General features: G+C 45.9%; 3 protein-coding genes across 3 annotated transcripts in view; 1 reads left to right on the plus strand and 2 right to left on the minus strand.

Annotated features, from left to right (window-relative positions):
* Positions 1–1,783: 1,783 nt before the first annotated feature.
* On the plus strand, positions 1,784–39,581 carry LOC144121972 (monocarboxylate transporter 10-like). Its single transcript, XM_077655439.1, has 5 exons — positions 1,784–1,850; positions 28,040–28,305; positions 31,420–31,563; positions 33,184–33,948; positions 38,802–39,581. Exons 1-5 carry the CDS (start codon positions 1,831–1,833, stop codon positions 38,969–38,971), a joined length of 1,365 nt encoding a protein of 454 aa, XP_077511565.1. The 5' UTR covers positions 1,784–1,830; the 3' UTR covers positions 38,972–39,581.
* A 33,260-nt stretch (positions 39,582–72,841) lies between these two features.
* Positions 72,842–91,823, minus strand: LOC144121973 (monocarboxylate transporter 13-like). The gene is made up of 5 exons (XM_077655440.1): positions 91,643–91,823; positions 83,675–83,940; positions 81,984–82,127; positions 76,911–77,789; positions 72,842–73,089 (listed from the first exon to the last, which is right to left on the minus strand). Exons 1-5 carry the CDS (start codon positions 91,660–91,662, stop codon positions 72,920–72,922), a joined length of 1,479 nt encoding a protein of 492 aa, XP_077511566.1. The 5' UTR covers positions 91,663–91,823; the 3' UTR covers positions 72,842–72,919.
* A 45,244-nt stretch (positions 91,824–137,067) lies between these two features.
* LOC144119259 (E3 ubiquitin-protein ligase MARCHF4-like) overlaps positions 137,068–144,179 on the minus strand; it is a 9,547-nt gene continuing 2,435 nt past the window's right edge. The window contains exons 2-5 of the mRNA XM_077651928.1: positions 144,011–144,179; positions 141,865–142,085; positions 140,107–140,307; positions 137,068–137,396 (exon numbers count right to left, since the gene is read on the minus strand). The exon at positions 144,011–144,179 is cut by the window's right edge and continues 180 nt beyond it. Of these exons, the coding sequence (XP_077508054.1) occupies positions 140,127–140,307; positions 141,865–142,085; positions 144,011–144,179 (571 nt within the window). The 3' untranslated portion in view covers positions 137,068–137,396; positions 140,107–140,126. The remainder of the gene's footprint in view (positions 137,397–140,106; positions 140,308–141,864; positions 142,086–144,010) is intronic.

Genomic DNA, 144,179 nt, shown 5'->3' on the forward strand with positions numbered 1-144,179 from the left:
CCCACTTGACTTGCCCCCTTCCTGAGTCTGGCTGGTGCAAGAATTTAATTCGTGAGCATTTACATGAGAGTAAAGCGCAGCTGCGTGCTTCCGCTCAGCTTTAATATCAGCTCTGCAGGTGCATTTTTCTTCTCGAATGAAGCTCCCGCTTTTAAAGGCATGGCTACGGCAGATGTGAGAGAAAAGGATAAGATTGGGACATCATAGACATGTGCTGCCGTTTTCGAAGCGCAACTGCCTTTCCAAACTTGCATCTACTAATATTCAGCATCATGACACGGTGCACATTTTTCTAGCTGAAGTCAATTTAATTTGCACCTCGGCTCCAATATTCCGGAAGAGCATACGAAGCAAAAATTAAGACGAAAGTGTTTGCCTAAAAGTTTCCTAATATAAAACTCTCAACACAATGTTATTAATGTGCGTTTACGCCCGCGCTACTTACGCGAGCGCGTCGCGCGCATGATACCAAAGCACGCGTCTGTGGTTCGGCACCGGTGAAACAGAACACTGCGTTCTCGCAGCAATTTTTACATCTGTAAGGACTATATACTCGCCAAACTCAGGTGCAAGCATGCCGTGGGAACCGAAATAATGAGGCAAGCAGTACGCCTAGCCTCGCGTCTAGCCTAGTTCTGCTGCCTCGCGGACAAGTCAGCGGCAGGTGCTCCAACGGATGACGAACGTGTGCCTTGCACCTCCCTAGGCTTTTCAGTGGAGAATATGCCATGGCCGTGGTGGGCATTCTTCCCCCACGCCGAAAACTTCCGTCCCCGACAGTACAGGATTACTTTCTGCAAGGATGCCGTATCAAAACAACTAAAGCGAACACCGGTCGAGTGCGCCGCTTCGTTTCGCAGTGCTTAGATTGTCCGGCATTTTGAGCACAGATTTATATGGAGGAACACGTCGAAAATGATGTGGTCGCTAGCTTGTGATGCGCAGTTCCCGCTAAGTGGTGCTTCGTTGACAATTGTCTGCTCTACAGAGTACACGCCAGTAACGAGCTTTTGATCCTTGGTCAAGTCCGCTTTTTAAAACCGCTGTTAAGCTTGCCGACCTTTTTGAAGTCGCACTGCAGTTAGTACATCGCGATTTCATCAAAAATGGCACTGAGTTTTATAATGAGATGAATGCAAAAGGCGGCATCATCTTTCAGAAAATCGTTTCTAGTTAGAAGTCCAATGGAGTCTTAGTTTGTGGAGAAGACGTGAGTGATAAATTTGAATGTGATAATAAAAAGGTGCTGGACTGAGAAATTGTTATGATCAGGACCGAGCGTTCATAGAAACAAAGGTGGGTGTGATAATTCTAATGGCATGGTTTTATAGATGTTTTAGTTTATTTTATGATTATCTTGGTCTTTCTGTTTCCAAAAATATGATGCCTTCTCTTGTACCTTCTTTTCTGTACTTCCATTTTTGGAAAATCTATTTCTTGTATTGCGGTATCGATCAACAGATATAAAGTGCTTAGTGCTGTTACTTCACAGCAAAAATGAGTTATGAAATGAGCACGCATGTTCTAAAGCACCTACGTTTCATTCTGGATAGGGCAGGGGACCGGATGTAAACAGGAGATTATTAAAAAAAATAAAAATCACAACAGATGATACGCAAGAGAGCAACCTTGACCTTGTGCCACTAGGCACAGCACAGAAGTAGTGCAACAGGAAGGAGCAGCGTTGGATGACGATGACGTCGCTCTTAACGACAACAATAAAACTAGCCACAGCTGCAATGTTAGAATTTAAGCATTGAGTTCTGCTGAGTTTTATTACCCCGCTCACCCATTTATGCGCTGTGCACTGGGCAGCTGTGAGTTTCAGCCATGGAAGCTGGTGATGTTCTGTAAGTGTTGCGTTTCTGGATTCCTTCTCGCTCTTCAAACCTAGTGGTCTGTGGTTAAAAAACAGATTTGAGGGATACGTATTTACGTTAACTGTTAAAAATAACATAGCATTGAAGTCTTAAGTCCGATGGGCCTGCTGCTTCTCCCGTGTCACTGCAGCTCGCCGCATACGCTGAGCCTGTTCAGCAGCCGGTGCTCCATCTTCAGTGGCATACTTCCTTAGTCGCTCTTCTCGCTTCCGGGGATTTGGCACTACGGTAGACAAACGCTGCATTGCTTCTGGCTCCATTCCAACCTGATACACGGAGATGTCCAGGCACGTCTGCACACGACAAAGCGCAGCTTCAACTGCCGCCGAGTGCACACCACGCTGGGTCATGTGACATTACTGTACCGTTCCCTTCATGCAGAGACACGACACCACAGTAGGCTAGGCCGGAAAAGCCCACTCGGCCGTTTATTGCACTTCGATTTATATCTGCGGCTGCAGCAAGGGAAGGGGAAAAAAAGAGTCATCGGCTCGTTGTCGGGCAATTTGCGTGATAACCACACCTGATACGTCTTATTTCCTCTTCGAAGAAATAAAAAATGACAATCCACTAATAAATTTGCTGAAAATTGGTATCGAACGTCAGCCTTACAGGTTATGCGCGTTGCCGGATCGACTTCAGTGAAATGGTTGACATGCTTTTTCCTGCAGTTGTAGCTGATGCTGCGAGCTGAGTGCCTGTAAAAAGTCCATCACAGGGATGACCGTGATCGCCGTCTATACTAGGACTTGAGGATCTGTTAGCCTCGGGGTCGATCTCCGCCTTGTCGTAGCCGCTGTGGTCGACGATGCCATCCTGTTCTCGCGTTAACAGGAGTGGATGCCTATTTCGCCTTAGAAGGCGGCTGTTGTGTCCGATCGCATGATGTGCGATCGATGATCCGCCTTCTGTAGCATCATCGCTTGGGGCGACTACCGGCGGCGAATGAGCCTTTCAATGGCAGTGCCCATTCTTGATGATATTATCAGACCTCTATAGCACTGGCCTTATTCTTGAGTTCAAGATGTCCCGCATGCAACTTCTGCAGTATATATGCTCTGATTGTCCTTGGTACAAAAATTTTGCATCCTTTCAGCAGTATTCTATCAACTGCGGAAAGTTCCGCTCCCAACTACTTTAACTCTCAGCCTCCGCTTCGTGTGCTACTTACTGTGACACTTGCTCAAGCATAGGCAAACTAGAGTCTCAGTTTGAAGGCGTCGCTTTTGTTGGTACACTTATTGTGCTCGAAATTAATTGCATGAAATGAATGTCTACGTCTTCCGTTGACTTCAGGTCCGCAGGAAGGGCAGGAACGCAAGACATCATGTCCGCTAAAAGCAAATTAATGTCAGGAACAAACAGCAGGTCAGACACACATCAAAGAAGACCATATAAAAAAAAACGTAGCAGCCTTGGTGGCATATATCCGACGGTATTTTGCGCGATTGCCCGCAAAGGTCTGTGATCCGTTTCAATGAAAATCCGCCGGTAATAGAGCTGATGGAACACCAGGGATTTCTTTGGTGCTAGCAGCGATGCGTTTGAAGAGGGGCTTGCAGCGTTTGAAGTGGGTCGGCAGTTGGCATGTGTGGCCTCCGGCAAGGAGCACACGCCACGAAGACCTGCCTTTATTGCTTAGTTCAGTCATGAAGGTACCATAAGCAGCGGCTCTCGAGACGCTGTTTTGTTTATTGTGCTGGGTTCGAAAGCCTTTGTTTTGGCTTCTCGGGCAGAAGCCGAGCTCAGGAACGACATCCTTCATTCAATGATGACAGAAAGGACGTGATGACTTGCCGCGAGCGCTTTAACTCTTGTGTAAAGCCCATGTCGTTTTACGACCTGACACTGTTTGGTCGTTAGTATAGCAGTGCTAGTTCGCTAATTTCAGAGCCTCACAGAAGCAATCATTATTTTCGGAGAAAAAAAAATTGTTTGAAATTGACCGTAGAGGGTACTTTCAACTAAAATAATTAGCGCATTTATGAACAACCACGAGAAGAAGAAGAGACACTGACTAAAATTTAGCTATACCCTGCTTTCTGTGGTCTTGGATGCAAGAGTTATGAGGTCTAATAGGCGTTTGATTGCAAGATGGCGACCATATTAGCAGGAGGGGCTCGCGTTCTCTTGAATAAGTGCTTCTTAGTAGGTGGTCTGAGAAAAATTTGACGATGCCGAGGAATTTCAGGAAATTAATGATGTCATCAAGAAAACGACCCGTGCATTATAAAAGATTTAACAAGCTTTAACACGATTTAACGATCGAATGAACGATTCCGTTCCTGATTGCGGCTTTCGCCTGAGGAGAAGCCAAAACGAAGGCCCTCGTGTTCAGCACAACAAATGAAACAGCGCACCGCCACTCACTGCCCATGGTAGCGTCATGACAAAATCAAGCAATAAAGGCAGGCTGTCGCAGTGTGTGCTTATTGCCGGCGGCCGCACGTGCCAGCTGCCGACCCGCTTCAAGCGGGGCGAACCGCACTTCAAACACATCGGTGCCAGCGACAAATAAATCCATGGTGTTGCTACTTAAAAGCAACAAGCACCCTTTCGAGCAGCCATAAGTGATCGCTGCACGCGCAAGATAGGAGGTCCGCTTTTAGCACGCACCACTTCCTGACGATCTAGCTATCAGTTATACCAGCCGGCATTAGAAATCGCTGCGACACCGTTGCCACACTGTCGCGCCTTCCATTTACTTCTGGCAGAATCTGTACATTCGCGAGCAACAAAAAAGATTAGCACACGTGACTTATCATCAAAGCGCCAGAATGACAACGCGTGGCGCAGCGGGTGACAAAGAGGCTGATAACGATCGAGAGTGCTAGGCGTTCCTATTCTTCAGTATTTAGAGCACTGTCACGGCCCAGGAAGTTAGATCGTTAATATATGGTGGAACCGGTCAAATAGTGCGCTGCATAATAGGATGGATGAAATAGAGGTGCAGCGCTAAGGCCTGCTAAGCATAACATGCTTTGAGGTCCCTCTTTCGACAAACTCAGACTACCAGCATCCTGAAACCGTGTTGAAGCCAGCATCAAAGCTAAAGTCAAACCTGAAGCGAAAGTGAAGCCAAATGTGAAACCAAACTGTGAAGCGGGACATCTGCGTAATATGCCGAAATTTCTTATCCCAATGATTTCGAGCATAAAAACATGTTATGCCATCCCAGAGTCCTGAGCTGTGTTTTCCAATTAACGCTGGGACAGACAGAGCAGCTTCGTTTTCCAACGCTTAAAATACTCGGTCATCTTGGCAGCGTCTTGTTCTATGTTGTTGTATTTGATACATAGGTAGCACTTCCTAGCGACAAAACATATGTCGTCGTCACCTTCACTCTGCGTTTCTAAATGTAAGGCGACAATAATGCGAAAACCATGGCCATGTAATGGAGCTGCATGATTGAAAGAGACCGGAAGGCTCCCCTGTCGCCAATGACATATTTATGCAGACGCACTTGAAGGTGCGAATGCGAGAACCACAACGAATGCATCGCTAAGGACTAAGAAAGTTGTCGAGTGCAATGGATCACCAAGCAGGGAAAGCACCGAGGAAGGCTGGGTCAGTGCCTCCTAGAAAAAAAAATGACTGTGGTTTAATTCAGTGCAATTCAATTTATTTCTCATGTGTACATGGTGAGGCTCGAGGGAAATAAAAGCCAGAAAATGTGGCTTGACATGCTTCCCGGCTCCTACATTGCAGGGCAGCAGGCAACATACATACACAAAAATCATTAGAAAAGACAATGAGGAAATGGAGCGTACACAAAAAAATGATAATAATAAAGCAACAGAAAAATATACTTCACAGAAAAACACATTATTGCTTATCCAAATCCGGTCAACACTTTATGGAACGAAAGAGATAAGGAAGCAGTGAAAGCATAACGAAATATAAAGGTTTATGGGGGTTTAACGTCCCAAAGCGACTCAGGCTATGAGGGACACCGTAGTGAAGGGCTCCGGAAATTTCGACCACCTGGGGTTCTCTTTCGTGCACTGACATCGCACAGCACACGGGCCTCTAGAACTTCGCCTTCATCGAAATTCGACCGCCGCGGCCGGGATCGAACCCGCGTCTTTCGGGCCGGCAGCCGAGCACCATAACCACTCAGCCACCGCGGCGGCTGGTGATGAAATCTATAGAACTAACACATACAACCTGTCTATTTTTGCACCATGCTCATGATACATCCACTTTTGCTGCATGAAACTTAATTAAAAATCGGGGCAGCGTGTTTGCTAGGCTATATCTACCATATATTGTGCGGCATGTTGGAATATGGCAGTTTGCTGTGTCTGCTAGGGTAAACTTGTACATTTAGCGAAAGGTGTGCCGTGTCACGCAAGTAATTCACATTTTGTCTTAGGTCCTTTTTATACCTTTCAGCCAGCCTAGCATTATACATTTCAGATACTTTTACGGCGTATAACTGGCGGAATAAGTCGCATGTGCTTATATCTGAACCAACGTTGAGTATTGCACGTGGAGCCTTTTTCTGTAAACCATAAATCTTATATTTAATGGTGGCTGTAGTTGTTCCCCAAACTAAGTTGCGCATAGTTTACTTGGGATATAAAGAGCGAATTATACTGGAGAAATTTAACGTTGGATGGAAGTAAGTAACGATGTCGGTTGATGATACCTGTGACACGAGAAAGCTTACTTATGACAGCGTTATCATGATTATCCCAGTTTAGCTGGCTGTTGAAATGCACCCCTAATATCTTAATATTGTCTACAGTTTCTATCGTTTCCAGAGCTGGCTTAAGACCGTATGATAGAATATTTTTATTTTTTGGTTTGAATATAATAGCCTTAGTTTTATTTACAATAATTTTCAACTCATTATTAAGGGACCATTGATGGAGTGTACTTAGTGTCCTATTTGCCTCGTTTATAACATATTCACATACGCTTGATGATTATAACAGTGAGACTCCATCTGCATACATAACAAACTTCGCAAGCAGGCATGGATTAACGATATCATTTATATATAGGTTAAAAAGAAGCGGTCCAAGGATACTTTCCTGAGGTACGCCAGTAGTTATTCTTTTACTGAGCATCGACAGCTATTCATACTTACCAACTGAAAGCGGTGTGCAAGATATGACGAAAGAAGCGCATGAACGCGACCATTAAATCCGTAGTCGAACAGTTTTGCCAAAAGTATATTATGACTGATGCAGTCGAAACCCTGCAAGAAATCTAAAAACACTAAGTGTCACATATATTAAGGAGCCTAAATTAAATTTTAAAGGAAAAGGGTGTGAAGAAGACGACGCGAATTAACCGAAAAATAAAGAAGAGGAAGAAGAAGCATTCGGTGAAGTAGAGGGAGATGATTGGCGGAGAAGCATTCGGTGAGATGGAGAGAGATGATTGGTGGAGAAGAGAAGAAGACGACGACAAGGCATACGTGGACTAACACCGAGGCTATAAAAGGGCGAGTGAGAGCGAGGCCCGAGGGGGAACAGCAGAGAAGCCGAGGCTCCGGCGGGTCAGGGACACTTTGGCTGGAAGAGAGCGACGCCGGCTACTGCTCTGGTGAGCTCGCGTTCTACGGCAACGCATCGTGGACTGCCTGCCGTGCCTGAGCCCGTTCCGGGGAGTCAAGAGAGGACGATATAACCTGCTACGGCCAGGGGTGTCTCCAGCGCTGTTGCCACCCAGGCCAACAGCACCGGCATCACCTCCACGGGCGCTTGGACCTGGAGCTTGTACGACGCAGCCAGCGACGCCAGCCCAAGCACGGCGAACGCCGCCTCGACGCCGGCTACGGGATCCATACAACGCCGAAGCCACACCGAACCAACCGTGAGCACGAACGCCAACCGCTAATAGTAGAACACTAGTAGTAGACGCTAGTAGCAGTGTGCCCGGGTCGTGTGTATTTATAGTATTTGTGTTTTGTGTTAGTTTTGTGTTCTAGTGTATGTGTCACGTAGGGTGTATTAAATGTGCGTTTGTGTGGGTACACCCGTCGCCTAGCCCATTCTTTCAGTCCGAGTGTTCTCCGGAGAGATACGTGACAAAGATAAGTGGCGAGCCTGTGCCAGGATTTATTTCCTTTTTTTTCTTTTTGCTTTGTCTCTGATTTTTCCGATCTCTCGACGGCAGAAAGTATGGATTTGCCAAAAACATTAGACCTGGCGCTCAAGCTGGGGTTAAGCAAAGAAGAGGCGATGCGTCTCTATGACGAGGAGGCAAAGAGGCAGAGAGAGGAGGCAGATAGGCAGAGAGAGGAAAAGGCGCAAGCACGCGCAGACGCTCGCGAAGCAGAAGAGGGCGAGGTGAAAAGAGCTCGCGAGGCGGAAGAGCGAGAGGACAAAATAGCTCGTGATGCAGGAGAGCGCGAGGCGAAAAGAGCTCGCGAGGCAGAAGAGCGAGAAGCTAGAAGAGGCCGCGAGGCAGAACAGGAGAAAAGGATAGAACGGGAGAAGGAGTTTATTTTGTGGTAACAGGCTTATGTCGCGAGAGGATATGAGGAGATCACGGGCAATTATCAGCGTTCCTTAGCGGGTACAGAATCTCCTAGACCAGCCAGAGTTTGCCCAAGGAAGCTGATGGCTCCTTTTGATGACAAGAGAGATGATTTGGATGCATATCTGCAACGATTCGAGCGGATAGCTTTGGGGCAAGGCTGGGAGCGCTGTGAATGGGCCACGGCATTCAGCATGTGTTTAGTCGGAGAGCCGTGTGAATGTTTTTGGAAGGATGCCTGCTGCTGATTCCATGGACTACGAGAAAGTCAAAAAGGCACTCCTCCAAAGATTCGGGCTTACGGCACAGGGTTTTCGTGAGAGATTTCGCACCGCGAAACCTGAGGATTCGAAAACCGCTAAGCAGTTTTCCTGCAGACTGACCAATTATTTTGATAGGTGGCTTGATATATCAAACACAGAAAAGAGTTTTGAAGGTGTGCGTGACAAGCTGGTCACAGAGCAATTTTTAGCGTGTTGCAGCTCAAAGCTGGCGCTCTTCCTGAAGGAAAGAAAGTTGTGTTCGTTGGAAGAGTTCGCCGACACTGCTGACCAATTCCTCGAGGCTCAAGGGTTAAGGAATTTGAGTAAGGCAAAAGAGGAAACCCAAACATTCCTAGAGAATGATGAGGCAAAACCAAGAGCATATGGCGGTGCATTTAAGGCGCCAGTAAGGTGTTTTCTCTGCGGCAAGGTGGGACACCGTGCAGCTGACTGTCGGACAAGTAGTGCTGCCCAGAAAACACAGGTTGTGTGTCAAGGTTGTAAGAGGAGGGGTCATAATCTGGAGGAGTGCCGATACAGAACGCAGGACCGAGCTGCATGCGTTGTCGACTCTAGGGTAGAACTTGTCACGCCATCCGAAGTTCCGCAGCTGAAAGGAGAGTAAACGCCGCTGGAAAATGAGGCAGTGAGTGGAACACCCAAGTCGAAAGCAGCAATGCCAGTGGTGGTTGGGCAAATAGGGGACCGTCCTATGTTGGTGCTTAGAGACAGCGGAGCTAACACAGTCTTGGTTCGTAGAAGCCTGGTGAAGGACGAGGATCATACAGGGGAAGCGTCGGTCGTCACTCTTGTAGATAGCACAGTAAGGTACCTTGCTGAAGCCAGGATCCTAGTGTCCACGCCATACTATACTGGGCAGGTAGTGGCGAAATGCGTAGACCAACCCATCTACGATCTTATCTTGGGGAACATTACGGATGCAAGAGGTGTCGAAGACCCCGATCCCGAGTGGAGGATGCTCGACGTTGAAGAACATCCAAAGGAGGAAAGGCCCGTGACAGCTCAGACGGGTGCAGTATATTTTTCGTCGGCAGTGGAGACAAGAGCTCAAGCGACAGCCCGAGCAACGCAGCGTCCACTCTCCACTCCTGTTACGATGTTCCTGAGCGTAACACCGGTCGAAATTGAAATTAGTCAAAACGAAGACCCGAGCCTGAAGACCTGTTCCGAAAGAGTCGGGGAAAAAGTGAAAAGAAAGAAGAGTCGCATGTCCTTCGAACATCAAGTGGTATATGGTCTTCTGCACAGGGAATGCATATTTAGTTCAGGAAGGCGGGTCCAACAGCTGGTGTTACCGAGAGATATGCGAGAGACCGTGCTACGCTTAGGACATGACGCCATCACGGCCGGACACCAGGGTGTTCAAAAAACGGTGTCAAGGATCACCGAGGAGTTCTTTTGGCCGGGTGTTCAGAGTGACGTTAAGCGCTTTGTTCGCTCATCTAACGTGTGCCAGCGCACAGTTCCGAAGGGAAGAGTGGGTCGTGCACCAATGGGCAAGATGCCAGCCATCGACATACCGTTTCATCGAGTGGCGATTGACATTGTGGGGCCAATCTCTCCAGTATCCGCCAAAGGCAATAGATATGTTTTTACTTTGGTTGACGTGGCTACTCGTTATCCTGACACTATTCCACTGAGAGCTATTGACAGTATCAAAGTGGCGGAGGGTCTTGTAGAAATGCTTTCGAGTTATGGGTTCCCGAGAAAAATTTTGAGTGACCGGGGCTCGAACTTCGCATCGGAGCTAATGAAGGGGGTTAACCGCCTTTTGTCAGTAAGACAGTTACTCACGACGCCTTACCATGCCATGTGTAATGGGCTTGTAGAGTGGTTCAACGGCACCCTCAAAAACATGATCACGAAAATGTGCCAGCAGAGACCTACTGATTGGGATATATATCTCCCAGCTCTTTTGTTCGCTTACCGCGAAGTACCACAAACGTGTATGGGTTTCTCGCCTTTCGAGATGTTTTATGGGAGAACCATTAGAAGTCCACTTGCAATACTCAAGGAGCTGTGGACCAATAAGGAGATTGCATCAGATCTCAAGACAACATACACATACGTGTTTGAGTTGCGGGATAGGTTGAAGGAAACATGCAGGCTTGCAGATCAAAGCCTGTAAAAGGCCCGTGAACGCCACAAGGGATGTTATGAAAGGAAATCCAGTCACAGAAATCTGAATCCGGGCGACAGGGTTCTTTTGTTGCTACCCATGGATCATGGTAAGTTAATGATGCAATGGAAGGGCCCGTACCTTGTGACGCGAAGAAAAAGGAAATCGATTATGGGGTATTGATAGATGGCATTAATAGGGTTTTCCATGTAAATATGTTGAAGAAATATGAAGAAAGAGGTCCCGTACGGCGGCACGCCCTGAGGGCAGCGTGTTCGGTAGTGGCCAAGGAGACAGGTGATACTGCCGAGGTGCCCACGTTCATTAGGAAGAAAAACGCAGGAGAGGATGAGGTACTGAAGAAGCCCAATTTGAATGCAGACAGATTATTACAGCTGTACTCCAATCAAGTGGGAGACATTTTGGGATGGGCCAAGCAAAACTGAGGTCATATGTGACAAATTAGACTTGTATAGAGACAGAGCCAACTGAACAGCTCTAGGTATCTCTGGGATGTATCTTGTTGTTGTTGTTGTGTTAATGTATCTCTGGGATTTATCTTGTTGTTGTTGCTGTTGTTGGTGTTGTGATCATATAAGGGAGTGTGTTGTGGACACGAACATGTTTATTAAGGACTCTGTACGGACAAAGGCAGTGGTGTGTTAGTGTTCTGAACACGCAATTTTTTGTGCTGTGTTCGTGGTGTGCGTTTGGTGTGTGTTGGACCTCTGCGGTGTGTTGTGTGCTGAGTCCAGAATCGCCACAGAAGATAGTCGGTTGGCTGGATGGCTTGAAGATGAGTATGACGGGAGCAGTTTTTCACGGAAAAACTCTTGAGAGAAGGGCCCTTGTCAGATATATTAAGGAGCCTAAATTAAATTTTAAAGAAAAAAGGTGTGAAGAAGACGACGCGAGTTAACCGTAGAATAAAGAAGAGGAAGAAGAAGCATTCGGTGAGGTGGAGGGAGATGATTGGTGGAGAAGCATTCGGTGAGGTGGAGAGAGATGATTGCGGAGAAGAGAAGAAGACGACGACAAGGCATACGTGGACTAACACCGAGGCTATAAATGGGCGAGTGAGAGCGAGGCCCAAGGGGGAACAGCAGAGAAGCGGAGGCTGCGGCGGGTCAGGGACACTTTGACTGGAAGAGAGCGACGCCGGCTACTGCTCCGGTGAGCTCGCGTTCTACGGCAACGCATCGTGGACTTCCTGCGTGCCTGAGCCCGTTCCGGGGAGTCAACAGAGGTCGCTACCACCTGCTACGGCCAGGGGTGTCTCCAGCGCTGTTGCCACCCACGCGAACACCGGCATCATCTCCACGGGCGCTTGGACCTGGAGCTTGTACGACGCAGCCAGCGACGCCAGCCCGAGCACGTCGAACACCGCCAGCGACGCCAGCCCAAGCACGGCGAACTCCGCTTCGACGCCGCAGCCACACCGAACCAATCGTGAGCACGAACGCCGACCGCTAATAGTAGAACACTAGTAGTAGACGCTAGTAGCAGTGTGCCCGGGTCGTGTGTATTTATAGTATTTGTGTTTTGTGTTCTATTGTATGTGTCACGTAGGGTGTATTAAATGTGCGTTTGTGTGGGTACACCCGTCGCCTAGTCCATTCTTTCAGTCCGAGTGTTCTCCGGAGAGATCTGTGATACCAAGGGAAAGTTTCCTTTACTCGAAACACTGTAAGATATACTCTTTTTGGCTTAGTAATGCTGTCTCGGTAGACTTAATTATGTTTTATAAAACCAAACTGCGAATCTGTTGTTTGGTGTTGGTCACAAAAGCATGATATTCGCGTGTGGATAAATTTTTCCAGTTCTTTAGAAAAGATTGGCAGCACGAAAATTGGCCTTTAATTTGAAACGCAAAGCTTATCACCTGTCTTATAGAAAGCTGTCTATTTAGCAATTTGCATGCGCCGTGGGAACACTCCGCATTCAAAACTTAACTTAAATATATGTGCTAAAATTGGGGCTGGAATATCTAAGACATGCTTCACAGGCCGTATCTGCAGATCATCTGCATCGTGGCATCTGCTGTTCTTCATGTTCAAAAATGCAGTGAATACTTCAGAACATGTAGTTGGGCTTAGGTACATAGAATCGCTGCTTTGCCTGATGAGAGCATCATATGACATGTTTGACGAACTTTGGCATTCTCGTGTAACCAAATATTGATTGAACGCCTCTGCTAGTTCCTGCCCATTTACACTTCGTCCTTGAATAAGTACTTCTTGAGGAGAGCTAGGCTGCGGTGTACGTAAAAAAACGTTAATCTGGTTCCATAACTTTCGGGAATCACAGTCGCATGATTCGAATTTTCCGTAGTAACACAAATCCCTTGCACGCCTAACTTTTTGTTTAGCTTATTTCTGAGGACTTTGTATCTTGCTAATAGTTCGGGATCGCGTGTTCTAATGAAGTATTGGTACATTTTTTCTTTAGATTGTATCTCTTTTAGCAATTGTGACGGCATCCACTCCTGGCGCCCTTTTCGAGGTGCTACGTGCGCCTTGTACGGAAAATGTTCGGTGTAAAGCACTTTAAATTTATCAAGAAAGCTATCATAAGCGGCTTCGACGTCTTTCATAGAGGTCACATCAGACCAGGTTTTATCTGAAACAGTCAGTCTGAAAGAAGCAAGGTTTTTCTCAGTTATCGCTTGTTGAAAGCAAGCACGTGCTGGTTTTTTCTTCATGCCTGATTTCACCTCAAGCAGTATTGGGAAATGGTCACTAATGCCATGATGAAAGACGGCGGACACAAGCTCTCTTCATCAAAATTAATAATGAAAAGTTCAATGAGTGATTCTGTACGCATAGTAACTCTAGTAGGTGTACGAATTGTGTTAATGCAGCCATTTGCTGAGAGCAGCAGAATAAAATCTTTTTCTGTGCTGGTATCGGAAAGCAGAATTACATGAAAATCGCCACCATGAATGACTCTGAAGTTGTTAGAGTTCACAAACTTCAAAAAGTGTCATTAAAAGAAAAGAACTGCCGTGCGGCCGTCAGGAGGGCGGTAACAAACTGCAATTATAGTACGGTCGAAATATAAGCAAACTATTTCGTAGTCGCAAGTGACTATAAAATCTTGGTACCAGGTTACAATTTATACTCTTTTTTACTAATGCACGAACACCGCCACCACGATTTAACGATCTGTTCATGAAGAACGAGTTGTACCCGGGCATATTAATTACTTCTTCATCGCAGGAGTACCAGGTTTCCGTAATCATACACTTTAAATGTAACTAGTTTATTAAACAGGTACTCAAGATCCGCAGTTTTATTCACGACAGACCGCGCTATCACATGGAGACAACCAAAAGAAGTGTTAATATTTCATTACATTTTACTTCATTCATGGTGATTTGATAAGGCTGGTTGATAAGGCTGCGCACTTCTAGATTGATCAATGTTCCCGGCGCCCTGACCGAATGGTCCGTGGTTCCATACTGTGCTCTACTTCGCATTCTTCGTTTTTTGATCCTAGTTCAACGATGTCGTTGCTATCAATATCCCAGGCGAAAAGAAAATCATTATTTAGGACCTTATCATACCTCAACCTCAGTTTTTCCTTCCTCTCACGATTTTCTTTGGTTCGATTCTACAGCTTTTTCCTTACCTCTCGGACACTTTGTGAAAACCTTCGCTGATTGAATAGGTCGATCCTTTAAGTTTAGAACACTGCTTTAAAATGTTCACTTTATCACGGTAGTCTAGTAACCTAAAGATCACAGGTCTATCTTTGCCTCTATTGTCTGCCTTTCGCCTAGCGAACCGATGTATTCTTTCAATACCTGAAACCGTCACGTTTAGCTTATATTCAAGAATATCTTTTGTTACTAAAGTCTGAAGTTGTTCGTCAGACTCTTCCTCTTGTTCCACTATGCCAAAAACAATCAGGTTTGATCGTCGGCTTCTATTTTCTACATCATCAATTTTTTTTTGTCATTACGGACGGCTCTTGCTCTAATTCAGTTACTTTTTTTTGATCGTCGGCTTCTATTTTCTACATCATCAATTTTTTTGTCATTACGGACGGCTCTTGCTCCAATTCAGTTACTTTTTTCCCCTTCCATGACTTTTTCCTTAAGGCTTCCTATCTCTTCCAGCTTCTTTTCAATAATGTTGAGGTTCTGGTTCGTTACATTTTTTCCTTTCATTTCCTGTATGTCTGCCGCAATCAACTTCAATTGCTCCGAAATCGAAATATCTTGTCCTGGGTTTGCCTCGTTGGCGCCCCCCAGAAGCACCAAGAATCGAAGTGAAACACTTAAACTACATCAAGTTAAGCACGGGCCGTGGACACGGCAGCAAAAGAAGGCAAATATTGTTGCTGCGAAAGCATTTTCCGTAGCGTTTGCTCACTTGGATAACGAAGACAAAAGAGTTTCCAGCCCTCATCCTGGTATCGCCGCTGCGCCCACTGCAGCGTGCTTCGTGGCACGCCTCTTTTATACAGTCCGGTGTTGCTGCTGCCGATGCTCCTACCGCTTTCGTCGACGAAGCAGTGGCGCCGCTGGGAAGGCTGTGATAGAAATCTTGGAATACGGCCTCTTCTTGGAATCTTGGAATACTTGACGTGATGACGGGATCGATGCAAGCCGCCGTAATGTCCGATAACGATGCGCAGTATAACGTCGGTGGCTATCCCACCAGCAGAGGAAGCAATCCGAGAAAAACCTGGATAAAGAAGACAAAAGTGTTTGCAGCCCTCATCCTGGTATTGCCTGGAGTGACGCGATAGCTACAGCTTGCCGAGTGAAACTTGTTCAGCAGCTGCTCCGCATCACGTGACCAGTCACATGACGAACCACGTGACCAGCCACGCGACAGCGTGGCGACGCAGCCACAGGGTGACGGTGCCGCCACGCTGAAGGCTCGAAATGCTACCGTAATGTAGCTATCGCTACAAAAAGCCTCTGCATTCCTCCTGTGGTGTCGTTCACCTTGCTCGATTGAGCATACGGCGAAGTTCGAGGAGCGACAACAGCCAGCTGCACACCAAATATGTTGGGTGGGCAGGTGAAGAGAAGGGGCTGCTGAGGGCGACTCTTCAAGCAGACCGTAGTGCGGCTGTCCTCTTGAAGGGGGGGGGGGGGGGGACATTCTGTGGCACCGTACCAGAAGCCGCTAGCGGAAGGCGACAGCGTCTACAAGTGCGGTCATACAACGCTCTCGCTAGCGGAAGGCGACAGCGTCTACAAGTGCGGTCATACAACGCTCTCAAGAAGCATCCATAGAGTGGTGGAAGCAGACAGCTCGCGGTCGTTTGGTTTTAATGAAGTGCCACGAAAAGTATTGCATCATTTATGAACGCTCCTAAATTTTCTGCGCCTTCCCCGCAATGCACTTCATGTTAAAGCTTGCTTATTTGGGCTATACTAACTTTTGCAGTCCTTGCTTACACGATATTGCCGTGAATCATTGCAGTGTTTGTTCATTCTTCGAAGCTGCCAGCACGCCGCTTTATCGCTTTGATTGCGATGCAAGACGCGAACAGATTTATCTCGATTGATCGCATGCAGGCAAAGTTTGGTGTAGGTTCCAGAATGTTCTAGTAACTTTACACGCTTTAACTCGAAAGTTCGCAATCAGCTTTAGAGAGAGAGAGGTGTATTGACGGGAAAGGCAGAGAGGCTGGGCTGAAAAGTAATTATCTAGCCTGCTACTCTGCACTAGGGAACAGGAAGAGGAGAAAAAGAGAGTCACGATGGGGGATGACGTTAATGGGAGGAGAGATATGAAAAATACATAAAAAACAAAAAACAAGGCATGATTTCTAACATCAGAAAAGCGAGGCAAGGTCCGTGTCGCTTAAAAGCGAGGCAAGGTCCGTGTCGCTTAAAAAGCGTGAGAGTGCTCGCCTCGCCTGTACAGTTTTCAAACTATCTGGCCAAGCGCCGACGATCAAATCCTCCGAGAGGGGCCTTGTGTCCATAGACCTCAAAGCAAATGCGAGCATCAGTCTTTCTCGTGCATATGCTGTACACGCCACTAAAACATCTTCTATAGTCTCTAGCACGCCACATGTGGTAGAGTCCGGCGAGTCCGCTTGCCCTGTTAAGTGCAAGTATTTGCGCGTGAAGGCTACGTTTAAGCGTAATCTATGGATTATGCATGCGATAGGGTGCAGTATTCTGCGAGGAACAGAAAAAGTCATCGCCGGATCTAGCCGTTTAAGGCGGATGTGTCGACTGTCTGGCAGAGCCCAGTATCAAGCCGTCGCACTCCTCATTGATTCCGAAAGGAGACAAGTGGGGTCCGGTCTAAAGAACGACACAGCTGTAGGCAGGCCACTGCTGAAAGCGCTCCTTGCTTCAGCGTCGGCGGGCATTCTGTTCAACGACCGCCGAGCAAGCTTGTTGTTACACCTCCGCCGAGTGATGCAGGCCATTGTGGGCGCAAGTAGGGCCAAATAAAGCGTTTTGTTTAGACACCATTTTTGCAGCCTTCCTGCTCTCCGGATTGCTGTAACCATTTCGTGACATCTAGTGGAGGTGCGGGGTGGCCATAGATGTACCGCAGACCCGCTTCAAGTCGTGACGCCAGGCCTCTGCGCTTCACATCCGAGGACGCACCAGCAGATCACCGAGCCAGCCGACGTCTCTAGGGAGAGCAGCCTGAGTTCGGGAACCTGCCGGACCGCACCAGACAAAGAAAAGACGCTGCTACGAGCACCGAAACCTCGCCGAAGATACAGACACCGATCATACTGCAACCGCCGCGGGTGCCGCCAACTTTCACTGGATCCCTAGGCGAAGGCCCTGAAGAATCGTTGGACAAATTTGAGTGCGTGTCATCATTCAACAAGTGGGATGATGCGGCAAAAATTAGTCACATATTTTTCTCACTAAAGGGCTCAGCACGTACGTGGTACGAAAACCACGAGTCATCCCTAACGACTTGAAGCTATTCACGAAGGAATTTTTCAAGGTATTCACCAGTGTCGTGTGGAAAGAAAAAGCCCAACGGCTCCTCGAGTCCAGGATCCAGCTTCCAAATGAACCCGTCCGTGGTTACGTCGAAGAGATGAAGCGCCGACGCCGAGATGAGCGAGGAAAAGGAAGTTCAGCTTTTAATGCGAGGTTGTCTGAGGCCTTCCTTCCTTCCTTCCTTCCTTCCTTCCTTCCTTCCTTCCTTCCTTCCTTCCTTCCTTCCTTCTTTCCTAAAAGAACAACTCTTTGGAAGCCTCATCCGCAAGCCGCCAAAACAAAAACAGTCACGAATTCATGCAAGAAGTCTGCACGATCGAGAAGACCTTCGACGACCAGGATCGGCAGTACAACCGCCCTTCCTCTGTTTGTGCAATCCGTCCGACACGACGATCACCTCCAGCGACAGCTTGCGGGAAGTTATCCGCAAAATGGTCCGTGAGGAACTACGACTGCTGCCATCATCCGCACAACCACAAGCAGCAACTCTCACGGATGTGGTGCGAGAAGTAATGCAACAGGCACTTGGCATCCCGGCGGCAGAACCAGTCTCCATCCCCAACGACACCCCCTACCACCTCTCCGACATGAGCCACTTGTCCCAAACCGCCGCCTGCCTTCTCCTGCGCGCCCAGCCTACGAACGACGCTCAAGCCCTAGGAAATGCGACGCCTGGAGGACTGCCGACAACCGACCATTGTGCATCCATTGCGGTGAGGCCGGCCATATTCTTCCTCACTGCCCGTACCGACGTATCGGTCATCGTGGATTTTCCTGGACGCATCACGACCACGCTTCGGCCAACGTCCGCAAGAAATCGACGAGTACCTGCATCGAGAGGAGTCTCGCCGAGACGCCTTTCGCGCTCACTATCGCCGTCAGTCTTGCGCTTTGCGTCACCACGCCGCAGCTACGCAGCCGCGGAACGAGGAACGCCTCCCAGCCCACGTAGGGGAGACTAAAGACAGCAACCTCTGGAGGTGAGGTTGCTCCCGAGCGAAACATCGAAGTTCCTCCAACGGCCATGGATAGATGGATGGATACGGCTCAACCCTTTAAATCGTGCGGTGGCTCAAGCTACCTAGCCATGACTTATGAAATTTTACTCTTCTCTTGATTTTAGCCACCAATGAGATAACGTTCGCTTAGTTACTTCTACCCGCTTAAAATCTACTTTCCCTTCACTGTCCTTAAATCCCAATGCCTTGGATAAATTAGCACAGCTGCTTCCCACTGTAGGGTGAAGCCCTTTGGAGAAAAGTATCAAGTGCTCAGCTGTTTCCTCCTCCTCTCGGCACGCAGCTCGCAAAGTGTCTTTCTCATGGTACCTGGCTCTATATGCCTTAGTCCGCAAAACTCCCGCCCTGGCCTCAAACAACAAAGAGCTTCCTCTACATTTACCAAAGATATTTTCTTTGGCAATTTTCTGCTTAAAAATCCTCTATGTTCCCAGTGCTGATTTGGTCAGCATTCCTGTTTTACACAGAGCTCTCTCTGTTTTTTTAACCTTTTTCTTACATGCCGCACGAAGATGGCGCCCCCTACACGCCAAAGCCGCATACAATGACAACCTCGACCACGACGTGAATCGCTTTCAAAGCGACGCGGCTCCCGAGGAAAGCTTCGACGACACGTTCTGGCCACGATTCTCATACCCAACGAAGCCATGTCCCGACGCCCAGGACGACGTGCAACGCAAGAGCCAGGACATCTGACTTGGAAGTGTTTATCGACGCCTGGAAAGTTACCGCTCGATTTGACACAGGAGCTGATTACTCAGTGCTCAATAGAACATTCGCTGCACAGCTTAGGAAACTCACAACCGCTTGGGACGGCCCACAAATTCGCTCCTCAGTACAATGCATATTACGCCATAATGACGATGCACAGCGCGAGTGACTGTCAACGGACATACCTATCTGAGACCTTCGTTGTGCTACGGCAATGTTCCCGCGAAGTGATCTTGGGCATTGATTTTCTTAATGACCATCAGGCGATCATCGACCTGTGATCCAAGCTGATCACGCTTTCGATGGACAAGGCCTTCCCTTTAATGAGAACTCTGGAAAATCACTCTTCCCTGAGTGTCCTGGAGGAAGAAGTGAGCGTCCCACCCCGTTCAAGCGTTGTCTTGATCGTAGGCGCCAATAAAGTGATTAATGCTGAAGCCCTCATCGAGGGGAACATGCAGTTGCTTCTAGACCGAAGAATAAGCATCGAAAAAGGCATCGCACATTCCCGCAATGGCCAGGCCGAAGTACTGCTGACTATAATTTCAGCGTAGAATACCTGCACATTAACCGAGGAACGACGATTACTTTCTTCGACTAAATATCCGATGTAGGAGACTCCTTCGCCCTCTCCGACACATCCGCAGAAGATTCACCTGACCAAGAGAACTCGCCCACTTTCGACGTCAACCCAGCCCTGCCCCGGAACAGACAATACCAGATCCGCAATCTGCTTCGAAGCTACAGCGAGTGTTTTTCGACATCGCCGAAGGTCCGACAAACGCCAATTGCCAAGCATCGCTTATAACCAACCAGCACGCCCGACTTCTCTGTCAAAGGCCCTACTGTGTGTCGCCGCTAGAACGACAAACCATCCACGACCAAGTGGAAGAAATTCTTCGCGGCGACATCATCCAGCCTTCAAACAATGCATGGGCACAACCACCTGCTTTAGTGAGAAAGACGGCGCACTTCTATTCTGCGTTGGTTACCGCCGCTTGACGAACATATCAAAGAAGGACGTCTACCCCTTACCCGCTGAGACGACGCACTGCACCGGCTCTCCAACGCCAAGCATTTTTCATCTGTGGACCTCAAGAGCGGCTACTGGCAAATTGAAGTCAATGAAAGACATCGCGAGAAGACCGCATTGATCACTCCGAATGGGCTCTTTGAGTTCAAGGTGATGCTATTTGGTCTTTGTTCTCCACCATCAACGCTTCAGCGAGTAACGGATGCAATGCAGGCAGGCCTGAAGTGGCAAATATGTCGGATATATTTAGAAGACGTTGTTTTCTTCGCCTCAAACTTTGAAGAGCACATCAAAGGCATGGAACAGCACTACACGCCATCACGTCGTCTGCCCTAACCTTTAAAGGAGACAAGTGCCACTTCGCCTATGAAGAGCGGCTGTTCCTAGGCCACATCGTTAGCAAAAAGAGAGTACACCCAGCCCCGTAGAAAACAGCTACTACTCAACAGTTTCTACCGCCGGCCGATAAGAAAGCAGTGCGCAGATTTATCGGACTGTGCGCATATTAGCGACGATTTATGAAAAAACTTTTCGCGCATCGCCGAACCCCTGACCCAACTGACGAAGGCAGACGTGCCCTTTAAATGAGAAGCGCCGCAAGCAGAAGCCTTCAAAGAGCTTCAGCGTCATTTGGAGTGCCCACTGATCCTTGCGCATTTTGATGAAAGCTCCAATACTGAATTTCATACCGACGCAAGCAGCGTGGGCCTAGGCACCATCTTCGTTCAAAAAAGCGACGGGCTCGAGAAAGTCATCGCATGCGCTAGACGTTCCCGTTTCAAGGCCGAGGCTAACTATACGACAACTGAGAAGGAGTACCTTGCTATCATCTGAGCTACGTCAAAATTCCGCCCCTATCTGTACGTTCGACCGTTCGAGGTGGTCAGCGATCACCATGCGCTGTGATGGCTTGCCAATTTGAAGGACCCCTTTGGCCGCCACGCTCAATAGAGTCTACGCCTCAAGGAGTTTGGCATCGCTGTAAATTACAAGCCAGGACGCAAGCACCCTGACGCTGATTGCCTTTCAGGAGACGATGTAGATTCACCGCCGCCGGGCGACGATGAGGACACTTTCCTGTGACCCATCAGCCCCAGCTAGTTTGCACAGCAGCAACGCTCGGACCCCAACCTAGAACGACTCATCTAGTACTTGTAAGCCGAGGTTTCTTCACCCCCTGCCTCATTAAAGCGAGGACGGTCTTCCGTCTGTGCATAGAATGATGTACTCGTGAAGAACTTCGCAGCGAACAAAACAGCATACCTCCTTGCTGTACATGCCTGTCTCCGCGAAGAAATTCTACAGGCTTCACACGACGAACCAACACCTGGACATCTCGGGTTTACTGGCATCCTCCGCCACATTCAAGAGAACTTTTACTGGCCCCGACTGTCTGCCGATGTCGCACACTATGTGAAAACCTGCCGAGATTGTCAGCGACGAAAGACCCTCCCACACGACCAGCAGGATTTCTGAACCCCACTGAACCTCCCTCAAGGCCCTTTCAGCAGATCGGCATGGAATTGCTTGGCCATTTTCCAAAGTCAACGTCTAGAAATAAGTGGATCACCCTGACCAGCTTCGCCGAGGCAAAAGCCCTACCGAACAGAATAGCAGCAGAAGTCACCAAATTTTTTTGGAATGCATACTTCTGCGACACGGCGCCCCAATGTGCTCATCACGGACAGAGGAACACCTTTCAGGGCGAAACTGAAGCAAACCATCCTGCGTAACAGCCAAACCAGCCACCGGAGGACAACTGCAAACTGCATATCATCCGCATACCAGCGGGCTGACCGAGCGCCTGAACAAATTCATCGCCGATATGCTCTCCATGTATGTCGATGCCGAACACAAGACCTGGGACGTCGTCCTGTCCTACGTCGTCTTCGCCTACAACATCGCAGTGCAGGAGACCACACAGATGACGCCTTTTAGAGCCGTCCATTGCAGGGAGGCCACGACCACGCTAGACGTCGTGCCGCCCAACGTTACCGATGAGGAGAACGTGGGCGTCGGCGCCTTCCTTCAATGCGCAAAAGATGCCCGAAAACTTTCCCGATTAAGAATCAGAGCAGCAGCGGACCGACGCCAGACGCTAAAACCTAGGAAGACGCAACGCGGAATATAAGTCAAGAGACCAAGTCTGGGTTTGGACGCCCATTCATCAACGTGGATTGAGTGAAAAGCTTTTGCGCCGCTATTTCGGCCCGTACAAGGTTCTTCGTCGGCTAGGTGAACTGGATTATGAAGTTATCCCTGACGCAATGACTGCATACCAGCGACGCCGTCTACGACGAGAAGTTGTCCATGTAGTCCGTCTAAAGCCCGATTATGCGCACTAAAGGGCGATGTGTGTCCACTGGGTGTTAAATGTGCAAAGTCCGTTTTATTTGTTTGTAGTCGCATTATTTGTTTCTATGCTAAAGTTCGGTGCTTCTTGGAGAGTGGAGTAATTCCGCGAATGTTTGCTAGTGTTTGTTCATTCTTCAAAGCTTCCGGCACGCCGCTTTATCGCTTTGTTTGGGATGCAAGATGCGACCAGACTTTTCTCGATTGATCGCAGCCAGGCAGAGCTGATTCTACGTTGTTCCAGAATGTTCTAGTAAGTTTGTACGCTTTATCTTGAAAGGTCGCTATCAGCTTTAAATTGAGCACGGCCGAGAGCGGCGGGCGTTCTCTCCGCGACCGCCTAGCACGCTTGGTGCTACGCCGCTGCCGAGTGATTCAGTCCATTGTGGGCGCAAGTAAGCCCTAGTAAAATTTTCGTTAGACACTATTCTCACAGCCTTTCTGCCCTCCGGACTGCGGTCACTGCTTCGTAACAATATTAAGTTTTAGAGAAACTAGTTTTGCAGTTCTGTAAACTTCGTGCTCTAAAGCTTGGTGTGTGTTCATTAGAAAAAAGAAACGGGTGCCTGAGTATAGGTTCAGTCAGTAGAGTACATTAGGACAGCTGGATCTCTTTGACGCTTGGCGCTTGTTAAAAACAAGCATTTAGGCGCACATGACGAACAGTGTAGCGGGAAAGAGTAGTCGTATAGCTGTGCCCTTAGAGTGGCTTACTAAATGGAACGAGGAGCACCCAAATTTTCATTTCGAAGCGGTAATTTAATGACCATTGCGGCTGAAGTCGATCATTTAATATCGCACTGCTATCTTCGCAGCCTGAGCCAAGGAAGTTTCTTGGCAGTACTGTGTTAAGAAGTTTTCCTGTTTGATTTTTTTGAAAGACAATCTTTAAAAACTGTTTTTCGATGCTTGGATAAAAGAGAAAGCTTTCCTAGCCAGGGGGCGTACTTGGTACAATGCTTTCACTAAGCTGCATACATCCCATGGCACGCATTGCTCCACTTTGAAGGGCTTGTGGAAAATTTAAAGATTTTTCTGATGTCGCCGTGTCTACCATGAAACGACAAAACTTATCGCAATTTCTGAACCAGAGTTGCACCCGGTGTCAGTTTGCACTGTTCGTTTTTGGCTGGAAAATAATTCTTCATTAAGCCGTCCAGCTGGTGCACGAACAGCGGGTGCCAGGGGCACAGTCAGGTCATCAAAACTCTGTGCAAGGGCACCCTTCACCAAAACTGTACAGGCGAAGGGGTGTTGCTTTTTAGTCGTTTCGTGAAAATCTTGTAACACCCGCAAATATTCTAAGCTTTGCAGAGGAGAGAGAAGGACTTATCTCCCCCATCATGTTCACTATGACAGGATGTCTGAGCATAAAAAAGTTTAGTATTTTAGTATCGAAAACAGGTTCGTCCTCGCTACAATGTTCAGTGCTACGTATATACGTCCGTAGAACTTCTTGCCTCAGGGCCAAACATAAAGCAGCTTGTCAGCAAGGCTACACGCATACGTTAGGAATTGCAGGCGCCGGCGATCAGCCATGTGCTATATTTCCGTGCTTAGGACAAACACACGAGTGATATTTATAGAAACCGAGGTAGCAGATTGTGTGAGCTGCGCGATGAAAGCGGAGGCTGTCGCTGAGTGAGGGTCAGTCGGTGAGAGCTAGAGTCGCCGTTTCATGGTGCTTTATAATGGGAGATCTTTAAAACAAAAATTCCCAATAACCCACACCTTGACAACGCAGACTGACTGCTGTGTATATTCAACCATATCCAGCTTCTGAACTGCACTTTTAAAAGTACGGTGGCCAGGAGGGAATCAGGGCAAAGTTATGTCTCTCGCTGGAAAGAAGGCATTATTACCCTTGCCTATTTATTACAGCGACAGGTCTTACATTCAATTCCCGACCCTACGCAGAGTAGTATGCCAGCGATTTTAAAACGCAGCTAAATTCAGTTTTTTCATTAAACAGTTTCTCTTTCTCTCTCTCTGCCATGCAGGTCTCAAATCGAAGATTCTGCCTCTACATCATCTTCATGTTTATTTCTTATTTAAAATATGGTTTGTACTGCTCAAATACCGAGTTTAGCTAGATTCTACCTTCTACAACAGCAGACATGATGCGATGTCAAGTGCATGAATGGTCAGCGGGCTTAGTGTTAGCGCTCCTTCGTGCACCACTGTCAGCTTGGTCGTATTTTAGCCCGCAGCGGTGTTTCCATAACCAGCTACACCCAAAGAGAAAGTGAGAATCTTAATCTAGTGCTTTGTATGATCAGTTGGATGGATGGATGGATGGATGGATGGATGGATGGATGGATGGAAGGACGGACGGACGGACGGATGGACGGATGGATGGATGGATGGATGGATGGATGGATGGATGGATGGATGGATGGATGGATGAATGAATGAATGGATGGATGGATGGATGGATGGATGGATGGATGGATGGATGGATGGATGGATGGATGGATGGATGGATGGATGGATGGATGGATGGATGGATGGATGGATGGATGGATGGATGGATGGATGGATGGGTGGATGGATGGATGGATGGATGGATGGATGGATGGATGGATGGATGGATGGATGGATGGATGGATGGATGGATGGATGGATGGATGGATGGATGGATGGATGGATACGGCTGAACCCTTTAAATCGGGCACTCAAGCTATCTAGCCATGACTTATGAAATTTTACTCTTCTCTTGATTTTAGCCACCAATCAGATAACCTTCGCTTGGTTACTTCTACCCGCTTAAAATCTACTTTCCCTTCACTGTCCTTAAACCCCAATGCATTGGATAAAGCAGCCCCGCTGCTTTCCACTGTAGGGTGAAGCCCTTTACAGAAAGGTATCAAGTGTTCAGCCGTTTCCTCCTCCTCTCTGCACGCAACGCACAACGTGTCTATCTCGTGGTACCTGACCCTATATGTCTTGGTCCACAAAACTCCCGTCCTGGCCTCAGACAACAAAGAGCTTCCCCTAGAATTATCATAGATATTTTATTTGGCAATTTCCTGCTTAAAAGTCGTGTATGTTCCTAGTGCTGATTTCGTCAGCATTCCTGTTTTCCACAGAGCCCTCTCTGTTTCTTTACCCTTTTTCTTTACCGATAATTGCTGATTTGCCCCCCTACTGCTGTCGAGATATTTGCTTGTCAATTTTCTAGTTCGCTTTCTCTATTTAGTACCAACATTCCTTATATACAGGTATTTGAAATCTTTCCTAGCCCACTGCTTTTCCCACGTTTTTCTCAATCGCTCCTCAAATGCTATCTTACTGCCAGATTCTCTGCTCTCGAACGACGCCCATCCTATATCACCTTGTACCCCGTAATTTGGTGTATTGCCATGTGCTCCCAAAGCTAGCCTCCTTACGCCACGTTGTTTAATTTGTAACCTTGCTTCAACATCTACTATCATGCACAGGACCGCATTTCCGAAAGTCAGGCTAGGAACCATCACCCATTTCCTGATCCCTCTTACCACTTTATACCTATTGTAATTCCCCAGTGCCCTATTTTTCATGACAGCTGCATTCCTACTAACTTTATTCATTACATATTTTTAATGCTCTTTCAGATATTCAGCACCGTTATTTATCAGCACCCCAAGATACTTGTACTCATCCAATAGTTCTATCGGGAACTACGGTATTCTATGCTCGCCGACCTCATCATTAAATATCATGACTGCAGATTTTTCCTTAGTCAACATGAAACCTAATCTATTTCCCTCCGTACCACATGTCAACTTCTGTAAATCTTCCTTGTTGTCAGCCATTAGCACTATATCATCGGCGTATATTAGTCCCTGTAATGACTGTTTAATTCATTCTCCCTGCTTGAAAAAAGAAAGGTTGAAGCCTAGTCCGCTCATCTCTAGCTTTGTCCCCAAACCTTGCAGGTACAACATGAACAACAAAGGAGACAGAGGACATCCTTGCCTAAGCCCCTGCTGTAAATCTACAGGCTCTGATACACTTTTTCCCTTTTATAAGCACTCTGGTACCTTTATATTTATCTTGTGAAAGATTAATTACTCCATCTACCACATCCAGTGTGCCCAGTATGTCCCACAGATACTCTTGAATAACGTTGTCGTAGGCTCCCTTAATATCGAGAAATGCTAGCCATAGGGGCCCGTGTTCCTTTTCAGTAATCTCTTTACACTGTGTCAATGAAAACAGATTGTCCTTCAACCTCCTTTGGTTCCGGCACCCATTTTGTAGCTCCCATAGCACCCCCTCGTTCTCCATCCAAGCCTGCAATTTGTCCTTTATAATCTGCATCACCACCCTGTAAACCACAGATGTCACTGTTCTGGGGCGGTAGTTACTTACGCCAGCTTTGTCCCCCTTTCCGTTATATATCATGTTCATTTCACTTAATCGCCATTCATCGGGGACTTTCCCATCCACTATCATCTTATTCACTACCTGTATTATTGTTTGCTTGGATTTTGGACCTAGCTTCTTCATTAACATAATCGGAATAACATCTGGTCATGTTTATGTGCCACTAGGAACCTTCTTCTCTGCCCCTTTTCCACTCTCTTTGCTCAAGTGAAGCTATTGCAGTAACCAGTCTATCCTCTTTCGATAAATTATGTTTATCATTGCGAAAAGCACCCATCATTGGCGCAATTTGTCGAAAGAGATTGTCTCCTAGCTCATCGCCATTCTCTTTGTACAGAGGCCTTAGATTTCTTTGATTAAGTGTCGCGTAGCATTATTTTGGCGTTCTTTCGCATTTGTGACAACTATACAGTTTATACCCACTCCTCTGCAAATACCTTGTTTTGAAGTTTCGGTCCCTGGAATTTATATCCGCTGATAGTTGTGTGAATATGTTCTGAATGTTGTATTATTTCTACCAATATATGCTGCGCTCTCGTGTTGAACTGTACTAACTGTATAAAATTTCTGCATTTTACCTCCTACTATCGATAATGCCCATTTGTGGAGCAGTAGGCACGTGAGTAAATAAATAAAAATAAGGCTTTGAAGTAAGCTTGCAAGGGGCATGGATATTATCGATCCGGGAAAAATAAATTCATGTCAAAACGCTCGCGCCAATTTTAGCTTTCATTACGGTGAAGAAGAAACAACGGTATATATACAGCCTGTACTCTTGTCTTTACATTGCAGATTTCAATTGCCTCTGCGCACGCTAAACACTCCTCTTCTCTTGCAGCCGGCGAAACGGTGTCTTCACCGTGCCCTCGGCTGACATAGAAAGAAATCCCTCCGTTGCGGCACCCGCCTCACAGCATGGACGGCGGAGAGACTTGGACAGAAACTGGGGCATCGCTGTGGCCGCGGCAGTTGCCACCTTCTTTACAATGGCCACGCAGATCAATTCTGGCTTCTTCTTCGTCGCCATGATCAGCACTTTCGGAGCGGACCACTCGGACGCCTCGTGGCCACAGAGCGTTTTCAACGCCATGACCTACATGGGAAGTAAGCAAAAACAAACGCCCATAGCCAAGAAGCCGAAACCCCGAAAGAGAAGACAGGGCTGACCTCAAAAAGTTCGGAGGGTAAGGGGCATACATAGAAGGAGTGCTCTTCGTGTAAGGCCTCTTGAAAACCTAGTGTGGTGGCTCTAAAATTCGATCTTGTGCGGTTGCGCCTAGTTGTCATCGTATATCATGAGTCCATGGCCACTTATCTTTCGGTGAATCCCTGGTCACATGGGCATTCCCAGCAAATACCGGGGCTCACCATCTTTCCTGCGATACTATCCCCCTGGCGGAGGGAATCTCACTAACATGTCCACCACTGGTGTTCGAAATTAGGGCTTACAAAAACACTGTCCACGAATACTACTCGCGCCAAAAATAGGGCTACCCGTGCCACTCCCAACGTTTTCGATTCGTGCAGCTTACACCCTTCTCGTCGCATTCGATTGGATTGCTTTCATGCACAAGCAATCTGTGCCAGTACACTTCCACATCGTAGCAAGTGCTTCAACCTTTCACAGACATACGCAGTAATAGAACACTGCCTTACACATGCTGAAGAATTTTTACCAGCCAAAACAGACGCATACGCAAAAGAGAACCACACAGAATAAGGGCTGGATTGACAACTGAAACTTTTTATTGAACACATACCACTCAGTAATATACCCACGCATGCGCCAAGCCAAGACCGTGAATTACACATCTTTCAAAAAATAAATTTCATTAGATGTGATAGCAAGAGATGGGGAACTGATACACGCATCGCCAAGTTTCATTATCTGGAAGGCCTGATAAATTTCACGTGCCTGACGTGTTTTTCAATTTCTAAGATGGAAACTTCAAAAAATTGTAGGAAACATTTCTTGGGACATCTGCTACAATGCCATTCAAGATTACCGTCCTCTCCAGCGCCAACCTTAGGTCGGCGCTTGCGCAGCCGCTCATAAATGCAGTCGCCCATTTGTCCAATGTTGAATTTACCACAAGTCAGTGAAATGTTATAGTTTACAGCCGCTTCACATTTTACAAACATATTTTTGTGTTTAACGGTGCAGCGTTGTTTCTTTCCGCCCGGTGCAATCCAAGCCCACTGACTGGAAAGTTAAGCTGGAGCCGAAAAAAAAAACACGAAAGAACCACATTTGCGCTTGGCAACTTTGTTTACGTTGCGCCCCACTTTGTGCACTTAGGGCACAACTTGGATGTTTTTTCAGTAGTCGTCAGGATCTTTCTTTCGCTTCTTGGCGCCGTCATTCATCTCCTTTAATATTACTTCCGCTACCTCTCTTGTCATTCCTAACGGAAAGACCGCATCTGACAGACGTTGGTCCTGCGTTGTGACGCTGAGTGACACGTTGTGGGAGCAGCTTTCTTTGACAGCATTTTGAAAGCAGCCCTTGGCAATACCCCTCTCCAGTTGTTTGCAATGATTAGAATTATAAGGTAAGAGTCCTTTTTATGTTCTAGGTGAGTACATCCAGCACACATGCTTTCTCTTGAAAAAGTTGGTAACAAGTCAAGGAACCGAATGGAGTTGTGCGTGGCTTCTTGATGCGTAAATTTTAAATGTGATGAGGAGAGATTTCAAGCTCTGCACTAAATGACTGTTGCCACATTGTAGCCGAAGAAATCGTGGACGCCTGTACGCTCTCCTGATCCCATTTAAGCTTAACTTTCCAGTCCGTAAGCCTGGACTGCACCGGGCGGAAAGAAACAACGCTGCACCACTAAACACAAAAATATGTTTGTAAATTGTGAAGTCGCTGTAATCTATAACATTTCACTGACGTGCTGTAAATTCTATATAGGACAAATGCGTGACTGCATCGATGAGCCGCTTCGCTAGCACCGAACTAAGGTTGGCGCAGGAGAGGACGGTAATCTTGAATGGCATTGTAGCAGATGTCCCAAGAAATGTTCCCCACGTTTTTCTGAAGTTTCCATCCTTGGACGTGGAAAAAGACGTAATGCACGTTAAATTTATGAGGTCTTCCAGATAGTAAAAGATGGCGATGCGCGTATCATTTCCCCATTTCTTGCTATCACGTCTAAGGAATGTTATTTTTTGAGTTATGATGTGTGATTGCCGGTCTTGGCTTGGCGCATGCGTGGTATATTGCTGAGCGGGCTGTTTTCAATAAAACTTTTCAGTTGTCACTCCAGCCGTTATCCTGTGCGGTTCTCTTTTAAGGATGAGTCTTCTTTCGCTGGTAAAAATTCTTCAGCATGCCATACCAACAGGCCCACCATTCACCCTTGCCTTACACAATGCCACACAGCCCTCCAGTCTGTCGCCTATCATTCCGGCCCCTTTCCTCGCCCCACCGTGGCCCATCTGGCTGGACTCTCGAGACCTGACCCCGTAACGCGCTGTCGTGATCTTGGCCCAGTGGCTGCGATTCGCTTGACGTAAACGCTGTTTGAATGAAAATGTCACACTCCCAACACAATAAGTCGTTCGCAGTGGACTGGAATCTACGGGCACGACCCAAATCTGGAAGCGGTCGCCTCACGCTCGTAGCGTCCAGTCTCCCGAAAAGAAATAGCGAAATGAAACAGGACGCGATGCTCCGAACGTCGAGACACGACATTAAAGAAACGTTGCAGTGTATCGACAAAAAATTACGAGAATATTGTAGTATTGAATGGGGCGGCGCAGGCGGCGGAAACACATCAGTAGAAGTGGCAGCAGCCGTTACTGGCTTCTATATGACCGCCGTGTGAGGTAGATTTGTCGGGATCACCTAACGAGGTACGCTATGCAGCACATGCTGTGCATCGCTCATATGGATATGAATATGGGTGTGCTTTGTGGCTGCCCAAAATAGCTCTTCTCAAGGCGTAAAACCTCCATCGGCGCACCAGGCCGACCGGCCCTAAGAGCAATAAATGCTACTTCGTGTCTGGTAATCATCGCTATGTGTACAAGAGCATCTAGATTCCTTTTAAAACGTCGGCATTTTTATCGTCTTTCCTCAATTACAAACGCCTTTTTGACATCCCATTTTAACAAGAAGCTGGCGCTGTCATCGCAGTAGCGTCCACATTCAGGTTATACGTGAGCAAATCCAAGGACTTCCCTTATACCAAGTGAATTCTTTGCCCGCAGGTTCAGTTGTCTTCATACTGCAGCGCTACCTGACGGTGCCACACATCACACTGTTGGGGAGCCTCTTGCTGTGGGTTCCGCTCATAGGCGCTGCTTTTTGCCCCAACATTGCTTCGATGAGCCTGATGCTTGGTGCCTTTCATGGTAAAAACGCGTTTTTTATTTCATTATTATTCCTTTCACGGGACACACTGTAGCACCCAGGTATAGTCCGGACTACAATTAGTTTAGAATTTGAAATATGGCTCTCAAAATGCACGATTTTAAAGGCACTGTAGGAAACTAAATTAACTGGCACTCAAATCTGCATCCCCCACTCCCTCCAGGCTACGAGCCATGGGGCACTCCTGGCGCCATCAGCGCACTGCTGGCGACCGTAAAAAGTGCTGCATGGTTCGCAACTTGGAGCTGAGTGGGAGGGGAGTCAGTTACTTTTGTCACTGAGTGTTCATATGTTAATTGGCGGAGCTTTGTTTTCGCAGACACACAGAAGCCCCATGACTTCGAAAACACTGGATAAAAACAATTTCTAAAAATAAAGATTAGCACACATATTTTGTGTTTCCATTTGATCTTTAGTTATCGAGGTGTCCTGAAACAAAACTTGATACCAGAAATTGTTTACATTTAGTTTGATAATGTACTATACAACCCCAACCCGTCCGAGCAATAAATATAAATAACTACAGCAAGAAAAAAGGTAACTGCTTCCAGCAATTCGATAGCCAGTGTGAAGGGTTGGAATTGAGAGAAATGTTCTTAGCACTAAGATTCATATATACAATGTAATTAGTGGATGAAAACACTCGCTTTTGCGAAATCGAGGTGGCAGGAGCTTCTCTCGTAGCATTGCGAGGAGTGCAGATTTTCGATAAAAAATATGAGACATTGCTACCAATATAAGGTACCATGTAGGTTAGCTCAGCTATGACTACCTAATCAATTTAGGTATGCACCCTATGTGACTGTTTTAATATGTGACCCACAGGGCACATTTCGTCGATGTTTATATTCTCGTGTTGGATCCTTAGCATATCCAACATTCTTGGACAAAAATTTTGAATATTCGAAAACTGCAAGGTTTTGGTATAGAAATATTGAAGGTAATGGTCCATTCTTTCGATATGTAGCACAAGCTTTCTTTTATAGTGTTCCCATCGCTCGCGACGAGCTTTTAAGACTGCGAGACAAAATCAACGTGAAACGCTATTGTCAAGAATTGTTGAGTATGTTACTTCCTGGTGAATAATTAAAATAGAAATTCTCCGGCACGAAGGCTTGTATGACTAAGTATTCTTGTGCATATGATACTGGCTTAGCCGCATAAACATCTTTAGACAGAAATTTTCTTCTGTTAGTGCGGTCATTCGGAAAATAATATTAGGCACTACGCCTAAGAGCGTGGAAGACTACCTGAAGCTCACCGGCTTTGGCCGCAAAGCTCTGGTATCTTACCTTGTTGCACTAGTCTGAGTCGTATTCGAAAACACATTTACCCAGCAGGTTTTACCAAAGCAGCCGTGTAGCAAAACCCTTTATTTAGCGTTCGCCCATCTTTGCGGCTGGCACACAAGCAAGACTATTTAGTAAAAATCTCTACGCGACTAATCAGTCTGTCGCTGCCTGTCAGAAATATCCGGAGACGTTCACCAGCCCAGTGGGTGTGCTGGTTTTTCGAGAACTTCAGATGTGTTCCCGAAAAGCGAATGATTGTAGTTTCGGTGCCCAATGTGCTGTGCTGCGCTGCGCTGTCCTCTAATGCAGGCACGGGCGCGGGGATCGTTCTTGTCAGCCTGATGGTTGTTCTAGGTGAGCACTTCGACAAGTACCTGGCCGTCGCCAGCGGACTTAGGGATGCCGGTACCACACTCTGTGCCTGTGTGTTTCCTTCACTCTTGTCCGTCCTGAACTACGAGTACCACCTGCGAGGTACACTTCTCGTCTACAGTGCCCTCTCCATGCACGTCACTGCTGTGGCACTGTTCCTGTGGACACGTCTCAGAGACCATGAAAAAGACACTCACCTAAGAGCCGGCGTCGACAATGACCTTGCGTCTTTTGGGCGCAAATTCGCCATCCTGAAGGCTTCTCGTTTCTACGTTGTTGTTCTGGGAGCCACAGTCGAGATCTACTGCTACAACATGTTCCTCGAGACCATACAAGCCTACGCCATTGACAAAGGAGCACCGCGGCGGGGAGCCGAGATGGCCATCACTTACGCGACCGTCGCCGAAATCGTCGGGTACGTTGGCGTGCCTCTGATCGCCGACATGAAAGTCGTGAGCCGGCCGACGCTGATGACTGCGTGCTTCGTGATGCTGACGCCCTGCTATGCCCTCATGCCGCACAGCACGTGGCTGGTGACGTACGTAGCTGTGAGCACCCTTCTCTTAACCTTCATCGCCGCCGCCAGCTCGATGAGGTGCTCGCTCATGACGGAGTTCTTCGGTGCTGCCCAAGTGCCCTTGTGCATGGCGGCTGTTGGGTTGCTGCTCGTTCCAGTCCAACTAAGCAGCCCCATGATCATAGGTGAGCCCTTTGTCGAATTTCAGAATAGAAGAGGCCGAGCGGGAAACAGCTTATTGTTGCTTTAGTGCGTACTCAGACTGTAATACTCAACATAAAATTGCTTTATTTGTCAACTGCTGCAGGCTAATTAAACTCTGTACCTTTGGCGACTCCCCAACGGAGTACGTCGAAGGTTCTGGAGCCTATCGCGTTCGAGATCTGGTGTAAGCATGAACGGCATTACGGAGAAGGCGTATCGCTTTAGACAACGGTTCGCCGATGGGGATCGCCGCACTTAGGTATCGACCAGGTCGACTGCCTACTGAACACGGCCCCATTTTCGCCGCTTCCGTTGTTCGAGCCATCCAGCAGGCAGGGTCTCCTTTGCTGCATTCCGCCCCTGGACGGCCACCTGCGATCAGCAGCTTTCAATGCGAAAGCATAAATCTGGAGGGTCAGACCTTGAAAAAGCGTCTAGTTTATGTGTGTGCAGCAGGCTGGCCTAACGCGAGCGCTCCGTCCGGAAGCACTCACTGCCCGTTCATCGTCGTCTTCTACGTAGCGGAAATCAGTGCCTTCGCACTGATTCATATGTAGTAAACATTGCCTGTAGTTTCTTTTAGCTGGACAGCGCGCCTGGCTTCCTTCGATGGTTTTGGGCGCTTTTGCATTCCACCGCGTTCAGACTCTTTTGTTTTTCGTTCTGGACAGGACGCTCAGCATCCTTCTGTGCTTCCGATATTTAACGTGCCATAGCGCTCGGCTACTCTTCATTGGCTTCGGAGACACGTTTGGCGGCCTTCTCAACTTTGTCTGCGGTTGCATAAGGGCCCCCCATGGCGACATAGGCAACCTTTTCTATACTTCTTGACTCAGCCGGGCCAAATGCGCGGCCGGAGCGGAAGCCTGGAACAAAACATTCAGGAGCGAGGAACCGGTTGAAACATCAGTAAGACGACTATTTTCGAACGCAGCTCGAGTGGCTACCCCTTTAAACCTCTGAGCGATAGGCTGCGGTGATGGTCGCAGAGATTTCAGGCACTAGTCCTCTTCTTAAGAAATGTTGAGAGGGAGTCTTGGTTCTGTCTTTGGAGTAAGAATCCGTCAGTCTTATAGAATAAGCAGTCGCTGAGATGCCCTTGTGTAACTCGGGGTCCACTGCACCAGGTTCGAAACAGTGGGGCCGACTGAGACTCACAAATGTCTGAAGCATCAAACACAGGCTTGGATGGGTCGGGGATACTCAATATTCACTCGGGCACAAATGTGCAACATCTTTGTTGCGAAGATTGTGTACGCATTGAAAGTCGCGCATTGCACTAGGAACAAGGTAGAGGCACTGCCTAGAATATTTGCAGCCTTTTAATGGTCTTCAGTGGTAACCTATGCATCGTGAGTAGTTTCCTGCGCTAGAATATAGAGGCGCAGACCTTACGCGCTTGTTAGTACGCTTGGGCACAAATTTGTCGGTCTTTTTTTCTCAAATCGACAGGTCGCCGTATTTTTCACACCTTTATTTAATAGGCACCTTGAAGCCCCCTTCGCTTTTATACTGGCACTGAATAAAGGTGCCCGTGTGGCAACTCTGTGGGGCTCACTTAAAGAAGGCGCCGACAGTTTCCATTTCCTCACTGTGTGCGTTTCTTTAAATAAATTGTACGGGCTATCTACAACGCTAATTGTTCAGGCGTGGGACTGAGTCTATATTCTGGTAGCATTAACTGGGACTTCTTTTCACCTGCGTATTCATAGTGATTGGGCGAATGTTGATTAAATCCGCTGCAAAGCCATTCGTTTCAGAAATGAGAATCGACGTTGCCTGTCAAGGCATGGCTTCAGACCAAGAAATATGGTTGTGTCATGGTGACTGAATCGCCGCCCTTGTGGTCAGCCACCAGAGACCATCGATCATTGAGCACTTTGTTCTGCGCCGTGACGCTGTGTTGATTTGAGGCATTCTACAGGGAACTCTTATGCTGGACAGTGGGATTGCGCAACACGGCATAAATATTTTTGCCTGTGGAAATAAACTCATTTGTGCCTAGTATAGTGTTCTTTTTGTGTCGACGAGGTACTTTTCAGTCTGTGGAAGACCCGTATGACTGACCAACATGCCGAGCCACCAAGTACAGCGAGATCTATATTTTGCGCGATTTGGCGCGGGCAGTACAAGCTGGGCAGAAAACTCACCATGACTGATCACCTCTTCTTGACGCGTGTGTGTGCCTCCCAGAATCTCGATGTGCCTGTTTGCGGTGAAGTGAAAAAATCCACAGATGACTTCCTCATTAAGACGGACATCAGGAGAAAAATCACTCTATTGTCAGCGCAGTACCGCGCGCTCAGCAGGTCAACTGCTTGCCGGAGTAGCGCTAGCTAATTTTTCTGTTGGGCCGACGGCTGGTAGCCAGTCCAGAAGAACAGGGACGGGTTTGAAAATGGCGGGAAAAAGTCTTCTGTGGAGGCTTTACCTTCAACGCAGATGGTTGTGCCCATGGTTTTATTCCGTCATTACCACAGTATTCTAGGTACTCTCGCTCAATTATTGCATGCCAACAAGTACTTCTTCTTTGTCGCAGGGCATGTTGCCGGTGCGGGATTGTGATGTTTAAGCGTATTTCTTGGGCTTCAAATGAAAGGCTGTTATTGTACATAGGCGGAGCTTGTGTGTCGACGTCTCCTTATTAGCAAAGGGAGAAATTGCTTTGTCTCATCTGGCAGGCAAAGAGCATCCCGATCAGTCAAACGTTTGAAATGATTGCACAGATGGAAATGTAACGTGGATGAACGAGACAAAGCTTTTTATTAATTAAAGTTGAGCTGACATAACTGAGCCGACATGTTGACGCCTGTGCTCGGTTTGGTCACCAGTTCTACCACGTTGGCGCTCGGCGTCAAGCATGGCTGTGTCTTGTCGCCGCTCACGCTCTAGAACTCCTGCTTAAAACAAACAATTGCTGCACATGCACCATTCGCGCTCCATGTCATCATAGAACGCTTTGAAGAGACGAAAATGGCCAGATTTTTCGCATGGACGCTGATAAAAATTGGAGGACGCTTAAGCTTCGCCTTTAAGAGTGGAACGCGACAGCGTGTTGCAGCCCTGCCAGGGAGTCCACGTAACGCCATCGCCCGTTCGGCGCGACGCCTTGCCCGTTAGTCAAATCGCTCTGCTACGTATGGTGAAACGGACGCGCGGATCGCCAAACCACGTAGAAGCGCTGCAAGGCGCCTTGCCGAAACGCACGGGACTCATGTTGCAGCCGTAGTTCGTCAGCACATCGTTATCGACAAACCCGATGCCACCAACGCCAGCATAGCTTCCGCGCCGAACGAACGGACAGAAAGCCGCAAGCTTCGTGATGGACGCGCCTTGGATGTGCGCTGCGTTGTTCGCCGCTCACCGCGTGACTCCTGCGTGCCCGCACGGCCCCACTGCGCCCGAACGAGACGAGCGGGAGGCGCTAGTGTTCCTGTATATGCTCCCGCAGGGAGCAGAGTTTCGCGTCTGTTTTCCCTTGCCGCTGTGAACGCCATTCGCCGAAAGGGGATCACATGATTTTCGTGACGTCATGTGTTCAACTTTCCGCGGAGAAGCTGACTTCACAGGCGCGGTGCAGAGCTCCCCCTTTGTCAGCTCGACTCTTGATCTGAGCCTACATTTCACACATTTTCCGTGCAGACCTGTGGCGTCAGGTTTGGGGTTCTGCTGTGGTAGTGAGCTATGCAGTCGTCAGCTATGACTGCGTGCAGTGCGCCAAACTGTAGAAACCGCACTGGAAACGGCAAAGCGTTTTACGATCTGCAATTTGGAAGGTCAGCGGCTTAAGTGCGTCGGCGATTGAAGGGGCTTCTGAGGACGAGTGCGTTAAGTGCGACCAAATATCATAATTTAATATGTCAGATGAAAAGATTATGCTTTTTAATACAAATTAGGTGTGCTAATAATATCAACGAGAAGGAGCACTTTCAAGGTCCTTTAAATATTCGTCATTTCACTGCATTTAGCAACAGGGTGTATTTTGTAAATAGTTTTAGGCAAGGTATTGAGTTTGAAATTTCTTTTGTTAGGTACGACTCACCTGCTGAATGCATTGGTGTCGCTTTTGCCTGCTTGCATGAAACAAGTTGCGTAATCATTTTAATGTGGGTCTAGGGAGATGCGTTTTCATATTTTCCGTGCATAACTCGCACATAACACGCGGCGGCGCCAGCTGTGAAAAAAGTAATTCATAGCTATGCTATTTTCTTAAGACGAGCACGAAGGAAGACAGGCCGGGACAGGCGCTGTTCCATCCGGAACGGGACTGCTTGTTCATCTGAAATTACTTGTTCAAGAACAAAAAAATCCTTGCAGCCTGTTTCTAGTATCTGTAGGCAATTTTTCATGACTTCCCTTGCTTTTAGCCTCTAGCGATTTTTTTTTCATGCTGTATGCACGCCCTCAACAAATCACAGATTAATTGTGACGTTACGTTTAAAAACTTGCGACCGAGTGCAGTTTGTACGCAAACAAAAAAACAAGCCCAAGCGCTCTACACAGCGAGCCCGTGAATGCAGCCCGCGTACTTACTAGCGGCAGCTTTCCCGCACAGCTTGGAACATGATGGCGGACCTTCGCGCAACTCTGCGCTCTGCGGGAGCATATACAGGAACACTAGGAGGCGCTGCAGTCGCGCGCCACCTGTTGGAGCAGTGGCGTACATTCGAAGGAGGAGGAGGGATCTTTCACCCACGGGGAGGAGGAGATATTTTGCGCTCACAGGGAGGGGGAGGGATTTTTCGCTCACGGCCGACGCCGACGACACCGGCTCTTCTGCGACACGAGCTCATTAACACCGTCGCGTTAAAAATTCGATGCTTTTCTTTTTCAGCCTTCTTCCGAGGCTCCATGGGATCTTACGACAACATGTACCGTCTCATGGCAGTTCTGCACTTTGGCATAGCAGTGCTCTTTGCTTGCCTTGCCGTGCATGAGAGAAGACGAAGCAGGCTATCTCTGTCAATAGTCTCAAAGATACGTGCGCAAGTTACGAACCTGTAACCAGGCTGTTTATGACTGTGACATTAGGTGCGACTGACTTCACGCTTCGAAGGCGTCCACGACCGTGACCAAGTGTGGTGAGGCTTTTATACGATCTTTAGAATGTGTTTTGTACAAAGTGGTTTCGTGTGCGGGGCGAGCCGGTGCACGTTAAGTATGGAACGTCGGAACTCGGCGTCAGGACAGGCGTGCCAGTGCGTTACTGAGCGGCGAGGCGTCGTTTTGGAGCTCGGGGTTTTTCCGAGGACAACTAGCCAGCACCGGCAGGGCATCGGAGTTCGAGGCCTGGCTGCCCGCGCAGCACCAAGCCACCCTGCTGCAGGCTGACGCCTGCCATTCCGAGACAAGACGCCTCCCGTTAACCAGGTGGATTCTGCCTGTTGGCACGGCTTCCCCTAACCAGCTCGTTACTGGCAGCCTGCTGATACCTACCCGCAGCTGTTGTGTGCCGATGTCCGTCGGCGACCGACTTCCGTAAAATTTCGTCCACCTGCGGTGCACTGCAATCGGATGACGGAGCTATGCTCACCGGAACCCGTAGTAGGACGTTCGCGTTCCCCTCGCTTGGACACTTTAGGTTGTCCTAAGAGTCCCGTAGTGTGCGTGTGTGTCCTCGGTGTGTGTGTGTGTGTGTGTGTGTGTGTGTGTGTGGATACATCGTGTCGTGTCCTCGTCACTTGAGAGAAATTGTGAATCGCTAGTGTGGCCTGATAGAATTGGTAGAGCTATGTGCTGAAATCATAGAGGTTTGCTATCTTTGCATGGTGGTTTTGGAAGTAGCCGGCACTTAGAACGACCTTGGGCCTACAGAGGCTGCAGAAACCTGACCCGTTGCTGTGGTGTGAGGCATTGGGGATTGATACAAGTGGTTTGGCACAAAAACCGGGGTCCGTATTCCGAGTTTGTGTCATGATAATAAGCGTCAAAATCTGCCCCAGCGGACACAACTGATTGGTCGAAACTTCGGAAGCGGATGTGGTGGTTCGGATGCAGCGAAACGGGTTGAAGAAATCGGACGTTGACGTCAGACATATAGCATACGCTCCTCTAGCAGCAATGCTAAAGGGCAGCCAACATGGTCACGCTCTGAAGCGGCGCGCTCTGATGCGGAGCCTCTCGGTTCGAAGTGAACTCGTCGGTGTTACTGCGTTTTTCGCCACCTGAACTGGCTGTAGTCAGGGTACGGGACTTTGGCTTCGTCTGAGCTTGCGTATAAAAATTGGATGGACGATAAATTTGGCTTGTTTTTCATTTCACTGGACGATTCAGTAGCCTCCAGGCCTAACGAGCACTGGTTTGTTGTAGAAATTGTTCTCTTCATTCAAACCGGATGGCGCCTCTATCATTAGAGTTGTCTCGTCTTTGTATGTTAAATGATGTAATATAAAGAATAATGACCCGCAAATTAATTCACTTTTACTTCGCGCAAACGTGCATTTCCTATTCTAGAATTCTATTTTAGCTGTTGAAGGGGCCTGCATCCTGATCATGTGTAATGTCTGCCAGTTTGAAACCGCTCATGTGCATGGATGGTCAGTTACCAGCGACACTCTGCTGCACCGACGCATTAGACATGCTAGAGCTGGTTTTTCGGCGTCCCTTACATTTCTCGATAACGCGGTGTTGTGGCTCTGTGTTTAGCTCGTGAGTTAGCTTGCAAGTTAGCTTTCAGGCGTTAGTGTGGGCATGCCTGCGCTTCATACCATGGCGAACTTATGAAAACTTCATCTGCGAAGTCTTTCAACGCATCTATGAAGAGAAAGACAGAAAGATGTTTTAGCTCATCTCTTTTATTTCTTGTCCGCAGAAAAATTAAAAAAGTATCAGTGGCACTTCCCGTCTCTTGCAATGCCTGCATAAAAGGAATGAAACATGTAAATTACCATCTGCACAACCGCCCGATAGCAGCGCCAACTTACGCTCAGCGATGTTGCACACGGCTATCCGTCACGTCTTGGTTCAGCACGGCACGGAGCGCGCATTGCGCAGCGAGTGAGTGCATGCTACAAATTTTCACTCCTTTCTCTTTTACCCTCAAGATAAATGTAAAACACTGTGTTGTGCGAACAAGCTAGCGGTCTTATTTTCCACGGGCGATTGATGGCTGTAGCGCCGCCTTCTGACACTGAAAAGGTATGCGTATTGCGTACAATATTTTCTCTTTTAAGTACACCTCCCGCCTTTACAGTGCAGAAAGGAGTATCCGAACTATTCCTTCTATTTGTCGAAGTCCATTGGGCAAATAAAACAGCTTTCATATTAGCCCTTTACATTGGCATTTGATGGGCACCTATACTTGTGGCTGAATGTTTCTTCTCTCGCATTGTTATCGTTCCATTAGTCGGCAGAGAGCAAAAGTGCCGCTGGACGTTTACCTGCGGCAAACACAATGCAGTGACATCCTGCCTTCGCACACAGTCGCAACCGAACCGACATCCACTTCCAGCGTTTTGACTAATCAGGTGTGGCCGCTGCGGCAGATTATGACGCTTTTTATTATCGACACAAACTCGGAATACGGCCCCAGCTATCATTCAGGCAATCTCTGATTTGGGGGTGTATGATGGAGCTCAGTCACGCGTACGTGTAGCTTCGAACAGAAAAACGAAGGGCTGCTCAGAGAGCAGAAAGAGCGAGAAAAAGAGGAAAATAGGCATGAAAATGGGAGTCATGCAAAAAGGTTTGAGCGGCAGATCGAGCTCCGTTAGATGGAACAGGAGTTGGGGAAGAGGTCGGGCAATTGTCCCCAGCAAGTGGTGCCCCTTCTCCACAGGGCTGAAGAGTTCAAGATGTCTAGGTACATGCAGCCATATATAGGCGGTAACGTGAGATATCAGTGCGTATCTTGCAAATTTCGAACGAACGTGCGAGAAAGTGCCCCTCAGTCGAGACACTTGGTCTCAGAGGCTACTGACGGTTCCGGCCTGCTAGGCAGCGGAGGTTGTCGCGCGGCTCAGCAGGAAGGACGACGACAACTACGAGAAGGTCAAAGCTTGCCTTCTAAGAAAGTACAGACTTAGCGTCGAAGCGTTCAGGCAGACATTTCGGGCCGCTAAAAAGTCGAGGGACGAGTTATCCCGAGTTTTCGTACAATCTGAACATTAACTTCGTCGAGTGGATAAAGTGCACCGAGCCCTGCAATGACCGGGGCACTGTAGTTGTGAGCAACTTGCTAGAGAAGTTTTACAACTGCCTCCCAGAACAGGAAGGGACTTGGATACAGAACCAGGACAGCGTAAAATCTGCGGATGAAGCTGCTGAACTCATTGGAGAGAGCACTACGCGCAGACAGTTTAGCAGCAATGTGGGATTTAGAAGGCCCTTTAATCCGAGCACGAGTGCGAATATCCGTCACGAGAGGCACTTTGCGAGCTCTTTAGTTGAGAAAGAAGGAAAGGTTTCTTTAGATAAACCTCAAAGAACGGACGACAGTGACAGCTGTGCGAAGGAGGGAAACGCTCAGAAAGAAAAGAAACGGGTTTGAGGCAAGAAGGCTGCTCAGATGGTACTGATGCAATGAGCCCGGTCAGATAGCGGTGAAATTCTGACAGTAAATACACCTAAAAATTCTGGAGAAAAGCATTTTTGAGCGGGAAAAAGTTTATAAGAAAAAGGTGGTAAGATTTCATTATAACATTCAATATAACCGCAGATCTCCTGTCGGCAAGGTCGCACTTTTTTGCTGTTAATGATTTTGCTATCGTCAAAAGCGTTTCCCCATTGCTTTTCTATGGCAGTTTAATTTGCTTGACGCGAGTGATGGAAACAGTATAAAAGAAAGATTTTGCTACATATCCGAAGAATGGACTATTACCTTCAACATTTCTACGTCAGTACCTTTCAGTTTTTCATTATTCTGCTTTTCTCCACGAATATTGGGAATGCTGGCAGTAAACGGGAAGCCGTGCAAGGTATTGTGCGACTCAGCCGCAACGATGCATGTTGTCCGTCCGTCGTCTGTGTCACCGTCCAATTACGCACACAGGCCAATGAGCATGGATCCGCCGGGAAGTGGAGGAACAAAATGTGTGCTTGCCTATCGCGACAGTGGTTATCGAGGGCCCTTTCGATAAATTAGCAACCGAAGCTGCAGTTGCAGGAAAGGTACCTAAATCTTATCCATATTTGTTTTCCAACAATTCAGATGTCATTACAAGACAAGGGGATCATGTGTGGAGACCTAGTTACTCAGGTCTAACACGTAAGAAGGTGCGAGAACTTGTAACACAGCTCAGTCTAGAGACTTCCACTGCTGAAGAAACAGCAGTTAGACCAGTAGCGGAAATTTATGAACACAGTTAAGAGCATAGCGCTAACGAGGCATCCGAGACCGGTCAACCTGGAAGGTATGTATAGCTTATACAAGGATAAGCATTAAGTGGAGCGAGGCTGACTAGTTCCCCAGAAGTGCCGAGAGTACTTACGGCGACTTTCCCATGGCGATTCGTTGCCATGGCACCTTGGAATAAAGGAAAAAAAAAGCAGGGGTTGTTGCAAAAGTACTAATGGTCTGGAGGTTGTAAGGACATGGAGTGTTTTGCAAGACCTTGCGACACTTGCCAGTGGGTCCCAAAAGGGGAAGGTAAGTGTAAAGAACCGATGGTGTTAATAATAATAATAATAACTAGTTTATTTCGGTTCATGAAATACAAAAACCGAGGACATACAGGCTAAAGGTACTGCAAACATCTGACAAAGGCCTGTAGTCCTGGACATTGACAATCCGCGGCAAACATCAACAGTTTTAGAAATACTGCGCAGAGGCCATCCACAATCAAAGCAAAGTCAAAGCTTAGGACGTAACTTAAAAGTAGAATACACTCGCATGACGGAAAGAAGTAAAAGGCATAAGAATGAGAATGTATTAGAAAACACAAGGGTGTAATTTGTGTTGTTCACCTAGGAAGCCAGCATTGCATGAACTTTGTTTTTGAACGTGTTTCGTGTGTGGTTTTCAAGTGCTAAATCTGGAATTCCGTGGTAGGTGTTTAATAAATTAGGTATCTGATAGTTTACCTTCTGAAAACCATAATTTGTACGGGGCTTATAGGTATGGTAATTATGTCGCCGGAAATTATAAGCTGAGCTTATTATGAGTTATAGTTGCCAGAAATCATGTTTATTTACTGTAACGAGACTCTTAATATACACTGCTAGTTTATTCTTGTAACTTTGCTGTACGGCTAACAAGTTATACCTGGAAAAATGATCGGATGTGCACTTAGAGAAGCGTAGGTTTGCTATGGCATGAACAGCTCGCCTCTGCAAAGTGATAATTTTGTTCAGGTTTGTGGTGATCGTTGTACCCCATGCAAGTAAACCATAATACATGTACGAATAAAAAAGGGAACAATAAATTTCTAATTTTACCGTCTCTGGTAACAGGTTTTTAAACTTGTTTAGTACGCCTACAGATCGGGCTATCTTTGGGCATATATATTCCATGTGAGTTGTCCAAAAAAGGTGCTCTTCAAACATGACACCTAAGAATCTTTTTGATGTTTTTTGAGTCAGACGACTGTCTTCAAATATGACGAAGTTGCAATCTACTTTCATGTTTTTTGCTCTAAATAGGATGAACTTTGTTTTAGCCGCGTTTAAGGTTAGTTCATTTGATGTTAGCCCGAAAGACAGTTCTTGTAACCAAGCGTTCGCCGTTTCTTTTATGACCTGCAAGTTCTGCCCAGAAAATAATACATTAGTGTCGTCTGCATAACTTATGATGTTTTTGGTATGAAGTAAGTTAACTACATCATTTATGTAGAGCAGGAACAGAACTGGTCCCAGAATAGACCCTTGGGAACACCAGTAATGGCAAGACCCATGCACAAACCTCCATTTTTGACTTTAGTGAACGGACACCGGTCGCTTAGGTAGCTCTGGAAATGTTGTAGTGCAATTCCTCTTATCCCGTAGCAATTTAATTTCCTAAGTAATATATTGTGATTGACAGAGTCGAAGGCTTTACACAGATCTAAAAATATGCCTAGTGTTATAAGCCTATTTTCAATGTTCTCAATAATTCTCTCTTTTATTTCCAGTAGTGCAGACTCAATTGTTCGGTTTTTCTGGAAACCATATCGTTGTTTTACAATTATTTCATTTCTACTAAGCTAATCATACAAACGGCTATTTATTATATCTTCAGCCACTTTTGAGAATACTGTCAAGATGGAAACCGGTTGGTAGTTGGTCAGTTCATTTACATCGACTGCTTTATGCACAATGGTAACACGAGCAATTTTCTTTTTGTCAGGGAAGCATCCTCTTGTAAGCATGCAGTTACATATGTGAGCTAACGGTTTAACTATAATGTCAACTATCGATTTAATTGGTCTTGTTAGGCGATTGTCTATGCCTGGGGCACTACCATCACGCGAGGTAATTAACATAAGTTAATTACCTCACTTTCGCTGCAAGGGGATAAAAAAATGGAATCTGCGGATGTGCTGCCTATGTAGGTGGTTGGGTCCCTGTGATTATGTCCTATATGTGAAGGTTTTCCAGAAGCAACAAAGTAGTTATTAAATTTATTTGCTAAATATATGCCGCTTTATACATTGTTATCAATGTGAACTTGAGGCGACACGTTGTTTCTCTTACGCCCAAGTAAATTATTCGTTAAATGCCACGTATCTTTTTCGCTGTTACACTCAGCAAACACATTTGTGTAGTACTGCGCATGCGCCTTTTTGATATCACAACAAAGTTTATTTCTAACTTTCTTAAATTCACGGTAGCTCATCATCTTTTGTCTTTACAAAGACCGAAAAATCCTATTTTTTTCTTTAATTCTCTTATGCAAGGCACTGCTAATTTATGGTTTTCTACATCTTTTGCTTTTCCGGAAAGAACGTTCGGGAAACGCTTGCATAGAGAGTCTGTTTATAATTTCTATAAATACGTCAAACGATTTATTCGTGTCTGCCTCTTTCATTATGTCGTTCCAATTCGTACTGATGGCAAGATAGCAAAAGTGGGCTAAACTTTCACCATCAGTTCTCCTGTACGTGATCTGTCGATCTTCAGAATAAGGGCGCTTATTGTTTTGGAGGAGTAACATAAAAACTGGCATGTGGTCACCTAATCCAAGTGCTAGAACGCCAGAAAAAATGTGTCTGCTATTTTCATTCGTGAAACAAGCGTCTATCAAAGTGCTAGAACTCTCTGTGGGTCTTGTAGTGGATTCAATTAGATTCTCAAAATTATGGCAATGTAGTCCCGCTAAACAGTCAGTCGTGGTTGTGTCGTCAGGCAATAAATTAACGTTCATGTCACCTATGAGCTCGGCATTCAGGTTATTCAGTGACACGTAATCAACGATTTCATCGAGGAAGGCAGTAAACTGGGAAACATTGCCAGAAGGCGGACGATAAGCAACAATGACAAGAATACCGCGGCAGGGTAGTTAGCACCTCTAAATAACTGTTAATGAGCGAATATTCTGAAAGTTTGCGGTATGTAATGCTACTATTCAGAAACAATGACACACCGCCTCCACGTTTCCCGCTTCGAGACAGAGATAAACTGCTGTTATTTTCAATGTGTGGCACGCCCGATTCATTAGTAAAGCACGTCTCGGTAAAGGCCAGAGCATCGAACTGAACGGAAAGTTCATCCAGATAAAGGGATAGTTCATCCAACTTGTTGCGGAGGCTTCGGGCATTTAAGTAAAAAACTCACAAGAAACTAACATTAGGCTGTAGAAATTCTTTGACTCGCTTGTTAAAGGATACCGTGTCAACGTGAATTGTCATGATAGAGCAAAGTTTTAGCTTGCAAACAGGCTACTGCATTTTATCAAGGTTCCTTTCATCCGTTACGACGATAACGCTATCCCCAGGTTTCTTTCGCGTGAACACCCTTCCGTTTTTCTGCCAGGTAAAAGTGGTAGCCAAGATTCTTTGCCTTTGTGCGCGTGAGCCAAAGCAGTCGCTTATTGACAGCTGTCAAGTTATCATTGAAGCCCATATTGCTGTAATTTTACCTGATTTCTTTGCCTTTAGCATGCCATGGCTCCTTGGTTTTCCGGCTAGTGAAGCGGATGAGAATGGGGGGGGGGGGTGGGGGGGGGGCGGATGCTTATCAGGCCTCGTAGGAAGCCGATGAATGCCTTCAAGGTCAATGTCACAAAGAGGACCTAAACCACAAGGCGCGGCTAGCTCATTGACCACAGTCATCTGATTTTTCTCAACCTTCTGTTCAACACCGTGAATCTCCAAATTTTGTCTCCTTCCGCATTGTTCAAGGTCATTGAACTGCTGTTTCAGTGCTGCTACCTCTGAGTTCTGGTCACATGATTCCAAATGGTCCAGACGTCTCTTCACGTTCTGAATTTCGGTATCTCGTTTACCTTGGTTAGCAAGGATGTCATCGTATTTAGCAGACATCATTTGGACTGATTCCTCAAGGCTATTCATGGCTTCCCTTAAGCTAGGTAAACAATCCACTTTAGCTTTCAATTCTAAGAGTAGAGTTAATTTTTTACTAATATCAGTCAGCTCGGCCACGTGTTCACATTTTTGCACGCCACTTTGCTTTGCAGATGATTTAGTGCCTCTCGTTCTCGCCGTTAAACAGGTCGCGCACTTCCAGGGATCTTTGGTGTTTAGCGAACCATGACGGCCGCCCCTGATGCCGCACAGGCAGATCACTGACGGAGCGCCGATGAAGACGAGGCGCCGATGAAAGACGAAGCGTCACCGCGCTGCACGAGATCGCTTGGTTTTGGACTGGCTGTCGGCGCTGCCCGCCGTCCAGCTCGCCGTTCTGTGTCGCCCGCCATGAACTCTGTCCCCTGACCTATTTGTGCACAAAACCGCTTTCACTTGGTGGAGGTGTGGATTTGCTCACGCCCTGCAGCTTCGAAGTCGTATGCTTCCGGTCATCACCATGCCCAAAGATTCCAGCCCCACTTCTGCAGCACTGCCGTCGACCGTCGTCAGCGCTGGAGCTTTGAGCCAGCGCGATCCTGCTCTATTCAGTGGTACCGGGGACCATGACGTCGAGGATTGGATAGCCTCGCATGAGCGGGTAAGCACACATAACAAATGGGACGATGCCCTCAAACTAAACAACGTCATCTTCTATCTTACGGACGTTGCGAATCTGTGTTGCCGCAACCACGAGGCTGACATCACATCGTGGTCCTCCTTCAAGCAGAATTTCGCCGACGCCTTCGGCCGGCCTGCGGTGCGAAAGTTGCGCGCCGAGCAACGCCTACGTGCTCGGGCTCAGCTGCCTGGGGAAAATTTCTCCAGCTACATTGAGGATGTGGTGGACCTGTGTAAGCGTGTGGATTTTTCGATGCCGTAGCGCGCCAAGATCGATCACATCCTGAAGGGCATCGACGACGACGCGTTTCAGATGCTTCTGTCCAAAAATCTAGAAACCGTCGTGACGTCCTTGCCCAATGCCAGAGCTACGACGAACTACGCAAGCGCCATCTTCTCATTCGCTCTCCACTCTCGCACCCGGAGCCTCTGGGGGCTCTGACGTCTGAATCCGACCAGTCGCCACTGTTACCCAAGATAAAGCAGTTAGTTCGCGAAGAAGAGTCAGCTCTCTCTCGTCCACCCGAGTCCTGACGCTGCCTCTCCTCTTGTGCCTTCGCTTCAGCGCGTCATTCGAGAACAAGTCGTCGCCGAGGCTCTTCCTACCCTGCCTGAAGTTTCTTCCGTCCCTCCTTTGTCGTACGCTGAAGCCGCGGCACGTTATATCCCCTCCACTCCTGTGGCGGCGCCCTTTACGTACGCCGCCGTGGCTGCACGTCCTCGGCCTGTGGCGTTTCCACCCAGTCAGCCTGTCCTGCGTCCGGCACCGGGCCCACCTGCGACCCCGCTTCATCCTTTCTCCTCGCCACATTGCAACCCTTGGCGCACACCGGACAATCGTCCTATACGCTTTTTGTGCGATTTCCCCGGCCACGTGGCCCGCCTCTGTCGTCGCCGCATCGCCGCCCCTACAGCGTTCGCGCCTTCTGCCGGCTCACCCCAGCTGCTTCGGGCTGCTCCACCTCCGGAAGCGTACGCCACCGAGCAGCGTCCGTATACGACCCGTCGATCCACGTCCCCACGTCTCCGATCACTGTCGCCTATGCGCCGTCGCAATACGTCCGCTGACGAGGGAAACTAAGCTCCGCAGTTCCAGAGGCAATGACTGCATGCTCTTCGAACAGTTCAACGCCTCGTCGCTCTCCCACGAACATTCTAGTGGTGTGTGTCGATGGTCTGTCTGTGTCTGCGCTTGTCGACACGGGTGCTGCTGTGTCATTGATTGATGAGAGACTGTGCCGTCACCTACAGAAAGTGACGACGTCATTTTCTGGTTTGTCGCAGCGCACTGCAGCCGTAGAGAGGATCGTACCTTTAGCCACATGCACAGCGCGGGTTAGTCATCTCTGACATTTTGTACACAATCGAATTCTTGGTCTTGCCGTCTTGTTCCCACGACGTGATTCCCGGGTGGGACTTCCTGTCAAAAAATAACGCCTTGAATGACCGCGCCCGCGCTGAGGTAGAATTTTCTGCATTGTGTGACAAACTTGCCGACGACCTCAATTTCGTGTGTCCGCAGAAGCTGTCACTGAAGACGTTCATATCGCTCCGGAGGCTTCAGCGCTTGTATTCCTCTCGTTTCCTGCCGCGCCGGCCATCAGCGTTTTATTTACGCCATCTTCTTCCTTTGTCCACCGCAAAAACCTGCCGCTGCCGTCTGCTGTTCTCGATGTCCACAAAGGTCTCACGAAGATGCTTAACAATCCATCTCCTTGCCCGCTTACCCTGCTACGTGGCAAATCTCCGGTGCAATTCAACCTGCCCACCTTATTCTGGATGCCCCCGTGACCTCCCGCCGTTTCTCCATCAACGCTCTTGATTCCGATTCGGCACCTGATCCATTGCCCGACTCCGCTTTCCAAACCGCCAACGACGACGCTCTTCCTTCCGCCCACCGGACGCAGCTCTCAGCCCTTCTGCACACATTTCGCTCCACTCTCGACGTCGCCCACACTCCTCTAGGCCGGACTTCCACCGTCGCTCGTCGCATAGAGACCGGTTATTACCCGCCTTGTCGACAGCAGCCATATCGTGTGTCGGCACCAGAGCGCCGCGGGATTTGTGAACAAGTTGAAGACATGCTCCACAGTGGTGTCATCCGTCCGTCTTACAGCCCTTGGCCTTCGCCGGTGGTACCTGTAAAGAAAAAAGATGGCTCAGTCCGATTTTGTGTCGACTACCGCCGCCTCAACAAAATTGCGCACAAGGACAATTACCCTCTTCCCCGCATCTACGACGCTTTTTTTTTGCCTCCAAGGCGCTGAGTACTTTTCTTCCCTTGACCTACGTTCCGGATACAGGCAAGTACCGATGGCTGCACCTGACAGAGGAAAGACAGCATTTGTTACACCCGATGGCCTCTACGATTTCTATGTGATGCCGTTTGGTCTGTGCAACGCGCCCGCCACATTCGAAAGGATGATGAATAACGTCTTGTGGAAGTTCAAGTAGGAGATATGCATCTGCTACTTGGACGACATTGTTGCCTTTTCCGCCAATTTCACCACGCACCTCGCACGCTTACGACAGGTTTTGACTTGCCTGACTAACGCCGGCCTGCAGCTGAATCTCAAGAAGTGCCACTTCGCAGCTCGGAAGTTGACCATCTTGGGGCACATCGTCTCCAAAGGAGGGCGTTCTCCCTCACCCGGGCAAGCTCCGCGCTGTGGCGCAATTTCTAATCCTATGTCGCTCAAGCAACTTCGACGCTTCATAGGTTTGTGTTCCTATTTCCGGCGCTTGATCATTACGCCACGGACGAAGCTACTTGGCGGAAACAATGACATGTCTGGCTGCTCGGCCGAGTTTGATGAAGCGTTCACTACCCTGCGCCATCTTTTTACTTCCCCACCAATACTCCGACACTATGACCCAACAGCACCTACCGAGGTCCATACGGAGGCGAGTGGCGTTGGCCTCGGAGCTGTCTTGCTCAGCGAAAAAATCGGTTTGAAGAATATTTAGCTGCCTATGCGAGTCGCGTGCTCACCAAAGCTGAATTCAAGTATTCCGTCTCGAAGAAAGAATGTTTAGCTATTGTATGGGCACTAACGAAATTCCGGCCCTATCGGTATGGTCGCCGATTTGACGTGGTCACGGACCATCAAGCGCTCTGCTGGTTATCGTCTATTAAAGATCCATCTGGTCGCCTCGCTCGACGGGCTGTTCGCCTTCAAGAGTTTGACATCTGCGTCACCTACCGTTCCGGCCGTAGGCACATGAACGCCGATGCTTTGTCTCGCTCTCCCATTCCCAGCGACGCTGCCTGCTCCTCGGCGAAAGATCCCGTGCTTTCGTCTCTTACCATCGCTCATATGCCTGCCGAGCAGCGGAAAGACCCGTGGCTTGTTTCCCTCATAGACGCCGTGTCTTCGTCACAAAATGTTGAGCCTTCAAGAACATTACGGCGTCAAGCTCCGCCCTTTGCCCTCTGGGACGGCCTTCTATACCGCCGCAATTGCATGCCTGATGGTCGGCGGTGGCTTCTCGCTATTGCCGGCCATTTATGATCTCATATTTGCGCCTATTACCACACCGACCCTCAGTGTGCGCACACTGGTGTGCTAAAAACATTCAAAAGACTTTCTCAGCGTTACTATTGGCGCGGCATGCACGCCTATGTTCGGAAATACGTCCGAACTTGCATCGCTTGTCAGCGGCGGAATACCTCCGCTCCTCGTGTGACTGGCACATTGCAACCACTCCCTTGCCCGGCACGCCCTTTCGATCGCGTTATCGTCGATCTTTACGGCCCGCTTCCCTGTACGGTCTCTGGGAACCGCTGGATTATCGTCGGCGTCGACAACCTCACCCGGTATGCCGAGGCAGTCGCCCTTCATCCTGCTACTGCCCCCGAAGTTGCGATGTTCCTGCTGCATCATTTTGTTCTTCGCCACTGCGCGCCGCGCGAGATCCTAAGTGACAGATGCCGCGTCTTCCTTTCCCATGTCATTGAAGCTCTGCTTACCGAATGTCGCATCGTACATCGGACCACCACTGCCTACCATTCCCAAAATAACGGGCTAACCGAGCGCTTCAATCGTACTGTCGGAGACATGCTCATAATGTACGCCGCAGCGGATCAGACCAACTGGGACGCTGTCTTTCGTTTCGTGACGTACGCGTACAACACCGCCACGCAGTCAATCGCCGGTTTTAGCCCTTTCTTCCTGCTGTATGGGCGTGAGCCGTCGTCCACGATGGATACCATCTTGCCATATACTCCTGACGCCTCCAAATGGACGCCCCTCTCCCAAGTCGCAAAGCAAGCGGAGGAATGCCGCCAGTTGGCGCGCTCGTTTACCTCGGCATCCCAAGGCCGCCAAAAGCATCGTCACGATAGCGATAACAGGCAACACGTTATTCCGATAGGATCCCTAGTTTGGCTCTGGGTTCCAGGCACACCACCAAGATTATCGTCAAAATTCCGTACGGAATATCACGGCCCTTATCGCGTCGTCCAACAAACGTCGCCTGTCAATTACATGGTGGAGCCGCTCAACCGCTCTTCGGACTTGCGCCATCGCGGCCGAGAAACTTCCTACGTCAGCCGCCTGAAGACCTAGTACGACCCGCTCCTCTTGTCCTCGCCATGGGTCGCCAGGGTGGCTCCTCTTCGTTCCCGGGGCAGTGGTAGTGAACCATGACGGCCGCGCCTGATGCCGCACAGGCAGATCACTGACCAAGCGCCGATGAAAGACGAAGCGTCGCCGCACTGCACGAGATCGCTTCGGTTTTTGGACTGGCCGTCTGCGCTGCCCGCCGTCCTGCTCGCCGTTTCGTGTCGCCCGCCGTGAACTCTTTCCCCTGACCTATTTGTGCACAAACGCCCTTTAAGGTGCTTTTACCCTTTCCAGGGTTCTCGTAGCCCTCTGAGCAGGCACCAAAGTGGTAGTCAAGGTCACACTAAGTACAGGTGGCGAACGGACTTCTGTCAGTGAACGTCTGCTTACAAGTCAAACAAATTTGTGATCTGACATGACTACTCGCGTTCAGCAAACCGATCATTACAGATCATTAATTAGTTCATGCTTAAGTAAATATTTCTGATAAACAGGCTACTTCGGTATTCAGAGTAGTTTCGCGTGGTGGGGGGGGGCGAGTTATACTGTGATGGCGTTAAACAAAGTGTGATCAGAAGTTTCTTTTGTTTCTAACATTAGGCATAGGATCGCTTTTTGAGGATAACCTGTATTCTGCTTGTAGATTTCAACAATTGCTTGAAAAGATTTTTCTGGGAAAAACGTCTTTGGCGCATTTTCAGATTGAAATGGCAGTTAAATTTTTTTGGAACGCGGTGTTTCATTGGTGTGTTTGACATTTAGGCACATTCATCACTGGTGCCAAATTCTTATCTGAAAAAAAATTGAAGGAGCAGACAGCGTCTCTGGCTCACTGGTAACTCAATGCTAGTGTCTTTTCTGTGAAGAAAGGTGGTTGCAAAACAAGTCTACAGAAAGGAAGCCACTAATATCATGAAAAGCAAAATGATCTTGTACATTCAAAAATTTCGCTTTGTTTCGAATAGGTGAGTCACTTTCTTTGTCAACAAAGATGTCAGGAAAATTCCCGCGCGAGAAGCCCCAAATTTTTCTTCAATTACTCAAAATTTCTAAAGCTTGTTGCCACCTGTGCAAAGAATATTTTCTGTTTTTTTTTCAAACTGGTGTTACACCATCAGTTTCTAAAATGAAGACCTGCATGAAGGATGTGGCAAAAGTGTTGTTTTTAGTTTGTAACAAAAACTTGTCACCTAGGCCAAACGCGCCACGCTACAGGTTAAAGGAACTACATGAGAGCCATTTCAGGACATATAACACTTCAACAGTGCAGTTCCTTACCAGAAATTTTGAACTTCGTATTGAACTTGATATTGAATCCTGGCTGGTGCAGTCCCATTTTTATGGTGGTGTAATAAGAAAATACATGTGTAGAGTGCAAGTAATTTTGCACATTAAGCAACCACAGGTAGTCTAAAATAACCTGGAGTCCTCCACGGCAGTGTTGCACATTGCTGACAAGCAGAGACACAGTTTGTGCAAACTTCTCCGAAGCTCTGCGCTGCACGATGACCTAAAGCGACCATGTGGCTTCATGGCACTAACTGCATATACCGTTCTCCTTACTTTTTATTTTTGACTCAAAGGAGGCGGCTCAAATGGCCAACTTCATTGAGAGGCTGCGTATATCCGTACTGTTTCTTTTTTCGCAGCGGAAAAGTGCTCAGGAATCTCACTAAACCAAGAAGGGAAGACCTTCAGGAATACATGAAGGCAAAAAGGGGGTAATTCCGTACGTCGAAGCCACCTACATGAATTTTAAAATGAAAGGGAGCGAATAGGACAGTTAAATCACTGTTTTGTGCGCTCCACTATGACTAGCCGGGAGTGTGTAGACTAGTGAGGGTCACTCTCCTGCACCCTGTCTGGCAGGCAGCGCCATTAAAGGATTTTAAAATTTATTGAGATCTGTGTTGTTTCGTTTTACTCTGGCCTGGCAGGTGTTGTGCAAAGGTCAGGCATTAAAACAATACATTAAATGTGCAGTGTTTGTTAGAGCAAAAAAAAAATAATAGTCACCTTGAACTGCACTCAAACAGCACAGAGCTGCGCCACAATCGAGCTGCCAGAAGCGTAAGAGATTAAAAATGCGGCCACTCCTCAGTCAGCTTTCCCGCTGTGTTTCGATTACCGAAGAGGATTCACACCATACTACTGCAGCGCGCAATGTTCGATGTATCTGTGCAGCGGTCTTTTGGTGGCTTTACTGGGTACCTCTGTATATATAATATTACTGCTCCCACTATTCTGCTGCAGACAACATATAGAGTAGGTTAGCTCATACACGAGTGTGCCTGCTCCTTCACCTTGTTCTGTTTGGCTTTTGATGTTCATGTGCAAATAAAATGGAATTCGTATTGTTCTGTTTTAGGAAGTCACACTTGAAACGTCTGAAATGTAAACGAAGTGATAGAGTGGAAGATTAATGCCATGAAGTGTTCATTCCCTGCATAAATAAAAGCAGTGCACAACAGCGATGTATTCTTCATGCAATAAAAAGTTTATGGTTAAGTGGAGACGTTCGCCCTGCGTGCTTGTTTTCGTTTTTCTTGCAGTCCTTACGTAGTGAAGCAAGTGAAATAACCTCGCGGGCAATACTAAGCAGTTGCTACGCACACAAGTCGAGTGGCCTGCAGCTGGCTCATGGCTAGCTCGATATATTGAATGGATCAATTCGTTACCCTCTTGTTTGTTGCTTTGAGTAACCTTAAGAGGGGGATTAAATGACTTCATTCATCCAATCAATATCAAGCGAGCCATTTGCCAGCTGCAGGACAATTTATGTGGGTGTCTAGCAACTATGTAATATTCCCCGCGGAGCTCTCGAGTTTACGAAAGTAACAAAAAAGAGGGACACAAGACAAAGCTGCATTAATATAGCTTTATATCGGTTAACGGGGCTGTGATGGCGATTGGTTGGACAGAGGTCTTAAAGTGGTCAGTTCTTACTTCTGTTGGCATTGGCACATTATTTCGGGCCACTTACCAAACAATTAAAGTTCGGTTTCGGTTGTGTATAGGCCCCTCCTCGGCCTTACGTCGGCAAGTCGGATAAACGCGTCGGGCCCACGAAGTCGACCTCTGTAAGGCCGATGTAAGTCCCAAACCTCGGTGCAGGGTATTTCAACGACGTCAGCTAGTGAAGTTATGGTCGGCTGGTCTACGTAATGACGACTTCACATCACACAGAGCTCGTTTTGCCCATTGGTTTGACACCGCCGAGGACCCGACGTTTCTCGCTCGTTGTAACTGCTTCTTCCGATATGCCCAAAACTCGACTGTAAGTTGTTTTATCAAGAAGTATGCTCGGCGCCCATTTGCAATAATTATAATGGCTTAATTTGTTTTTCAAAAACGAAGCGACTGCTATCTGGCGCGCATGCAACGTTGATCAGCAGACTAGGTCACACTGCCCAGAAGAGGCGCTTTCTGCTCGATGTATTTGCGTTTTAAGATGTAAGCAGTCGTTGATTTCAGGTCAGTGTGGCCAAAATTATGATCGATGGCCATTTTTATTTGCTAAAGCTCGCCAACTTGCTCGTTAGGCCTTCTCGTACAGCTGATGAGTTCCGCAGGGCTAAAATATGCAGTGTAGTGGATCGTTTCGCTTATTCGTAGTACGGTTGCGATACAGAGAAAGGAACTATAGTCAGGTTGTCATCTCATCGACGTGAACGTTTTGCTCGGCCGCCGATGCTGGTGCCGGCTGGTGCGTCAGTGACGGCATATTTGCCGATCCGCCCACCCACCGCCCTATCGCCGACTCCCCAAATGCAACTCTCAGTCAAGTCTGGCATTTAGCGCGCGGCGTGGATGCGGGCTTTTGGGTCAAATTTAGGACTCCTCTAGGCAGCTCCTCTGTGCGGAGTGCAGCGTAAAGGGTCTTATTGTTAAAAAAGGCGCACTAGCTATGCGGACGACCGTCTAAGCTACCACGCAAGTCAGCGCGACATATTTATGCGGTGAAGAAGGTCAAATCTCATCTCCTTGCTAAGCCGTGTGCTCGCTCTGCGGCACCACATTAATACGACCCACCGTCGAAATTTTTCTTGAATTTCCGGCACCTGGCGCGGCCAAATATAGGTTTTTACAGACACAATGCACTCATGCAATCATATATACAGAATACCAACGACACCAAGAACATTCATGGACACAACTGAGATTCCAATCGGGGGCCACACGGCGAGAAGCGAGCATACTTACCACTACACCAGAAACGACATGCAAAAGGAGGACGTTATTGGTTCTGGGGAGGAAAAATAACATGAATGTGCGAAATGGAAAAGTATTAGCACCTTTGATGCGCTAGAACGCATACGATCCCGTAAAGCCAATGCCGTTATATACCGCGCGTCAGGCTCCATCCATCGAAATATCCGATTGTATAACGTAGTAGTTGACGCGGATCGCTTGCTTTTCAACAGGCTGATGTGAAAATCGCTCTATATCGGTTAAATATATTCCACTGCCGATTTCTCCGGTGCAAGTGCAAGCATAAATAAAAAGAAAACTCTAACCATACTGTATGCGTATTTCTCGCGTGAGTTGCCATAAAAACGTGAGTTACAAATTTTTGGCCGCAATCGCTCCTGCAGCATTCCACCTGAGTAGTGAGTGACACTTTCCACATTTTGCATTTATAGATCAGCGCTCTGCTATAGTCCCTAGAACTATAATATGCTCACTTTCATAAAACTACCAACGCGAATTCTATAGCGTTCAAAGAAACTGCAATATTAATAGCACATGTCTTGTGTGGCGTTCTGCTGAGCGGCGTTTATTTCGATATAATTTGCAGCTGAGTGCATTTTGGAATGAAAATCTTGAATGAAGCCTGCTTTAAAAATATGGAGAGCTGCAGTTTCCCCTGGTCTAATCGTGTGGTAAGTTATGCGACGAGCCTCTACATTCTTCTCTTCAGTTGTTGCTGATGATGATGTTGTTGCCATTGCTTCGTCTTGATTTTCTTGCGAAGAAACCACGCGAGATGCTATGCGCCGCTTCTTAAGATCCGGCTCTTGGCGTTTCAGCTTGGCAAGACGTTCTTCTCTGTGCTCAGGTGTCTCCGCCGCTGTTTAGCCTTGTTTATCTGCAGAGCGGCCAAGTGCCAGGCGACGACTTCTGGGTCCGAGGAATTGATCTTCTCCTGACGACACCGCCGCATAGCCGTGGCTGGAGCCTCCTTTTCGTCACATACGAAGCGATTGTGGTACACCGAGTCGTGACACCTCATCTTTTATACACACAGCCGCACATACAGAGTTTATCCACACGACTCCACACGCGGCCGCGGCGGCGGCGAACTCTGGCGTCATGCGCCGTGCACCTGCTGCTCCTCTCTGGTTTCGTGCATGCGCACTGTCGGCCTCCCCCCAGGCTCAAGGTGAAATGCTCGACTGACTAGCGTAATGTAGCTTTCGCTACAAAAAATGACTCCAGCGGCGTTGGGACTCATGGTTCGCAATGCTTTTAGCGCCGTAAGTAATGCCGCATTCAGGCGGTCGTTAAACAATCATCTAAAGCTGTCTTAACTGTATCAGGGCTCGTCGCATAACTCCAGCTAAAAGTTGGCAAATGAGCTGCAGCGTAAGCGGCATAACAACCGTGTTCATGCCTTACACAGTTTTCTTAAGCGACCAGTGTGTCCGGCAAGCAAGCTGAGTGGCGGCGGGCGTTCTGCTACTGAGCACGATTTAGTTTGAAGATTTTATGAAGCTCAACGTCCCAGAAAAACTCAGGCTATGAGGCACGCCGTAAGAGAGGGCTCCGGATAATTTCGACCACCTGGGGTTCTTTAACGTGCACTGACATCACACAGTACACGGGCCTGTAGCATTTCGCCTCCATTGACATGCGACCGCCACGGCCAGGATCGAACCCGCGTCTTTCGGGTCGGCAGCCGAGCAGCATAACCACTGACCACCGGGGCGGCACTACTGAGCAACAGTTAAACGGGTGTAGTCCAGCCGCCATGTAGAAATTTCGATTGAACACAAGAAATGTCTACACCCTCAGGTTTTGACATGTAAATAAAAACACAATTTATCGAAAGTATATTCGAGCCCTCTACAACACCAGTTCGATTAAAGACCCATTGTGAATGTTCACGTGCATCCGAAAGTGTATCGTGAATGAAACCCGTGAAAGACTCATAACTGGCCTAGAAGACGGCATGCATTTTCCCCCTAATGTCAAAGAAATAACATTTGGAATGCCACTCACGCTTAACTACGAGAGCCAACAAATCGTTCCAGCATCCGAGACTGAAGTAGCCTTTCAGCCGCGACGTGCTACATTAATGTGCAGGTATTTTGGCTTTACAGTGTAATTCCTACACACCAAATCTGCAGCCCACCATACATGGACAAAATGATACATATACAGCGCGGCATGAACGTACTTTTCTGCGCCTGTCATGGTTCGCTTCATATCTCGGCTGATTATGTAGCACATTACATTGTCCCCGAAGGTCAAAACTACACTTTGTGGCCACCGATATTACCGCTCTTTAGCGAAACAGTGCCATTCAACCATATGTCGACCTTTTCCACTGTTTACTGAATGAAACACCGGAATCATTCAGACGCGTAAGGATTTAACAAGGGGGAAAATTGGGCTGGTTGATGCATGATCTTGTGGCAGGAACAGCGCAGCACGAGACAAAGAAGCGGCAGGCGGGACACGACGCTGTCGTGTCCCGCCTGTCCCTTCTTTGTCTCGTGCTGCGCTGTTCCTGCCACAAGACGTAAGTCTTGGTTACAAATATTATACTTAAATATGCTGTAACCTGCAATTCGTTAAGGAAATCCGTAAGTGTCGAAGCACTTATGTTTGTGATACTACTGGCATAGTTCTGGAAATTGTCGTGGGTGCACCCGTATCGGCAATGGTTTATTGCTGCATCTGGATTTTAATGGCTGTAGTAAGAATGTATGGAAAATTTCATAGAACCCTCCATAGAGTTCAAAATGAAGTGTTGCTTCTGTCGCAGGTGCAGACGTATGGAAGTGCATTTATGATGAATCGCAGGCATCGCAGGCTTCAACGAATATATATAATGAGTGCATGATGGATGTTGTTTCATGAGATGCCACGTTTCATTTCAACTGACTCTTGGAAAATAGGTGAAGGAGAGGATTTCACAACACGCTTCAAATATGTGAAAAAGAGAAAACCAAAAATGCAGCAAACAAAAATCAAGGGGTTCTTCAATAGAGCAGTACAGCTGGCTACACAGCAATGGTGAAGACATTAAATGAAGGCAAAGGGAAAAATTCCTGGAAAAACATCTGAGAAGTTTGCTGAGATAAGACAGCAAACTATAATAAAGATTTGTATGCGGTACCTCGTCATCAAAGCATGTCATGGTCAAAATGTCATGCAAACACAAGAAATCTAAGCCCCATCCAGGTGTTTTAAACAAACTGCATTGATATCTCAGGCAGCATGAATGTGAAGAAATAAATATCAGGTATACATTGTTTTCCTACACAAACATCGTACATATTGATGAAGGGTTACTGTCACATCTGCGGCAAGCACATAAACACGCAGAAAACAGTGCAGCAGTCCTGTGAAATATTGTAATATTTTAACACGATGGTAAGATGGGCGAGTTGGTGATCCATACTTATGCGAAAATAACGCAAAAGACGAGGACAACAAGGTCCTGTTGTTTTCTTTCCTTGTTTTCCTCGTCTTTTGCGCTATTTTCGCATAAGTAATATTTTAGTTGTAAATCATAACTCTGGAAGCGTGTTCTCAAACCAGCACAGACTTGAGTGTGCCTCATATGTTTGCATCTTCTTTCATTGAAAACACTTGTATATAAAGGGGAGAAGAAGAAACAGCTTGTATGTTGGTATTAGGTGTTTCCTGCGTCGTCCATGGGGGGCGGCTCCTCCAGCTGCACCAAGAAGTGAATCAGTTGTTCCTTGAAGATGGTGACCACAAGAAACATACAAATATACAAAATATTTTGCAATTCCCTTTCTACATTACTTATCAGCACAATTACGTTAGGCATGCAGCGGCGGGCTGCACAACAGACATTAAAAAACTGGTATCTACTACACCATAATTTTAGCTATACGCTCGGATCAGATCACTTTAATCGGAAACAAAAAAATACGTTACATGAAGAAAACCGGTGGGCAGTTCGCCCCAAAAAGAGGGCTAATACTAGGCTACAGGTTTAAAATATGTTGCCCCCTCCCTCCATTCTTTTTTAAGCATTCTCCCACTCCAAAGTTCACCTGGACTATCTAAACACAGGTGGCAGATACTCGAAAGCGCCCACCGCCCCACCCGCATGTGCCTTATGGCTCAAGCCCGCATGATAAAACATTTCACGCCGAAATCATTTTTCTTTCCTGAACAGTTGGACGCCGGAGTTCTCGCTGCCGACAGAATGCGGCTTCGTTTAAACCCGGAAAAAACCTCTCCTAGCGCAACGCCGTGAAGAATTAAGCGCACATGAAATATGATGTTATCATAAGTATATCACGATGACCAAAAAAAAGGGTGGAGTGATGACTAAAATCTTAGCTATTGCAGCTCCTATAGAGGTCACCTGATGGAAGGTATTTAAAAAAATCCCCTGTGCTCACTTTGCCAGAATACGCAACAAGCATTAACTTGTCGACATTTATTAATCTCGCCTTATCAGTGATACATTTGAACAGGTAAGATCACACAGTGAAAGCGTATGCTTATGTGGTATAAGGTTACGGTCGCGGCTTGATAATACGCGTGGTTTCATTAAAACTTCATGCGCGCGCCAAGTTCACATACCGGAACGGCAGGGGCCGGCTTTCAACGCATCCTTATTGCTCAGCAATGCACGAAGGCCTCGCTGTAAGTTCAAAAGTGAGAGAAAACTGTGACGACAGAAGGCGAGAAACCTGCGGCGTTTCCCAATTTTCTGTTTATAAAAATAATAAATGCTGAAATAACAAAAATGATAATAAAACGATAATAATAACGATAACAAAAACGCAATAACACTTTTCCCTGCGTGCTTCTTCCTTTCAGAGCACTTTCCCTGTGTCGCTGACAGCTGGCCATCCCGGCAGATTACGAAAACTGAGTGCGAATTTTCGGGAAATACAATTGCTGTGTAATTTCTCTGGCCTCTGTGTCTCCCAGAGGCAGTCTCCTATGTACGCGCTTTGGGGCTGGCAAACATACAGCTACGTGCTTGAAAGTAAAATAAAACGCAATAAAAAAAACACACCAGCGTGTGTGTGCTGCAGACGGCTCCTCACAATAGGCGCAGTTTTGTTGGCCGACAGGACGACAGTTTGACAGCGTCGCCAGGTCTGACTTTCACTTGATAATTTACGTGCCGCGCAACGTCGTTTTTATATCAAGCAATTAACACAATGAAGAGGCAGCAATAATCACAACAGGCGCGGTAATATTTGCGTGCTTGACAAATTTTTACGCACGACCAGATCAGCTTTGATGCAACTACACGCTGCGTCGCGATGAGCGTGCGGAGTGTGTTGTGCTCACACCAATTTCGAAGAGGGAGAGATAGCGGTGCTCGGGCAGCTGTTGCCTCAGTGAGCGCCGAGCTCCACGTAAAAGTATAATGAAAAAAAAAAGCCCGCGATTGCATAGCGTGAGAGAAAGAGCGAAAGAGCATCGGCACCTAGCGCGCAGGCACAGATGTCCGGCCGCCAGTTTAGCGCCTTGCCACCTTCGCCTTCATGTAGCGCAAGAAGAGAAAAGCGCCGTTCACGTCAGGGCTTGCGGAACCATGCCGCGTACTTACTCCGCGCCGTGATATAATTACGGTGGGCCGACAGAATGGCTGCTTACAGGACGGGCGTCAGGCAGCTCTGCTTTGACGCGCTTAGTTTCTCGCTTGTAGCCGTTTCTAAGCAGGGCTCTAAGCAGCCCGCCGGGGTGTGTTTCTGATATCCGCGGCGTTAACCATAATATAACCAAGAGTGTGGCCGATGTCGCGTGTCAGCGTTCGTAGTACGTTACTGTGCTGACATGTCCCTAATATTTACGTATATCTTTGCCGAGTTTCATATGTCACTAATTATCGCGCTAGCGATGGGTCTCGATTACGAGATAGAGAAATAAAGGACTCCTTAGAGCAAAATTAAAATATATTTTAGGCGCAGGTCGCGTTCTCTAGCTGGCCGCGGGAGACCTTAGGAACAAAGGAAGCCCAGCAAGCTTTTTATCGCCTCATAATTGTTTTTTTCAACCACTTTGAAGTTACATCGCCCTGGTAGTTACAGAAACCGTTTTATAAAAGCTGTATAAAAGCAGAGGCTTCTGTTTCAGAGACTTTCCCAATGCAAGGTGCAGAGAGTCTGTATCTAAAAAACTAAACTCGAAGTTTTGTGAGCAACTAATGACACTCGTTGCTATTCAAATCACTGTTCCATTGGTAACCACGGCATGCCATTGCTTGTATAGTTGTTTTCGATAACAACGCTGTTTCAAAAATAAACTTAATGGTAAATATGCGAACGACAAATGAAGGGCTGGTTTTGTAAGTATGTATGGCATTGAGTTCTTCGCCGAAAGCCTTGTGTATGCTATGAGACGTGATGAGCAATCGAATGATTTCTTTTTGTGTGTGAAAAATGTAAGCTGATCAAATGTCCTCCAGCTGTCCAGTATCGACGGGACTATTCCTTGTGACAAGGAGCGGGCTCTACGTAATGCAGCCTTTTTTACTATGTCTTTGGTTCGGATTTAATTTTTTCTAGTGCTCTAAACTGGACGCTGCACCTTGAACACATGCAAATTATTAATTCCAAGATTTTCTTTTTTGCGGCATTTTATAGCTTTAGCTCTTGTCAGCTGGTTACTTCTTTCGCACCGTCGCATTCTCTGACCGCAGCGCTACCTTGTTGGTTTGGCAAGTGTCAGAGTAGGCAGAGGGAAATCCCTGGTCTTCATTTATTTTAAGAAGGAGCAGGGAGAGGAAAGTGACAGAGGATGGGAGGCTATGAGTGACAAAGCGGAAAGAAGGAAATTGCAATATGTAATTTCAGAGCAGAGCAGAGAGAGGTAAGTTGGAGAGGGAACAGGGTGCGAGGTTTCTTTTGGCTTCAGCCTCCGCCTCGGCTGCTGAAGATGGTTCGAAACCCAGGGCCGAACAAGGCTGGGTACAAGCGTCTCCCGTCCCTGCCCACCACTTCTTTCATTGTGGTCACACCCCACCTCACGCTAAAACATTCTTATCACGCCGCTGGAACCGTCCTGTGTTTTTATATTAATTGCCTCACGGCCGGACTTGCAATCGCAGTTGCAACCCTCACCTTTTGCGCTGCTTAGCTAACAGTGCACTGTGATCCGTACCGGAAAGAAAAAGTAACTAAACCAATGCGTTTATTTTCGTTTTAGTTTTATTAAGTCGTTACGTCATTCGCGACGAGAACAGAAGGTGGGGAAGCAAACGACCAATCACACGCGCGACCGGACTGGATCCGATGCTGCCGCTAGCACAGTATACAGCTGCCATATCTAATCCGGCCGTGTTACAGGCACCATGCTGCGCAAGTTGGGCGCACAGCTACCGCAGAGTTTTTTGCCGAGGCGGATGTAGCATCGTGCTCAATCATTCTTCGGCCAGGGTGCACACAGGGTCTTGGGAGTGGGGCGCGTTTATTAAAGTGAGTTCACAAAAGGGCGTATCTGTGCCATTTCTGCCGCGACGTGATCCCCACCGGCTGCAGCGACCAATGGCAGAGGACGAAATGGAACAAGAAATAAATGGAGCATTAAAATAAATGGCCATGGGCGACCAGTTTCTTGCACATGAGCCAACTAGCCCGTAAGAACGTTCTATTGAAGCCACTGTTCGTGTCATTTGAGGTGTCAGCCGGCATAGGTATAGGCGTCGTCCGCGAACTTGTTTCGGCCCGGGCTTAAGGGGCCACTGTGCATAAGTGCATGAAAAAAATTGGCAGTGGCTTAGCTCGGCTACCCCAGGATATACGTAGCGAAAGCTAAGGCAAAGCTTTGTTAGCCTTGGTTAATCTTGATTGCAAGTTCAGGTTAGCCTGGTTGTCTGGCTAGATGTTGCACGTGGTTCGTCACGCGGTTGGTCACGTGACCAGTCACGTGGTTGGTCACGTGGTGCGGTGCGACCACGGTGGGAATGCGAGCACGGCGAAACTGCGAGTTCGTGGCCAATGTAGCTTTCGCTGCAATATTGTTATTAGTGAAAATGCATTATTTCAGTCGCCTAGGGTATGTTTGAAACTGTTCGGGAGCTAGAAAAAGTATTTGTATGGAGGAAATTGCATTTAAAACTCTTCCTGGAAGTCGTTTCGAACTCGTGACGTCCTTACCGGGAAGGATGAGATGCCACCGCTAGCAAGTGTTTGTAGCTTGTGGGTGGTAGTGGTGGGGATCCCCCAAAAAATCATTGTTAACGTATGCATTTTACTTCTGAAATCGACCGCTTATTTATTTATTCTTGCACTTAAATTCAACCTAAAAGCATTATTGCACGGGAATATGCTACAGAAAAGAACTGTGGCAAGTGAATATTCCACTGAAGCTCCATTCGCTTTCTTCAAGCACTTTTTTTTTGTGATTGTCACACGTGACATTGATGTTATCATGAGTGAGTGTAATACAAACCAAAAATGCATAAATAGAGTTACAGAGTGCAAACAATGGCTGCACTTCTGCTTAAACGCATTCTCACGTATTCCCTATCGAAGTAAGCCAATTTTACCGAGTATTTTGTGTAGTTCCTCCTGTTCATCGCAGTTAACCTCGATGACATTGATAATACATCATCCACTATCTTGACTGGCCACACTACCATGATGATGGCCCTCAACAACCCCCCTCCGCCCCAACATTTCGTGAACCCACCTTCATTGTATAATTTACCGCCTAGTGCGAGAGCTGTTTAACATTGCAAAGAGAGAGGAGAGGTATATATGCACGAGGCGACGCCGGAAGGCTGGTGCGTCAGATTACGCTCATGGCGGGGGTTCAGTTTTTGTGCCAGAATATCGGTGCCATTGTAATTACCATGGTGTCTGTGCAATTCACTTCCCTGATGGTTCAGGAACTGACGTCCATTAACAAAAAGGGGAACTTTTGCACTTCGCCCCGGGCTGAGGTATCGACACGCGGTTACAATTATGTAGTTTTACAGTTTGCAAGAAGTAAACTTTTATTCATTCTAGGTTCTTTTCGCGTTTTTACGAGAAAGCCTAAAGGCCCCTTGTCGCTGAAAACCCGGTGTCGGCGTTGCCATCAGCGTGACAGAAAATTTTGGGCCAATCGCAAAGTTGGCTGTGACAATTAAGAGCAATAGCAGCAGCACCTTGGAAACTCTTGACACTCGGGCTGCGAGTCAGACTCCTTATTGAGACGTCACTCAGGCACGTTCGTACGGCTAGGTGTAAGTGGCACTTTATATGTGTGTCGTGAGTTCTTCCACACAATGAATGTGATTGTTAAAGGGGAAACAGTGTCCATGTCTACGTAGGCAAGAGGAACCGCTGTCACGACAGACCCTTAAAGCCGGAGGTCGCGTGTTCCACCCAATTTTCTCATTAGCAGGTCCACTTGTACTGCGGGTCGCCTTCACTGTACTAAGGCCTCGCCTGGGAACCAGAGAAAATTGACGTTCAGCCTAAACGAACCTATCCTCACCGCAAATTTCAGACTAAGTAACAGCTGTGTTGTGGCCTTTGCCGTCTACGCGCCGGGGCAGCGCAAGAATTCTTTGCAGTGTTTTCCGGCACTCGACTTTTTCGTTCTTTATTCATGCCCTACACGTGTCACAGATTTCCGTTAGGTTTAAAGCTCGTGTCCTATTTTCTAGAACCTAACCAAGGCCGCTCATATGCCAGAGCGCGTGCGTGGCGCGACCTTGTTTAGCTGTTGTCCTTTCCTCGCTCGTGGCCACAGGTGCGGGGGAAAGGGCTACATTTGAAATCGGAAGGCCGACTGGTATGCTGGGTAAATTCTGCTTTCTACCCGAGCTCTCCTATCATACCAAAAGTTGTGAGGTCCACGTGTCTGTCGCTGGAAAGCGCCACATTTTGGATAACACGAACTAAAGCGAAGAAGCGTACTTTTCAGTTGTGTTTCTGAGGAAATCATTGGCATCCAAAATGAAATCACACCATACCTTTGCACAATTCACCGCTCATTGAGGACTTCCTTGTTGCCTGGCCTAGTTTAAACTACTGACTGCTGTATTTTTTCCTGCTTCATATGTTGTCTGTTGGAATTAACGCTTTGGTTCTCAAACAGATTGTATGCATACCGTACCTTTTCAACATTCGCTTTGTACATTGCATTTTTGTTTAATTTTGAATGTTTAGTTTTTATTCTTCTTTGTAATAGCACTGTAGATGACCTTTCTTTTTTTTGGATTGCATTTTTCTTCGTATTTTGTAATTTCCTCCTATCTGAACCCAGTGGGTTTCCTCAGTTTTTAACAGGAGCAACCCCGGACTGTCATTTACTTTAGTACGAGCTGCTAAAAACTAATAACATTATGAGTTTATGACTCACTCAGAATTTCTCAACAAGCGCATTTTCTGGAAGGTAAGTTGTTTTCAAGATTGCACCGTAAAAATATTTTATCCGCAGATATATTCCTCCCCAAAATTATTGTAGTTTTCTGCTATTTATTGTTTTTCTATGGCAGTCTTAAGTAATAGAGCAAACGCAGAACAAACTTCAAAAGCGAGGCTTTCTGCGCTTTGGAAGATTACACCAATAATTCTAAATATGTATTTAAGAGTATATTGCAATAATCCAGGTTTGCCTCATAACTGAATTTGCGTCCAAGAAAGGTGCACCGGCCCCGCCGCGGTGGCTCAGTGGTTAGGGCGCTCGACTACTGATCCGGAGTTCCCGGGTTCGAACCCGACCGCGGCGGCTGCGTTTTTATGGAGGAAAAACGCTAAGGCGCCCGTGTGCTGTGCGATGTCAGTGCACGTTAAAGATCCCCAGGTGGTCGAAATTATTCCGGAGCCCTCCACTACGGCACCTATTCTTCCTTTGTTCTTTCACTCCCTCCTTTATCCCTTCCCTTACGGCGCGGTTCAGGTGTCCAACGATATATGAGACAGATACTGCGCCATTTCATTTCCCCAAGAACCAATTATTATTATTATTATTATTAAGCTGTACCCTAACAAATCTATCGTACATTGAAATAAAAATGAAAAAAAGAGGTAGAGTTTTAACATAGTTAAACTGAGTGGACGTTCTAAACCAAGGGGTGCGAAAGCCCCCGTTGTTTAGCTACAGCTACAGCAGTGGCAGCAGTTGGCGCGACGCTCCTCCGAACCTAGGCGAGGTTACGCGAGTTACTCCGTGGCTTCACACAAGTTTTTTTGGTTCGAGCCGTGCTAAGTGATATTTGCGCACGAAAGTAAGGATATTCTACCCCCATAATTCAGGCTACACTTTAGCGACAGCCCCCCCACTGTAAACGAGGGATGAACACGAGCCTTCTGATGGAGATTGAGAGCTTTGCGTGGATTCGCGGCGTATTGGCTTCGCGCGCACTCCGACGGTGGCCGTCCCCCGGTGGACAGAGCTAAGTGCTGACAATGATTCGCCATTGCGCATGACGATAGCGATCCTGCTGCTCGCTTCAAAGAGGACTTCCGTTCGTTTTTGGGCACGAGCAGTAGGTGAACACTAGCGAAAAAGCAGTGACTGGTCATGTTGAAGCCTCGCGGTGTAACACGAGTAGGCTGGGAGCAGTGTCGCCCCAGCTGCAGCCAAAGCAGAAGAAGGGTACTCCGTTTTGTTGTTAGACTAAAGCCAGCCACAAGGCTGGCATCAGCGCCACCCTCGTCCATAGCGGCGGACGTATCATGTCCTGTATTACCGCGAGTGTGACGTGAACGTCATCTAACGGCGAGGGCGGTAACTGTGCGAGAGCCCTCTTATGCTACCTATGGAATCAGGGCTGCCAGAACCGACACCCTCGTTAAGCTATTAGCCGACAAGGCTCTGGTGTATACTCTCATGGTTCATTTACACGCAAAAACATAAATATTCACGAGAGCAGCAGATTGGACCGCCGTCGCCGTAGCTCAGTTGGTAGAGCACAGGAAGCGATATTCGGAGCTCGTGGGTTCGGATCCCACCGGCGGCATGGTTGTTTTTCTGCTGCTTTATAAGTAATTTTTGTAAGCGACAGATTGGTCGTAGTAATACTCTGCTACTGATTAGCACTACAAATTAAAAAAAAGAAACATTCCACTGTTTACCATGGTTTCGGTGACTGTTGGTATCAGTCATATATATATATATATATATATATATATATATATATATATATATATATATATATATATATATATATATATTTATGAAGGGGGCCAACAGTCACCGAAACCAAGGTGCATAGGGGAACGTAATTTTTTTTTTTTTAATGTGTTATGATTATGAGTGGGATAATAATACTTAGATTAATAAATTGCTTAAAGAAAATAACTTATAAAGCAGCAGAAAAAACAACCATGCCGCCGGTGGGATGTTTGTTTTTTCTGCTGCTTTATAAGTTATTTTCTTTAAGCAATTTATTAATCTAAGTATTATTATCCCACTCATAATCATAACACATTAAAAAAAAAAAAATTACGTTCCCCTATGCACCTTGGTTTCGGTGACTGTTGGCCCCCTTCATAAATTTGTCAAACGGGCCCCTCATTTCCTTTAACTTGTCTGCTAATATATATATATATATATATATATATATATATATATATATACCAAAAGTGATTTCCGGCAGCTGATTTGGACAGCGGCGGCTCAGTTTTTATGGAGGAAAAACGCTAAGGCGCCCGTGTGCTGTGCGATGTCAGTGCACGTTAAAGATCCCCAGGTGGTCGAAATTATTCCGGAGCCCTCCACTACGGCACCTCTCTCTTCCTTTCTTCTTTCACACCCTCCTTTATCCCATCCATTACGGCGCGGTTCAGGTGTCCAACGATATATGAGACAAATACTGCGTCATTTCCTTTCCCCCCAAAACCAATTATTATTATTATTTGGTCAATATAATATAAAATCACAAAAAATTGAAGAGGCATAGCAGGATTTAATTCACGACGTTTCGGCTGGAGGACCAGCCTTTTTCGAGTGTAGTACAGCGTTGGAAACACGCAGTTTTTATAGTAGTCGAGCGCCCTAACCACTGAGCCACCGCGGCGAGACATTCCCAAAGGGCCGAAAAAAATGTTTTTAATAACAAAAGATTAATAAGAATAATATAAAAACATAAATATAAAAAAGGGGACATTCTTTCTCACCACCTCAAGGCTGCCTTAGAAAGGCCCTGAGGTGGTGGAAAAGAATCTCCCCCCCTCTTTTTTTTTAATGTCCTATTTTTTATTCTCTCGTGTTGCCACCACCCTTCTCTGAATGCATATTACCAAGCCTTGTACAATGGCTCTTCTTTCCTTTTTTCACTACTTTCTTTTTTCCTTTTTCGTCTTTTTTTCTTAATAGAGGCATCGTTTGCATTCCTCTTTACACCCCCTTCTCCCCCCCCCCTCCCCTACCAGTATCTCTGGAATGTAGCTTCTTCCTTGTACAGGGGTCGAGCCCTTCACGCTTGTCACCAAAATGCTGAGAGGAGCGCCACCTCGAGGGCCTTTCTAAGGCAGCCCTGATGTGGTGAGAAAGAATGCGCCCCTTTCTTTTATATTTATATTTTTATATTATTCTTATTATTCTTTTGTTATTAAAAAAAATTTTTTTCGGCCCTTTGGGAACACCTGCATTCAGGTTAGGAGACGCCTTCTTAGATTGTCACCGATTCTCTCTCTTCCTTTCTTAAAAAAAAGAGAAAAAATGTTCTTCCTGGTCTCTTCCCTTCCCCCCCCCCCCCCCCTAGTGTTTTGAACTCGTGCACTGCTGTAAACTTGTAAACTTTGTACCTCGCGCACTCTATAAGAACTGCGTGTTTCAAACGCTGTACTACACTCGAAAAAGGCTGGTCCTCCAGCCGAAACGTCGTGAATTAAATCCTGTTATGTTTCTTCAATTTTTGGTGATTATATATATATATATATATATATATATATATATATATATATATATATATATATATATATATATATATATATATATATATATATAAACATATGAAGGGAGCCAACAGTCACCGAAACCAAGGTGCATAGGGCAATATGTTTTTTTATGTGTAGCGCTAATCAGTGGGTAACAATACATAAATTAATCTATCGCTTAAAGAAGATTACTTATAAAGCAGCAGAAAAAACAACCATGCCGCAGGTGGAATACGAACCCACGACCTCCGGTAAGAGCACCGGACGCGATATTCGGAGGTCGTGGGTTCGGATCCCACCGGCGGGATGGCTGTTTTTTCTGCTGCTTTATAAGTAACCTTCTTTAAGCGATAGATTAATTTAAGTATTATTATCCCACTGATTAGCGCTACACATAAAAAATTAAAAAAACATTGCCCTATGCACCCTGGTTTCGGTGACGGTTGGCTCCCCTAATATCTTTGTCAAAAACGAGTCCCTCATTTTCTTAACCTTGTCTGCTTATATATATATATATATATATATATATATATATATATATATATATATATATATATATATATATATATATATATATATATATATATATATATATATATATATATATATATATATATGCTTATTATGGCCCCTTATTTTCATTTACCTTGTCTGCTAATATATATATATATATATATATATATATATATATATATATATATATATATATATAGCAAACAAGGGAAGGGAAATGAGAGGCTTATTTGACAAACATACCAAGCAGGCCAACAATTACCGAAACCTAGGTACATCGGGAAGTGTTTCAACTTTTTTAACTTGTAGTGCTGATCAATCAGAGATTAATACTTCGATAAATCTGTTGCTTAGAGAACATTCATTATAAAACAGCAGAAAAAACAACCATGCCGCGGATAGGATCCAGTTTTTGATATACATATATGCAATGTTCCGACAAGCTTCATTTAGCCAGATTTATTTTTAGTCGACGTTTCGGACACAGCCTGTGCAAGATGCCGCCGGGTCCGACCGGCCGGCCCGTGTCAGGTATCCGGAGACGCTTGCAGGAAACGAGTTCGATAGACGGTTGACACGCGTTCGTTACGCGCCGCAACAGCGACTTCTGATTTTGCCATATGCATGTTTCTGGTTCATTACTTCTTTTGGCTCTTCTGTCGGGCTTTTCTGCAAAACATCCTGGCGCCCTACCTTCCAATAAATATTGTAGGCCATTTCAATCCGTGAAAAGCGACTGAAAGAGAAACAGATGTGGAAAAAGGAAGGCAGGGAAGTTAACAAGAATGGTGTCCCAGTTGGCTACCCTGCACTGGGGAGGAGGGATGAGCGGTTAGAAAAGATACAGAGAAAAAAGGTGATAGCGGTGTCAAAGTTTGTCATCCAAGTAAGTCACTCTCACGAGTGGCGTAGTAGACCTTGGGAGCAGTCGACTACTGCAGCCACTATCGTCGCCGAAAAAATACTGAGATAAGCCCGACCACGCAATGAGAAGGTAAAGGGCAATTTGGGAGAAAATACTAAAGTGAGGAACAGCAAAATAATTAAGACACAAAAAAAATTGTGACAAAATGTCGCGCCGAACAAATATGAAATAGTCACAATATGGCTTCTGGTCCTGTGTCTTGATTTTCGCGGGTTATTTTGCTGGAACATCAATTACCAACTCACCCAGCAAATCACGCTCCTTATTGCGCTGCCCACTGCTTCTGCAACGTTCGTGCGGGCATCTACCAAACAACATGAATTCCTGGCTAGTTGCCCTGAAGTTACGTTCTAAGACGCATCTCGTGTGAACTGTGCCCCGGCATACCATCAGAAAGAGCAGCTGTTGCCATTGAAATCATTGATGGTAAGTTAGGCTGAGGCTACATGTGGCTATCTTCCTTTTGGATGATGCAATTGTGGTGTTAAATTAACTACCGAGGGCAGAATAATCAGAGTACAGAGTAAAATCCACTGAAAGAGCATGGTGTTTGCGTTGTCCAAACATTTCTGCAGAAAACGTTTTGGTAGGTTCCGCAAAGTTTCACGCCGGCAAAAAACAAGGTGCGTAATGTGAGGGACGGTAACTACCTTGTACTTAGCCCGAAAAAAATGTCGTTTCACTGAAAAAGATGCTGGAAAAGCACAAAAGTGATTGGTCAGTGGACAAAAACCACTTGGCCATAAGCTCGTATAAAAGTATCGCAATGGTGAGTCACGGCCGTCCACGCCTTCGCAGCGTAAGATCGGTCGCACGGAAGGCCGCAATTTTTATCAACAGCCTGCCTACAGTTTGGTAACTTGCGCACATAACTCAGAGACAGCTGATATAGACCGCCTTCTCCGTCTTCTCTCATGCACGAGAAGGCAAGCATATAGCACTGCCATGCCGAAATGCAGAACTGCCATGAGACGGTACATGTTGTCGTAAGATCCCATGGTGCCTCGGAAGAAGGCTGAAAAGGAAAAGCATTTAATTTATTTCAGTCTTCTTGCACAAAATCTGGCATACCTGTAAATTTTTTTCTTCTCTCTAAAGTTTTGCATGGTGACATGTAACACGAATGGTGCATGTGCAGGAAGTGTTCATTTTAAGCATGACTTCTGCAGTCACCAGGTGCACTGAAGTAATCGAAACCGGCTCTAGCTGGGATTTCATATCCCTGACCGGCGCACGGAGTGGCAGTGGCGACGAGAGCCAGCCATGCTTGACGCCGAGCGCCAACGTGGTAGAATTTGGGACCAAACCGAGCACCGGCGTGAACATGTCACCCAATTATTGTTGCCATGCCCCAGCGTAACCTTCCAAGATATCTTTCAATTCTAAGTAGCTTTGTGTCGTCCATCAGCGTAACGTTTTCGTTCCGTGCATTCATTTCAAACGCTTGTCCGATAGGGATGCTCATTGCCTGCCAGATGAGACAAAGCGATTTCTACCTTTCTTAATAAGGAGAAGTCAACACACAAGCTGCGTCTATGTACTGGGAGAGCCCTTAGGTTAAAGCTCATGGAGAACACTTAAACATAATGCCTCTCCAGCACCACGACCTCTGACAGAGAAGCACGTTGTTGTTGGCGTTGCAACATTTGAGCAACAATACTTAGAATACTGTGCTAATGACTAAAATCGAGGGCACTATAATTTGCATTCCTGATCCGGCTTCCACGGAAGACTTCTTTCCGCTTTTTCCCCCGTCCCTCCATATTCTCCAGGATTGGCTGGCTGCCGCCGACCCAAGAGGAAAATCAGCTATCGCTGATCCGACAAGCCACCAACCTGCTCTGAGCTTAGTACTGTGCTGACAGTAAAGTGCTTTTTTTCCTTAAAGTTTTTCTTAATGCGGAATCTATCTGTTGATTTTGTCTAAAGCGAAGCAACTACGTGCGGGGCCCATACGTGTCATATAAGCTAGAGGAGTGCAGCTTCAAGCTTATGTGTTTGTTCGTAAAGTTTTTTTGAGCATTCTATATTAAAATTTCAATAAAGAAACAGCTTCGCTAAAGGTTCGTCACTGTGTAACATCGGAAGAAAATCATGCAATCTTTTTATCGTATAATCCTTTAGCAGCTTTAAAAGATTACGGATGGGGTGTTAAATTCGTTTTTTAATTAACGCCTAATGTATAATAAGACCAGCGTCTGAGCTTTATATCTGATATTTCAGTGAAGTCATGTAAAGGTAGTTGTTTTTGTTATGTCTGTAGATAAATATCTCCTCCCTATATATAGCCAATTGAGGCCCCCACGACAAGTGTTTTTAGAGTGTAACAGCTAATATTTGCTTTTTGTTTTTGTTCCCTAGTTTCTTTGTCTTCTTTTTCCTGCCCCGTATTAATACCGAGCGTTTGAATAAATTCCTTTGCGGCTTCCAAACGCTTATTGTGTGTGCCTCAAGTGCACTCGTTCTTTTTTGCGCTTTCTTTTCACGCGAATAAAAATACCAACCCAACTCTTCGCTGTGCGTTTACTCACATCCTCGACAGACTGTTGACCATCGCTAGAAGCTGAAGAAAAATGTGAAACCGAGCCTGAAGAAAAACTTTATGCTGAATTTATGGGAACATTCCAAACTTTGCCCTCCGAATGGGAGGCAGCAGAACGAAACTTGCCGTAATCGTTGCCACAAGCTGGATTGTAACCAGAGAAGGTGGATGCCGACCAACTTTGTTTGCGAGGTCTTAGACCCTTCGTTCAATCACCGCATCTTATTTATTCATTGCAAGAAAAAAAGTACTGAAGAAAAATCTGGAACAATTTCTGCCTCAGAAAGGTGGCCAGCGCAATAAGGTGCTGTCTTTCCCCAACATTTCACTTCGAGCAGGCACGTCTAGATTTTGTCTGGGGGGCACACGCCCGCGTCAAAAAGAGGTAACTAGTGATGGCGTTTTGCCTGCCCAGCGTGCACTACCAGCAACAATGTGCGTTGCTTTCGGAACATAGATTTCGTTGCACGCGGTGGCTCGGCATGCTGGTCCATCATTCGGGTCTTACACTCTCACAAGTTCCATCAACACATAACACGACACACAGCATAGGGCGCAGCTGGATTACTCTCCACAAGCAATAATTTTACGCTGCATAGTGTGATCTCACTGTCCTTGAGAGTTCACTGTAGAATGTACCAAATAAACACACCATAATGACGACGAACAAAGCAGTGGTCAATGGTCACTGGCGGACCGCTAAGCCGGCAATGGCAAAGACATATTCGTGGCGTGAAGCCATGCCCTGACAGGCCGCGCTCACGTGTTTCTTTTTTATCAAGAATGGTTTTGCGGCGGATTTTTTGTACATATCGCCCAGGTCCCTTTAATAAATATTAGGACAGAAACTCTGTATGCAAGGCTGCCGGTAAAAAGGCGCAGGAACTACAGAGTCGGTCAGAAGCTTGAATCATCTGCGTGGTAGACACAAGTCCACACAGGGAGGAAATGAAAAATGTCGGCAGCCTCTTTAAGCACACCCCAACAGAGTTGCCCCACGGCTTCTTTTCAGTGAGAATAGGAAAGCGAAGTAGGCACCAAGGTGCTTTTAAATAAAGCTGTCAGAAAATCGTTACCAGTCTATTTGAAACCAAAAAAAGCAACACGTCTGTGGACAAACAACAATAAAGTGCACAAGGTCTGCTGCACTATAATCTAGAGAAGGAAACAACTACTAACGACACATACGTTCCCATTGAGAAGACCGCTCAAAAATTGCGAACTTTCCAGACAGCGCCTATGCCTTGCTCCTGGTACAATGCATGATCCTCCAGAAATAAACAAAGTTCCAAACCAAGAAGTTTCCAAGTTGTGCCCGATTGAGCTTTGATTGTCGCTGACCCATCCAAGTCTGGGCTTAAAGTTTCAGAGAATATTGTAAGTCTCAATAGGACCTACTGTTTTGAGCCTAATGCAATGGAGCCCAGAAGTATCCAGCGTCTCAGCGGCAGCTTATTCTACAAAAATGACTTCGATTCGTACCCTAAGCACCCAACTAAGAAATTCTAGGATTAGTAAGAAGAGCTTCGCCTGAAACCTGTGCGGAAATCGCCGCAGCCTGTCACGCAGAGTTTTGCAACTGTGTAGCCTATCGAACGGCGCTTGAAAATCGTCGTATTGGCTATGTTTCATCCGCTCGTTGCTCACTTCTGAATGCTTCTTTCCACGGACGCCCAGTTCGGCCGGTTGAGTGAAAGGGCTACGGAGGGCCACGTCTGTCGCCAGAGGTAGCACTTTGCAGCCGCAGAGGGAGTTTACAAGGCGGCAAAACGTGTCTCTGAGGCCGAGCAGATGTGGCTGAGTGCAATGGCACTCTAAGCAGCGAAAGCACTGAAGGACGCTGAGCATCCTGTCGAGCACGACAAACCGAAGCGCCTGAATACGGCTTCATGCAAGAGCCTCAAAACCGTTAACGGACGGCTAGCGCGCTATCCAGTTAAAAAAAAGGTGCTGATCGAAAATGCTCCTCTAGCGGTGGGAGCAGCCAAGGATATTATGCGTGCTGACTGGCTCGAAGAACAGATGAGGGCGAAAAGGGGTGTGTTCCGCGAGCAGTAAACCTAAAATAGAACGCGAAGGACTTCAGTATTTTTGAAAGCCCTTCTGCAATATATTGAAGCACCTTCGACGAACTGCATTGCCGAGTTGCCAGAGGTACAGAGTTTAGTTAGCCGGCAGCAGTTGACAAATAAAGCAATTTTATGTTGAGTATAACGATCTGAATACACACTAACGCAACAATGAGCTGTTTCCCGCTCGGCCTCTTCTATTCTGAACCTAGACCAACGGCTTACCTATGATCATGGGGCTGCTTAGTTGGACTGGAACGAGCAGCAACCCAACGGCCGCCATGCACAAGGGCACTTGGGCAGCACCGAAGAACTGCGTCATGAGCGAGCACCTCATCGAGCTGGCGGCGGCGATGAAGGTTACAAGGAGGGCGCTCACAACTACGTACGTAACCAACCAAGTGGTGTGTGGCATGAGGGCATAACAGGGTGTCAGCAGTAAGAAGCACGCAGTCATCAGCGTTGGCCGGCTCACGAATTTCATGTCGGCGATCAGAGGCACGCCAACGTACCCGACGATTTCGGCGATGGTCGCGTAAGTGATGGCTATGTCGGCTCCGCGCCTTGGCGCTCCTTTGTCGATGGCGTAGGCTTGTATGGTCTCGAGGAACACTGTGTAGCAGTAGATCTCGACTGTGGATCCCAGAACCACAATGTAGAAACGAAGAGCCTTCAAGATGGCGAATTTGCGCCCAAATGAAGTGAAGCCTTTGTCGACGCTGCCTTGAAGATTCGCAGTTGCATGTGTTTTTGTCCCTTCATCCTCAGGCGGCATTGTTGCTCCAGAGGCTTGAGCGTTTGAACAAACGTTTGAGAAACCTCGGAATGTGGTTGGATCTCTTAGGTGAGCGTCTTTTTCACTGTATCGCAACTGTGTCCACAGGAACAGCGCCACAACCGTGACGTGCATAGAGAGCGCACTGTAAACGAGAAGTGTACCCCGCAGGTCGTACTTGGAGTGCAGGAAGGACAAGAGTGAGGGAAACGCGAAGGCACAGAGCGTGGTACCGGCGTCCCTGAGTCCGCTGGCGACGGCCAGGTACTTGTCGAAGTGCTCACCTAGAACAACCATCAGGCTGACGTGGACAATCCCCGCACCCAAGCCTGCATAAAAGGACAGCGCAGCCTAGGTCAGTAGGCACCTAAACTATAGTTATCCGCTTTTTGGGAGCACATGTGAGGTACCCGGAATACCCGCGTACTCACTGGCTGGTGAACGTTTCGCGAAATTGTGGCAGGCAGCGGCAGGCTGGTTATTGGTGAAGAGAATTTTCGGAATCAGTCTATCTTGCACACCAGTGCCCATATTGGCAGGTCATTAAGTAAATGAAGAAAATGACGAAAAAGCTAGCAGAAAAGGACCCGTTCGCAAGAAGGAGTAGACTGGACGATGCTGGAAACGCAACTGAATTTCACTCGGTGAAATTCGTCACAACAGCCGGGTGCACATGCGCGCAAGCTGCAACGCCTACCAATCATAGCAACAAAAAAAGGCATTGAATAGTGCAAGTCTGTTATCTTGCACATAAAAACCATTGAATGCAAATTGACGGGTGAAATTCTCTGAAAGAAGTCCTTACCGAGCTGTCGCGATCGCCGACGCATTCGGTGCCTAACTTAATTTTAAATACTTCCAGAATTTGTCGCTCTAGCTGTGTTTTTCCGCGGGTGGTGATTCTGACATCATTGAAGCGGGGGTCAGAGTCTGGGAAATGGCTGCAATGTTTGGGAAGATTTGCTGTGTTATCCAATTGCAGTCAGGTGCGGTACTGTCTCAAGTGATCGTCAATACATTGGCTAGTCTGGCCGATGCAGACTTTTCAACTTGTACAGGGAGAGAGAGTATTGGTAGTACATTATGTGAACATACTCTGATGTTTGGTATTCCATTTCTTTTTTGTGCTCTTATTGGTTGAGATACGGGTACAGAGTGACGAAAATTTGCGGCAGCAGATAACACGACATTGACGTCTTATTTCTTGGCAGTCTTTTTAGCATTATGTGAGGCTTTGTGCATGTATAGTATTAGAGCAGGTCACATTTCCTGACACGGCGCATCTTCGTTTTGAGGGATGTGCTTTGACTTCAGCTTGATAGATAGTGACTGGGCAACAGAAACCAGGACCTGTTGAGGGTGACCCGCTAACAGCAAGCGGCATACCTTTTCTAGAAAACTGTTATGCAGAAGGTGCGGGCAACTTTTTCGTAGAGATTACTTCGCAGTGGTCATACCCCTTTACTCAAGTTTCGAATGTGACGAGGTGTAGGGCAACAGGCCTTTCTTAGTGCGAGGCGCATATTTCCAGCAAATGTGGCTGTCGACGTTTGCTTTTAGAGTTGCTTTTGACCTTTCTTGACGCTAGCGACGTTTGATGGAGATACGCGCCTCGCACTAATAAAGGCCCGTTTCCGTACAGCTTGTCACATAATAAATTTGTGAAAAAAGGTATAGCCAACCACTCCATAGGTAATGCCTTACGAAAAACTGGCCCCGCCTTCTGCATAACACTTTTCTAGAACAGGTATGCAGCTTGCTGACAGCTTGTTACCCTGAACAGGACCTGGTTTATGTTTCCCAGTCACTATCTACCAAGCTGAAGTCAAAGCACATGCCTCAGAACGAAGGTGCGCCGTGTCAAGAAAGGAGTCCTGCTCTAATGTCATACATGCACAAAGCCTCCATCTAATGGTAAAAAGATTGCCACGAAATAAGCGTCAACGTCGTCTGTTCTGCTGCTGCAATCTGTCGTCACTGTGCGCGCGTATTTCAGCCGATAAAAGCACAAAGAAGAAATGCAATATCAAGAATCAGAGTACGTTCACAATATGTACTGCCAATGTTGTATACTCTTTCTCTCTGTCATGTGGAAGCGTCTACTTCGGCCAGACTGGCCAATGTATTAACGATTGCTTGAGACAGCACCGTACCTCGCTGCAACCAGATAACACAGCCAATCTGCCGAAAAATTGCAGCCATTGTCCACTATGACCGCCTTTTCTATGATCTCAGAATCATCGGCTGCGGAAAAACACAGCTAGGGCACGAAATCCTGGAATCATTTCAAATAAAGAAACCAGGCACTGAGTTCGTCATCGACAGCTCGGTTCGGTTTATTTCCAGATAATTCCACTTCATGACCTGCAGATCGGTTTTCAAGTGTAGGATAGCAGCCCTGCACAATTAAATTTTGAAGTGTTTATTTTGTTGGTTTCGTAGGCGTTGTTGCTTGGGCGCACGTGGACCCGGCTGTTGTGACAAATCGCACCGAGCAAAAATCAGTTTTGTTTCCAGCTTCGTTCTGTCTACTCCTTCTTTTGTGAACGCGTCCTTTCCTGCCGGCTTTTTCCGTGGTTAAGGAAATGGTTTTGCTTCAGGGTTAGACGGTACAAACCCTTCTGGAAAAAAGCAATTTGTATATATTCGTCTGAAACTTGCGCAACAAGCTTAGTGAGAAGAGCTCTGGGGGAAAGAAGGCGGGTTTAAGGAAGCCTTCCACGCTCTTAGGCGTAGTGTCGAAATTTTGTTTTTCATAATGAGCGGACGGGAATGAGAAATTTTCTGGGAAATGCTGTCCATGCGGCTGTGCGAACAGTGAGGTACAGTACACGAGAATATTCAAACGCATACAAGCCTTCTTGCCGGAGGAATTCTGGTTAATTTGTTCATCATGGAATTAACTAGGAAGCTAACACGTCTAAACAAACATCAATGAAATCTGCCCCGTGGTTGATATCTTAAAAAGAGTGAGGTAGGATGGGTACGTAAATTGGTGGAATACTGATTTTATATTGACATTTAAGCTGGTTAGTCATGAAAGAATAAAGAGTGCAGAAGTCGACGGAAGTAGAAAAAACAGACACCACAAGCGCTTGCTCACTAACTCTTGATGTCCGTCGTGTTTTACGCTTTTTTTTGCAAGCAGTATTGATAGTTCTGCTAGCCTACATGACACCTAATACTAGCTACATCGCCTCATAATTTTTATCGTAAATCTGTGCTCTTTGCAGTGTCTACGAGAAATGCTCCTGCCGCCGGCATTTCGCAAGAGCGAGGGTCTTCATTCGTTAGGCACGGAGTATATATGAATGATAGTGCGAGGCACATTTCTCCCAATTATTACGCTGCACACTGGTTAACCATTTCCTGGCAGCATTCAATTTTTTTTCCTGCCATTGAAGTTATATTTAATTTTTTGACAGGATGAGAATATCTATCAGATTAATAAATCAACTGAAATCAATTCCGGGTATAACCTTTGGCTTGATGTCACTTCGATAACAAAACTTCATGTGGAAGCATAAAAATTGGGTTCCAAACTTTATTGTTTAAATTCGCTGGAGGCCCTTAGATATCTCTTAGCAGTGGCAAGGCGAAAGCCAATGGGCAGTGGGGAGTTTGCTCAGAGTCCAGTTGGCATGTTGTGATCACGTGACAAGGTCAACGTGACCTAGGTAACCCAAATGTAATGGACGGACAAGGTCACGTGACCTAAGATGTAACGGACGGACACCGCGAGGTCACGTGACTGGACGGATGGTCACCGCGTGTACGAGCCATTAAACGCTTTCGCCTTAAAAACTTTTAGCGAGTATTTTTCCAGTTATAGGGCTTATGTGTCTGTACGACAACCAATCAGCGAGATTTAAATTTGTACTAATGGAGACAAAAGTAACGCCCCCCCCCCCCCCCACCCCACCCGCTCCTGCCTCTAAGTTACGAACCGTGCCGCGGACGCCAGAAGTGCGCCGGGGTTGGCACCAGGATTCTATCGCCAGGTGGCGTTCGCAAACAGTGCGGCCGGGTTCGTAATGTGAGCGGAGGGGGGTGTCATTTACTTTTGCCTCCGATAGTACCTATGTAGTCATGTTCCTTTGGCAACACATTTCTAAATCGAAATGAACTGTAACTCAAGCTATATGAGTTACGATGTGTCCCGGGAGAGGAAACAATCATCACATGTTCAATATTCTTGTACAAAAATTACAATATTGGATGATTGTAAGGTACTGGTATTGAATTATTGAAGGTAATGTTTCATTCTTCCGGTATGCAGCAAAATTTTTTGTTTATAGTGTTTCCATTGCTAGCATCGAGTGTTTAATACTACCATGGGAAACCAATTGGGAACGTTGCTTTCGATATCATAAATGTTAATAGCAAAAAAATATCAAGCCTGACGACGGGAGATCTACGATATACTTATTTTTATAGTAAAATCTTGTAATATATATAAATTACGCTCATAAGCTATTTCGTGTTCAAAAATGTTTTTGCCCAGAATTTTTGGGTATGCTCACCATGAAAGGCACCAAGCGTCAAGCTCATCCAAGCAATGTTGGGACAAAAAGCAGCGCCTATGAGCGGAACCCACAGCAAGAAGCTGCCCAGCAGTGTGATGTGTGGCACCGTAAGGTAGCGCTGCAATATGAAGACAATTGAACCTGGGAGGAAGAATTCACTTGATATAAGAACAGAAGGCCTTGACTTCGCATATGTACAACAGGAATGTGGACGTTACTGCAATGAGAGAACCAGCTTCTGCTTAAAACGTTGAAGTTAGGAGGCGTCTAATGGTGAGGGAAGACGACATCAATGCCGAAATTATAAAGAGAATTTAAAGCGATCGTACACAAAGCCATGACGACTAGACATGAAATAGCATTGTTCGGTCTTCGGGCTGGTCGGTCGGCCCAGTGCGCCGATGGAGCCCTCAAAGCTGTTTTGAGTGGACACAAAAGCAGGCCAGAAGTTATGAGCGAAGCGCACATGACTCAGCGATCCCCGTTAACTGATACCGACTTAGCCATCCGAGATGGCGGTCATGTAGAAGGCAATAATGGCTGTCACTCTCACTAGTATTTTCGCCCGCTGAACCGTCACGATGAGCACTGCATCAGTCATGCAATTTATTACCGTAGCACTGCACAGCTGTTCTGACATCGTGCCTCGGCGCCTGGAGCGTCGCCTGCTTTCTCCTTGATCTCGCAATTTCGTTTCTGGGGGCTGGAAGCTAGGAGCGCGAGGCGACGGCTTCCGGTCTGGTTTCGGGCTCGGAGCTTTCAATCCACTGCGAACGACTTCACGCGAATATGGTGGGGGTGTGGCATTTATATATAAACAGCCTTTAGGTCAGGCGTTTTGCAGGTAATGGGCCAAGATGGCGAGGGCGCGTTGTGGGGTGAGGTACCTGGAGGCGGCCAGATGGGCCATGGTGGGGAAGGGGGGCGCACCCCTTTTTGGGGTCAGCCCTGTCTTCTCTTTCGGTGTTTCGGCCAGGGGCTCACCAAATAAGCTTTGGTGATCGTACTGAATTCTTCGAAGGGTTCGAGCTTAAGAATTCGATAAGGTTGGATGTGCCACGGGAAAGCCATCGAAGTCTTATTTTTGTTATGGGTAGTATTTCTGTACAGTGCTTTTCTAAGCCCTAACTGCGTCCACCATCAGTGGGCTCGTTCATAAGATCCCCTAAACCCAGTGGATTGCATCGCAGGCAAGCTGGTGAGCCAGTTCAACACCGGAAATGCCCTTGTGACCAGGGGTGCACACAAATTTTACCGGTGGTAGGCTTAAAGCTGTGAGTGAGGCCGACACGGTAGGGAGAGGGAGGGCTCTGTAGTGAAAAGCACCTAGAGCTGCCTGCGAGCTCTAGTCTATGTATGCGGGGGAGGGCGGAATGGAGTGGGGGTTAGAGTACCGAAGTCTTTGTCGGAATTGGTGATTCGGTCGACTTCTCGACTTTGATTTTCCAGCTGAGGGGCGTAGGTGGGAAGAGGGGGAGGGTCACAGAATTCAAGATATACGATGACAACTAGGCGCAACCGCACTGGACCGAATTTTAGGGCCACCACAAAAGGTTTTCAAGAGGCGTTACACGAGGAGCATACACTCCTTCTATGTCTGCCCCTTACCCTCCGAACTTTTTGGGGTCAGCCCTGTCTTCTCTTTCGGGGTTTCGGCTTCTTGGCTATAGGCGTTTGTTTTTGCTTACTTCCCATGTAGGTCATGGCGTTGAAAACGCTCTCTGGCCACGAGGCGTCCGAGTGGTCCGCTCCGAAAGTGGTCATCATGGCAATGAAGAAGAAGCCAGAATTGATCTGCGTGGCCAACGTAAAGAAGGTGGCAACTGCTGCGGCCGCAGCGATGCCCCAGTTTCGGTCCAAGTCTCTCCGCCATCCATGCTGTGAGTGGCGTGCCGCAACGGAAGGATTTCTTTCTATGTCAGCCGAGGGCACGGTGAAGACACCGTTTCGCCAGCTGCAAGAGAAGAGCAGCCTTTAGCGTGCGCAGAGGCAATCGAAATCTGCGCTTGTAAAGAAGAGAGTACAGGCTGTAAAGCTACCTTGTTTTTTCTTCACGGTATTCAAAGCTAAAATTTGCACGTTAGTTTTGACATGAAATTATTTTTTCCTGATCGAGAATTTCACTTTTCCTTCCAATCTTCCTTCAAAGCCTTGTTTTTATTTATTTACTCAGGTACCTGCCGCTCCCCACAAATGGGCATTACCGTAGAGGGGTAAAACGCAGAAATCTTACACAGTTAGTACAGTTCAACATTAGAGTTCAGCATATATTGGTAGAAATAATGCAACATTCACAACATATTCACACAAATATCGGAGATAAATGCTAGAAAACGGAAGTTCAAAACAGCGTATTTACAGAAGAGGGGATGTAAACACTACAGTTGTCTCAACATGTAGATAAGAGCACTGAAAAAAAGTTGCGCGATACTTAATTGAACGAAAACTTTTCAAGAGCGTTGTGAGAGCACGATGACGATGCGGAAACAATCTCCTTCAGTGAATTGATTAAATTACGGGCTGGTTTTGCGATAAGCAATTGATCATACCAAACAGTAGAGCAAGGTTAACCGTTCCCACTTTTTCTATTTTCTAACGCTGTAGCTTGATGGTAAAACACGGTTGCGCATCATAAGATGTCCAAGCTGACAGTGATGTGCGAAGGAAAGCTAACGCTCTGCCCGCTGGCCTTTGAAGAACCTTGTCATTGCATCATGTGTGCTGTCCTTAGGCTTTAGCGGCACAATATAACCAAAAGTAAACAATGTTAGAGTTGCCGATACAGGCGGTGAAGTGATGAGATAGTCAAGGCCACCGTGCAAAATGTTAAGGCCAGGGTTTTCACGTAACTGTCCGTAGAGAACTCAGGATGCAGTATGATGTGAAGGCAGAAAATCTGTATTTTTTGCCTTCAGAACGCCTAACTGTTTGTGTTAAGCAATACAAAACAGATTTCAAATAATAAATAACTATGGAGATGGTGCAGAGGCAAAAGTCTTCATTTCAGACATGCATGGCAGACCTGTCGCTGTAGTAAATAGGCTGAGGTACCATCTTACGTCAAGCGTGAACCATACATTGACCTGATTTACATTTGGCCATCATATTTTGAACTGCACAGTCCAGCGGCTGGACATAGATGACTCTTAACATTTGGCCTTTTGTCTCTTCAGGTGCGGCCAATTTTAACTTATTGCATTTGAAATCTCTCTTTGTAATGTTCCATGACTTGCTGCGTGACTAAAGTGAACGGCACCCGATGCGGTGGCCCGACTTGTCAGCGCCATGACACTATACTTTAGTTGATTCCCTGCCTCACTGTGGAGCTTCCTGTGTACAGTGCCAGAGATTTAGTAACAAAAATCACATGCAGAAACGACATCGTTAAAATCAGGAGGACACTAATGCTCTGCCTTAAGGGTATTCGGCGACAGCGTTATCGTTATTTGCCATTTTCTTTCATTGTTTTCTCTTCTTGATTACGTACACTGATCACCATATACAAGTAAGCATGCTATACTATGTGATACACCACAAGACGCACAAGGTCACCTTTTAGCCAAGTCGAACAAACGCGCCTTAGCGGCCTATAGGGGAAGCATGTCTGACTCGGAACCCAATGGTCATGGGGGCGGTTTCCAACTAAGTACCAGCGATTTATTTTCCGCGCAGTTAATTTACTTTACATCCTTATGGGTCATGCAGACATTTAAGTAATGTTACAACCTCATCTGTGGTGATACATAGTCCTCGGTGAGTAAAAGTAGCCGTAGAGAGGAATGTTTCCTGAGTCTAGCTATTCATTGGATGGTACTAATTACGAGCGAAAGCTATGTTCGCTAGTGATGCTGAGAAAGTCAGAAACGCCGAAGACGCAAAGAAAAACCCGTTTAATCGAGTCACGAGTATATACAGGATGAGGATAAAACCGGTCCAGGTCGTGGTCTGAATGCCTAGACTTGTAGCAGCAGTGAACGGATATTCTTGCAGGGCAAAGCTTAGCGACCTAGTCAGCCCGTGAGGCCTTTAGCTAAACACTTTGTCAGTCTAAAGCATGGTGGATAGTTACGGATGTGCAATGCTGGCCGCAGAGGATGGGCAAGATCCTGCAATAGCCCACTCGAGCCCCAAGTACTGGAGTTCAGTGATGTAGTTAATTCACTGCAGAGCGGACCGATCGTCAATGGCACAAAATAATGGACGTTCACGGCCCTGCTGAATTGTTGGGCCAGCACAACACCAGTATCATGTCCGCTGGTGCTTGTGCGAATTTGAACAAGCACGGCCTCATGCGTCAAAAGGGGCTAAACTAGGTGACGTGCTCAATGGTGAGCGAAGAGAAAAACTTTCTGGGGCAAGTCCTCAGACCACAGAATGACCTTTACTGTGGGATTCTGCTGGTCGACGGTATATATGTCGGCGAATTATTCAACAAAAAATGTCAACAGAGCTATAGATATCTTTCGTTGAGCGGTTAGTATGAAAGTTCTCGACGGCGCGAATGCTCAGGCTCAGTTATAACTCCAAATGCGTTGATTTGATGTGAAATAAAATTTCTTAGCTGGTGGCAGCTGAACGGACTCTTCGCCGAATTTAGCTGAAGCCCCGCTTGACAAAAAAAAAGGAGCCAGAATAGAGGAAAGCCTTTCTAGGCGCCTAGGAACCGCCGACGAGAACAGCAGCATTGAAGTAGCACGGAAAAGTGGTCCAGTAGAAGCCTGGGGGGAGACGGTCCCTAGCTCGCTTAAAAGTAGCCCGAGCTTTGCATAGACCAAAAGGCACAACTTCAAACGAGTAGACAGAAGTACAATATCATATATTTGCGGTTCATGTCAACCACAGCCTCATGTCAAAAAATTTAGCGGGAATCGACAGAAGAAATCGTACCGACTGTAGTAGAAATATGTAAAGGCTCATTCCTGCAAAAAAGGTAAAAAAAGTGTAACTGCTTGACATCTTTTTTTAAACAAAAGGAAAAATAATGTATGGACACCGTGGCCGTTTTGTGACATCGACAGATATCTGGACTGACAGTGTGAAAGTTATCAGAGAGTTTAAATTGCCAGGAAGCAACTCACAGCAAGTAAAATCGCGTTCACTGATATTTGAACCAATGTTCTCTCTGCAACTTGCGCGAAATTTGAAGGTTCAGCTAGTTTTCATCGAGATATATAAAATCTGAAGCAACAATTCACAGAGACAAATGCAACGTTCGAACCCTAGTAGTCCCCTCCCCCTCCGCACTGCCACTGCACACCTCTCAAGTCTGGTTCCCATGCAAGCGACTGAGCGAATTAAGCGACGGAGTGGCGCGTAGAAGCGCACATTTCAAACTGGGAACCTCGTCGTTCTGGCCGCTAGAGCCGCTTCGACGATTCAGAGCAGGTGCTGCGCCGTGACGGCAGGATTCGCGGTCGTTTTCGCTGGCATGTTAGACAGGCTTCAGCGCAGCACCGGCTGCGGTCCGCAACTCACGCGCCCTACTGGCCATGACGAAGGCAACTAAACACAGCCACCATTTCCGCTTCCACCACGCAGCTGGCTGGCTGCCGGCTTGCTTACCGGGAAATGCTGCTTCCTCGGTTTCTATAAATATAACCTGTGTGCCTTGTCCTAAGCACGGAAATACACGTCATGGCTGTTCGCAGGCGGCTGGCATACCTAACTGAAGCGTGTAGCTTGCAGACGTGTGCGGCCCGCGCGATATGCAGCTTAATGTTTGTCCCGGCGGCAGGAAGTGTTACGGACACTGAATATTGCAATGAGGACGAACTTGTCAATTTTCAAACAATAAGCCTTTTATGCTCCGACAGCCTCGGTCATACTGATCATGATGGATGAGAGAAGCCCTTCCCTCTTTCCTGCAAAGGTTATGATACAAGCGGCTGCTACAGGATTCGAGCGAAACGACTAAGAACCAAAGCCCTCGAGCTTATATGTTGTTTGGAGACTACGAAACTACTTTCGGAGATCACAAAACTACGAAACTACAGTTTCTTAAAGCATCACATCGTGTATGCAAGAACTGGTTTGGTTTGGTTTATAGGGGTTTAACGTCCCAAAGCGACTCGGGCTATGAGAGACGCCGTAGTGAAGGGCTCCGGAAATTTCGACCACCTGGGGTTATTTAACGTGCACTGACATCGCACAGCACACAGGCCTCTAGAATTTCGTCTCCATCGAAATTCGACCGCCGCGGCCGGGATCAAACCCGCGTCTTTCGGGCCGCTAGCCGAGCGCCGTAACCACTCAGCCACCGCGGCGGCGTGTATGCAAGAACTGTATAAGTTTGAACGAATAAGCCTAAGCATGCATGAGGTTCACTGTCGGCACGGCGCAGCACATTTTTGACATGAATGATTCTATAAGGGGGAACTACGTCATTAGCAGCGATACGAGGGCAAGTCGTCTGTTTCCAGAGCTGTGTGGCTGCCTTGTGAACGTGTTGGATGACCGCGCTTGTGGACACTACGCCACCCGCTAGCCGCGCAGCTTCCACGGTGACACATGACGTCACCCCCCCCCCCCCCCCCCTTTAGGATAAGCGTATTCTAGTCACGGCAAGATCGCTTGGCTCCTGAACATGTCGCTGCCTTCGCCGGCCGCAGTTCCTTGAGCTTAACAGCGCACTTTATCTCCTTGGCTGCTACCACGACTTGAAGAGCCGCCGTCAGGAGCCACTTCTCTTCCAGCTGCACAGCATGTTTGGTGTCTTCGCCGCTCTTCGCGCCTTATGCGGTGCCGCAAAAAATAATCGCGGCCGTCACTTCTTGAACTATGCGTGCTAAATTCATCCCGTGGTATGGTCAACCTGGAAATGCGCGTGACGTCACAGGAGTGCAGAGGCCTTTTTTTGGGAGGCACTGGCACAGCGTCTTTCAATGCTTTCCCTTCTTCACAAGCCGTAGCACTCGCCTTTCCTTAGCCCTCAGCGATGAATTCAGTCTTCCTTGCGCATTCATACCGTCCTGTGCGTCTGCATAAATCTGACGTTAGCGACAGGTCAGCCTTCCTGTCTTTTCGACCATGCAGCTCCTTTGCATGACCACGGCTATCGCACTTTCGTCGCTGAAGATTTGGGAAAACACAAGGAAGATGAGGACGACAATAGTTGTGTCGCTAGGAAGTGCTACGCATGTACCTATTATAACACATAGAACAAGACGCTCCCACGATGACTCAGCATTCTATGGCGTTGGCAAATGAAGGTTCTCTGTTTGCCCTGGCGTAGTTGGAGAAAGCACTCGTGGCACTGGGATGGCATAGTGTTTTTCGTGCTAGATAACATTCGGATGAGAAATTTCGGAATATTGAGCAGAGGTCTCACTTCATGGTTTGTTTCCACATTTTGCTTCACTTTCGCTTCAGGTTTGGCTTTAGCTTTGATGCCGGCATAGACATGATTCCTGTACGATGGTCGCCTGTCTAAAGAGGCAGCTAAAAAATTTCCATGCTTAGGAGAGCTTAGAGCTGCCCCTTCATTTCACCCATTTTCTTCTAAGGTCTATGATTTTACCGGCTCCACAATATATTAAACATGCAAGCCGACCGTATGCCTCGAACCGTGCCGTATACCCTGCTACTGAGCTTCTATATCGGTCCTAACCCGTAGGCAGCTGTTCCCAGGATAATCTGCTCTACTTCTGTGGTCTATCCTGACCACACCACCATTTTAGTGCTTTCGCTCACTGCTGGACATGCTCTCGGGTCGGGCCACTTCTAGTTCGGCAGATGAAAAAGCATACTAAGGTCACTTTCCTCGGATCCGTGATCGCGAGATTGCTCGTCAGATTCCAAGTACCTGCCTTCTTCTTTCCATGGTGGGAAAGGCATCTGCGGGCATATAAATCCGGTATGCAGAATCCTCGCGCCTCACATCACGCAGCAGGTAACATTTTTCATCCACCCAGAGGTGGGCGTACCATATAGTAATCGAAATGAATTGTTGGCGGAAATACAAGGTGAAATACGCTGATAGAATGAAGTTAGTAATCCTTACAGGAATCTTCAAAACAAGAAGTCGTGTATCAGGTAAATTTTCTCTGTGCTTGGCACCATGGGCTGATATTAGGGAGTGTACCGTACAGATCTCTCACGGAAGATGACATAAAGCCGCTCTTCAATGCGTGTTTGCGTGGTAGCTCTGCCCAGTCTTCTGTGTTCCCAAACCATCTGTGCGAACCTGTACGGGTATCTTCATATGCCGCACGAACTCGAGGACAAAATGATAGCGTGCATCACCGAGAGGTTTTTTTAAATCCTGCAAATTGTATCCGACGGTTTAGGTTTAAGACACCACTCCGACCAATCGTTGAAAAATGATGTTTTGGTCCCTGTTTACGGGGCCTTGTGAACAAGGCCCCTGTAAGCCGGGGCCGAAACGTCATTTTTTAAACGATTGGTCGGCGCTTGAAAAATTTCCGCCATGAACATACCTCACCAGACGGGTTTCTGTGGAGCCCTGGATTTTAAGACGCCACCCCACACAACTCTTTTTCGTGCGCCAGGGAGATGTAGTTCTAGAGGCTTTCTTCTTGCAGAGGGAGAAGCTTGCTGCTTGACGTGTAGTGCCTTGACGTGTAGTTTGGATGTTCTGCTACACAGCGCATTCAAGGCCACATTCATTAATGTAGAGGCAGACGCTGTGACCTGAAGACTGACGGGGAGGGAGGGGGGGGGGGGGGTGTATGTGCGAGGCAGGCTGCCATTGGGTGGCGACGGCTGCTTGGGCCTGCAGTGGCGTCGAAGCTTCCGAAGCAAATTCAGCAAGCCGGTTCGCAATAGCCGCAGAACCGCAAATATAGCTTTCCCCATGCGTGATGATTAGTTATCATAAACCACGAGAGTGGACTTATTGGTAGTGTTTCCTGCTCTTCCGTGAAAATGGATGATGAGAGTGGCGAAACTCTTCCTGGATACCAAACCCAAGGTGGTGCTCTTATACGAGTGCCCCCAGTTGGCTTGAGTCTGGTGGCGTTGGAGGGTTTTGTGTGAATACCTCAAGTTTTCAAAGTAACAAAATGACCACGACAAAGGTAGCTTTAAGGAATGGCGCTGATTAGTGCATCTTTCAAACCTCTTTGTTTTTGCTACGCGTGCAAGCGCTACAAAACCACATTAATGGAACCGCACAAATCACATAAAGAAATGCTTCTCGTAAATACAAGTGGGGCTGAAGGACCTAACTAAAACAGCTCGCCACAACAGCTGCTTCGCGATGAATGCTAAGTGCATTAAAATGGATGCTAATTTCTTTAACGGCCTCATCGCAGAAAAACTCAGTGGCGTCCAGCGTCGCTCACCCTGCGTCGTCTGTCTTAAAACTCGCTGATCTGTCGGCGGGGTGTGTGACGTCATAAAGCCACGTGGCATTGCTCGCGTGTGTCTACTATAGTGCGAAATCCCCGGAAACGGGCTGGGCAAGTACGAAAGTATGTCGCTGAAGGTGGAGTGCAGGCTGCTGCCCAGGCTGAGGGTATCCGCCGAGCGGCCCTGTATGCGGCAGCAGCGGCGGGAAGCAGGCTGCGCAGACTGTAGACTTTAATGCTATGGCATTCTCAACACCAAATGTAAATAAGCGGCCCTTAAATATTTTATCTTAACCGCAGTCAACTAGATTTGACCAACGAGAAGGAATCTAGAATAGTAACACTCACGGAACGTCGCCAGCATCCATGGCAGGAATTGGCAGCTGCGTTGTGGACGGCGAAATCCTGGGTGAGCGACATAATCACGCTCCGCAGAATTGAGTGCTTCCATACGAACACTGCAGCTGCGGGTGGTTCCGCTGTTGTGTTAATTAGAGGGACGTCATAGTGATTCGACGTTCGCCCTTCCTGTTCCACTACCTCTGTGCGGTGAATAGCGACCAAAATTTGCTCTGCTACGTGCCATGTCAAAATATTTCTCTTTTTTTCTGTAATATTTTGTTTACGCTCCATCACCTGCCAACTTTGTCATGAAACGCAGGTGGTTTGGAGTTTGTGTGCTCATTTCTTTTTTTTATTGAGACAGCGTGCTTGCTGGCATAAAGCAATATTTACTACAATCCAACAAGCAAATTTTCGGAAGATGCGAATAAAAAAAGAGGATACAGGTGCAGGCATCATATATATTGAGGAAAAAAAACGTGCCGTAAATAAGGGAAGAAACTAGGATATTTAGAAAACCAGGCCACCAGCATTATTAAACGTACAAACGCTCGGTCGTTGTAGCATGATAACATCTTATCCGTCCCCCACCTTTTCCAGCATCACCTTGGAATCTCCTTGTCTCAGCAAATAAATGACACCGTAAAGCTCCAATTTGTCACTCCCATATGCAATCCCAGTGAAGTTCGAAAATGATCGCTAAGGACAATGAATGAAGCGGTGTGTTATTGTATGGAGCGAGAAGAGAGTGTCTTTGAATAACGAGGATACATTGTGTGGTAAATCTGAAAAGACATTAGAGCATATTTGTGCGAACGTGCTATTAGCATGTATAAACCCCATGCAATATCTCGAGATGTATCTCGGTTTGTGCCGGGTGAAAGAAAAAAGTAAAAATACATCAAAGAAATATTTCCGCAACTGGGATTCGAATCCGCGGCGGCGCTAACAGATCAGCTTCGCTGGCCGCTGCACAAGAGCACAATAGGCAATCGCGTTAGTTTTTTCTCTTGTATTTCATGGAAATCAAACCCGCTAAGCTACCAAATGCTTTACGTAGAGACGTACTGTTCCGAGATACAGACACATATTCTCATGTCTTGTTACACTGCATTTCACTAGCACATCAAAATCCCGGAGCCTTTCAGGACAGGCGGGAACTTTATACTGTAAGGCGAGATCTCTGCCCTTTTGGAGTGTCTGCTGTAGCATATCCCAGAAAAACACTGCATCACGGATCCCAAAAAGCAATGATCGATCATCTCCGGTTGGCCGCGCAGGCGACAGTTCTCCGACCATGGCACAAAAGTCCCCTTGGCGCAGAGCCAAAACTTGACGGGCAGAGTCAAGGTGTGGAGTTTAAAAAAGAAGCAATTTGCAGATGGTCGATATGTTGGCTGCGGCAACTCGCACCGCCATGCGTGCCACTGGCTGACGCAGACGAGAAACCGCCGATCGGCCTGCCGCTCGCTGGTGCGACTCCATCGAGTCAAAGATGCAGGTGATTTAGTTTGCTCTAACCACGCTTGAGAGCAGACGATCTTGGCGTGCAAGTGCGTTAGTCACGTGGTTTATTTTGTAATTCGCGTCGGCATTCTTTGGAGATGAAAAAAAAGACACACGTGAGGGTTCCCTTATCGTAAATGACGGAATGGGGGTGTCTGAAGGTGCTCGACAACTCTTCAAAAGCAATGTACTGTCTAAAGCCAATATATATTAATTTAGATACTTACTCTTAATTAAACTATTAATTAATTGCGAAAAAGAAAATTGCCTGTGGTACGCAAGATGGCTGTCACCAATATGCAGCTAGTTTCACTCGCCGGTCTCTAATAATTTATATTTACCCTTGGCTCTAGTTAGCTCCGACACACACACACACACATATATATATATATATATATATATATATATATATATATATATATATATATATATATATATATATATATATATATATATATATATATATATATATATATATATTTCAAATACTGCCCGTCTCTAGTTGAGACCTTAGCAGGTGGGCATATATATATATATATATATTTGAAATACTCCCCGTCTCTAGTTGAGACCTTAGCAGGTGGGCATAACAGTATCACAGCAGAGGATAACATTTCTAAAAGCGGCTGTGCGAAAGACAGCTATAAATTAGACAGTTCAGATCACAGAAAAAAAAAACTCTAATGAAGTTGACAGATTTGCTCAAGTAACTGAAGAAAAAACATGCTCGTTCGAAAACATGAACATTAACATGGGCACAACACGTCGTGTAATCCTTAAAATAGACAAAAATGCAGAAAAATCTTTCTAACCACTCCTCTAGTTTTAAAACACGGCTTCTAGTTCGGTACAAAAATTTGAAAATGAATCGGCGTTAGTTATGGATTCGTCAAAACGGTTCCATTCTCTTGTTACTAGCGGGAAGAAAGAATTTTTGAAGGTGTCACTGTGACAAGGATATTCGGTTAGCGTATACGCGTGCTGGTTTCTTAATGCACGTTTTAGTGACAGTGAAATGTACTTTGATGAATCGATCTTAAAAGTGTTATTAAGGAGCTGATAAAGAAATTTTAGTCGCGCGCGCTTTGCCCTTGTTGACAGCGTTTCAAGCCTGGAGATTTCAGCTAGTTGTGTTGGTGAGTCGTTTTTTTTATCTATTGTGAATAAACCTCACCGCTTTACGGTGAATTCTTTCAAGTCGCGAAATATTGGTTACAGACTGAGGAAACCAAACAGTGTTAGCACATTCTAGTACAGGCCTAACAAACGTTTTATAAGCTAAAAGTTTAGTTTGTGTTGGCGCAAGACGAAGACACCTTTTAAGAAAGAACAGTTTTCGTAATGCAGTTGAAGTAATGTTGTCAATGTGTTTGCCCCATCTAAGATCGTTAGTTAATGTAACTCCTAGGTATTTGTGTTCATTGATGAAGGCCAGTGGAGTACCATTGAGTTTGTACAAGAAATTTGATGGTTGCTTTTTTCTAGTTACTGCAATTGCTACAGATCTCACTTTGTTAATTGACATTTGCCAATCACTACACCAGTCCGAAAGTTTTTGCAATTATCTGTTAAGTATGGCATGATCTTGATGGCTTCTGATTTCTCTGTAAATTATGCAATCGTCTGCAAAGAGTTTGATGTTACAGGTAATGTCGGTGGTAATGTCATTAATAAATATAAGAAACAGCAGTGGCCAAGGACAGACCCTTGAGGAACTCCGGATGTGACTGGTACCGTTTCAGATTGAATGTTATTATACAAAACGAGTTGGGAACGTTGCCACAAAAAATCTTCAATCCAAGCCAAAAGTTCCCCATCACCGATGTAACCCCGTAGTTTTACGATAAGTTTGGAATGGCATACGCAGTCGAAGGCTTTAGCAAAGTCGAGTAATATGATGTCAGTTTGGCTGTTTTTGGCAATACTTAAAGCTAGGTCATGCACAACTTCTGTTGATTGAGTAACTGTTGATAAGCCGCGGCGAAATCCATGCTGATGAGGCGATAATAAGTTATTGCACTCTAGAAACTCTGTTAGGTGCTTTGAAATTATATGTTCTAGTATTTTACATGCGGTACTAGTGAGTGATATCGGCCTGAAGATGGAAACTAAAGAGGTATTGCCTGATTTATGGATCGGCAATACCTTGGCGATATTCCAGTCGTCTGGTAGTCTGCAAGTGGCAAGGGATTTACGGTAGATTAGACCTAGGTACCTGCTGCAGGGTTCGGCATATCGTTTTAAAAAGGCGTTTGGAATTTCATCTGTGCTACTTGCTTTTTACTGTCCAGACCGAGCAGAAGATTGAAAACACCAGCGTCGGTAATGCTAGGGGGACCAATTTCTGAACCACTGCATAATTCTGCTCTGGGTATAACACAGTTATCGACAGTAAAAACTGAACGAAAGTAATCATTATAAGCATTTGCTTTTTTTAATCTCTTCTTCAACTGGCAAGTGTGAAGTATTATTTCTGTTGGTGCTAAAATCTTTCCAGAACCGTCGCGGATTATTCGTGAGGAAATTAGGAAGTGTAACCTGAAAGTAGCGTTGTTTGGCCATTTTTGCTTTTTGCTTAAAGTCTGAAGTAGCATGCGCCAATTTACTTGTTTCAAGTGCGGTTACTCCTTTGGATTTCATGTTCTGCCTGAGCCGTTTAACTCGTCGTTTTGCATGAATAACCTCACGTGTAATCCAAGGATTTTTTGTTCGAGGACGTTTTGTTAACAGCGGTACAAAATGAGATATACAGTGGCCTACAGTGTTCTTAAACTTATGCCAGAGAGCATTAATATCTGTATCTGTATTGCATGAAAGTGCGGAAAAGGAATGAAATTCATGTTCGAGATATGTGAGTTTGCTATCATCGTCAGCTTTGTCAAAATTACGCACCGTTGTTAATTCAGTTCGAGGCTTGATAGTGATCCCCAGGGGTAGTACGCATATGGGAATATCATGGTCAGACATCCCTTTGATGATGTCAGTCTGGGACTAGTCTAGCGGAAAATTATAGCTAAGAAATATAAGATCAAGTATTGTTTTCGTTGTATCTTGCGTGCGTGTTGCACATGATACACTTTGGCGAAGGTTAAAGTTCAACATTAAATCGACGATCGCATAAGTTGCACGGGATGAGAGGTCCATAATTGTCCAATCCCTCTCAGGTAGATTAAAATCACCCATGAGTATAACTCGAGTATTGGGATTGCGAATGTGACGTTGCATGAACTCTTGAATGGTTTTTATGCTCTCGTGCCCTGAAGAAGGGCCACGATAAACACAACCTATGACAAATATGAGCACCATGGGCTTCTAGCTTACAAAATATGGCCTCGGCTTCTTCTACATCTGGGAGGATGACAAAGGAAAAGTGTTGTTTTATTAGTAGCGCTACGCCTCCGCCACGTGTCTGGCGATCTTTACGTATTACTAAATAGTTTGGAGCGGCGATTTCATCATTCGAAATGTTTTCCGTCAGCCACGTTTCGGTGATGCCTACTATATCGGGATCGTGCTCTAGTAGTAAGTACTCAAGGTGATCAGTGTTGTTGAGGATACTTCGGGCATTTATGTTTAGTATTGTTAAGTCCTTGATTGCACCCTGCGTCGGGTGTTCTGCGACGGCGGCCGGCTTAGATCGTAGTTTTTTTTCTAATGGAACTATATCATTTCTTTCGTCATCCCATACAAATATGCGGCTGTTGATGTAAAGTTTATCAAATGCCATTTAAACATATATATATATATATATATATATATATATATATATATATATATATATATATATATATATATATATATATATATATATATATATATATATATATATATATATATATATATATATATATACATATATATATATAGCAGACAAGGTAAAGGAAAATGACGGGCTCGTTTTGACAAACTTATGAAGCCAACAGTCACCGAAACCAAGAAACAAGGCGCACAGGTGAATGTGTATTTTTGTTTTTCTTTTTTCTTTTTTCGTTTTATTTTTTTATTTGTAGTGCTGATTAGTGGGACAATAATATTTCGTTTAATCTGTCGCGCAAAGAAAACTACTTACAAAGCAGCAGTAAAAACAACCATGCCGCCAGTGGGATCCGAACCCACAACCTTCGAAAATCGCGTCCGGTGCTCTTACCAACTGAGCTGTGGCGACGGCTGTCCATTCTGCTGCTTTCGTGGCTATTTATGTTTATTGCGTGTAAGCGAACCTTGAGAGTGTTCACCAGCGCCACCTTCGTCCATAGTGGCGGACGTAGCACGTCCTGTATTACCGCGAGTGTGACGTGGAACGTATATATATATATATATATATATATATATATATATATATATATATATATATATATATATATATATATATATATATATATATATATATATATATATATATATATATATTCGGGAATAATAAAACGGTCTGCCTTTAAATAATTGGTTCAGTTTGGGTGGTTTAACTTCCAAAATGACCAGAGGGTATTAGTGACACCCTATTGGAGGTCTCCTGCTAGTTTCAACCGCCTGGTGTTCTTGACCATGAACTGACATCGCGCAGTACAGGGGCCGCAAGCATTTCGCCTCCATCGAAATATGACGGCCGCACCCGAGGTCGAACCCGCGTCTGAAACCGAGCACCATAACGCAGCGATCGCGGCTGCTTTTAAGTAATCATAATATGTATTCCACGACAGCTAAATTTGAAGATAACGCTTTTTATAATTGAATATATATATATATATATATATATATATATATATATATATATATATATATATATATATATATATATATATATATATATATATATATATATATATATATATATACGCCGCGTCGTTTCCCGCCTATGCTTACTTCATACATTTTATCATAACACAAGATCACGGCACGCTCTATTAACCGCCCCACTACGAACGTCTTCCCGGCTTAGTCACGGTAACCCGATAGCACGCATCAGTGGCCACACGTCAGCTTACAACAACTCATTTTTCCCCAACGCAATAGCACTATGGAATTCACTGCCTAACGACATCGCTGCATGCACTGATCACAAAACATTCCGCGAGAAAATAAAAATTCACCTCACATAAATCTTGATCACTTCTGCGCTCTTTTGTAGCGAGTATTGCTTGGCATATCTTTGTTAAATGATGTATAACTTGCTGGAAAACCCTGATATGACTACAACCCCTTTTATGTTTGTTTGTATGTTTGTCCTTTTTATTGTTATGCATGTTCCCATCATCGCCGTTGGAAACCAATATGCCCCCCCCCCTTATGTAATGCCTTCGGGCCTTTAAGGGATCAATAAATGAAATGAAATATATATATATATATATATATATATATATATATATATATATATATATATATATATATATATATATATATATATATATATATATATATATATATATGAAGACAAAAAACTGAACGTGGTTGCACCCTCCACCACCCTATTTTAAAGGAGTGGCTTTTAGCGTGCATGGATCGAAGCCACAAAAAATAAAAGCAAAGTATTGGGAGCACGATATAAGAGACGCATGAAATAGATTTTTACACTTCACAACGGTTTTTTTTTTATTCACGCTTCCAAAAGCCGGAAGTAATCACGTTTTGCGTAGCTGTTCATTCATTTTAGCAAGGTGTTAACATAATAATCTTCGCATCTAACGATGCCCTGGCTGTGTTGTTAGTCAAGGGACGATTGTCCGCCGTTCAGCAGAAATAATCGACGCACACCTGTCTGTTGCGAGGTTCTCGTTTTAGTCGCACTTCCGTGGTAGGTAAAAAAAACAAAAAACATACGACTACAGTTCACGAGACGGCACCTCTTGGCACGTATCGGGACTCGGTAGAGGCTCGCTGCCTCTGGGGTTTTCAGCCACGTGGCCTCTAATTGTTGCTGCTATTCTATGCGGAATCAGTCGAGAGATCAACAGGTTGGGGCAGCTGTACCTCTCAGACGTCTCGAAGAACATTTATATTGTGCCCATGGTACCCTGAACACCTGCAAGCAGGCATTTCTGTCCTCAAAAGCAGCGCCTTTGCAACTATGCGTATGCTAAAAATGGAAGTGCTGTTAATGAGAAACGTCGGAGTTCTTTCATCAGGCATGGCTGCCATGTCGCACTAGGGCTGAGACAAACTGACATCTGTCTCGCATGACGCAACAAGAACGAACGCTTTATTGGCAGCCCCTGTCGGGGCACGATGACGATGACATTGGCGATGAAGGTCCGATAGAGATGGCGATGAAGTTATAGATATAACAATAGCCTAACCGCTGTCCCGTGATTCACGTTAAGGAAACATTCAATGGGCGTGTCCCCGAAGAGTGCATTTGCATAACTGATGAACCATTACGCCAGTTCCTTCTTGTCTGGAAACTGCACGGTGCCTACAAGCGTCCGGCCGTATTCCAGGAAAAAAAAAGTCCCCGGAAAAGATATCCTCTTAAGGTACGTCCCCCAAAAAACGAGAGAAGTAGGAATATATTTCAGAACTACGAATAAATGTTCCCAGACGGGTGCCATGAAACATCTGGCAATCTGCAGTCATTTCAGCATCCACCTAACATGCGGGAGGTGCCCCTAGCAAGCTTCTACCCCATGAGGCCGATTTAGGTTGCTTGACTTTGGAAAGAGTCACTGACGCGTAAACTCATATCTATGGTCAACACAGGGCAAGTGTGGCAGTGGTGTATCGCTCAGGCCTACAAAGATTGGCAACAGAACACTATATGAGAACCGTATGTTGATACACAGGCTAGGTGGATACTAAATGCAAGCAGAAAACCGCACACTACAGAAAGCCACTGTACAAATATATATCTATATATGTATCTGATCATAACGATGGCACTTGACATCATAACCGAACGTTTATTGCTGGACTTCCTTTCTACAGATTAATGGTAACCTGGCACAAGTGCTGAGCATGTTATGTATACTATCATAGAGCTATCATATGAAACAGATGGAATATTTAGTGGGTGACAGTTCACGGCCGATGCATTGCACCTGGAGACAGCAGCTTTGCGTTTGCACAAGCGCTTGCAAGGTAAGTGTACGGTTTATTAGACGTAGTGTAACAGTGTGCAGAGAGCTAAATGTTCTATACTTGTTCCAGTGTTGAATGAAGCGCTGCGGTGCTTATTTTGCGAATGGAGACCGTGAATTCAAGGATAGGAGGCATAAAGCTGTTCCTTGACCGCTTTCACCCGCTACTAACCCCTCTAGTGGCGCCGTACAGCGGCCGAGCACTATTATCTGGCGTTGGCGAGATTTGGGCATTCTAGGGTCTAGAGGTTTGTCGTCTTCCTCTCTCGAGCTCCCTGTACGCAGCTGTGCGCGCAGTAGCGACCACGACGATGTTGCCTGTACCGACGAAGACGGCTGATCGTATTGGTGGCGATAGCTACATTACAGTAGCATTTCGAACCTTCAGCGTGGCACCGTCACCCTGTGGCTGCACCACCACCCTATGGTGGCGCCGCCACGCTGTCACGTGGTGCGGAGCAGCTGCCGGCGGCGCAGCGCCGTGCCTTATCACGTGGTTCGTCACGTAGCTGGTCACGTGACCAAGTTCCAATCTGCCAGCTGTAGCTATCGCGTCACTCCGGCTTTAACGAGGGCTAAACCAGCGCCAATTGTTTGTGAAGCAGGAAATCATGCCATTCACGGCAGCTTGATGTCTCTCTAACAAGGCTAAGCTGCCGGATCCCATCGTTAAATTTTTATTTGCACAGGTCTGCTTTGGCGCTTTGTGCTGTCTGCGCAATCTGTGGTGAATACAAAACCATAGAACATTTTTTTGTTGTCTTGTCGCCGCTTCACCATGATGAGAAGACGGTTTGTAGAGAAGCCATTACAACAGCTGTGCCTTAGTTTGAGCAGCCCAGCCATATTGTCGTTTGGAGCCAGCATACTTGGGTACATCCACAAATCTTTTTTTACCGCCGTCCAAAATTTCGTAACGGAATCAACCTTGGTAACATATTTTTCTCAATATTTTTATTATTTTTACAATTACCATTTTCTTTTAACCACTCCGCTACAAATCTCAGCGCCAATCTGCTGCGTGCGTTATGCATTTCCCGTTTAATTTCGCTATTTCTTTTTGTTTACTTCTTTCTTCCTCAGCATTCATTTTATTTTCGTCCATGAAAAGTTTAATCTGAAAAACTCTTTGTGCTCCCATATTCCTGGCCAACCCCCCTATGTGGGCATGTGCCACTGTGTGAGGGTAACGACAACAACAGCGGCTGAGCTGCCTGTCTCCTGAGCTTCTGTCCTGCAGCGGGGTAGCGGCTGAATACATGGCGGTGTTGCGCTAGCTTGTCCAATTTCTCCTCTCGTTGCTTGTGCCTGCTCCTGTTGCAGGGTGATTGGTCGCAGGACGAAGGCTTATTTAAAAAAATCAAATCAAAATTTCTACCTCTTTTACCGGCCAGGGGTTTTCCCCTTGTTCGGTCTCTCTCCCTACGGACCATCTCCGAATGGATGTCTTTTGGTTGGTGTTACCATCATTCCTGTCGCTTTAGTGCCTTCCGATGGAGGCGCGATCCGGTTGAACAACCCGGAGCTGGTTCAGGCCGCCCTTCAAACTAAATCGCCTCACTACATGCGGATCACTGACGTGCAGCTGTTCGGCAGGAGGTGAATCTTGCACAGATCACCGGAAAAAGATTGCGTAGGGGATTAGTTGAAGTGTGCCTCCCTCGCAAACCACTCGGAGAGCGCATCCATACCACCTAATCAAGTGTGTTAGTACGAGGGGTCGACTCTAGACTGAGCCATTTGGAAACGCTTGCGAGGCTGTCGTCTTCAGGCGTGATTGCTGTTCGCGATGCAGGTCGACGGAGTGAAAATTCGCGCGGAGTCCGTCATTGCCACATTTGTAGGAATATTCTGCCAGTCAGAGATAAAAAGTGTGGCCATTGGACTCTTGAGGGGATGGGTTTAATTCTCAGCCCCTTCAGTGTCAGAGCTGCTGAAGATTTGGCCACAGCGTCAAAGACTGCAAATCGGGCCTACGTTGCTGTGCACTTGTGGGGTAAGCCGTGGCCGGGGGGAATATCCCCCTGCACGCACGCAGCGAGAAGCTTTCGCCATTGTCAAAGAGACCTCAGGTTACTCAAGTGTTGCCGCCTGACGTCCAGCTCTAATGAATGCTAGTTGGTCGCAGGCAATCACAGCGACAGTTGAAAAAGCTAGCTATTTCAAATGCAATGCGACGTGTTACGGAAACCTTATCCACGTGCATTCCCCAAGTCATAGCTACCCGGATGCCCAATCTGCTGTACGTGCCCACCACCCCGCCTTGTCTTCTATGGCTTCGGAAGCATCCTCCACATTCTATGGTCATCAGTTGAGCTCCATAGGGCCAAAGCCAATGTCAGCGACCAATGACTGCTACAGTCTCTCTACCTAACAGCATCCTCGGTTGGGTGTGTTGATATAGAATCGAACATCCGCGCCCAGAAACGAAGTAGGTCTCCTTTGGGTACTGGTGGGTCCATCTTGTCCCCAGTTAAATACAAAGAAAAATCACGCTCTGCTGGCCAGTAAAAATGCCGAGAGCAGTACTCTACAAAAGGCAGTCGCCACAGCGACACTCTCGCCAAGGTAGGTTTTTGAGTGTATTACAGGGGAATTGCGGCTTTATATTCTCATCTTCAAAAGATCTAAATTGTCTATGAAATCAGCTTCTTCCGTATTGAATTGCCTACAGGAAACATATTTACTACTGATTTCAATTACATTCTCGAACATTACGTTGGTTCCGGCTTGGCCAGTCATCAAGAGGGGAAGTGTTGTTATTGCTGCTTTTCTGTCACAGGGCATGTATTTCTTTTCAGCATGCGCACAATAAATGTGAAACCCTTGCCGTTGATCTGAATATCCCAAGTCAACAGCCTCCTACTATAGCTAATGTATATTTCCCATCAATTGAGCATGACACTCGGCCCCTTGACTCACTCATGTCCAGTATCCGATCACAGCTTTTACTACTTCACCACCATCATCATCACCATACTGACTACGCCCACTGCAGTGCAAAGGCCTCTGCCATGTCTCTCCGAATAACTTTGCCCTTGACAGCTGCGTCCCCGGTATTCCCGCAAGCTGTTTAATCTCATCCGCCCACCTAACTTTCTGCCGCCCCTGGTACGCTTGCCTTCTCTTGGAATCCATTCTGTTACCCTCAAGCTTCCGGCGACCATCTTGTCTTCGAATTACATGCCCTGCCCAAGCACATTTCTTCCTCTGATTTCGACAAAGATATCATTAACCTGCGTTTGTTCTCTCACCTACTCTGCCCGCTTCAGGTCTCTTAACTTTACACCTTTCATATTTCTTTTACATATCTCGTTTCGTTGTCTTTCACTTAAGCTGAACCCTTTTTGTTAGCCTCCACATTTCTGCCCCGTAGGAGATCGCCGATAAGATACAGCTATTGTATACTTTTTTTTTCTTGAGGGTTATCGGTTAATTGCCATTCGTGATCTCAGAGAACCTGCCATATGCGCTCCACCCCATTGTTATTATTCTAGTTATTTTCGTCTCATGATCCGGATAAGCGGTCACTATGTGCCCTAAGTAGACGTATTCCTTTACCACTTTCAGCACCTCGCTGCCAATTGTGAACTGCGCTTCCCTTGCAAGACTGTTGAACATTACCTTGGTTTTCTGCATGTTAATTTTTAGACCCAACGTTCTGCTCTGCCTGTCTAAATCATTGACCATGATTTGCAGTTTACCTCCTGAGTTACTCAGCAAGGCAATGTCATCATCGAATCGCAGATTATTTAGGTATTCTCTATTAAATGTTATCCCCAACTGTTCCCAATTCAGGCCTCGGAATACCTCCTGTAAACAGGCGTTCAATAGCATGGTCGAGATCGTGTCTCCTTGCCTGACGCCCTTTCTTATTGGAATTTTATTGCTGGCTTCATGTAGGACTCTGGTAGCTGTGCATTCGTTATAGATATCTTCCACTATTTTCACAGAACACTCTTCTACACCCTGATTACGCAATACCTGTATGACTGCTGAGGTTTCCACTGAGTCAAATGATTTTTCGTGATCAATGAAGGCTATGTAAAGGGGTTGGTTACATTCTGCGCATTTCTCTATCACTTGAATAATAGTATGGATATGATCGATTGTGGAATATCCTTTATGAAACCCTGCCTGATCATTTGTTTGATTAAAGTGTAAGGTTGCCCTGACTCTAGGAGCGATTAGCTTAGTAAATATCTTGTAGGCAACGGACAGTTAGCTGATTGGTCTGTAATTTTTTAAGTCCTTGGCATCTCCTTTCTAATGAATTAAGATAATGTTAGCGTTCTTTCAAGAGTCTGGCAATGTAAAGGTCACAAGTCATGGCGTATACAGGGTGGCTAGTTTTTCTAGCACAATCTCCCCTCCGTCCTTCAACACATCAGCTGTTACCTGATCCTCACCAGCTGCTTTTCCCCTTTCCATTGCTCCTAAGGCTTTTAAGGTGATAGCCTTTACTGGCTCATACTCGAGGTGACCGTCCGTCCGTTACATTGCCACCTAGGTCACGTGACCTTGTGATGTCAGAATCAGAATCAGAACGTTTATTCACGCAGAAATTGATACACAAAATGCTGTGTAGTCATCTGGATCCTTAGCCGCTATGGCTAGTGATGGATCCATTACAAACATTGTCAGAGTTAAACAATCACTATATGGAGCATTGCTATGAGCAACAACACGTGTTTAGCTTGGTGCATCAGATTGCTTGTTAAGGTAGTGGCGTTTTAGTTTAGAAACAAAGTTGGACGTGTATTTCATGTAACACGGCACGGTATTCCATATTTTAGCCCCGATAAAAGAAATTGAGCGCCGCCCGTATATGTTGTGAGCTATGGGTAGATTAAAATTATTGTGCTGTGCCTGCCTAGTGTCACGTTTGGGAGAGATGAATATGGAAGAAGGATGTGGAGAGTTCGTGCTAATTATCTGGCGGACAAAAATGGTCGTTTTGTACTCACGTACATTGGTGAAGGGCATTATGTTTAATTCATTAAAAAGAGGTTTGGATGGTATTGCTCTCGGCGCATATGATATTATTCTGACAGCCCTTTTCTGGAGAGTGCTAACTTTTGCTAAGTAAGATGCGAAGGTGAAACCCCAGGATTCAATGCAGTATATTAAATGGTTATGGAAAACGCTGAAATATATCATTCGTAGTGTGTTCTTGTCAAAATGCTTTTGTGCTTTAATTAGTGCATAGCACCCAGAGGTTAACTTTTTGCATAAGTTTTCTATATGAGGTGCCCAGTGTAGATTCTCATCAAGAGTTACTCCTAAATATTTGTAGCTTTGAACCCGTTCAATTGGTAATCCATCGAGATGCAGACTACATTCTACGGGGGTAGATTTACGACGGGAGGTGAAAGCAATGAACTTTGTTTTTTTAACATTTAGCGCTAGTTTGTTAGTGCTAAACCAATTTGCTGCTTTTTGGAGGCTATCATTTGCAAGTGATTCAGCCTTTTCTGCCGACTGATGAGGTATTAGTAGAGCTGTGTCATCTGCGTACATGACTGCTTGTCCATGCTCAATGAAACGAGGAAAATCATTTATAAAGAGGGAAAAAAGCAGAGGGCCAAGTACTGACCCTTGCGGAACTCCTGTCCTAACTTCCCCCATTGAAGATCTTTGATCTGAGATTTGCACGAATTGCATGCGGTTAGTTAGGTAGCTACGGAAAAAATTGCTGGCTGGTCCTCGAAATCCATAACTTTCAAGTTTCTGTAACAAATATCATGTTTAACAGTGTCGAATGCTTTTCTAATGTCAAGGAATATGCCTATAATAATCTTGTTTGAATTTAAAGCCCGGTTAATTATTTCTGTTGCTGAGTGTACTGCTGTGCCTGTAGAATGACCTCTGCGGAAACCATGCTGTTCTCTGGCTAAGATGCCATATTTTTCAACAAAATCCTGTATTCTCTTAGCTATTAGTTTTTCGAAGAGCGTATTAATGCAACTCAGTATGGTGATTGGGCGGTAATTTTCTACATCATTGGGATTGTCGTTTTTGTAGATCGGTACAACTCTCCCAATCTTGAGCGTTTCAGGATAGATACCCGATAAAAAAGCCTGATTAAATATTTTTTCGAGTGGAAGGCACAAAATATGAATGTTGTCCTTAATGATGTTCACTGATATTTCGTCATGACCCATAGCTTTATTAAGCGACATCTGGCGGATGACAGCAACAATTTCGGCAGCTGTTATCTCTGTGTAAGCAAAAGTATTAGAGCACGGAGTTGGCAAAACAGGACAAGAGTTGATTTGCAAGGTGGCAGCTATACTATTACCTATGTTAAGAAAAAAATGGTTGAACGTTGAAGCAAGACATGCTAGGTCAGAGTTGAAGGCACTGAGCTCTGGCAAAATACTACATTTCTCGAGGGATCTAGTAATGGAAGCGATTATCCGCCATATTTCTTTTGAGTTACCTTGGGCTTTCTTAACCAGGTTGCTATAATACTGTTTTTTTCGCCTCCGCATCATAGACAGTGACATATTCCGTATGCTTCTGTACTTTTTCTTGTAATAATTGTTGTTTGGATTTTTCATCAACTTAGTATGCCAATGCTCTTTTAGTCTGATTATGGAGAGTATTTCTTCATTCATCCAAGGACAAATAGGTGAATGAAGGCGCCATGCTCTGCGAGAGTTGTATTGCTTTTGGACGCAACATGATGAAAGCAGCGTGCTGAATGCATTATATGCTTTGTTGGCGTCATCAAAATCGATGCTTGAAAAGTCTTTTTCTTGGATAGAAATTTTTGTTGCCTCATAGTCCCATCTAGGTGACATATGAGTGTTGTCCTTGGAATGATGTACAGCTATTGTAGGAGCGATAAGAAAGGTCGGGAAATGGTCTGTAATGTTATATTTTATCACACCAAATTTCAAGGGGCTGACATCCAAATTTGATAATATGTGATCTATTGTAGATGATGATGTTGGCGTTATTCTGGTTGGACTTGCTATATGGTTTTGAAAGCCGTAGGATGACAAAAGATTTACGTATTCACTACTAGATGAAACAGCTGTGTTGACGTTAACGTCGCCACAAATAACCGCCTTTTTTTCCTTATTTGCGAGGCTGTACAGTGCCTCTTCTAGTTTGTCCAAAAATGGCTGAGTTCTAGACATGGGTGGACGGTACATGACACCAATAACCATGTTGTTCCCTAGTTCTATAAAGAGCATTTCGTAGTTACCCATACTGGTCTCTGTAATGTCCAATAATTTTTTGTAAGTGATTTCCGATGACAGGTAAAAAGCTACACCACCGCCTCTAGAACCAGCCGCTCTTGGCAAGGACACAAATTTATAACCAGGTAGATTCAGAGATTCGTCTCCTTTAAGCCACGTTTCTGAAATTGCTATGACGTCATATCGCATTTTCTGGTGAGAAAGAAAGGCAGCGAGTGAGTCATAGTTTTTATGCAGACTTCTAATGTTGCAGTGTAGTAAAGATATGTTTTTTCCACGTATTCTGGCTGTGTTGTTCAGCATTTTTATGTCACGTGGTCTTAAGGACACGTGACCTTAATATCAGCGAAAGATCTATAATTTTGCGGCTTTATAATAAGAGCGGCAAACTCAAATTAGTTCAATGAGTCGCAAACGGCTTTCGCCTTCCCGCATTTAAGAGATATCTAAGCGCCCCAACGAATTTTCTTTACTTCCTGTTTCGTTACTGATGGCATGACGCATTGCTGTGCTCTACTGTCTCTCTCATTAACGGTCCGATCACATTAGATACTATATAGATTTGTGTAGAACTCTTCGGCTACTTTAACTATCTTTTTCCATATCACAGACTACGTGCTCTGGGCTTGCCAAGTTATTTTGTGGAATGGGTGTCAGCTTTCCTGGCTGACAGAGAATTTTATTGTTGTCAACGCGGAGTTTCTACAAGGAAATTTCATCAATCTAGAGGTGTGCCTCAAGGTGCAGTTCTCTCCCCTGTTCTATTCAACCTCTTCCTCAGTTCGATTCCGACTTCCCCTGACGTGACTACGTACGTGTATGCAGACGATATAGCTTTCTTTGCTGCTGCGAGTGATTTACATTCTGTGTATATGGTTTTACAGTCATATTTAAATTCTCTTGACCGATGCGGTCCATCCCTGCAAATGTGTCTATCATCTACGATGACATTTATCCACGTAATACAAAATTACTGCCTTTCTCATGGTTAAATGGTATGTTGCAGGGTTATTTGTCGACCTTCAGCTCACATGTTGCCATTGCGACTGATGGCTCGGTGTGTGCAGAAAAGGCAGGTGTAGGTATTTACTCCCAGTCCCTTGACTGGTCTTTTTCTCTCCGTCTCCAACATTTCACTGGTTCACTGGAGCAGTGGTTCTCGCTCTGCGCAAGGTACCAATTTCTTTATCAGCAGTAATAATAATTACGGACTCGTTATCTTTATGCACTTCCCTCTCGGCGTCCACTGAATCGCAGCTCTTTCGGATTCTAAAATTCCTGATCCCTCCACACATCACATCAATTCGATTTCTTTGGGTTCCTGGGCACAGGGGTCTTCTATTAAATGAATCAGCTGATGCTTTAGCGAAGGCAGCCCTGAGTGGACAGATTGTTGACCCGCTTCCAACAACTGCTTAAATCACGGCGGCAAGCTTTCGACGGTACACTGTAATGAACGAATTGGGCGCATCAGCGCTTACTTCCTTGGACGACTTCCAGCACCTACTGTTCCCATGGAGAAGCTCAGTCTGGCGATCGCGCAATCTTGAAGTTTCCTTCACGAGGCTTCGTTGCCGAGTGCCGCAACTAAATTTTTACCTCTACAGGCCTGGTCTGGCGATCTCCCCATTGTGTCCGTATTGTGCGGAGCCGGAAACCATAGAGCACTTTCTTCTTTTTTGCCGTCGCTACTCATCGATTAGGAGGCGACTATTAGAAGTTCCAATACAGAATCTCAGTTTGCGCCTGTCTTCTGCGGTTGTTCTGTCTCTTGGCGCTTCTATGCTTGGCCATACCAATGTGAATGTTTGCTCTGCCGTTCAAAATTATCTACTAGAATCAAAACGTCTACCTTCATGAGCTTTCGTCCTGCCCATCCCATTATCAGCTTCTGTATTTCGGTTTTTACAACCTCTTAGAGTAATCCCTACATCTTCTTAGCCTAAATTTTAGTTTGTATGGCCCCCCTAACCTCCTGCAACCACCTCGGCTACGAAAACTGTGCGATCCAAATTTTGGTAGGTCATCCCATGCTTGCCACATGCAACTGGTCATTTAAATAGTCACCGCCTGGTTATGGCCAATCCCCCTTGTGGGTATGTGCCATTGTGTGAGGTCAACAACAACAACAACAACAACACTAATGACACTGCATTCCAGCTCTTTTAACGCATGGATCTCGTATTTACCTATGCCTAGTTTTCGCTTCACCGCTTTTAGGCTACCTCCGTTCTTTAGAGCATGCTCGATTCTCTTCATATTAAACTTTTTTATGCTGGCTACCTTGGACTTATATTTTAACTTGGATATAGCTCTTCTAGTTGTTTATGTACGGTTAGACGCCCTCATACTTTGGCTTTTCTTAATCGGAGTTTTTTACTACTGGGAGACTTAAATTCGTATCACGTGACGTGGGTTTTAAGACAGATGTCTTCGGCTCTAAACTATTTGATTGGGTTTGTGACAACAACATTGTCTGCAACAATTCCGGATTCCCTACATTTGTTCATGGTCAATGACGCTATGTCTTGAACATAACGTTTTCCTCCAGGGAAGTCTGTTACGTCTTGGGCGCCTATTAACTATTCAAACAAACAGTGATCATCTACCGAGTAGTTTGAAGGCTTATCATTTCTCAATTACCCATTAGGCGAATTACCATTTCCAAACGACAACAGAGCTCGTTAACATTTTTAAAGTATTTTTAAAGAGACCCTAAAATCAGCTCTCTCAATCACTTTATACCAAAGTGCCGAGACAAGTGCCGAATGCAAGGCTACGTATTTATGCTCTGTGTTAGAAAGTGCCAGGCAAAAGTTTGAAGTTTTATCAAGGCAGACACGGGTGCAGTCGCCATAATTTATGGAATGCTGACTGCACGCGTGCCTATAGACGACGCAAAACAGCCTGGAAGAAACTTCTCATAAATCAATGCCCAAAAAATTGGTTGGGTTATAAGTAAGCTGCGGTAACATTTAGGCGCTGTGTCTAGGAGGAGTATAGTACAAGTCGTTATGATTTTCTTTAAGAGTCAGGAAATAGACGAGCTTTGTTTAATTTTACGAGCCGCGGAAAAGTGATTCTGCCGGCTGTCAACATTGAATCCCTCGTTCAGTCACCTGCTGACATCGCCAAAGCCTTAGAGGGCATTGCGTATGGCTTGAAACGTCGATTTGCATCTGGTCTTCCTTCTCCAGCTGTATTCACATCCACCTCAAGTGACTTTAGTCAGGCCTCTATGCCTGAGCGGTTGAAAATTTTTCTGCGCCTGGCCCCAACGGCTCCTGACACCGGAAACATCGCTTCATCTATGATGAAAATTTTGTTCCACAAATATCCTGAAGGCCAATTGGCTTTACTTTAACTAAATGTATTAGAGTTGTGGTTTGGGCTTGTTGGTCTTGTTGCATGGCTAAAGATATCAGCGCTCTCTCTTGTCTAGTTAGCCATTCTATTAAAGGCGTTTGGTTACCACATGAGTGGCGTCTTGCGGAAATACTTCTGCAGCCTAAAAAACAAGGGGAGAATTTAACTTAAGACTACATGCGCCATATGTGAATGATCCCTTGAGTCTGTGTCAAATTGGTTTCAGGCCGGGCTGCTCGATTTGGTGTGCACATACATCGAGAGTCGTATTAAGTTAGCTGTAAACAGTTTGCTGTGCTTGCCAGTCTGGATGTCAGTAAAGCCTACAACAGCGTTGAGCCCTCTACGCTGTTACGCTGACCACAGGACCTTAATTTCCCAAAATATTTTTGTAGCCTGGACCTCTGCTTTCTTGGAAAACACAATTTTTATGTTGCCAATCCGGTGTTTCCTATGCGAGATTTGAACCGACGAGAGGCATACCGCAAGAGTCAGTTCTTTCCCCTGTTCTCTTTAACAAATTTCTAAGCTCAATTTCATGCATTCGTAATGCGAAAACTTATGTGCGCACCGATGATATCGCACTTTTTTGCCTCCGCGAGCGATATTCACACTGCTTGTCAAACCTTGCAGAATTACCTCAGTGTTCTTGACAGGTGGTAAGGAGGAATTCATCACTCCCTCAATGGGAACAATTGCGCATTATTAAACACACACACACACACACACACACACACACACACACACACACACACACACACACACACACACACACACACACACACACACACACACACACACACACACACACACGCACGCACGCACGCACGCACACACACGCACGCACGCACGCACGCACGCACACACACACACACACGCACGCACGCACGCACACACGCACGCACGCACGCACACACGCACATCATGAAAAGACAACGACTCAGCGCGTTGTTCATGCGTGGCAAACACTGCACTCCAAAGCAAGCATATTCAGCTCTAAACGCAGTTTATTGATCATAGAAGAACTGAGGATTGGGAGAGTTGGTTGTTATCCATCGCATTAAGAACCAGCGCTAAAAAAACACACACAGAGGACGATACGAGACACACGGAGGCACTGAAGGCGTTGCTCGACACAAGGTTAGGCGGTCTCCGGGGTTTCCTTCTCCACTGTCCTAGAAATATCTGCGGCTCGCACTGGCGGGATTGCTTCCGCGCCGGTCTTCCGAATGTGTGCCGAATTTTGTGACAACTCAAATCTTCAATCGGACTGACCATGTTATGCCCGAAGCCAAGAAGGCACGCCACTTAAATGCGCGGCGTAAAGGGGCCGTCGTTTGCCGGACTGGTCGGTGACACGTTCAGAATGGTGTCGTCCAACATCACCCATGAGGCAATGAGTACGGAGCGTTCTATGCAAGAACAGGGCGCGCACTACGATTGTCATGCTGCAGTAGCAGCCGCTACCCACTGCACGCCGACGTGTGGGCCCACTGAGGAGCTTCGGGAGATTCTTAGGAGCCTTGTGTGTGAGCAACAAGCGCAAGTTCGCTTCGAAGCTCCACAGGCCATCATCGCTGCCGTTTCCGAAGCTGTCCATGATGAAATCGGGCGTGTGGTGCAGCCACTACACGTACCACAGCCGGCGCATTACGTGATGACCTACAACCATGCACTAAGAAGTCCTGAGCCAGTCATGCGAGGCTTTTCCCTCGTCCCTCCTGAGCATACTCCGCGGAACCAAACCGAAGCTGTACCCATCGTGCCGCAGGAGTCCAGGCCCACCATGAGCAAAGCGCATGTGTGGCGTACGCCAGTAAATCGGCCGCTCTGCTAATACTGCGAGGAGCCCAGCCACATCCTCCGCCACTGTCCCTACCGAAGAATGGGTCTAAGGATGCTTTCACCTGACGCATCTCAACCGCACTACGGCGAACGGCCGCGGGGAGCAGTACCTGGCGAATAACGGCCAGCCCTCGACCTCGCAGCGATTCCAGTCCCAATCACCATCCCCAAGACGGTCATCTTCGTCTAGCCACCCGTCGTCCTCTGGCCAGTTCAGAAGAACGTTCTCACATCGGGAGAACTGAACACAGCGTCCTCCGGGGCAGGGCCGCCGCCACCAAACGGAGTCAAGAGCCTCCACCCGATGATTCACCGCTACGAAACGACCGATGACGACCTGACCTGACGACCTCAGCGACGCGCTGCGACTGACTGGTTTCCGCAGAAATACTGGTAGCCACAGACCACCACAATGTGACTGCACTCAAAGGTATCGACGCTGATTTTTCTGTGATGAGCAGTCGGTTAGCTACGGCTCTCGGAAAGGTTCTGACCACGTGGTCTGGACCGCAGATACACGCAGTCGACCGTATGAAGCTTTACCAAGGCCGCAAGCGTCTCATGTGTGCCTACGCCAGACGACAGGCATATGCGAAGTCCCTTCTCACCCTATACTTCACATTGCTATGGCACCGAGTCGGTGCTTTTTAGAGAAGGGGAGCAAAGCAACACTGCTGACCCCCCTAGTGGCGCCGTGCCGTGGCCGAACTGTATTATCTGGCACTTGACAAGCCTTGGGCATTCTAGGAGCTAGAGGTTTGTAGTCTTTCTCTCTGGAGCTCCCTGTTGCTTTACGCGTCCCAGCACGTCTAAGTAAACCTGCCCTTTGTACTTTAACCGTTCGTCGGTGACAATATGTACACGAGACAAAACTGTGTTGCCTCTGGCACCCGCTGGTGCTGTGCTAGACGGAAAAGCTGCACAGGCGCTTTAATTGTGGAAAAGTCTTAAATGACTACCACCTAAGTGTTTTCCACAATCACCCTGTAGACAAAGCTGCCATAAATACCAGGAAAACAAAACAGAAAATGAGACAGCTCTAGTCCCGAAAGAAAAGCCTGCCGCCATTGTCGCAGATGCAGTCAGAGACTTTAGTGCATTACAACCTACTGTGATTCCATCTGTCGGTGTAGAATTGATAAACAACAAACAGGTGCGGGGCGTCCATAAAAAATTGATGGCGGCGAAAAGGAACTGGCTCATGACAAGTGCCTCTATGGATCATTCAGCGCTTCAATGAAGTCACCGGGGGATTTTATTTCTCTTGGCATGACCTGCACTGCAAGAACATGGAGTGATTATATACTGCAAAATAGTTTATGCCTACATTTAGCCCCAAATTAAATTAAGTGTCCAATACAGAGGGCAATTTTTGTCATATGTGTTCTAGAACAATTTATTCTTTGGGTTTTTTTTCATCCCGGGACATTTTTTCCATAGGGCATTTACTCAGGGAATCCTTTTTTTGCCGACGTATCTTCCGGGGCTGTTTTTTCCGGGAAGTTTTTTCCTACACCCCCTATGACCAGGTCACCTGTCAATGCTCGCACAACCAAACAAAACAAAAAGATGCCCACTTCTATGCAAAGGTTAAGCCAGCTTTTATTAAATCAGACAGCTGGACGAGTCGGTATGGTGTCATAGTGAAGGTCCACATAGAGCGAAAGACTGGGACAAGCAGCATCAAGGCGTACTTGTGCACTTGTCTTGTTGTTTGTTCCCCCTCTTTCACGCTGTTTAATATAGAGCAGGAGCTTAACACTAACAGGCCTCGATGCCGATCTGGTTTCGCGTGACCTTCATTTGAGGTAAATTTCTACACTTTCAATTTGAGTAAATAAGACCCGCATTCCACCTGTTGAACGAGTCCACTATTGTATGAAGAGTGCTGTAGTGCTTGAAGCGTATGTGTTGTCTGTAGGTGCATGCTTTCAGAATGGGAAAATTCGCGAATGATAAGAACACGAGGGAGGACACGGGACGACCGCAACATAAAAATCATTTACAGGAAAGATCTCCATGACAGATTAAATGAGAAAATGGCACACGTGCTGAGGACACCGCAAGCCTAAAAGAAAAATCAACAAATGGATTTCTTAGATTGAGGCTGTTGGCTGAAACTTCAGTTAATGAAACGCAAGGCATGAAAAATGGTTCGAAACAGAGTGAAACTGCCTCAGCATCCGACGTAACACAAAGTGAAGGTTGTGCGGGCAGGAGCGGAGTAACTATGAGGTTTTAAGAGCCATCCACTTGGAAAACTGCTTCCTCGCACCACCAAACAAGAAACCAGGAGAAGCGGTTGCATCAAAAAGTACATCAGGTCATTCTGTCAGCGAAACACTAACGACTTTTGAGAAATTATATGTAGGCAAAAGATGACTCTGCTTTAATGATAATGCGCAAAAACACGAGGTATTCTTCTCGACAGTACAAAGCGCCCATTTACCTGGGCAATACAACTTAAAAAATGTTGGACGGAAATGTGCATGGATACACAAGCACAAAAATGTTTAATAAGAGTTCTTTGTCAAAGTATAGCTTGCACACACAACTCTGCTACCCTCCGATCTTACTAGGTCAAAAAGAAATTGTTTTGTCCAGTCCGTGACATGTGCTGGACGAGGAGCAGCTGGCGTTGTTCAATTCCAACCCAGGCGTCCCTGACCTGCCAAAGCCTCCGCTTTTCCGTTTCCTGCCTGCGCCGCGTCATCCCTCGCGCATTTATATCCTCGGCATTGATACACGCTACCTTTGACGTCATCGTCATTGGATTCTATTCTACAACAATCATCCCGTGCCAAGTCGTCGAATACTTCTTCTTGGTCTTTGTTCTTCAATTGGCACACGTCAGCCTTATCGCCATCTTCTTCTTTTCTCCTTCAAACCTCTTTATTTCTTTTTTTGGCATCTTACATGTGACAAACTGAAAAAGCAGTATGAGGATGAAAACTCCTTGTTTGAGCAGCGCGCTTTTTATTCATCACTGCTGAGGATCATCTATCCAGATTCACCCTGGGGTGTCCCTTCTCTTCCCAGTACTCTGCATAGTTGCTGCGATGTATGCATAAGATTTAAAATATGAAATAACTGACTGTGTCTATCACTTTCACATTGTATAATTGCGAGCGTGCTAAGCTAGCCTGTTTGCGAGACAAGTATAGAATACCGTTATGTTGCCCATAACTACCGATAAGCAGGCAATGAAGAAAGTGACTGTCCGGAAAATTAATCATCCTGTCTACCATGCTCATAGAAGAGCTTGCAAAAAGTTGTCATATAGGCTGTAAACTTTTCATCTTGTAAAAAGAATGGTCTCTTCCTTGCGGGGTGCACTACCATAAGTAATTTCACCGAATAAATTTAATTCAAGCATCAAATTGTCTTGCCTATCTTGTTTTGCTGAAGATTAAATTGTTGCTTGCTTTTTTACTCCTCTGATTACCTACAATGGTGGGACGTGGCTATGGTGTTCAGATGCTGGGCATTGGTTTTCGGGCTTAGTTATGGCTGTGGCGGCCACATTGCGATGAAGGCAGATAGCTTAGCACGTGTGCACTCAGATTTTGGATATGATAAGGATCTCGTAGGTGGTTTTCTGGCCCTGCATGCCTCATAGTCCACAATTCTGCTTTGTAATGTAAAACTTCAAATTAGGATTCTTGCTACTTACAAAAAATTGCTGAAGAACTGGGGACAGAAGTTATTGGAGGGGCTTTTTCGAGAAACATAGAGGCAGCGCGTGGGCCTGTAATTCCGCTGAGAATGTACCGGCAAGATGCACAAGTTTTACACTGATTTTTAGGCTGAGTAACACCGGCTCAGCTACATCGATGCATCACTAGCTTAAATAAGGCAGCCGCTTACATCGTGATGATATTTTTCTGAGGTGCTGCTGGCGTCGTTCATGTAAAACTAAATAAACGCTACGTTCATTAGAAGGACCGTGTACAAGATCCTATTATCACACGTGCAAAAGTATGTTGGAGAGATGGAACAATGCGTAAATGAACATCTAAAATGACACAATTACGCATGGGAAATGATGAGGCAAACCTATCCGTGGACTGCTCGAGGTGATCATTTCGTCCATTATGTTAACCGGAATTTATTTAGACTTAGGCTCATGAACTAAGCAGCAGAAACGTTGAAAATACCGGAGCGGTGGCCTAGGTTTTTGAGTCTCCGCCTCGCAAGCGGGAGGTGCGGGGTTAGGTCCTCACCCTGCCGTGCCTCCGCTGGTGGTACAATCGCCAGGAAAAAAAAAAGATTGGCACAATGGCGTCAATAGAGCGGCAAAAATCGTACCGTGCGGCTAGCGTGGCGCCGTTATTTTAAACACATCTGGCACTTTTATTATTAGCGTGTTCGCAACCCCAGCGCCGGGCCTTGCTATCTGTGGCTCCGTTGACGCGTCACTAGTGCTAATTTTCATTTCACGCGCCTATACAATGGTTACAAGCTTTCCCCTGGCCGGGTGCTCTGACTTTTTGGGGTGAAATGCTTGGGATGAGACTCCGATCCCAGTTTAAGTAGACGTAAAACGACTTGTGCCATTGCGGTCTTTTGCCACAGATTTCCTTGCGCCATATCAATCATCATCGACATTATAACGAACATTAAGAGATTGATTGTTGAAACGTTCGAAATGGCGCCGCCATTCCACGATGCATGCGTCAGCGCTTCCTCGGTGACTGTCAACGGAAAACAGCTTGAAATTATTGAGAGAAATTAAATTACGCGTGAAGGGTATGTGCACGTGTGTCGACATGCCCTTATAAAAATGGTTTTTTGCTTTCTGTCGAATTTGTATTCACTCTTTAATGACGAGTCACGTTGTAATAACTTTCACATCCTATAAACAATTGCTAATACAAACTTGGTAGAACGTTACTTCTTTTATGTATCCTTTCAGCAGGAAGTTACCAGAAAATAATTTTACATTCTGTGCACCTCGGTTAATACATTTTGATCATTCCGTAATTTGAGATTCATGGTACAGTACATTAATATATATATATATATATATATATATATATATATATATATATATATATATATATATATATATATATATATATATATATATATAAAGAAGGAGGCCCGCAAGTCTAAACTGCTAATAGGACGTTCTATAGCTCCGTGAACAGAGCATAATATACCAGCACATGCAAATCAATCCGAGGTGAAAAAGGAAACAAACAAAAACAAACGACAAACAAATGTACAGCAAATGACTGTGATACATAATTTCTAAGGACGAAAACCTATTAAATATCTAAGGATTAAAAGATGTGGTGCTTCAACATTTTATGAGCTTTTGCAATGACATTGATGATTTCAGCGGAGGCGGCAAAAAAATAAGTGGTTTGCTTGCCATTATTAGTCCATATTTATGTAACAAGAAATTGTTCAGCAAAGCAAAACGTCTCATACTATTAGTAAATATATTTTCAGAGCATAAATGAACACAGGTATATTTATTGGCGATTTTGAAAAGGAACACCAGGACCTGAAATCTGTGCAATGGCTCAAGGGGCTGGATGTGCAGTGGCTTGGACTAACGTGCAGAATTTTGGGTAAAATAAGAGAAAGGAATGATTCTAGGTTCTTGTTTTTGTATAGAAACAAATTAGATAGACGGGTTCTGTATGTGCTAACCTATGAAATTATACAGTAATTGAAATGGGAGTGTATAAATGCGTAATGAATGCCGAGCAATGTATCTACACATAAAAATGGTCGTGTTCTGATAAGAGCACTTATTCCAGAACCAATTTTAGTAACAACACAGGCAACTAGATCTGAAGTTTAAATTTCAGGTACCAATCACGCCTAGAAATAGAGCGCAATCTCTTTGTGGTATGGCGGCATTATTGATATGTACTGATAGAGCTGAAATAATTCTTCTTTTAAGAGCCTGGAACACCACAAAACTGGTTTTACACAGATTAATATTAATATAGATCACGCAACTCTAGTTCTCTAAGGCTCCTAGCCATGAGTCAAGATTTATGATTAATTCAGAAGAGGTGTTACCAGAGGCCATGAGAGTTGCGTTGGTGGAATGGTAGAAAGCTGGTATAATGTTACTTCTTTATGTGTACTTCTTTTCAAAGAAAGTTACTAAAAGGCCCTGAAGCAGTTTGGCACACCGAGAGAATTGACCAAACTGTACACTGTTTAAGATGATCGAAACTACTTTGTTCGTATAATCGTGACGGCCTCTTACCGGAGTGCATGGTGGAATCTGTTGCAGCTAAATACTTCACTAAATCGAAAACCCTCCCACATCATTTATAGCAGATGCAATTGAAATCAAGTAAGGGAATGGAAATTTCTTTCAAAATGAACATATTAAATTTTAATAAAGTTTTCTTACTGCTGTTTAAGTACTGCTATCAGCAGAAATATGCCAGAAGCCGAGACATTTTCGGTCATCCGGATAAATGCCTAAAATATTCAAGTCGTGTTGCCAAACACGTGAAAGGAACTGAGGTAACCTTGAACCCTAAGCAAGGATTAGCCATCATATTCTCTTAGCCGAGCATATTTTATTAGCATTTCTTGATAGGAAGTTTATAAAATTTTCTTCGTGCGTTGAACGTCCTGCTTCCAGTAGAAATATACTAGAAACCGAGGAAGCATTTTGGACATGAGAATAAATGCCTAAAATTATTCAGTATTAAAGCATATTTCTACTGACAGCCGTACACAGAAAGTGTAAAAAAAATACTAACTTCCTTTCAACAAATGTTAATAGAATATGCTCGGCTAAGAGAATGTGGTTGGCAATATTTGTTTTCTGTTCAAGGTAATAAAGAACCTTGAACAGAAAACAAATAATAGCAACCACATTCTCTTAGCCGGACATATTTTCTTAACATTTGTTTAAAGGAATTAATATTTTTTTACACTTTCTGCGTACTGCTATCAGTAGAAATACACTAGAAACCGAGATCATATTTTTACTCGTGCGAATATAATCAACTACGGTCGCCGCTCACTTCAAAGCTACAAAATCAACTTTACTTGCTTTCACATTTTAGAGTGAGAAAAAAGGCAAAGTTTATACCAGAACATTCACACTGAAATTCACAAACGCACCTTGACTCGAAAACATTTACAGACAGTTGTTGATATGAAATTGGTCACATTTTAGCTTGTATGAACTTTTGTTAAAAGAAAGTTACCAGCAAACGAAATCATTTGGCACAAAGAGAACGAATTGCTGAAATACTCAAGTATTATTGCCTAGCGCTGAAAGGAAATAAAAGATATTTCTATGGAAAACAGAGTGAGAGTGATGTTGTGTTACACAAGCACAATGATGAGTTATTAACAGACATATTTCAGTGATTGCTCATTCAATGTGAAAACATTGGTTCCTGCTGCGTTTTGGGCCTTAAATTCTGTACACAACTGGTCGAGTAAAAACGAAACAGATTTATCATTTCAGAGCTAATACAGAGTTTTCGCAAAGCCGGTCAACCGATCGGCCAATACGGTAACGCGTTGATGTTTCTAGTGTTGCAATTCTTGTCAGGCCGTATATTGCCGTGTAGTCTAAATTACCGTAATTTACAGTATGACGGTGCCAAAACTCCAGCGTTTTCAGCGTTTTGGTTGGGATTTCGTTTGTACGCTAGAAAAAAAAATTCGATGTTGAGCGTCGCACCGATGTATTTCTACTTCATTGAATGACACGCGCTGAACTGTTCAAAAGACCCAAACATATACAGCCAGCTACAGGTGAACTCCTTCTGGATCCTCCACCACAAGTCCACCTTCTTCCCCTCACAATACCCGCACCCTGTCCGCCATGAAAAGCGCCCAGATCACTTTATACCCCTCCACAAAGGAGGACCCAAAGCCCCTCGCCACCCTCCTTCCCTTGCGAGCAGCAATGGATGCTGGCGCCGGGCTGAAAACCCCACCCTCAAGGATCGGGTTCCTCGTCACCCTCCCGGAAAATAAGTTTTGCAGCGATAGCTACATCACGGTAGCATTACGAGCCTTCAGCGTGGCGGCGCCGCCACGCTGTCCCGTGGTTGGTCACTTGGTGCGGAGCAGCTGCCGGCAGCGCTGCGCCGTGGCTGAACCCGTGGTTCGTCACGTGGATGGTAACATGACCAGCCACGTGGTGCGGAGCAGCTGCTGCTGCTGGCGGCGCGGCGCGCCGGCGAAACTGAGCTGCCACAGCTGTGCGCATGCGTCGTGTCAAGTGGGACGAATATGAAGGAACGACCAACGAAACGGAGCGGTAAAAGACTGACTTTGCAATTCAAATGTTCAAGTTCCACTCGGCAAGCTGTAGCTATCGGGTCACTCCAGGTATACGGAGCGCTAAACCGACAAGTTATATTTTCAATTACTTTTTTGCATGAGCTGTCAGCATATAACGAATGTACATTGGAAATGAAGCTCAAAAGCGAAGCAGGGATGGGTAATGAGTCGATCTTGGTTGCTGCTTTCTTATAACCTACAGCTGGGAGTAGTTCATTTTCTGGGGCCACTTCTAAAGAGAAGTGTAGTGAAACAAAACAGGTAACAGCGGTCCACTCGACTCAGCATCGGCAACAAGGGCTGCGTCTGCGGAAGGCACGCGGCTGTTAGGCCACTTCAAGCCACCATTCTTCACTACTTTTCGCGCTCCCGCGGCATCGTGCTCAGTGACAGAGGATCTTCGATCGAGTATTAAAAAAGCTGTAAGAGCTCCGGTCCCATAATCTGGGATGTCAGCAACCACCGCTATGAGCACCGCTAAAGCACCTGTGCAGTGCCTCTTCCACATCGGCAGTAGCATCTCCTTCATCGCAAACACGGTACGAAACAGTGGCAAGGAAAGACGCAGCGATAGCTCTATATCCTGTTTTCACTTAATGCAATGACTGTGAGAAGAAATGTTAGAGAAGAACTGTATTATATCTTATTTAGTTAGTAACTAACGGTGGTTAGCGATCTCAGGTACCGGGCGAAAATGCCAGCTGTGGACGATATAAGGCAGCGAACAGCCGAAGGGAACATTCAGATATGGCGTTAGACTCGACACTTGAGGCGGTGGTGTTGGCGACCCCAATACCGATACATTTCGCGCTGTGCGCACACACCGCAGGTCCTATAAACACACATTTACAAACAACTCATCAGAAGAGCTGCCCCCGATTCTGCATTCGCAAAGGGAGCGTGAGAACATGGAGGCTCGAGTAAAGGACAGACTGCTGTCATGTGCGCTGAAGTGGCCGTACGGAGCGAATATACCGGCGTTGCGAGCGCAAAACTTCAGAAAAGTTGATATCATTTAAAATAAAAATCACACAGATAACAAATGTTTGAAAGGATAACAGAAAAGAACATTGGCTATGGAATGCTTCATTTTTGAATATATTTTCCTGGAACACCTCAGCTTCAATAGAACGAGTGTCAGTGTTGCTTATAATGATTTTTGCAATCCTTAGGAGAGAAGGCAATATTTTGTTTTAAAATCATCGCTACATGAACAGATTTGGCCATAAACTGTGAATCAAAAATTTTGTGCAGTCGCTTTTCTAGTTCACGTTTAGAAAAAAAAAATTAATGTGGATAAGCTCAGCTAATCCAGGATATACAAAGCGAAAGATGTCGGCGTTCACTCTGTTCATTGGCGTTGGCGTTGGCAATGTTCTAGACGGCGATGACAATGAGGAAAGGGAGAGCGCATAACTAGCTGCCTGGATATGCGGACGCCTCATTCGTGCTTTGATACATGTGGCGATGGTGAGAGAGAGAGATGTGGCCTGAATGCTTTAGCGCTGACAGCGTTGTGGCTGACATGCGGTACTGCAGCAATTCATCTGCCGCAGCGTTCATTTGGTGATCAATCTTTCACTGTCAACCATTAACTGCATGCCACCTCCCACGGTGGCAGGGAGGGAACGCTGCCTATACAGTGTGCGGAACGCAATGAAAGCAGGCTTTTGAAGTTGAACACCAACGCCACGTACATGAAAGCGAAATTGAAGTCTCCACTGACCCACGGAGCCGGTTGTGCCCCTTTCCTGCCGTGAGAAAGAACGGCCTTTGCAAAGTTGTCAATGCCAATGAACTATATGAATGCTGTCGGCTCACTTGTTTTTGGTTTTTGAGGAAAGGAAATGGCACAGTAACCATGTCACATATCTCGGTGGACACCCGAACCGCGCTCTAAAGTAAGGTGGAAAGGAGGGAGGGAAAGGAGAAAGAGAGAGTTGGATTTTGAGGAAAGGCGCGGCGCTGCGCAGCGGGGGGACACCTTTGGCTCGGTGCTACTATTGGCGCATGCGCAGTAGTGACTAGGGAGCGAGAGAGAGAGAAATATCCGCAGCGAGGCGCGCGTTGTGACGTCATGTGCCTCTTTGGAGCACCGCCACGGCGATATTGCAATTTCGCGGCCAGTAAAGCTTTCGGTTTAAAAACTATATGTAGACATCGTCCAGAAAAAAAAATATGAAACAAAAAGAAAAACTTTTTGTAAGAAATAGGAGAAGGTCGAGCAGAGTCTCGCACCAAATGGACTCGCGGGCAGGATGAGAAGCAACGGTAATAGCAGAACATACAGTGTGAGTAATATGAATAAATGAAGTTACGGTATTCACATTTTCGTGTTCTCCTGAAAGCGTATTGACACGTATTTTTTCTTGTGTGTGGGTTTTAGGATTGTGTCCTTAGCCGCACGTCCAACGTGGTAAGCAACGTTACACATGTGAATAATGCATTTCTTTTCCTTGATTAATGATTATACGCTCTCGAATGGCATGAAATATACTTTGGGGCGAACGTGAGGCAGGGCCGAGGGCCGCCAAAGGCAGAGGCAAAAATGAATCAGGGCAGCATACAAAAGACTGCTGTAGCGAGACTGCAAGCGGGTCTCGCTCGGGAACATTTGCGCCTGTAAGGTGTCCAATGGCGCGATGTACACAGCGGGCAGCTTCGCGCGACGCCGCTGAAGCCAGCATGACCACAGCTGCGTCGCTTGTGGCATGCCTGCTTTCGAGAGCTTTTCGTTTGCAGCGCCGCCAGAAGCGTGCTTGTGAGTAGTCACTTTTTTTTTTTCCCAAGTCGTTATCGGTCGAGTCGTTCGTAATTGAAACAAAACATTTCGGCGCCTTATGCACCAGGTATTCAGCATGAAGAACGTCACTAATTCTCTTTCAAAGCGTTTATAATTAGGCGACTTCAGCGCCGCCTTTTTGTTCGCCGGTAGTGGGGTCGAGCGCCCCATGCATACTATCGACCACGCGCTACACTACCTTTTTTAGTACACTGAAACGAAGCCTTTGTGCCGAGTTCTGAAGGTTGTAGCTGTGGTGGATTTCTTCAGCTTGTTTTGTTGAATGTGCGGCTGCGTTAGTATCGTGGTTGTGTAACTGTACACGGAGGGTGACAGATGGCCCCCTGCGCTGCGGAATAGATAGTTCTGAGCAACGAGTTCTCAAAACCTGGACTGACGTACTGTACCCAGCACTACACCGCTGCGGCCGGCGCCCAACGCCCATTAGAAGAAATAAACGCCTTGTCGTGGTTGCTAGCGATTGTAGGTATTGAACTGGAAAATGATTTCGGGATCCTCGTCAACCTTTCTAAGGGTGCTAATAAATGTTATTTCTCTATCTCTATATGATGTGTCGGGGGGATAAATGAGGTTTGCGAATACATTTAGGCTTGGTGTTGACGTCTTGTTCGCAGTGAGTTGCAAAATGCAAGCACGACGGGATCGTTTCCAGAAATAAGGTGTTCTGACACGCTCGCGCACCAACTATGCAGCTTTTAGACCCGCCTCCATGCGGTCTTTGCACCAACTACATTGCGAAGAAGTTATGTGATTGAATTTGGTCGCACGCTGAGAATTGTGACCTGCCTCTTGATTTGTTATTCCGACTCAACAAGAGCGGCAAGTGAAAAACAGACCACTGGAACGAAAAGTGCTTGTAGTAGCGTACGACTTCACTCTCCTGCCTGAATGTTTACTGGATATGGGGCACTAAACATTTGCCGTTCAACTGACTGTTGTAACGCTAAACGCACACTATGCGAAAGCTCCTTGTTACGTGTCGCCAATGCTCCAGACAGTTGTAATTATTTCGGATCACATAAGGAAAGTTCATAATCCGAAATCCGTGTTGAAAACGTAACACTGTCGTTTGCCATCTCTGCGCCAAATTCCAGCGCGACTAAGAGAGTGGTTTAACCGAGAGAAGCATTTTGCGTTGCGCGTTTAGTGTTGCAACAGTCTATACGTCGAAGTCACATCATTTGCTAAGGTTTCCAATATCTTTCGGCAAAAAAACGACGAATAAAAACCGCAGAATCATTCTATTGCAACGGAGGTAATGGAGCACTCGAAGGAATGTTGTGATTTTAACTGAAGCACGCTCAGTACATTCAAAGTCATTTGCCGACTTTCGGTGTCAAGTGAAATAATATACTATTATTTGCGAATAAATCCTCTAAGAAATGTACGACCGGCAGTGTAAACCATACTTAATGCATACTACTCGAGGAATATGTGATTACTCGTTAGCCTCCGCTCATAGAAATAAACCGCTGAAAAGTGTAATGATGTTTACGAAAGCATGGTTCTAATGCCGACTTACGTCAACTGCGTCCTCAGTCAAGTAAAGTCCAGCTGCCCCACCGGCATCATCACGCTGTTTTGCAACAGCTTTCATCTATCATCGAACGTACGCTGCCTGAACCTGAGGCGAGTGACGTCATCGACCTGCTGGTGCAGCCTATCAGTCATAGACGCCTGATGTCAAGCATCCAGCCTGTGAAAGAACAGGGGCACAAGTGGGCACCACAGGCTGTCGATTTTTTCCTTCTTGTCTTGGCTTTTAGCCGTACAAAATTCCTGTGGTCCGGGCTACCTCTGTCTTGCATTTGTTTCCGTTTTATTTTTTGAGAGGAGCAGCATGGTAAAGGACATTCCTGGCGTCATGGAAGCACTGTTCTTATCAAGCTCTTTGTATTACAGTGTGTAATGCTTTGTTCGCAGTTTTTAGGCTCATGCCTCTTGTCCTTAGGAATCCTGATGAGAGTACACAGGAAATAAAAGATTTATATCCTTCAAGGCTTTTCAGCAGTATTTTAAAAGCAGCCCTTAAATTTCGCACTTTATTTAAGCAGTACCTACTTCAAGGCACGGCAAATTTGAAAAGAACCAATGGTGTGAGAAGTGTATGACAGACAAGACAGAAAGGGCAATGCCTAATTGAGATTGAGCGTTCAAGCGGAACTCTCTGCCTTACAAGCACATGTGTGGCTAGCGTAAATAATTAATTTGTGCCATACCAGAATATGCTTGAAATAGAAATTGAAATTTATTCCTCAACAAAAAGGAATGTTGCGAGGAATGCAGGTAAAAAGCTGAAAAAACAGCTTGAGGAGTCCTGACCTCCTAGCGTAGAAACCAGCGCGCGCCGAAGGCGGTACACATGAACATAAAACCAAGGGCTTATACAGCATATACAAAAAAGGCACGCACTTTCTTTGAAGAAATCGCAGAAATGTCTATTTGTTTCAATAAGAATATTATTTAAAACCATCGGCAATTAGTACTTCAACATCTGTTTCCCGTAGTTAGTCCGCCATTTGGTGACACTCAAGGGTTTTAAATAAGTGGTGGTGTTTATCTGCGATCCTGCTAGGTTAGTTAATGCATCATTATTCTTTAGTATTCCCAGTTTATTATAAAGACGGGATAGCTTGTGATTGTATAGTGATGTAATATGAACAATATTGTGTTTCCTAAATAGGTCTGCAGTATGGGAGAGATACGGAAAATTGCAGACCAGACGTAAGACCCGTTTCTGCTTTATTAACAGTTTGCTAATGTTTGTTGCTGTTGTTGTGGACAATACTAAAAAGGCATAGCTTAATGTAGAGGAAAATAAACAGTTGTATAAAACGACGTTAACTAAGGTAGGGAAATAATAACAGTGGTGGCGCATGATGTCAATAGTTCTCGACCACTTATTTACGACATACCCTACGTGTTCATCCCATGTCATATCTTCAGAAAAGTATACACCTAGTGATTTAAATGTTTTTACTATTTTAATATTGGTATTGTTTAACACGATGTGCTGCAATTGGATTTGCTTGTGGCGGGAGTGAAATAGTAGAGCTTTTGTTTTGCGATGGTTAAGTGCTAAACAATTTCTTTGAGCCCATGTATATATTTTAGACAGCGCGCTATAGGCTTGATTAGCTAAGGTCTCGCATGAGTTGTCTGAAAAAAATACACTAGTGTCGTCTGCATAGATTTTATAGTGAACAGTTTCGTCAAGGGGTACTATTTCATTTATGTTCAAGATAAACAAAAACGGGCCCAGAATACTGCCCCGTGGGACACCTGTTTTTATTGATTTCACTGAAGAATTTTGTCCTTCAATTATTACTAATTGAGATCTATGTTACAGACAAGATGTGATTAATTCTTGTGCTTCCCCCTAATGCCATATTGCTCCAGTTTTTAATGAGAATATTGTGATTTATAAGATCAAACGCTTTTGAAAAATCCAGACACAGTCCAGGAACCATATTTTTGCGTTTGAAATTTGACAAAGCAAACTCCTTTGAGCCGAAAGTGCCACTTCTATCGACTTGTTCCTTCGAAACCCATATTTGGCGGAACATATAATGTAATGACGGTCAGTAAATGAAAATAGGCGCTTGAGAATTATTTTCCCCAGGCCTTTAGGAAAAAAAGATAAAACCGATATAGGACGATAATTGGACATATCGTTCCTGTCACCTTTCTTGAATATAACAGTTACCTTTGCTGTTTGCATGGCATGCGGGAAAATTCCAGTCAACAAGCGTATATTGAAAATGTGGGTAACAATAGGAGCTATTACTCTTATTACATACATTATAGGCTCTATCTGTATGTCCCCGGCGTCAGTTGCTTCGCTGTCATTAACGGTCAGAAATTTAGTTAGAGCTTCACTTTCCGAGACCGGTTTCAAAAATATCGTTTATTCATTTGGGCCATTCAAAAGAGATAAGTCAGCGGTAGGTTCGCTAACGTCGCCAAGTGACAGAAAAAAAAGTAGTCAAGGCGTTGGCTTGTTCAGCACGTTGTAACTCTATACCATCTTTTGTTATTTTACTTACTGTTTCTGTTGAGGTTCCAGTTGCAACTTTAAGTGCTTTCCAAACATTCCCTGTGCGCCCTTCTGTCGAATTAAAGAGGTGAATATAGTACTGTCCATTTTCAGCACGAAGGTGCTTCGTAACAACATTCCTGTATGACTTTCATTCCATGCAACCCTGTAAAGCTTAGATTGAAGCTCGAAGATTGAGGAAAGAAATTTTTTCCATTTATAATGAGTGTTGCTTAGGTTATTTTTCTTCCGCACTCCCTTCGTCACAATTTACTGCACTTAACAGTTGCAGGCATTCGGAATCTCTTGGATATTTATTTATTGTTTTTGTTCATACCGATGCCCAGTTAGTGGTTGCATAACACTAGTTGAGCCTACGTCAATAAATAGCACCATGACGTTAACTAGACCACTGCTGTACTTCAACCGCCGCAAATGACATAGTTGCCCCCCTTTCCTGAGCCATCAAAGTTTCCAATAAGCTGCGCAAATCACTTTATTCAGTTTCACGAGGCATTTAAAGCTGCAATTAGTGACAGATAATTGGCGAAAGGCAAACCTATGTCCTCATTTTATTTTATTTAAAACACATCCTTTGTTCACTTGTTGCTTTTGCACTTTTTACTTTAACATACATGAGTAGGCCTCGGCAGTGAAGTGATGTGCTGTGGGACAAATAAAGTTAACCATCAGCTCAGCTGTTCTCTTAGTGGCACGTTGCTGAGGCTTTTATCGCTCACTGGTCTGCCTGGCTTTACTTAACACAAGCGTTGTATCTGGTGCTGTTTGCCTAAATATTTTGATTCGTTTGCTTGAGATATGGCCGCTCCAGCGCTCAGACAAGCTTTCTCATCTCTGTGTCATTTGTTGTTACATTTTACCCCCCCCCCCCCCGACCTCCTATAGCTCCAAATGGTGCAACGTCATCTATAAACGAATAAAATGAATAACAAGTTGTTAGTTTTTCCTAGGTGCTCTAATAGAAACATAAGGATGTTATATTGCAATGCGTTTTGCAACCAGTTTTGAGAGCGGAGGCTGTCTGACATTGTGTACAGACATGTCAAAGAAAGCAAGAAATTGTTTCACAGTTGGTGGCATGGAGATTATCTTCACATGATTTAATGACTATAGATCTCATTTTTTGGCGTAACGTGGTAATGTTCATTCTTGTGAATATCATTCAGACTTCTAATGTGGGCGCAGTGTTGAGCGGAACAGCCTTTTATAGATTTTTCTTGTTTAAGGAAGCACTGCTAATATTTCTAGTCTTGTGACTGGTTCTTATGCTGTTACTCAGCAACCTTAGCAAACTCTCCTGGAGTGCTGTGTTTTAGTGCGCAGTAACTTATTGTTGCCTCTCTTATACTGATTACGAAAGAAGTCACTATAATTCCATACCTCGAATCGGTTTCTTGTGGATTTCTCTTCTGCTGCATTCCGCCATAACCAGGAGCAACCTTGCCGATATTCCATAAATGTTAGAGGATGGCGCAAGAAATAGCGCACCAACCAGGTCACGTCAGTATTCTTGTACCAATGTATGTTTATTACAATGAGCTGACAGCTTGATATGTACACTGTTGCCGACTTTTGGCTTACGTTTAGCACCCTGTTCGGGTTTTATTTATGCCAGAGCTTAAACATTTTAATCTTTATGTTAAGGGGCACTTCAGCTCCGCTTTAAGGGTGTGACTCGATAGCGTAATCAGTTAATTCCCATATATGCAGAATTGGTCATTCTCTACTTTACACTCATAGATCCCTGGGAGTCTATGCTCCTCCTGGCGCAGTGGCGCAGCGGTTAAATGATGTGCCTCTGCAGTGCGATGGCAGGTGCTCCCAGCGATGGGCCTTGTGCGGCCCAAGTTGCTCTTCCGGAACGACCACTCATTAATTTAAGTGCCACGTGTCATGATGGGCAGTTTGATCACTATTCAGTACTCAGGTTGTGATGACGCCGAAAGGTCATGTGACCTAGGTGGCCTGCCTGCCTCCTAGGTTGTCCTCTGCAGACCACCTGCCAGAATCATGGTAGTGATTTTTCGCTCACAATGCCAACCTCGGATTTCCTGGAGAACGGGGCATTAAGGCAATCGCTATTTTTTTTGGCAGCAGTAGTGGCCGCAGGTGGACACGCGTCTAATCGAGGATTTTCTACTGTCGTTACAGTGTGCAGTCTTCACGTCTTGGTAAAGTTTTCAGCAACCGGATCATCACTTCGCCGCACACTGCACGTGTGAAAATTGGATTCCCAGCGTATCATGGTCCGCACTACCCACTGATCCTGCGGCTGGCGTCTGCCTGTTAAAGATAACCACGTCACGACATCGGAAGTGACAAGTGCCACCATCATCTACAAATGTGGGTGTCGCTGCAGTGGCCTTCTCATTTGGCAGCAGCAGTGGCCGCGTGTGGACAGGCGTCTAATCGAGGATTTTCTACTGTCGTTACAGTTTGCTGTTGCTGTCTCTTGTTTTAGTAAGCCTCCTAATGATAGTTTGCCCACTACTGCTGCCCATTTTACCAGTTCTTGTGAATATTCTTAAAGTATTACCGGATCTCTCGAACTACTTTCCAATGCGTCGGAGAGAATGTCTGACTGTGTAACGAATGTGAGGTTGCCATTAACAAAAATGGTGGCTATCTACTTTGCTGCGATTTCTCGGGACACTTTCACATCAGTCATAATGGTTCGGTAGAAACGAAGAAAAAGTTTCGGGCCAAAAATGAATTTAGGAAATCCTGGCATTGCCTTTCGTGCCGTCGTACGAGGGCTGGCTCCACCGTTTCTAAGGAGCAGGCTGTTTCAGTCGCCGCTATTTTCTTGACATCAATAAAAAGCTTGATAAACTGCTCCCACTTAAGCAGACTGTTGGTGAAGTAGAGGCATTGGTAAAGCTGTTATGTTGTCAGCGAAGCATGATGATGTCCTCGTGAACCTCGCAAGCAAGATGGCGAATTGGAAACGCTCACTGCCAAAGTAGCTAAAATTGAAGCATTCAGGCGCTAGTGCTGATGTACTGGTCATCCGTGCCACGTTTAATGACATGGAATACCATTGTAGCAAGCTTAACCTCGAAGTGCATGGCATCAAGCGAGAAAAAGACGAATCACTCATGGACAAGCTAAATTATATAGCGTCAAAACTGGAACTCCCGCCTCTAAACGAGGAAACTGTCTCCACCATTCATGGAGTAAAATCGAGAAACAACATAACACCAGGCATAATCATTCGTTTTACTCGTCAATCAACAAAGGAGAAATGGCTTGCGAAAAGAAATGCCTATCAGAAATCGAGGCAGATGCGTTCATGATGGAAACTTTGACTGCACAGAATCAAATGTTCCCGAAGACGGCAAAGGAATGGGTGCGTGTCATTAATTTCAGCTTTACATGATACCAAAATGGCACAATTTTTGTAAGGGAAGAAGAGGGTCAGAACGCGTGCCTAATGAAATGTGTGGTTGACCTTGATAAGGTCATTCCTTAGGTCCAAAAACTGCCTCTTTTTCATAATGTCACCATAGTTGAGTGAGGCTTGTGTATCCCCTTCCGAATTGAAGGCGTTTATCGGTTCTGAGCATAATGGATCAGTTCGCTGTATTCATGTTAACTGTCAATCGGCAAGAAACAAGGCGGCTGAACTTGATGTCATGTTTAGTAGCCTGGATCTTGAGTTTCATTTTTAATGCTGTCAGAAAGTTGGTATTGCCAAAGCTCGCTTACCTGGCGGCTTCCGAACTATGATTGTTTAATTCGATCCAGAAGTGCTTCAGGCAGCGGTGGTGTCTCCATGCTAGTGCGAAACCGTTTCAACGGGAAATGTGTTGAGGAATTTTCTTGTGTAAATAATGATTATGAAGTGCTGTCTGTCCTACAAGCGCGTATGGTTTATTCAGTTTTTTTATCGTCCACGAAATGGTAATACTGATTGCTTTCTTCATTTTTTTCAAAGGCTTTCTGAATATGTTTCTGATTTTTGGTACAACATTATCATCGGAGTTGATATCAACATAGATATTAGTGTTTACACCGTTCTGAGGCGTGAATTAGAGCTGCTGTAGCACTCTTATGGCTGCCTAGTGTCATCTGTTCCCCTACTAGAGTTACTTCTGATTCTTCAACTTATCTTGATTTGTTAATCAGGATATGCGGTCAGGCCGATATCATATCTGGTCTTCTTTTATATCATATGAGCAACCACGCGCCAATTTTTCTTAGCTTGAAACGCAAAGCAAAATATAAAAATAAACGACCTCCTATATTTCAAGGAATCACCAGTGATAACCTTGATCGCTTTCGTGAAGAACTGTCTAAAGCTGACTGGAGTGGCAATTATGCTTCCCGATGCGCGGACACTGCGTACGATCTTTTCACTGACACTTTTAGTACTTGTTATAAGAAACATTTTCCCTTCAGTTTCAGAAAGCCTCGCGCCTCCCGAATTCGTCAACCGTGGATCGCGAATGACCTATTTAAAAAGTTACAGAAAACAAAATTTTTTAACAGGTTCATTATCTCCAAAGTTCTTGGTAACTTGCGATTCTTTAGGTCATTCCGTAACCGGCTTACAAAAGAGCCATGTTCGGCTCGAACCGCGTATTTATGAAAAAGCTTGGCAACACGCCAAAATGATAGCCGTAAAATCTGGCACAACCTAAACACCTTAATCAATCGATAACCATGTCCTACACCTGAAATGCGAAGCGCTTTCCAGTTGTTTCAACGATCATTTCACCAGTATCTGTCACCAAACTGCCAGCCTGAGCGCTACCCATTTCTCTTATGCTCACTGCATGGAATCGCTGTTTTTGTACCCCACAAACGGACTTGAAAAACACTGATTTTTCGTCAATTGATTATGATTATGATGAATTTTTATAGCGCAAGGGCGTCTATGGCCAAAGAGCGCCATGGCACAAGGTATTTTTTGATTACACAAGGTGGGGTCAAAGACCCATTTTCTAAGCATTTCGGCCCTTACTAACCAAGCACCAGGACAAGGGAAAGTTTTTACTCATTGCATCGCTGGTGGGTATCCGGCGGCACTGCAGATTGAACCCCGCACCTCCCGCATCGAGGCGGATGCTCAACCACTCGGCCACCGCTGCGGTTTTCCGTGAATAGAGTAACAGTAGTGCCTGTGATGCTGATGGCCTGCAGATCAGGCCTGTTAGGTATGTGCTTGACATTATTTCACATGTTCTTGCCCATCTTTACAATATCTGTCTTTTACAAGGCCAGTTTTACAAAAGAATGATGGTTGAAAAGGTGCTTGATCTATTCAAAAAAGGTTACAAAACACATATTTCGAACTACAGACCACTCTTCATGCTCCCGATTTCCCTGAAAGGACTTTGGAAGACAGTAGATTTAGGTTATCTCGCTTTCTTGACAAGCATAACTTATTATCCACGCATCAGCATGCTTTCCACCAATGCATGTCGACTGAACAGGCACTGCTTAACCAGAAGGAACTCATCCTAGAAAACTTTGAGGCACGTTTATTAACCTTAGGTGCGTTTGTCGACTTATCGAAAGCTTTCGATTCTATTGATCATAAACGTTTAGTTCGTAAATTGATTTATTTCACATTCGAGGTACTGCCCTCGACTTAGTGTAATCATACCTGAGTCACAGAAGACAATTTGTGCATGTAAACGACTCATCATCTAATGTTCTTTCTGCTCATGTACGTGACCCTCAAGGAATCACATTGAGCACTCTTTTGTTTAACAATTTCGTCAACGATCTCCTTATCATTGATATCGACATATCGACACCACGTACATTATGTATGGCGACGACATCACACTTCTGCTTTCTTCCAAATCCCCAGATGATTTTGCCCTACGTGCTAACAGAGTGCTTTCTAAATTACATCAGTGGGCACGAAAACGGTCTAATAATCAACACGGAAAAAACCAAAGCCTTACTCTCTGATCGAAAAATTATGAATGTCGCATTACATGTAGATATTGTGCTTAACACCTGTACAATTTAAGTCGTACGATCAATCAAATGGTTGGGTGCGCATTTTGATCATTACATGTCCTGAAACTCCAATTTGCATTTCCTCGCTGGCTAACTGCCACAGTGGCTAGGTGTTGTTCATTATATCAGGTACTTTCGTCAATCCGTAAAACTATTCATTCATGATGCACTTTTTCTCAGTCACATTAGTTACTGCTGTCTCATGTGGGGGACAGCTTCAAGTGCAAACATTTATAAGCTGTTTGTTTTTCAGTTCTCTATGTCATATGCAATAAGCCTCACGATTTATATTCCGCTCTTCTCTTCAGTGCGCTCAGAACTCTATAATTGCCTGGCTTAATAAATCACCGCTTTCTGTCAACTTACAGAAATGTAAAAAAAATGGGCGTTCTCAGCTCTCTCGCCAATCTCACAAAACGCACAGACCCTTACACAACTCCAGCTCCTGATACTTGGTGTGTTCCTCTCCTATACACTATTTACGGTCAGTAAATGTGATGCTTCCGGCTACCCAGTTTCCTTAATGACCTGCCTAGATGTAACATTGATGTGCTTACTTGTTCCGTGAGGAATCTGCATGAAGTGTTTTTGAGTTCATGAATACGTACGGTTGTACTTGCACTTTTTTTCTGCTTTCCTTTCTACCTTTTTTTCATGCATTTCTGCATGTTCTTAATTGTTATATGAATTCTGCCTTTGATCTTTCGTTCTTATTTTTCGTGTTTGTTTAATAAGTTTCCCACCTGGCCTGCAGCTGCCACTTTAAACGGAGTTTGGCAACAGTCAAGCTTTCTTTGCAGCTTTTCGCCTTGTTTTAATGCGACAGCGTTAAGGAGCTCGTGTCGCAGTAAAGCCGGTGTCGTCGGCGTCTATGGCAATGAGCGAAAAATGGCGCATATCGGTGGACACCTGAATAATAATAATAATAATAATAATTGGTTTTTGGGGAAAGGAAATGGCGCAGTATCTGTCTCATATATCTTTGGACACCTGAACCGCGCCGTAAGGGAAGGGATAAAGGAGGGAGTGAAAGAAAGGAAGAATAGGTGCCGTAGTGGAGGGCTCCGGAATAATTTCGACCACCTGGGGATCTTTAACGTGCACTGACATCGCACAGCACACGGGCGCCTTAGCGTTTTTCCTCCATAAAAACGCAGCCGCCGCGGTCGGGTTCGAACCCGGGAACTCCGGATCAGTAGTCGAGCGCCCTAACCACTGAGCCACCGCGGCGGGGCCTCACACCTGAACCGCGCCGTAAGGGAAGAGATCTTCCTTCCCTTACAACACGGTACGAGTGTCCAGCGAGAATTGTGAGACAGGCGCCATTTCCTTTCCTTGAAACCAATTTTATTTTCATTTTCCTCGCCTTAAGGCGCAGTTCGCGTGTCCACCAAGACATGTTTCCTTTCCTTAAATTGTCCGGGCGAGGGGTCACACCGTAGGAAGAAAGGCGTTGGTTAACTGGTGTCAGGTTGATGGAGGTGATTCCTGCACATTTCAGGCCGGCGAATCGCTGCGACATATAAGACAAGCACGCTGCTTGCCTGTCTTTGTGCTGCTTATTTTGGTGGCAGTGTGGAAGAGGCCCTTGTTTTCAAGTTACTGAATTGATGCACATATGGGTAGACCCGTGGCGGGCTTGTCAAGTGTGTTGAGTGAAGATTCGAGTTTTTGAATTTGTGCTAACGTTAGGTACAAGGCGGCGTACAATACTTTTCTATACACGAGTCTAGTGACGAGCTGCGGCGCTTGTACCTCACTATGCCTGTAGTTTTTGCACCTGATCCGTCGGATTAGCTGCGTTAGGTTTTAGCAGATTTTTTGAAATTGTACAACGTTAGAGTTTACATTGTGGTTATGTATGATGACTCCGATTATTCTGCACGACGTCACCTTTTGGATCTGTTTGCCTAATAGGCCGAGTGGTATCAGGTCGTTGGTTTCCTTTTGGTGTTATGCTGGTTCTTCAGGAGGAGTTCCGACTTTTCTGCTGAAGGCTGGAGTCCAGCTTCGTGTAGTGGTCCACTATGACGTCTATGCTTTACTGGAGGCTTATTTAGACGTCCCTTGTACACCCGGTCTCACACCGAAGGGTAATGTCACCGACATAGAAAGTATGATGATTGGGGCTTGTGGATAGTTGCCTGTATGGATGTTTTATACACCGATAAAAGAGGATGGGAGATGTAATTAATACTTGAGGTGTTCCGCGGGCAATGTTGATTGGGAAGGAGAGAGGCTTCCCGGCCTTGAAGAGGCTTGCCTTTGAGGAAACTGTATGTAATCGTACATGTTGGCGCCACTTCTCTTGTCGTGAACGGATTTGACCATGTGATCCTGTGTAACATTATCAAAGGCATTTTTCACGTCTGTTGCGCGAAATGTTTTCGCTTTTGGCTGCAGAAGCATATTGAGTAATATGTGAAAAGTCCTGGATGGAAATATTGTCGCAGTGCTTTATGAGCTGGCGCAAAAAAAGTCTTGTTTTCATGGTGTTGTTCCGCCTCTTCAATGCCTGTCTTCAATGATCTCTTCAAAGGTCTGGCCAGACATGATGGTAAATATATTGGTCTGAGGTTGATAAGCGTGTCTGTTTTCCCTGCTTTTAGGATGATGGTAATAAGCGATGTTTCCTTTTCGTATGGGAGGGAGCTGTCGCTCCGGTGCTCATTTATGTGAGAGAGAGCAGTGCGTCAGCTGCAGGTTGCGCATAAGAGCTTATGCTATATCAGTGCCCGGCACTATCGTCTCATTGTTTTGGAATTATTCTATGTTTAGTTCTGCCATAGTGAAGTCTCTGTCGATGTTGTCGTTTATGGGGCCGGTGTAGTCCATGCACAATGAGAAAGCTGAAGAGATACCTGTTTCTTGCACGGCAATTCATTACAAAAGCTTTCACGCGCCACTATTAGGATGTTTATGTTTATTAAGGCAGACATGTCAAGAGTCGATAATTATGATGGAACACAGAGCTAAAGGAACGGGACAGCAGAGAACCGACACATACGAGAGGTGACTAGACGCAGCGCTAACGTGTGTGTGTTCTCTTGTGTACCGTTCCTCTAGCTCTGAGTTCCATCATAATATTCAGTGACCAAATCACCCAATAACGTACCTAATGCAACAGTCGATAAAATGTGTGCGAAATTTCTCCCGGGGGCAGCCACTTCCTAGACGGCCTTTCCATATCAAACGTGCGTCTACTCCTGTAACTCCGGAGATGACCTGCACAAGTCGTGAGCACTCATGCCCGAGGGAGGTACATCTGCGTGTACGTGCCTGTTCACGACTGACAGAGGCGCACTCCTTCGCAAATGAAATAGATATAGAGAAGTAGGTACGAGAGGTCACGGTGACATGTTAGCACCAGCGGGATCTACAGTCAGTAAGACCGCTGCGTTAAGGCAGCCAGCAGAGATCCAGCTGCCGGGGCCACCTGCTTCTTCACGAGGGTCCTGTACACCTCGGCCTTAGGAGACGGCGCAGCATAACTCAGTGGCACGCCATCTGGACACATGTTTTGGCTGACCATTTTTAAACACAGCCAGTGCGAAACGAGTCCTTGGAGCAGCAGCCTCATCCGCTTGGATGATTGGTCGGTCGGCGCCGTGCTCTCCCCGCGACCTCTGGAATGAGTGGACTGAAGGTGCGGTTAAAGAATACCAGCGTCAATAATGACTACCGGTCACGAATAAAATGTGCTGTAGATGTGAGCGACTGCTTCTACTGACAGACTGCTCAGATCTTTACCAGAGCTACTTTAAAACGTGGAGGTGCTCACCTTAGACTTTTAGTGCCCAAATTATTACACAATAAAAGAAAGCCGCATCCAAAGCCAATATTAAATTTTTTTCTAGCCTCCTTCGAATTTGAGGTATTGATATTCAGCGAAGACGCAATAATGATCATTTAAACACTTTTTCGCAGCTAGTTAGAGTTGGATAACGGCGAAATTGAAGGTCTTGAAGCAACCAGAAGGGCCAGAGACAAAGATTTTTTTTTTCAAAAAACGTCTTGCTATTTTTTGCGCAACAGTCATCACAAAACTGCTCCGTTTTTGCTAATGATCTTCACGAGCAATATCTAAATGGCTGTTTGGGGAAAGAAAGTTTTTAACAAATTACGCGTTTCGTTTTTTTTTTTCTTGCTATACAACGAATATTTTGTTTCGTAAATTGCTAGGCCCATGCGCACCATTACAACATCTCATTCGGCCTAGCCGGCTTAGCTCGTAAGCTGCATAAGCATTGTTGGCAGAATCGCTACGGCCAAATAAAAGGCACAGCGTGGGTAGTGCGGATTACGCATGTACTGGGGACTTGCTTCGCACAGCTACTTGCGTAGTATACCTTGAGCAGAAGCCACTGCATAGGGGCGGCAAGCGTTAACAGATGTTTGAAATATTTACCAATTAAATAAAGGCGGCCGTCTATATTTGGTTAAACCCCTCCGCTCAGCGTGGGGTGGCGTCTTGAGCATTTTGTACTGGGAAGCTAAATTTTCCTAAAAACGCATTTCAATACACAATTCCGGTTTAGCGCGGGTTATATGAAGTCTTCTAGGTAGATGAAAACTGCGCTTGATACAGAGCGCGATCCCCCTTTTTTAAAATAATTTCAGTGGTTGGGTAGCAAGTTGCCTTCGTGCTTTAAGTTTCATGCATAATTGAAAAACAGTACGCATATGAGTCGCTGTACATGGTACAAAAAAAATGAGAGAGCAAATTGTATTTTGTGTTGTTTAACGCCTCGAAGCGAGAAATGGGCTTTGAGGGACGCTGTAGTGGTGGGCTAGGGATTAATTTAGACGACCTGGGTTCCTTCAACGTGCATTAGATCGCACAGAGCACAGACAGCAGTGCAAAATAGTTTTACTTGCTCCTACCACTCTACGGAATATAAAAAAAAATTAAAATAATGGGATGCCCTTGATGTGCACCGTTTTACGGAAACGTAAAAATATTGTGTTCCATTTGAAAAGCTGATGCCTGTATGTAGCGAACATTTCCGTCACTAGAAATATTATATTACAATACACATTAAATATTTGAAATTTACGCATCTTAAAAATTCATCATTATCATCATCAGCCTGACTAAACTCACTGCAGGGCTAAAGCCTCTCCCGTGTCTCTCCAATTAAGCCTGCCTTTTGCCAGCTGCGCCCAACCTATGCCTGCAAACTTCCTAACCTCCTCCTCATCACAACTGCGCCATTTGCGAGAGTCCCACAAAATCGAGCTAGTTAGTTTGTATGCAGCTCAAGCAGCACGTGCCGCAACCAATGTCTTGACGTTCACGTGACTATCGAGCTAAGGGGGGGGGGGGGGGCGGCTTTTGGAAACAGAATCCTGGACTGAGGACCCGCTCATCTTCCCCTAATTCCCCCCTAACTTTTTTCCCCAATAAGCGGTTTCATCATCAGTATCTCGCGGAGACAATTAGGACGCGCTCCGCCGTAGCAGTCACCTGCCGGAGTTGCTCGCCACGACGAATATGTTCAGGGGACATCTGATGCGGTACAAGCTTCATTACTCCAACGCAACTTTAAAAACGACGCGAGGAAATTCTGCCTCCCGGCCAACTTTTGAAATTCTTAGCAACCATTCGTTGTGTAGCTTTTTATTATCTATTTATTATTTCCTTCCTCATTCATTTTTACTGTTTGAATGCGTTGACATTTATTGCATCTATTGTCATCCGTTGTTTTATCAACTATGTTATCTCTCTTTATCGTTCTTGAACGCATGTGTCTCTGCGCAAAGTCATACAAGAAAAAAAATCTGTTGCATAGAGCTAGCACGCTCGCTTTGCGGCACAATGGAAATAAGTATAATCATGAATGTCCACTAATTAACTTATTCATAATACCGTGCAATCAATTTTTTAGTTAATTTTTTTGCATGTCCCTTTTAGTTTTTCACGTCAATTCAGACCCCTCAAATCACTATGCCACCTTTGAGGTGACAAGCAAACATGATTTGCTACGAGGGTTGTGACATCACAATACCTTTGACCAATGAGGAACAAGCATTCCAAAGACTCTGGGCTTTGCGTCGAACGGGAAGTCTAACGCTATCACGTTAATAGGGCAAATTAGACCTACACCGCATCTTAGTCCCCGAGTGGAGGAGACAACCTCTGGCTGCGTCGCTTTGGAGTGCGTCTTAGAGGGAGTACTAGTAGCTCATTGAGGCTTCGGCACAGCACACGATGGCCTAATGCTCGTGAATTTAGCCCTTTTCCCACAGTGAAGAATGCATTCCTTGGATATTACCAGCCCTTATGTGCCCCGAAAGAAATCGAAGGATTGAGAGCTCTCTTTTTATTTAAAGCGAGATGATGTACTCACCTCCTGAATAACGCAAGCGGCTATTTGCCTGCCACAGTGGCGGGGCCTGCCTCAGTGACGGCCTGGCTATCGCCGTCCTCCGCCGTCTCTTTAGGCGCGGTGGCCGGCTTGGCAGGGACGTTGGCCAGGTAGGCTGCGTCCGGCAAAAGTTCAATGGTGGTGGAGTTTTTCCTCAGCGTGCGAACCCGCTCATAGCAGACACTGCGCCAGGAGGGAAGACAAGCACAGCATGCTTGGATGGAGTGGGCCGTACGTCAGCAATAGCATTTTGGCTGCATTCAAAGCTGGCGTGGTTGTCTATAGTATGATCAGTGGTCAACACATTCTACATCAGAATCAAGGTTTAGTTTCGGCTGCATTGAAAACTGATAGGTCGATAACTCTGATCGCACTGAAGCAATGCAGTTAAAGTGGAACGATGCTTAGTGCTGCTCATACGTACGTTGAAAGCTTTGGTGCACAGAAAGGGAACCCAATGAGGCATAAACGAATTCTGAATTTTGAACTTTTATCATTCCAGAGCAGCCAATGCAATGTTATATAAGGTTCATAATAGGCAGCCTCCCCTTCCTTAACATCATAATTTTGTAATGTCGTTAGGTCTGAAAAAAAAATAAAATAAAACAAACTCAAGAGAAATTATACCTTCTCTCTAGATCGCGTAAAAACGTTTCAAGCTTAGAAGCGTTCTCCTTAATACTATGGCTGCACTTGTACATCTCCGCAGTATAGAGCGATATTATGTTAAGAGAACTTACGGTTAGCTATTGAAGCAGTATAAGAGTTAGCTGCCATTAGAGACTCTTGCGGATTTGAGCCTTCGCGGTAACTTTTGCGACCTATAGAACTAATAGAGTGCAGCAGAGATAAGGGATGAAAAGACAGGCCCAAAAGAAAGGACAGATTTTATTTAAACGCTGAGGCATCTTAAGCAGCTCGGAGGCTTCAAAGCAGGATGGTTGTCACAATATTTAATTGTGCAGCCCAGAAAGGATATTTCTGTGCTTTGGCAACTTTTCCAGAAACCCAGAAAGAGTGCAGTTTGTCCGTCGTTCCCTTTACTCCCCGTGCACGCCTGCGTCTGAATTGGGTACATCTTTCAAGCCGAGAGCATACGGCGTACTACTAGAATACTCGAACCAGTGAATAAAACACCCAGCGGCGCCGGATCGAGTGAATTTTCTACTAGAGTGTTTGCGAGAGCTAGTAATAAAGCTACTCAAGCTCACTATGCCACTTGGGCTTCATTCACAAGGATGCTTTGCGGTCTGCCATGGAACTGTCACAAAAAAATGCCGGCGGAAATATGCTGGAGTGCTGAAGCAAGCGACGACAACAGTTGCGCGACGTGGGTACCTCCACCTTTGACTGCTTCGTACCAGACTTCTGTGTGGCTTAGATAGGTTTGGATTTTTTCTTCAAGCTTCCAAGAATAAATAGATAATTGTGCACAAAAGTAATCCTGACTATTCTCGAGACCGGCTGCCATATTTGGCTTCTGGGTGCAACTAAATTAAGACAAACGTTCCAAATACTTTTACTGCCAGATCTGCGGTGGCGCAGGAGAGCTCCATCTCAAGGGCCAGACGTAAATGTGGCCTGTATGTTGCCGACGGCCCGTCGTCGAGAACGAAGCGGCAGAGAAACGCATTCCGCTGAACAAAATTGCTGGGTTGGCGTTTATGGGATGGAAGAAAGGGCGCCTATGGGAACGAGTATTCCACGCTGAAAAAGTTTGCCAGTCGGCGAGTGACGTACAACGCGCGGGCGGCCTCCACCACGATCCAGACGGCGGTGAGGAAGAGCAGAAAGGAGAAGACCGCGAAGTTGACGAGCCAGCCGTCGTCTTCCAAGGCGTTGGTGCCGTAAATCCAGGACATCACAAGGACGATTACATCGCCCGTGCCCGCCGCGGTGTTGATTGCTATGCGGCCCAGGTCCTTCCGGCTTTCGGGATCACGGAAGAAGCGCCACAGGGGCTGCACGTGTTTTATTGATCATGACGGGTTACACACACACACACACACACACACACACACACGCACACGCACACGCACACGCACACACACACACACACACACACACACACACACACACACACACACACACACACACACACACACACACACACACACACACACACACACACACACACACACACACACACACACACACACACACACACAAAAGGCCTATCGCGTAAATGTGGTGACAGGAGCAGGAGCAAATTTTGAAGCAGTTCCTTAATTAAAACTTCCGCGTAATCACATGACTCATTTAAAAACCACACATTTGAATTACTGTAAATTCAATAGATACTTTTAACTACGAAATTCCACAGAAGTGTTATACTTCTTTCGTAACTTGCACGTACCGACACGCACCGATTGTCATGAAATCTGCAAGAAGTCCTTATAAAACACGTTCAGGAATGGGGGGGGGGGGGGGGGAGGGAGGCGCTCTATTCGCGCTGCATGTTGTGTATTATTGGCCGTGCGCTGGCATAAACCCAAAGTGTACACCACCGCCTGATGAAGTCGGTACTGAAGGGTGCCGGCCATATACTTTTATGCGCGGTGTATTGAAAACTCCTCTTTCACTCTGGCCTTTTGCCGCGGCGTGGAATGCAAACGAGGGTGGCCTTCTATGTTTCTGCGGAGACATAATGGTGAATTCCAAGGGAGTATGCTGATGGGCCGCCCGCTTTAGGACAGAGAACTTGGATTAGGCAAAGAGCTGTTCCTCCGAATCTACATTTCGAACACAAGTGCTTCGGGCGGAGATAGCCGGGAACGCTTGCGCGCTGCTTGCGGAAATTGTTTCCGGGCTTACTCGCGTTGTTTTGCGCAAGACAATCGAGGTTGAATCTGTCTATGCCGGTAAACCAGTCGGGCCTGCTTCCCGGAATGGCCTGGCATGAGCAACTGGTCTCGGTATGTTCTGGAACACGTGGCTTACAATCCTGATCTGTGAGTAGTGTAGTCTTCTGTGTCAAACAGCAGATTTTCGTAACTAATTGTTCGATTCATGCTCTGGGAATTGACGTGAGGTCAGGGCTCTATATCTGTGGAATGAAGTTCAGTTCTAACTTAAGTACCGCTACACGAAGGAAGGATGGTTTCTTTAATCATACGAATCTTAGAATAATTGGCTGATTTGCGCCAAGTGATCAGTTCACTCTAGGAAGGCTGTAACTCTCATGAAAAGCACTCACCTAAGGACCCTTGAGATATCTGAAATAATTAAATGTGGTCGCTTTTGCTAAAGCAAGATTAAAACTTTAGAAAACGTTTCGAAGTCGTCCATGTCTGATGCACCTACACCGTGACTATGCTGTGCTTGTCTAGTTCCTCTCATGTGGTTCACCATGCGGGAAACTAATCACTGTACAAGCTGACAGTTAAAAAATGTCCATTTCATATTCTATTTTAGGAGGTTGAATGTTGGCTGGACTTGGCGTTTCTGCCAATGGAGACTCTACCGTGACACAGTTCAGATAATGACATGTTATCAGACTCGGAACCTCCACCAGCTAGCTTCATCTGCTTGCCATCGCTTTAGCAAAGCAAAAAACTACAGAAGAGCAGTGCTGTGTATTCCATAAATGGCAGTGCAAGAACTGACTCTACAGCAAGCTGCCAGGTCTTGCAAGGAGCAACTGATCCTCGACCTTGCAATAAGCTGAACAAGAACAGGCGCTACTAAGCTCTATGCGGTGTCTTCTGTTTTTCTTTTGTGGCTGATGTGAGACAAGCCACTAGGGACAAGTGGACTTTGGCAAAAAGTCTACTGCATAACAATGGCTGTGTCGAGAGGACCACTATAACGAGCGTGTGTGCGCACCGTGGCTTTCACTGTCACAATGGGCTGAACGAATCGCGAGAAGACCTTAGGACGCCCTTACCGCTCGCTTTCGGCGCACCTTGATGCGCGCGCGGCAGACTTTGCACCTGTCGGTGTCCCACTCGCGCAGGCAGACCTCCAGGCAGAGGCGGTGGGCAAACGCGATGGAGCCCCGGCAGTTGCAGGGCATCAGCAGGATACCGTTCTCTTCGTCGGCCTCGCCGTAGCAG

The sequence above is a fragment of the Amblyomma americanum genome, chromosome 2, assembly GCF_052857255.1.
Source record: "Amblyomma americanum isolate KBUSLIRL-KWMA chromosome 2, ASM5285725v1, whole genome shotgun sequence".
Lineage (NCBI taxonomy): Eukaryota > Metazoa > Arthropoda > Arachnida > Ixodida > Ixodidae > Amblyomma > Amblyomma americanum.

Coding starts and splice junctions, on each gene's coding strand:
- LOC144121972 (XM_077655439.1), top strand. CDS start 1,831: ATGGAAGCTGGTGATGTTCT. Junction 1,851..28,039: donor ATGGAAGCTGGTGATGTTCT/GTAAGTGTTGCG, acceptor CTTCTCTTGCAG/CCGGCGAAACGGTGTCTTCA. Junction 31,564..33,183: donor GATGCTTGGTGCCTTTCATG/GTAAAAACGCGT, acceptor CCTCTAATGCAG/GCACGGGCGCGGGGATCGTT.
- LOC144121973 (XM_077655440.1), bottom strand. CDS start 91,662: ATGGATGCTGGCGACGTTCC. Junction 82,128..83,674: donor CGCCATGACCTACATGGGAA/GTAAGCAAAAAC, acceptor TCTTCCTCCCAG/GTTCAATTGTCTTCATATTG. Junction 73,090..76,910: donor AAGCAGCCCCATGATCATAG/GTAAGCCGTTGG, acceptor TTTCCTTTTCAG/CCTTCTTCCGAGGCACCATG.